Consider the following 144,179-nt stretch of genomic DNA (forward strand, 5'->3'; position numbering starts at 1 on the left):
GATGTCACACAGAAGCAGCTTCTTCTGCTCAGACGCAAGGATGGCCTTAGAGATGAGCGCGATGTAAGACTGGTTGGGTTTGTCCTCGGACTTGTCCAAATCGCTGCCGTAAGACATGGTTGTGGTGGTGTTGGGAGTGGTGGTCACCTCCTCCTCCCCCTCCTCTTGTTGCTCTTCATCCCCCTCCTGTCCTAGAACTTTCTTTTCTCCGGTCTCTGCTGACCTCTCCAGCGACTTCTCTTGTATGGCGACCACATTGTTCGCAGTCTGCTCCTCTGTTCCTGGGACTCCTTTGACTCCTTTGTTGAACAGAAGGTAGTCGATGGTGAAGCTCAGTCCCAGACGCTCCCGGCTGCTTCTGTCCTCGGTTGTCGTTGTCATTTCGTCTCTTAAATATCTGCCACTCATTACAGAAATTGTACAGATGATTAAGAAAATGGTCTTCCCAGAACTGGGTCCGGCAAAAGGAGCGCCGCAATTCCCCCGGCTTCTTTCGCCGAAGTCTTACTGTTGACAAGATCACAGATAAAGATGAGCCTCTCAACTGTTGTTAACCTTGATGCGCTCATCAGCGACACAGTCTCAACGCGTGGAAATGACGTCAGCCCGTGAGGTTAAACGTGGGGAAATTTTGGATTTCCGCGTTCAGGAACCTCTTCTGGAAAGCTAACATTGAGTAGACTTCAAGTCAAAGTTGGGTTTGCGAAGGTGACTATTTATATGACTGTGAATTTATCCCTCACAGAAAGGGGCAAAGGAGGCACAGGGGAGGTCGAGGTAGGGGGTCTCAATTTAGGCGGATTATTTTTATTAACCTAAAGTAAATCTGTGTAATTACGGGAGATTAAACACTCGAGATTTAGCAAGACATAGAGCACCCAGGATGCATGCTGTAGAGTCAAAGGCCTTTTAAATACCAGTGTTATCCTGTTAAAGTTGTTTTGTCCATGCAGGATGCTGTCCAAAGAATTACCTTAATTACAATGGAGCAGTAATTAAAGGGCCGCAGGTTCCATTTTTTTAAGTATATGTAAAAATGTAATTATTCTGATTATTCTGAACTTTTGGCTTCATCCCAACAATGCAGTCAATAAAATGAGTAATTTTCAGTGTAGAGTAAATCAATCCTGCTATACAAAATGTACATTGACCACTCCAAAGTATAGCATTGTCCCTTGATAAAATACACTGTAACAAAAATACTTGCTCACTTTTGTGAGATACTGTAGATTTATTGGCCACAACATTAGGTACACTCGCATGAGTTGTTAGGTTCTGCAAGTACAGACGGGTATTGTATCGATTGAAAATAGTTATAGCACAAATACACATGCACATGCAACATCACATCATCCCAACTAGAGATCCATCTATCCATTTTCTATGCCGCTTATCCTCAGTAGGGACGCGCGAGTATGCTGGAGCCTATCCCAGCTGACTTTGGGCGAGAGGCGGGGTACACCCTGGTCGCCAGCCAATCGCAGGGCACATATAGACAAACCATTCACACTCACATTCACACATTACACATTCATTCATATGGGCACTTGAGAGTCTCCAATTAACCTAACATGCATGATTTTGGAATGTGGGAGGAAGCCCGAGCCCATACACGCATGGGGAGAAGATGCAAATTCCACACAGAGATGCAACTAGAGATAATATATAATCATATAAAAGAGAATCACTATTTTGTTTTCTAAATATAGATGAAAACTCTGCCCCCTTTATATTGCCTATTAAATGAAAATAAAAATATTACTGGCTTAATTACATTTCACTATAAATTGATTGTATTATATTATTACATTTATAAGGTATTTATTACATTGAAAAAGTGATATTTTCATATTTTACGAATAATATAATTATATTTTATAATATTGTTACATTTGTAGGGCATTTACTAAATTTTTTTCCATCACGTTTTATTATAAATATTTGTTAATTTTGTTACATTTATATGACATTGATTAATAAAAAATATTATTGTAATACTTTTATTACACTATAAATATAGTGTATTATATTAACCTATAAATGTTAATGTTAAATGTTGGCCACACAGTCAGGAGATCGGGAAGACCTGGGTTCAAATCTCCGTTTGGGCATTTGTGTGTGGAGTTTGCATGTTCTCCCCGTGCGTGTGTGGGTTTTCTCCGGTACTTTTCTCCCACATTCCAAAAACATGCATGTTAGGTTAATTGGCAACTCTAAACTGTCCATAGGTATGAATGTGACCGTGAATGGTTGTTTGTCTATATGTGCCCTGCGATTGGCGACCAGTCCAGGGTGTACCCCTGCAACCCTAATGAGGATAAGCAGTATAGAAAAAGAATGAATGGATATAAAGATTGTATTTTATTTTATACAATTTATAGGGCATTTGTGAAATTTTAAAATAGCATCATATGTTACGTTATATTCAGTATGTCACAAAAGTGAGCCCCTACCTCACATTTCTGCAAATATTTCATTTTTTTCATGGGACAACACTAGAAACGACACGAAAAACATACTTCAAAGATTTAAATAAAGTTTTAGCTCCAATTTATTAATTTTTTAAATGGATAAGTGTTATAATGTCAAACTTGTGCAATGTTGAGCGTTGATAAATGAAAAGACTGGTAGGGTATAGTTGGTATAATAAATCAGAGTTAACATGCCCATTACATGCCCAGCATTATTCTGTCAGCAGTCCTTCCTCGCTCTATTGCCGTTTATTGGTGTTGCCTTTAGCAGTCATAATCTTTTGGGAACTCCTCATAACGCTCCATAATAATTACGTGCTCATTTCTTGTAAAATACACAGGCTGGGTAGAATAATATGACATCAAAAGTCCCCTTTCATGTGAACACGCATTTAGCAAAAATCCGAAAACTGGACTTGACAAAGTAAGTTGCAAACAACCGTCACGGGACCAATTAAGTCTGATTGCGGATGTTAGGTTTTGTCGAGTTGCATCTTGAGCACAAAGCCTGGGTTGGTTGGGTCACCTGGGTTGGTTGGGTCACCTGGGTTGGTTGAGCCACTTTCGCTGTATACCCCCTAACAAAAACACCAGTGTGCAAGTCCAGGCGATCATGGAGTGGCAGCAGGGATGGCCAATCACACACTAGCTAAAAAACGGCCGAGGCAATCGCTTATATGCGTTCTAAAAGGAAACAGGCTTCAGCTTAAGCAGCTCGGACCTACTCCTTGACCTACAGTATGTCATTTTAAAATCGCGTATAGTGTAATATAGCGTTTTTGGATGGTAAAAACTACAGGGGACCAACACTGCCCCCCCATCAGTCAAGGGCACCTGGAATTGTCCTAACTTTTCCCCCCCCAGGGCACCCCTGGCCAACAGCACTCATGCAACATCATACCATGCTTGATTGTACATAAGACACACTTTTCTTTGTACTCCTCACCTGGCTGCTGCCACACACGCTTGATACCATCTGAACCAAATGAGTTTATCTTGGTCCCATCAGAACACAGGACATGGTTCCAGTAATCCATGTTCTTAGTCTGATTGTGTTCAGCAAACTGTTTGCAGGCTTTCTCGTGAATCATCTTTCGAAGAGTCTTCCTTCTGGGACAACGTGCAGACCAGTTTAATGCAGAGTGCGGCGTATGGTCTGAGCACTGACAGGATGAGCCCAAACCCTTCAACGTCTGCAGCAATGCTGTCAGCACTCGTACGTTTATTTAACAAACATGGCCTCTGCATATGATTCTGAGCCTGTGCACCAATCATCCTTGGTGGATCATGGCGGGCTGTCCTGTTAAAGCGCTGTATTTCACTTTGGCAGTGTTGGCACTCTTCTATAGCCTAGAACATCTGTAGGTATGTAGAGCAAAAATTTGTTTTTTTCACACCCTCAGAGAGGTGTTTGCCATGAAGTGCCATGTTGAACTGTGGCCAGTGTGAGCGAGTGTGAGATTGATCAGATCAAATTGAACAAACCTGCTCCCCATTCACACCGAAGACCTTGTAACACTAACAAGTCACATGACACCAGGGAGGAAAAATGGCTAATTGGGCCGAATTTGTTAATCATCGGGGTGTACTCACTTTTGTTGCCAATGGTTTAGACATTAATGGTTGTGTGTTGAGTTATTTTGAGGGGACAGTCAATTTATACTGCTATCGAAGCTGTACACTGACTACTTTGCTGTTTGTTTGTTTCTTTAGTGTTTTCCAATGAAAAGATATAAGAAAATATTTGTAGAAATGTGAGGAGTGTACTCACTTTTGTGACATACATACTTGTATAGTATACTGTATACAGTATATTAGGGATGCTCCGTTCGATTGGCCACCGATCAATGTTGGTCAATTTCAAAAACATGTGATCAGTGTATGCCGATTAACGCCTTTCAAAGCCGATCACAAAAACTTATCGGCGTGCGGCGGCAAATCCTACATGTCTGTTGTGTCACGTAGGGTTGCCAACAAAATGACGCGTCTCGTATTGAGCTTGACACAGGCTACTCCATGCTTTTAATTTATTGGTATTGATGTTTATTCTGTTCTTATTCATTTTCTTGTATTTTCTTTCTTTTGTTTGGGGAGAATGAACAGAATAAGAATTCCATTGCATAGTATAACTACCTGTTTTACTGTGCATATGACAACAAAAATCTTGAATCTTGAATCTGGAATGCCAGCGTGTTTAATCACTCTCTTACCAAACCAATTGCTGTTCGACCAATCCTGCATCTTTGTTGACACGCTTTGCCTAGCTGTCACTGGCTGTACTTTACATTGGCGGCAGCTAGCTAGCTAGCAAGCTATTTTGTTATCTTGAGCTAAAAAATAATGATTGAACAGTTTATTTCCATGTATTAGTATGACTCCAAAACATGCGTCAAATTGATTCTGGTTTGTGTTAAATAGTACAAATATTGTTTCACACAAATAAAGGCAAAAAAAGACAATCTGCCCAAAAATTTATTTTTTAATAATTACCTATTTGCCAGGGGCCATTGGAATTGTCTAATGGCACCGCTGACCAATACCATTCATCAAAAATAAATTGAAAAATGCACAGTTAACCTATGTGATCGGTATCAGTATCAGCCAATCTCATTCATGGGTGACTGGTATTGGAATCGGCAGCATAGGGATGCTCCGATCAGGGTTTTATGCTATCAAGGGGATAGCATAAAGTAGCATATATAGCTACTGTAGTATGTAATTTTTTCCCCCCCTTGATTGGGTTGATTGACTGGAGAAACCTAATGGTATTGCGTCCTCAAAAGTCTCGGATGAGTGTTGTAATTGTGATATTTATTGGAATTAAAGCATTTACCTCAATCTATATCTAGATAGGTGTGATTTATTGTATTATGTATTACAAGCTATATGTTGTTTTATATACAGGTATTGTGCCAGTTTGACAAGACTCATGACTGAGGGTGAAACCATGGACTTTGTTGCCCTCTTCTGTTTAAACAGTGGAACATGAAATATACTTTGTGACCAGCAGAGAGGACTGTTGTCCTACCAGGCAGACGAACATAAAATTGCTGTAAGTCCTGAACTGTAATACTTTTATGGTCAACAGCAACAACAACTTGGGAGATGATGTTGACAATCATGTTGTTCTGGATCTCTGAAGCCACTTTGGAATTGTTTAGAGGTTATTATAAATTATACAAATGTTTTATTAAGCAAAATATAGTAACAACGTTTTCCCTTTTAAAAAAAGAAAGAGAGTTGCATTATTGACGTCCTACAACGTCATGTCAAGACAAAACAAAACACAGGATGGTTATTGCCATTCCTCTCATTGATTTCCCAGTCTTGAGAAAGGTATCTTTGCCACATAGTAGGAGCTTTTAGAAAAGCAGGAGTGGATCACTAAAAGGAGTGGATAAAAATGTGCTTTTTCCTAACGAATGCACTTTTCTAAACAAACGTGTCACATTCTGTAATTTCAGTTTAAACACTGCGTGACTTGTCGTTACCTTGACGAATGAACACACATTTTAAATTAGTTGCATTGTCTTTAAATGCTCACCGTAGTTCAGACAAAGCATCGAGTGCCACATTTCCACAACCCGAAATGGAGCTTTTGCTTCGGACGGGATTCTATCGCACCATGCGACCTCGTCCAATTGACAGCCGTTACTTTGCATGCACCTTGAATTAAAACTGTCGCTGGGGCGGACTTTGACCAAACCGCAACACTATAAAGCCATAATATCAAGAATTAGCGAATACTGTGCCAGGTGGTTTTATGAGTGGAGACTGAGGCCTAAATTGAGAAGAAGACCAGTCTGTGAGTGTTTTTTAAAAAGTTGCACTGTAACTTTAAAACTCGCTGGTCCGCCCATTTATAATGCAGGGTTTGGTATACTGGTGAGTACCACTATATGATTGGCTGATCTGGGCAGTCAATCACAACAAGCTCTATGTCCCATTGGTGAAAGACTAGCCCGTCGACTGTGACTCTCGCGGTACTGCTGCGTGAAGATGGCGGCCGAACTGGTGGAGGCGATGGCAAGTAGAACCTTATTCACTTTGCTTTTATGTTAAACTGGCGTGGGTGTGTGTGCTGAACACCCGGTGTGGACGTGAAGAAACCGAGGGGCTTGGTGTAAATGCGGCTTGAGAGCGTGTGCTGCGACAGTTAATGGTGTAAATGGTTCGCGGCGAAATGAACTAGCCTCTGGTGCTAGCATAGCTTTCTTAGCAAGCACAAATGGTTAGCTAGCATCACGCTGCCTTCAAGGAAGATAAATGAATGATTGTGGCCGTCATTCACTTGGTCTGCTGTTGCTAACATACAATCAGACATTTCTACTAGATTTGCCTTTCATTATCTCTTTTCATACATGGGTAGTGGACCAAGCAGTGCACCTGTCAAAACGTCCGGTTACCATGATTGAGTACCAAAGAGCACCACCACAGCTAGCCTTAGCTGAACAACGCAGCCTGTATTGATCAGGCAATGATGAAGACGAAATATACTTGTCCCTACTTGTCATCCGTCTGGTTGTGACGTAGTGGTGCGTTCCAGTGCCGAATTTATCGCACACTTGTTTTCGTATACGTTTAATAGTCCCGTGAGCATGGCGATGCTAATGCTTAGATGTAAACACCTTCCGGCAAGTTTATGATATCAGTCCTCGAATGTTCAATTCATTGTTACGCTTGGGCTGTTTTGTGTGTACAAAGAGGAATTCATCATAGTTGCCATGGCCAGCATGTTCCATTACTGTAAAGAATTGCACTTCTTTCCGTTCTTCCCTTTAAATTGTGAACGCCAATTGAGTTTTCTCTCGGTGGAAACAACTTGGCCTCTGGTGAACTAGTTTAATACAGACTGTAGTATGTGTATTATGCACCCTAAAGCAGTTAGACCACCTACTCCATACACAGTATTAATAATAGGTGCAATGGAGGTCAACTATAGTCTACTCCAGAACACTGGTCGACCTCATTGTTGTTCATATCTCAAAGCGGTTTTCCCCTCAATGAACAATCTGTTCCAGGGTCAATTTATTACCTTTTATTAAGTGTACAGATCTTGATTTGGATAACTCTTTACCATGGTTCATTGTTATAAGTCTGAAGAGAAGTGAATTACTCTTAATTGTAAGCTATAAAAACAATAAACTGGATACTATATTTCGAATTGAGCAAGTTGGTTAACATAAAACATGCAGCTGTTGCGTATATCGAATTATTTTAATAATAGTGCGGATGTGTGATATTAATCTCAGTGATGTTCAGTGCGTTGATTACGTTTTGGCTTTTTTTGTGTACAAGGACAATTTTATCATCGCTGTCATCTCCTTCGGGTTAGGTTCCTGTAAGCAATACAGTTTTGCTTGTTCTCTGCTTGTAAATATCCTTTGTTTTTACTCTACCTGATGGACCCGTTTTTGAGACATCTGTGTATTATGCACTCTTTTAATACAGATTACACAAAGTACAGCAGTTAAGAAAACAATTACAGTAGTACAGTGGAATCTTTGAAGGTTCAATTTTCCTTTCAACACTAATCTGTTCCAGGGCCAACTGTGTCCTTCATAAAGTCTAACTGTACAGGCAAGGAATCTATTAAAACTTTAGACATTTTCCTTTATCAGTGTGTAAAAAGAAGTTAACCACTGTTAATAATGACCTAAAATGTGGACTGGCCTATGTTTTTGATGGAGGAAGCCAGTCACTCCACGTAAAACCAAACAGCTTTCCAGTCCATTCTACTTTTATGAATGGTGTTGACTCACTGTACTGAGTAGCCTGTTCAGAGAACATGGCTATTTGCATCAGCGACAAAGCTAACTTTGCGCATTGTTTCTTTACCGAGGCAGTGCGCTAGCTTGGCTCCAGTTGCGTCATAAAGGGCAGTTGCCTTGTTACAGTAGCTTTAACCATATTGTACTGAGCAGCCTGGACAGAAACCACATGGCTTATTTGCATCAGAGACAAAGCTACCTGTGTGTTGTTTCTTTACAACCGGCGAGGGTCGGGTTTCATCAAAAACGGACAGTTGTGTTATTATTGTTGCTTCAACAATATTATACTCGGCAATCCGGACAGACTATACACAACCACTAGGTCACAAGTTTCCTTGCCGGCTTTATGTTTGACATAAAGACTTGTGGGCTTCATTTCAAGGTGCTTCTGAAATTTGTTAGCTTGAAACATTCACTCAGAAACCCATATTTTGCATACACAAATAGTACCTTACAACAAATGTTTAGCTCTTATTATGAGGAGTTCTTGTTTTCATCCAGTTTTTGTTCTTGATCCAGAACATGGTCAAAAGTTTCCGGGTCTCAGACCTGCAGACGCTGCTGGCTTCCATGGGGCGCAGCAAAAGCGGGCTGAAGCAGGACCTAGTGGGCCGCGCGCTGAGGCTGGTGCAGACTGAATACAGCCCCGAGCTGCTCAAGAACGTCCGGCAGCTGTATGAGTCCCGTTTCCCCAAAACCACCGGCTGGCTGGCGGCGCGGCGCCCAGAGGGCATCCCAGTGGCTTACTCGTCCCTCAGCTCGTCCCCCTCTGCCACCTCTCAGGGTGTTGAATACCTCAACGGCATGTCCAAACCGATGGCCACCCCTCCGCCGGAGGTCAAGCTGGTTCCCCTGCCCTTCTATCAAACATTAGAAACACTGCTGCCCCCAACAGAGCTAAGTAAGTCAAAGCTTTGAGTCTTTAAATACAATATATATTAATAATTTATTATACATAAAGTTGCCCTGAACGAACACTGTTCTCCTTTTGTAACATGTTGATGTTTACGTCTTTTGACAGTTAGCCAGAGTAACGGGAAACTGCAAGATAATCAGTGCATATTTGAGTTAACACCGAGTCAAGCAGACCAAATCAGAAACGCACGGTAGGAATGCTGAGCATTTTCAGCTTAGTGTGTAAAGTAAATAGAAACTTTGCATAACTTGTGATGTTTGATTATTGCAGTGAAATTCGTCCAGGAATGACTTCAATCCAAGTGGTTCTTAGGTAAGAAATTACTCTCATTGACTGATCTACCTCTCTGGCTTGTTGCCCACGTTGTTTCAGCAACTTGCACTACTTTTATTAATCTTAACGTACCGTATTTTCACGACCATAAAGCGCACCGTATTAAAAGGCGCACTCTCAGTTACAGGTGCTATTTTAATTTTTTTCATACACGAGGCGCACTGTATTATAGGGCGCAGGTATGCACGGTATCGTGTCGCTCATAAGTCAGTGAGGAAGCAACAATGCTTTATTTCTTTAGATAAATTAAGAGCAGAACTCTCACTCAGTTTATCAAACCCATTTGAAATCAGGATGGTCATCACTCAACACAACAGTCTCAGTCATGGTGCACAACTAAAAACCTCACACAGCAACGCAAAAACAGACAAGACACTACTGCTACTTTTGCAGAACAATAACTAACAAACACTACCGCAAAGCACGCTGGGGAACAGGAAGTGCTCCCAGTGACGCTACAATATGCTAGCATGCATGCTATTGTATGTTTTTAAAAAGCCAGCGAGAGCAAGACTGAGTTCGGTTGTACTTTATTGAAGTATTTAACAATGTACTCAAGTTATTTTTGATCAATCCTCATCCACAAATCCATCAAAGTCCTTATCTTTTGTATCCCAAATGAACAGCGGGGCAAGTTCTCCATCAAATACCTGTCATCATTGTCAGTCAGTCTTGTTGCCGTGCGGCGCCTCAGAAATGCTGGCTTTTGCGAAAGCTCAAACAACAGTGCATCAGACACGTTAGCTCAAGCATCCACAATCCATTAGTGAAGCTGTGTTCGCTGTCATTCATCGCTCCCACGCTGCTCGCAACTTTACTTTAAACGCCGCGTTTACATCCATTCACAAATAGTGGCGAAACTCGCACGACGCTGACTCCTAGTGTTAGTGAAGCTGTGTTCACTAGCTGTCATCTATCGTTCCCACGCCGCTCGCAACTTCACTTTAAACGTCGTGTTTACACCGATGTCCAGCGGTTGGAGTTCCTTCGTCAAGCCTCCTGGAATGATGTTAAACTCCAAGTTAATTTGCTGCACTTGTGACGCGTGTCTCTTTCCGTACACGTCACTCAGCCACTTGTTCTTCCAACCCCTTTGATTGGTCCGGCTGGAAACTTTTCTTCCTCTTAAAAACCACCACCAGTAGCAGTTTCTGTCCATTACCATGGCAACCAAGCACAACAGTAAAAGCTGACTTCTCGTGCTCCGTTGTGTGTGATGTCGAAAGTGAGCGGCACGTCGTCCATGTTGGTGATGTAGGTAGTTGGGTTGTAGTCGTCTGCAATGTTTTTACTGCAGTCGGCGTGGAAGATGGCCAGCTTTCCTTGTAATCAGCTGGATGTTGCTGCGCCACGGTAGTCCTTGCCCGGATGGATAGATGGCGCCATTTCATAAAATATACTTATGTAACTACTGGGTGCCTTTAGTCCTCAGTCACGCCCACGTCCCTTTCCTCTATACAAGCAGCATGGCAGGCTCCCAGTCAGTAGAGTGGAGCGCTCATAAAAGTCACACAGCAACACTTGCAGATTTTGGAACTCGGTACACACATACGGTGCTCCGCACTATAAGGCGCCTTATGGTCGTGAAAATACGGTACGTTGACAACATCCATGCATGCTGGGCCAGTAGTTGGCAATATCACTTCATAAAAAAACATTTAAGTGTGTGTCGTAACAGGTCTGATCCCAAATCTATTTGCAATATTCCTCATCAGCATTTGTATGTTCAGAGTTTTAAGAAAATAATGCTTCAGGGGAGTAGGAAATACCTAACTTAGAACTTGCAAGGTCTGACTTAAAGTGCTCCAGTCAGACGTAAACACAAAATATGGCTGACCGCCATGATTAACTAGTAGTTATTTTTTGGCAGCCTTCATCTTTTTTTACTAGGTGAATCTTTGTCATTGACATCATCTGCAGATGTATATTGTCATTTTAAGAACTTTTCTTTGTTGCAGAATATGTTACACAGACTCCATCGGTGTCCAAGAGGACCAGTATCCCCCCAACATCGCTGTCAAAGTTAACCAGACCTACTGTCACGTCCCAGTAAGTTTAAAGCAAAAAAAGTGTAAATGATCTATGTATGTGTTTAGCGGTTCGAAACTGAGTTGTTGGTTTTTTTTTTAGAAACTCAAGCTTTATTTTTCCAGAAATGTATTGTCAGATTTAAAATCATACAACCTCGGGGCACTTAAGAGGTTCTGCTATAAAACTTTATTCCCCCAGGGTTCAGGGGTTGCCTACATAAAAATGAAAGGATACATTGGAAGTGGTACATATATTTTAAGAAAAAAAAATGCCTGTCAACTTTGTTATTGCTGGGTTGCAACCATGTGACCTAGAGTAGATTTTTCCCTCTTTTGTATGTTACTTTTCCATTTTGTTTTCTTGCAGCATAGCAGGCTTTGTAATCTTGGTGGTATATTTATGGTATTCATTGAATAATTGGGCACTTTAGTGTAACCCGCCTTACTTTCCTCTGCGTTGTGTTCTGTGTTGGTTATGAAGGAGACTTGATGGTCTTTGAGGTCTTTTATTCCTGTGTGAAACATACAGTGAGTGAGCTGTGTGCTCCTCCATGCATTCCTTGGTTCTCCTGGGAATCAAAAGGAGATACTAAATGCATCGCACATGTGCAGACATGAAGAGACGGCCGCTAGCCGACCTGTGCTAGGAAAGCTAGCCTAAACCTCGTCAGCAAACCATAGTTCCAAAGTACACAAAACAATAAACACGTCAACGAAAACTCTCACTAGACATCCATGATACTACACACAACACAGCACAGTCTACAACGACACAACACACCAACTCCTCACACACACTTCACACAACTCTCGGGGAAAGAGCACATTTGACGTCTTACCGCGTCCATATCAGAAACATGTATGGACGAGAGCGCACACGTACCGTGACGTAATTACGTCACCATGCTCCAGCACACACTGACGCAACACTCGCACCACACAAAACCAGTACATGAACATATTTACACATACAACATCACAATAATGCTTAAAGGGTTTTGGTGAAATTAACCATTGTTTTAACTCGTTATATTAGCATTTAGATGAAGTGGTATGCGGAACTGAAGAATCATGGGGGTGCCCACGGCTGTTGTTTAGCATTCATTTTTACATAGATTGCCTTTGTTTTTTTTTATATATAGCTTATTTATATACTAAATTAGGGCTGCAACTTTGGTCGACTTTATTTTTTCGATTAATTGGATTAAAAAAACAACAACAAAAAAAAAAACATTTTAAATTTCCATCCATCCATTTTATCCGGGTCCGGGTTGCTGGGGCAGCAGTCTCATTAGAGAAGCCCAGACTTCCCAGTCCCTGGCCACATCCCCCAGCTCCACCAGGAGGACACCAAGGTGTTCCCAGGCCAGCTGTGAGACATAATCCCGCCAGCGTGTCCTAGGTCTGCCCCGGAGCCTTCTCATGGCTGGGCATGCCGGGAGAAAGACTAGATGCCTGAACCACCTCAGCTGGTCCTCCCGATGTGAAGGAGCAGCTGCTCTACTCTGAGCCCCTCCCAGATGACTGAGCTCCCCACCTTATCTCTTAGGGTGAGTCCAGCCACCCTACGGAGGAAACTCATTTCAGCCGCTTGTATCCGCAATCTCATTCTTTCGGTCACAACCCAAAGCTCATGACCATAGGTGAGGGTGGGAACATTGCATTACTGCAGATGCTGCGCCGATCTGCCTATCGACCTTACGCTCCTACCTTCCCTCAGTCGTGAACAAGACCCCGAGATACTTGAACTCCTCCACCTGGGGCAGGACCTAACCCGGAGGGAGCTAGCCACCCTTTTCCAACTGCGAACCATGGACGCGGATTTGGAGGTGCTGAGTCTCATGCCAGAAGCTTCACACTCACACTGCCCCAGTAAACACTGGAGGCCACAGTCCGATGAGGCCATCAGTACCACATCGTCTACAAACAGCAGAGATGAGATCCTAAGTCCCCCGAACTGGACTCCCTCGACACCTTGCCTTCGCCTAGAAATTCTTTCCATGAAAATTTTTAACAGAATCGGTGACAAAGAGCAGCCTTGGCAGAGACCAACATTCACCGGAAACAACCTTGATTTCCTGCTGGCAATGCGAACCAGGCTCCTGCTCCGGTTGTACAAGGACCGAATGGCATGTAGTAACGCGCCACCAATCTCGTACTCCCGGAGCACCCACCACAGGACGCCGTGAGGGACACTGTCGAATGCCTTTTCCAAGTCCACAAAGCACATGTAGACCGGTTGGGCAAACTCCCATGTACACTCGCAAGGGTGTAGAGCTGGTCCAGTGTTCCGCCACCGGGATGAAAACCACGTTGCACCTCCTGTAGCCGAGGTTCACGGTCGTACCCTTCTCTCCAGCACCCTGGAGTAGACTTTCCCAGGGAGGTTTAGGAGTGTGATCACCCTGTAGTTGAAACACTCCCTCCGGTCACCCTTGTTGAAAATGGGGACCACCACCCCGATCTGCCAATCCAGATGTACTGTTCCCAACTTCCACGCAATGTTGACAAGACGTGTCAGCCAAGACAGTCCCTCAACATCCAGAACCTGGAACCCCCAGAGCTTTGCCACTGGGGAGCACGATGATAGAACTGTACGTGTTCGTGTCTTCTGACTTTGCTTCCTCTATGGAAGGTATGTCAGTGGGATTGAGAAGGGCCTCAAAGTATTTCTTCCACCGTCATACTATATCCTTAGTCGAGCTTAGCAGGCCCCTGCCCCAACTGTAAACAGTGTGGGAAGCACTGCTTCCCCATTGTTAGGTGTCGAATGGTTTGCCAGAACCTCTTTGAGCCTGACCGAAAGTAGTGTTCCATGGCCTCGCCGAAGTCCTCCCACACCCGAGTTTTTGCCTCGACCGCCGCCGAAGCCGTGTGCTGCTTGGCCTGCTGGTACCTGTGAGCTGCTTCAGGAGTACCACAAGCCATCCATGCTCGATAGGACTCCTCCTTCAGCTTGACGGCAGCCCTGACCTCTGGAGTCCACCATCGTGTACGAGGCTTGCCGCCATGACTGGCACAGACTACCTTGCGGCCGCAGCTCCTATCGGCTGCCTCAGCAATGGGGGCACGAAATATGGCCCATTTGGACTCTATATCCTTGTCCTCCCCCGGGATGCAGGCAAAGCTCTGCCATAAGTGAGAGACTCGACTAACGGGAGACTCTGCCAGACGTTCCCAGCACACCCTCACTACACGTTTGGGTCTCCCCGATCTGTTTGGCATCCTCCCCCGCCACCTAATCCAACTCATCAGCAGATGGTGATCAGATCCACATGCGGACCTATGTCAGATGATACAACTACAAAGTCGATCATGAACATGTAGCCTAGTGTGTACTTGTGGACATCCTTATTTTTGAACATGGTGTTTATGGACAAACTGTGGTTCGCACAGAAGTCCAATAACATCACACCGCACAGGTTCAGATTGGGGAGGCCGCTCCTCCCAATCACGCCTCTCCAGGTCACCGTGTCATTGCCCACATGGGCGTTGAAGTCTCCCAGTAGAACCACTGAGTCACCAGTTGGGGTGCTCTCCAGCACCCTTCTGATGGACTCCAAGAAGGCTTGGTACTCTGAACTGCCGTTTGGCGCATACGCACAAACGACAGTCAGGACCCTTTTCCCAACCCGAAGGCGGAGGGAAATTACCCTCTCGAGCCCACACCAGCTCGCCGTCTCTCCTCTGCAGCAACTCCAGATTAGAATAAGGTCCAGCCCCTCTCGAGGAGTTTGGTTCCAGAACCCAAATTGTGGGTCGAGGTGAGTCTGACTATGTCTAGTCGGAATGTGTCAACCTCTCGCGCAAATTCGGGCTCCTTCTCCACATTCCATGTCCCAAGAACCACCCTCGTCCGCCATCCAGCACCAAACCCTCATGCAGGTGGTGGGTCTACAGGGGGGAGATCCCGCGCGGCTCTTGCGCGGCCTCTTCTTGTGTTTATTCATAGGGTCTTCTGAATCACTCTTGGTCTGGCCTATCACCTAGGACCTGTTTGCTTTGAGAGACCCTACTAGGGGCATATAGCCCCAGACAACATAGCTCCTAGTATCACTCGGGCACACAAACCTCTCCACCACAATAAGGTTGTGATTCACGGAGGAGACATTTAAATTATTTTAAATTTCTGCCTCTTTCTTCAGAAATGGAAGATTTGAACTGACAGAGCAAATAAGTGCACAAACACCAGATTGCCGCTTGAATATCATGTTAAAATAATGTTAAATAATAAAAAATCCAAATGTTTGTCGCATAGCTTGAGTAAAGCAACAGTAAAATCATGATCATTTTCTTAGTCGATTTAATCTGAAGCTTGTTGTTTCAATTAATGGAGTAATCGGTTAGCATTTAATGGAGTAATTGGTTAGGCCATAGATGGACCAAATTAATATGACGCAAACACCTACAGTTAGTGTTTGAGTCCGCAACATTATCAGAAAAGAGGCAAAAATTCTCATGACTGTTTTCCAAAGTCAAAGCTGATATGTGTGAATATCTTAAACATAAAACACAAAGATAATAGGTTTGCTTTTATGGATGACAAAGGAAATTAAAAAATATTCACATTTGAGAGACTGAAATCAAAGGATAGTTACATTTTAATAAAAAAACGATTAATCGATTACCAAAATAGTTGTCGATTAATTGGATAATGAATAATTCTTTTTCACGAGTCAACAACTTTCATTTTAGTATATGTTACTTGTTCGGTCACTAGAAACTGAAGTGTGTTTGTACTCTGCTCCACTCGTCGAGAGACAAGTTCAGCAGCCACCTTTCTCTGCGATTTGGGTTGTTTCTTAAACGTTTTCCCTTTTTATGGACTGTTTAGTAATAAAATTATCAATCTTTATTTGAATTTTCACATGTAAAAACAGCGCATGTATGTGGCATTTTCGCTCTGATTTCACATTACTTCTAGTTGCAAATACACTTAATTGCCCTCCATCTGTTTGAGTGACCACAACAATCGGATGTAATGTCAAGTGCTACCCAGCATTATTACGTTACTACATTATTATGCCTTTTTGCTCCACCCCCCGTGGACTGTGGACACCCCTGCATTAAATGTTTTTTTTATTTAATTTAATTTTTCTTTCTTCTTATTTCCAAGTAATTGAATATGTTTTTAAGCATTATATGGGATCCAGGCATCTAATTGCTTACACTTTTAAGACTAAAGTCTACTTCTGTGTACATTTAAGGGCTACTACCCCTCTAACAAGCCTGGCGTTGAACCTCGTCGTCCTTGTCGTCCTGTGAACATCACTCCATGTTTGCATCTCTCCAGCCTCACTAACAGAGTCACCATCACCTGGGGAAACTTTGGCAAGGTCAGACTCAGTGCAGTTATAATGTCTAGTTTAATTATAATTTAGTTAAACCCTATGTTATCTGTTGATTGCAATGTAATAAGTTTTGAATGTGTCTTCAGCGGTACTCTGTAGCAGTGTATTTAGTGAGGATGTTCACTGCAGCAGACCTCTTCAACCAGCTCAAATTATGCTCTGTTGAGAGTGCAGAACGCTGTCGTGAGCGCAGTGAGTATTCATTCATTAATCTCTTAATGAAGACCATCTGATTGAGGCTGAAACTTATCCTTGGCCCTATTTGTAGTTCAAGACAAACTTCGTTTTGACCCAGAGAGTGAGATTGCCACTACAGGCCTCAGGGTTTCTCTCATTTGTCCAGTGAGTATTTGTTGTTGTTGTTGTAGATTGTAGATCGATTTATAACATGCCGTCTTCTTTCCCCAGCTGGTGAAGATGCGGATTGGTGTGCCATGTCGAGTTTTAACCTGCGCCCACCTTCAGTGTTTCGACGCGGTCTTCTTCCTGCAGATGAATGAGAAGAAGCCCACATGGACTTGCCCCGTGTGTGACAAGCCTGCGCCCTTTGAGCTGCTCACTATTGATGGGTAGGCAATACCAAATGTTATGCAAGCTTTTAGACGGCGCACTAATTTGTGTGATTGATAACATTTTTATTTAGCAAACGTAAATAATTTCAAATGATTTCAAGACTACCCCTAGTTTTTAGGTCATTTTCAAGTTTTATAAAAAGAGATATTAGATATTAACAAATATTAGGGATGTCCTGATACAACTTTTTCATTTCGGATAAAAAAGCAATATTGCAATCTTGACAGTGTTGGTTTGGCGGGCAAAGATTTTTTTTTACACCTCTGTGGTCTTGTGAGAATCCTCATGCTTGTTTTTTGTAGTGCTGCCTCGGTGTGCGACGGTGTTAGTGAAGTCAAATGAAACTTTATTTCTATAGCAGATTTAAAACAACCTAGGCTGACCAAAGTGCTGCACACGCCATATGGGACAATAACAAATAAAGCCGTAAAAACAATTAAAACAATCCAGCAACACAAAGACAGCAAATTTTACCTAAAATGTAGAAAATAAAATGATCATGTCTACTTCCCTCGGTTCTGTGCCACCGCCAGGACTTGTGCATGGCGAGTTTTGTACCAGGTTGCGATCTCTATTTCGACTTAAGAAGTCTTATGACTAGGGTTGGGCATCGAGTCTCGAGCATCGATGGGAACCGGGACGAACATTCCGATTCACCCGGGATCATGAGCATTTTTATTTTGATTCCTAGCTTCGATGCCCACTTCGCTGACCAGAAGAAATAGTAACACCAACGAAGAAGCCTGAGAGCATTAGAGAATAAGCAGCTAGAAAGTTTGGCTTAACATCATTTAAAAAGAGTGGTTGGCTCAGTGAAACATTTGCAACACAATGTTATCATGCAAAGAAGGGTGCACATGATTAACGTTCACACATTCATGGTGTAAAAATAAGAGTACCTCATCTTTGATGCGTTACGTTGGACTTCCTCTCAGTAATCACAATCTGGGAGGTCAAACTATAAATGACATCTGTCTCATGCCAATGTAACCGAGGGTTTCAGGATGCTAGCTGATGTGGAAGTTGGCTGTAAATAAATGACGGGAGCTACAGCTAGGCAAGTTTATTCATTTGCACAGTCCGTCTCCATTAGCAACTGTCAAGGGACCTTCTCCACTCACACGCTTCCGGCCGTCAAAATAAGAGCTCTTTGGGCTATATCCTGCTTACTTGTGTTAACAAAATAAGGGTGTTATAAAAATAGCTTTCACCAACATTAAGGCAGCAAACAAAGTATACTACTTTTCAAACATAAACATCTTTGGTCAGTATGTACTCTTGTATGTTGAATGGTTTGATATTTACAGTATAAACGGTTTGAAAATTGCCCTGTAAGAAATTTATAGTAAAGTTGATATCATAAAACAATTCATTGAGAAGTTGAAGAAGACATTTTATCCCAAAAAAACTCTGGTTAGGGCCCTCATTTAAACCATGTAAACTTTTATGACTCTGCGTCTTAAAAGCATCAAACTCGAGAATCGTTTGGAACTGGAATTTAAATGAAGAATCCTAACCTGAATAGTTCAGACTCAATCGATGCCCAACCGTATTTATGGCACCATTAGTTTTGTTTTTGTTAATGTGTTAATCGCCATAGAATTTATTTCTTAGTCGGTTTGTTAGAACACCACCCAAAAAAGTATTGAATATGATTCCCCAGATTTTCCAACAATGCAATTTAGAAATGATCGGTCCCAAGGTAAAACTGCCGCACAGTACAGGCAGTGTTGAAAGGTTTAAAACACCTCCAAAAACCAACAATGTTTTATTATTTTATATCCATGCTGTGACTATGTAGTAACAGGCATGTTCATGATAACATGCAATACTTATAGTATTTTGGTAACTTTAAGCATTTCCGGAACTTCCTTTCTGGGCGCATTTATTTCACATAGCAACATAGGAACGATCGCTACACCTAGTGTTAACTTTTCCAAAGCCAAAAACACAGCAGCAGTGGCAAATAAATGGCAAAGATGCACCTCACTTCTCATTCTTTAATTGTCACACAATTTTAAAAAGAAGTTAATCACATTTTTTAAAAAGCCATCGCGATAACAATTTTGAAATCTGAATTGTATAACCTGACTTTCTTGTCAAAGTAAACGTTGTACTCATAAGAAATCAGAAGACTTGCTTGACTTATATTTTGAGGGTGTAGTGCTGATGGAATGAACAGTTTTTTTTGGTGAGCCTCACCTTTGACCATTTATGCCTGTTACAGGTTGTTGTCCACGATTCTGAAAGAGACAAATGAGGATATTGAGGAAATTGAGTACCTGACTGACGGCTCCTGGCGACCCATTAGTGACGACAAAGAGAAGGAGAAGGAACGAGAACGCAGCAGTACGCCAGAATACTCGGTGGTTGATATATGTACGTGGGAAGACACTTGACAGCTTTTTTTTTTTTCTTGCCCTTTTGTGTTGTTGGCTAGTTTCTCTGAGGGTGTACCATATTTCTGCACTATAAGTCGCATCAGTCAAAAGATGTCATGAAGAGGAAGAAAACATAAGTTGCAGATCCGACTCTAACCGAAACGGACGCTAACTGAATCCATTCCAGAAAGCCCAAAATTTGAGACAAAACACTTTTTTATTGTTATGGGCCTGCAAGCAAAGCACAGCAGCCCATACTACTATTCCAAATTTATACTTTATTATTATTATAAAGTTATATCTTATTCTGCTACTGTTAATGTTGGACGAACCGTGGACCAAACCCCTGCATATGTCACAACATTGAAGAGGTCTTGATCGTGGGTACTGCGCTATTTATAGTGTGCAACATTTTATGTAACCGTGGCGAATTAACTGACGTAAAAAAGCTTATTCTGGGGAAACAGCCACATTTAAAAGCTCTGCTGAATGTGGTGGTGACAGTCCGGCTGTTGCTCAGTGGTAAAATTCTCGCCTCCCATTGTGAAGGTGCTAGTTTCGATCCCGGCATGGGCAGACAGGTTACACTTATAATTTTTCCATTTGCACCATGGATATGTATATATGAAAAAAATTAGAGTGCATCATTTTGTGTAAAAGAATCTTTAAACTTCAAAATAAAACCAAGAATTTATTTAGCGAACTTAAATTACAACTTTTATTGAAAAGTATCTATGTAAATGCAACGATTACATCCAGTCTTTAACCTTTTCTTCACTTTATTCTGTGTTCATTCTGAAATAAACATGATACAGTACAATATTCTTCAGGCAATGAACCAAATGTATTTCTATGGATGAGCTTCATAATGCACACAGAGTAAAATTAGCATGGTGCTATGATATTGCTGTCTTTGTCCATAAAACTTTGATAGAGTAATGAGTAGGGGTGTAACGGTACACTAAATGTAATTTGGGTTCAGTTTCTTGAAGGGCTCGGTTTGGTTAATTTTTTGGACAAAAAAGGCAGAAAAAATCCCTAAAATGTTTTTATTAAAAAAAAAAAATTAAGTAATTAAAAAAAAATAAATAAAAGCAACCCATTTGGTGATATTTCAATTAAATTAGACTGAGTCTTTTGAAATAGAAAAATAATAAATTAAACTGTTTTATTTAAACAATTGTTTAAACATTGTGGCGAAATGTAGTGGACAGTTACAGTTAAATAGCTCTCTGTTGCACGTGAAGTCCAACTGTGTGTGTGTATATGTATGTGTATGTATGTCGCACCTGACTATAAGTCGCAGGACCAGCGAACCAAAAGTGTGACTTATATTCGGTACAATACTGTGCTCCAACTGGGTCATTCATACCATGCTCGGGCCCACCTCACACCTTACTGAAAAACGAATACTAGTGTGAATGCAGGCCAACGGGGGCAAAGAGGGGAGGGTGAATAGGTCAGATGTGATCATTTCTAATTGAATGCCTGTGTCAGATTGTTTTGACAGTTTTTGTTCATGTCTTATCAAGCGACCCATACATTTACATTGGATAAAGCACATTTACGCACAAGAATGTGATATTTCTTGTCCACAGGCTCTCCGTGTCCTCTTCCAATGAGAAATGCACCTTTAGGCAACCTTAAATTGTGATGTCGTATGCGCACTTAATATACATCAGGCACAGTTAAGCCGGCTTGAGGGCATGCTTTACATGCATTATGTGTTACAGCGGTTTTAGGCACCTTTTGTAAAGAGCTTCAGAGAAGTTGGTGAGGTTATAAGCTTCTTACGGCCACGGCCAAATGATGCAAACTATAGTCAAAGTAACATAAAACAGCAATAAATGGTGCTGAAATTCCAAATTGGAGTAATGGTATGGCGTCGATACAGTGCTAACATAGTTTCCCCCCCCCCTTTCTATCGCCTTAAATGCCTGCTGTCTCTAGGATAAGAGTCAATTCAAGGCAGAGTAGAACGTTTATCATGGCGACAGAATTTGGTTTAGCTCGCTTTACAGGTCAGAGCCAATCCGAGCCAGAGTAAGTCGGGTCATCATGATCTCCTTTCTCCCTCATAGCACCTAACAGCACTCCAAACAAACACGTCTCTAGTCCATTCATTGCAACAGCACTTCCTCATTGTCATGAGACAGCTCAAGGTGCGTTCATGGACACTCCGAACATCACAACAATTTTATTATGTGTGTATGGGTGGTCTAAGTAAACAGATGCATGAAAATCAATACGTGGATATTCTTATCACTCACTTGGTAACTCTTAATGTGGAAGTAAAAATTGCTGCATTTAAGTGTGCTCAGAAATCCCAGAAAATTCACTCAACATGTGAACGCAACGCCTCATTGCACAAATCAACACAGTTAGTCTGATTAAAATATTCTATTAATAAATGGGTAAATAGATTTTCAGACGTGTGCCATCTCTTAACTAGTTTATTTGGTGCTGTTAATACATATATAATCCTGCCCTGCCTTGTTTATCTTTCTTTCAATAAAATACAGTAAAAATTGGCATATATCAGACACGATAATGGTAATAGTTTAATTTACTTTGAACATGCATACAAGTTACATTGGAATACATCACATAATACAATTTACTGTTCTTCATGTCCAAAAAGGAGTAGGAAGAAGCAAAGCTTATTTAATTGTACCCCCATCTGTTTCGCATCAATTGTAATACATTTGTTCACTTCCTGTATTCCAAATGTACTGTTTGGTAGTTTTAAAATGCATTGTAAAATGATAAAGTAATTAAAGGGGACATGGTGATTAATCATTAATGAATTTGAAAACCGTGATTAATCTGATTAGAATTTTTAATCATTTGACAGCCCTCGTTTATGGTGACCAATAAGAAAGGAGGGCATGTTGCGGGGCTGTCTGTTAAGTGCCCGCCCCGATATAATGGGAGCAACTTTAACCATGCATTGTATGTCTGGCCTGTTTTGGTCTGCATCTGATTGTAGGTGTTCCTGAGACAAATGGTCATTCGCCAGCCCACAGCAGTACCAGTCTGACGGGCAAATCCGGAGGCGCTCCGGACTTCTCCGGAGGAGGACCCGCTGCAGCGCAGCCTGGAGGCGTTGTGGTTGATCTAACTCTTGACTCCTCCTCTGAGGAGGAAGGGGGTGGGGCCGGAGGCGACAGCGAGGACACTGAGGACAGCTCAGACAGCACCGCCCCCAAGAGACGCCGATACGACTACGACAAGGACTTGGTCACTGCGTACTGACCCCCTACCCTCTGCACCGCAACCATTACACCCTCATGGACTTGACACACAGGCGGAGGAGCTAATGGGGCTGAAAGCAGTTGCGATCCATAGACGCCCAAGCATCAGAACCTTCTCGCAACTCTGGTTAACTCCAAACACACATACACAAACTTAATGAACCTATCTTGTGTCGTTATTAGGGTTCTTGTTTATACTCACCACTGGAAGATACACTACCAGTTTTGGCCAACTGTCACCCTGAAGCAAATATTTTAACTCTACTTCCTCAGTGAGAGAAATGCAATGGATCCAATTACCCCCCTCCCCCATCTCCCCACCTCTTCACGATGACCCTTTTTCCTCTCCTCTTGACAGTTCTTTTCTTCATTGCTATCCGACCAGGAACTATAGACTCTTTAAGCTGCCGGTGTTCAGCGTGCATCTGGTTTTCTTTGTTTGGGCACATTTGTGATAAAGTGGGCAAAAGAAAAGCGACAAATGGCAAAAGAATAAGAGCAACGTGGAGGTAACGAGTGATGCTAGGTGAAACCTCTCCCACTGTTATATATGTTGTTTTGTTTTTGTTTTTTTAAAAGTTTTTTGTCAGGAATTGATCCTTTTTATTATGGAAAAAGTATACAAAATCGGCCGCGATGTGTCATGCTTTCCATTTGTTTTATTTTGTCCTATGTAAAAGGAAACCTACCTCAGTCATTATACACTTAGCAGATTGATCAGCGGTGAAAAAGCTTAGAGAAGCCAATTTTTACACTGGAGGATTTTTGTTCTTTTCATTAATGTATTTTTAAAAAAATTGAATCATTGTTCTATGCAGTTGATCTTGAGCGAGGTGTGACAGGATTTAATGGCTGTAATATCTGCTTCAATAGGGGAAAGTTGTGAAGTTTGGAGGCCATTGCTGTGTAGTTGGCGGAAGAGAACTCGCTCTGCGCTTTTTCTTGAGCCTTTCTTTTCACCTTTGCGTCCTTTATGCAGGAGTATCTCTAAATTATTCACAAGCTTTTTCCTTTTACCCTCCCACCTTTGTCTCTGAATTTACGGTTACTATCGCTGCGGTTTGGACTTTGAGCTGTGTAATTGGTGTGGGAATTTGAGCACTGTTTCACAGGACTTTACTGCTTTTTGCCGTGTGCGTTGGCACTCAAACCAAACTCTGCTTGTCTAAGTACGAGCCCACCGTGCTTAAGAGTCTGATTGGATTACAAGTTGTCTTGTCGACCCACAATCCCCATCTGCCTCCTGGCCGTGTCGTTTCAGGTCACCACCACCATCAAGCCTCCTACTTGTGTTGTCCATGAGGGAAGTTGTCGCTGGAACTGTTTGCACGCCTTGTTTCCTTTAAGAGGAACAGAAAAATGTGGGAAAAGTGAGGCTTGCATGTCTCTCCTTTTTTTTGCGCAAACAATTCTTGAAATAGGGTCAGTCAAATCTGGTCTTCCGATTTCTTTATATGTCTGTAGGTTATTCTCAACGAGGAGTACAAATAATATAAGAAACCCATCCTGTTTGTAAGTAACTGCTTCTAAAAATAAAAAGGACATGTATTTGTTGCAATAGGTTGTAGATTGTCATTCATTGGTTTTGTTTGCCTTACATTGGAATCAGAGCAGTGTGGAGCTGAGCCAGGTGATGTTTTTTTTTTTGAGGGGGAGGCATCCTATATGTTGTGGCATCTCTTATTCTTCAGATGGTTAACATGTTAAGGTAGCATGGACAGAGGCTTACAATCCATTATGTAAATGTTTTTTTTGGGGGTTGGTTGTTTTTTTTTATATGTTCATATTAAAAACACAATAAAATTTAAATATTTTATTATTATGCCTTGAATTGCTTCCAGTTCCTACAGGCACACCTTGAAGGAAAGAAGACCTGTTGGATACCTGATTAGGATGATGTCACTGAGGACTTACAGTAAAAGTTGTCAAATCTGAAGCCTGATGATTGTAAAAATTTTAAAAGTGGTGGCATTCTAACGGCTGTTATTGATGTGTGAAAATTAAAGTCAAGTTTTTCAAAGGTCTAGCGTTTTTATTATTTTGGATAGTTATGGATACTTGTGAAAATGTTAATTTGCTGTTTAATATGAGTGGGGGAAACTTAAAAAAAAAAAACATTTACAGGGCAGAATATACTGTAGTTTCATACACGTTATTGTATTTTTATCATATTTTTATATACTGAGAGTTGACAAAGTGTAGTGTTTGTGCACATCAGTGGTGTCCACTGAGGCCTTGAAAAAATATAGAAGGATGCTAGGGCCACTCGATCATATAATCACTTTAAAAGTTGTTTTTTTTTTTCAACGGGCTAAAGCCAAAGGTAGTTCAACATTATATGCTAAGGAGTTAAATATATTTAAATAATAAAGACACTGAAAACCTGATGCACATAATAGTGTTTATTATTTATCAAATAATTTATTAAAACAATCAGATTATTGAATAAACATTTTTTAAAAGTCGTTAAAACTCCATTGCTTTATACTGCCGTTTCTAATATTTTGCCCGTTTTATTCATTTTTGGTTTTCAAAATTGGAGCACAAGTCAGAATAAAGTTATTTAAATAATACATCTATTTTCTAATCTTTTTTTTTCTAATCAAAACTGAGCATTCTTACTTTGTATGTAATAGAGATTGTGCAGCGGTACTTCAAGAAGTGTCCTGTTAGTGTCAATCATAAATCATAAATATTTAGCATGTGTAATTATGGCTGTTATAAGAAGTAATATACTGCTATTTTCTAGCTATTATTTTCAGATGAGATCCAATTTACACTTATTAGTGAAAATACATTATTGATTATATTGCGCAGGTGTGTCTAATGACGTGTCCTGGGTGTACATTATAAATCTTTTTCATGTGTGAGTATGACCTTTAAAAACATTATAGACTATCTTTGGAATATTTTCTGGGATATTTTCTGTTTTATGTCAGATTAAGTCAAATTTACGCACATCAGTGAAAAGAATTGATTTATTATAACAGTGAGGGTGCGTAAAACGTCAGTACCCTGACGCCACCTCTAGGTGTCAGTAAGTACCAGACCGCCTTGACTAGTGCCAATAAAGTAAGTGGTAATGATATAGTTAAACTTGTGCTACACTGTGGGGGATATGTTAAACTGTTTATGTGCTAAATGTTTTTGTGAAATTAGCTTTTTGAAAAAAACATCTTTCTTTTGGTGAAGTGAAGGGCTCTCCCTGTGGCTGTCACTCAGGTTTGATGCTGCTGCAGCTTCCTGTATTGACGGCGCACCAGTAACCAGCCGAAGAAGCCTTTAGTGGTTCTGCTTGCCTCAGAATTCCCCCCAATCTGAAAGACGCAGGGGGTGTTAACATTACGGAGGGACACCTGACTACTCCCGGTGGTAAAAGAAATACATGATTTTTAAAAACGTGGCGGTCTCGCTGCTGCCTTTTTCCGGTAGTTGCTACTAGCTAGCAGCACTAGCGAGGTGGCTAATGCTAGGTGGCAGCAGCAGGTAGTTAACCTCTTTGAAGCATACACATTACAATGTTCTCACTCCTAATTCTGTAGGTACACTGAGAAACAAGCAGTCTGATAAGAGCACATCGTAATGTTACGTTTTAGCCCAACATTGGACTGACATGCTCTTGGAAGTGTAATCCACTCGCTTACGTTAGCAAGCTAGCCACCCTGTGTCAATCCTGTTGCTTTACGAGCGAACAAGGAAGCAAAGACGACTTTTACTGAACAGCACAGCTCAGTGAACTTTTTTTGGACCACATTTGAGATTTGGACAGTTTTTTATTTTGGAGATGGCTCCCAAACGAAGACCCGTTCCGCTGAACATAACGCCCATTGGAGAAGGACAGGCCACCTCGAACACCGTTGATGCTGCATCTGAGTGAGTACTGTTAAGTCATTACCGTATTGACAAGAATATAAGACGACCCCTCGTTCTTTTTCAAGATCAGCTTTGGGGAACATATTTTTAAGACAAAAAAAATCACGTTTTCAGTATCATCAATCTATTTTCTATACCACTTGTCCTTAGGGTGAGTTGGAGGCTATCCTGGCTGCCTTTTTGTGGTGAGAATTATACCGCTTGTCATTAGGTTTGCAGGTGAGCTGGAGTCTACCATAGCCAACTTTCTGGGATGAGAGGCGGGGTACAACTTGGACTGTGTAATGGTTGCCAGTCATCGTGTCAAATATAAACAAATAACCATCTATGCATCCATGTTCCATACTGCTTGTCCTCATTAGGTTCTCAGATGTTTCGGAGCCTACCCCAGACAACTTTTTTGGGGTGAGAGGCTGTGTACATCTTGGGCTGTGGACTGGTTGCCAGTAAATCATGTGACAAATCTAGACAAATAACCACCAATTCATCTATTTTCTATACAGCATGTCCTTATTAGTTTCTCAGGTGTGTTGGAGCCTCCCCCAGCCAGCTTTTTGGGGTGAGAGGTGAGGTACACCTTGGCGCATACAGACAAGCATCAATCCATCCATGTTCTATACCAGGGGTAGGGAACCTATGGCTCAGATGTGGCTTTTTGATGACTGCATCTGGCTCTTAGAGACATTTCTTCACACAATAAAGGTTTTATTTTTTTTTCCCGCCCACAGAGACAACATTATAGAAATCAGTATGAAAAATAACGTTCAAAATATACAACTTTTTTAATGCATTTTAATCTATTTTCTAAAGCAATGCAGGTGGCCACAGCCAATGCCAGCTGTCCTTCCGATATTTTTGGGTCCGACACAAAAACTCGATTACTGAATAATGCGGTAGCCTACCCGGGTCATTGAGAGGTCAAGAAGTAAACGACCCTCCTTGGATCAAAATAGTCAGCTAGCTAAGAAGATTGCAAAAAAACCCAAAAAAAAACAGACAAGGAGTACGGTGCAAAACCACCAGAAGTGGCATTAATGATAAGAAGTAGTTTTATTTATTGGTTAGCTTCATTAATAACAATATTATTAAAAAATAATTCTGAGACTTATTATGGTCTAAAATTTGGTCTTGCTTAAAAATGCATGCATTTAGTTGTATTCAGTGTTAAAAAAATATGATATGACTCTCACAAAAATACATTTTAAAATATTTGGCTTTCATGGCTCTCTTAGCCAAAAAGGTTCCTGACCCCTGTTCCATACCAATTGTCCTCATTAGGCTCTCTAACCAAGCTGACATTAAGTGAGAAGCCTGGCACAGTCTGGACTGGTCGCCAGTCAGTCACGTGACATATATAGACAAACAAGCATCCATCCCTCCGTTTTCTATACCACTTGTCCTCACAAGGTTTGCAGGCGAACTAGAGCCTACTCCAGACAACTTTTTGGGGTGTGATGTGGGAGACATCTTGGACTGTAAACTGATCCCCAATCAGTAAGTGGCACATATACAGTAGACAAACAACCAACCATCCATCCATTTTCTAAACCACTTGCCCTCATTAGGGTCATAGATGACCTGGAGCCTATACCAAATGACTGTGGGTGAAAGATGGGGTACACCCTGGACTGGTCGCCAGTCAATCACATGGTATATGTAGACACACCCGTCCATCCATTTTCTAAATTGCTTGTCCTCAGGAGGGGCTCACATGAGCTGGAGCTTATCCCGGCTGACTTAGGGTGAGAAGCGGGGTACACCCTGGACTGGTCGCCAGTCAATCAGGTGACACATATAGACAACCGTCCGGCCATCCATTTTCTATACCGTTTGTCCTCATTAAGTTTGTAGGTGAGCTGGAGCCTATCCCAGCAGACTGTTGGTTTGCATTTATGACCCTCTAGACCCCGAATATTTTTCCTGACTGTTTTATAGAGAAAAAGCAATATATTCAGGTCAACATGGAGTGTATTATGAAGTAATGTTACTCCATCTTGCATACTGTATAAGAGTGAATGGAGCACCCACTATTATTGCTGAGCAAAGCTTGTGTCCTCACAGAGCAAACCTAGAGGACTTACAGAAGAAACTGGGAGAGCTTGACCTGGATGAGCAGCAGAAGAAACGACTGGAAGCCTTCCTCACCCAGAAAGCCCAGGTGGGAGAGCTCAAGGATGAGGACTTTGACCCCATTTGCGAGCTGGGTGCCGGCAACGGAGGGGTGGTCAACAAGGTCCGCCACAAGCCATCGGGTCTGGTCATGGCGCGCAAGGTGAGAAGGAAGACTTGTTTATTGCAGGTGAACATTGGACTGTTTTCATACCACACAATTTATATTCTCCTTGTGCTCTACTCAATCACATGATCGTCTTTGTTCAGTCAGAGGCTACTGCAAAGGAAAGAAAAGTAAAGTTTCAAGAATAAAGTTCCAATGTTAAGATAAAAACTCATAATGGTGTGACAGTGATTTAATATTTCAGGAAAAAAGTTGTAATCTCAAGTTGCAAGGCACAATAATGCAGTACAGTGTTCCCTCGCTCCATTATGGTTCACCTTTTGGCGCATATTTTGTTGGTGTAATTTTTTTTTTTTTTTTTTTTTTTACAGCGTATGAATGCTCTTTCAGGCCAAGCCTGGCCCTTTAAGAAGAATTGCATTGTCGGACGTTGAGTGTTGTAGCTCTGTGATTCTCTATTCTCTCTCTTCTGTCTGCACCGCACATTGTCCTCTGCGTCCTGATTGGCTGTAGACCATTGTCGATCAATCTCCTTTGTGCCGTCTCTTGTTGTGGTCATGGCTACCAAACTAGCTAACCATGTGAGCTGCTTGCTAACCGCCAATACTGTAAACAATAGAAGAAACAGAAGACGCTAACCATGACAGAAGCAATGTGTTTCGACAAGGATACAAAAACGCTACAGCTGAATCACGCCAGGGCGGCGAGGCACGGTCAGAGGAGTGATATACGCGTGAGTCACTTTATAATTTCTTGTGTCCAACCTAGTAGGTTGATCATGAAAATTCAAATGAAATTTGAACTTTAAACAAGAGAGAAATGTGAAAAAATGTTAATGCCTGTCTGAGAAAAGTGTATAAAGTGTATGGTGAGGGGTTTTACAGCCTTAAAACATATATAATTTTAAAAAATATATATAGTTGGCTATTTCGCGGATTTCACTTATTGCGGGCTATTTTGGGAACCTATCCCCCACGATAAACGAGGGAAGTGCTTGTCCTGTATTGCAGTATTACAGGAAAATGTTTATTACAAAAAAAATTGCAACAAAGTGTTCATCTTGAGAGTTACGTAATCCTACTAGAAAAAAAATGTAATGATGTGAGAATAACGGGGAAAAAGTTAGAAAGTGATAAAAATAATGTAATGTTGTGAGGAAGCAGTTGTAAAATTAAATAAAGTTACCTGACTAAAATAAAAAGTCATAATGTGATATCGTGAGAAAAGTCAGAATGCTACTTAAGAGAACAAAGTTGTAAAGTAATGTGAGAAAAATGCTTTAATGGTCTTAGAAAAACGCAATGATGTGAGAATAACAAAAAAAAATTACCAGGAAAAAGACAAGGAAAAAGATAAAATTATCTGACTAAAATAAAAACTCAATGTAATATTGGAAGAAAAAAGTCTGAATCTTCCTTACTTAATCCGAGTTCTGGTCAGTTTCGGTGATGAGGAACAGAGATCTGGTTAGTTGGTGGGGCCACTTAAGTAAAGAGTTTGTCATTTCAAAACCATATGCGTTCAAAGGATTAATACATTTGCATCACGAAATTGCCCCCTCGAAAAAAATCTGACCTCACAATTGCTCTGTGTTACTTTCTCTCCCGTCGTATCACTCCACGTCCATTGTTGTGGATGTGTTCTACGTTCTTCATCACTGAAAGCCGACCAGAACTCTGCTCACGGGACTAAGTGGGGGGGGTAAGTCATTGTTGATCCACTACACTGCTGATGGGGATATCATAAAACTTCATTTTCCAAAAATCCGAACTATCCCTTTAAGGTTATGTCTCATCAGCGTAACATTACTGACGCCTAGTGACCAGAATATTACATATGACCTGTCTTTCAATGTTTTTGACTAAAAACCATGAAACGGCGATCATTTATTAATCAATTTTGGAAAAATCGTGCTCGAGCGAGGGAGTGATGTTCAAACCACGATGCAGTGAGTGACAACTGTCTTGTGAGATAAAGGTCATGTTTACTATAAAAGTTTGTGACAAGTTTTATGACAATAACATTATTAGAGAAAAAGTTGTTATTACGGGGGCAAACACGTAACATTAGGAGAAAAAAGTTCCAAGACATAATTAAAAAAGTTCAAGAGTCATCCAGATACAGTTGTGAAAAGCGTTTGCCCCCTTCCTGATTTCTCTTCTTTTTTTTTTTTTGCATGTTTGTCACACTTAAATGTTTCAGATCACCAAACAAATGTAAGAATTAGTCAATGACAACACAACTGAACACAAAATAATTTAATAATTCAATTTTAAATGAAACATTTTGTTAAGGGTGAAAAAAATCAAACCTACATGTCCCTGTGTGAAAAAGTGATTGCCTCTTGCCTCTCCTGTTAAAACATAACTTAACCCTTTAGGCGCCAGATTTATATTCAGTTTTGACATTACTATTACAAAAGGTTGTAGCTTGAAAATGGTTAGAGATAAGGCATACTGTAAATTAGAAAAATCATCAGTATGACCGAAAGTTTGAAATTTACTCATCTAATGTCACCAGGCTCAGAATTTGTCAGATCCCTGTTTCCATGATACCGGCTCATCAAAATGTCTGCTCCACTTGTGATATTCTTCCTCATGTCTCAAGCAAACCCGGCCATCAGCATCGTTATTTACAGCAGGATCTTGAACACCACTGTTGTCTCAACTATTATTATTATTATTATTATTATTATTATTATTACTGCTATTATTACATAGATAGAAGATCTAAAGTGTTTATATATTTATCTATTATGCCTGTGAATATTCTCATTCATCCAGGTCATTGTATTCTCAGGTCACATCTATCTTTTGGCAGTGTATTTTTGGCAGAGGAGTCCCCCGCGGATGGTACCATGTATGCTGCTATTTCTGCGTTTTTTTACGTTCCCGCAACCCCCCCCTCACAATTAGCGACGTTTTGACAACCCACCACGTCCCCTCCTGCCACCCCGAACACGGTTTAGCAAATCATTGGCTCAAGTATGCTGCATGTGGACTGTCTTGGCGAACCGACTCGCTGCCGCATGCACATGGGGCTTCAAAGTCTGTAAACTTATAGAGAAAGTAATTTAGATCTATCAGCCCGGAAAAAGTTATGAAGCCATTTTTAAAGCTTTGTGACTCCAGTGAACCAGAGTGAGAGCCATTATCCACAAATAGCAAAAACAGGGATCAGTGGGGAACCTTCCCAGGAGTGGCCGGCCAACCGAAATTACCCCAATATAGCAGCAACGACTCATCCAAGAGGTCACAAAAGACCCCACAACAAAAGAGCTGCAAGCCTCACTTGCCTCAGTTAAGGTCAGTGTTCATGACTCCACCATAAGAAAGACACTGGGCAAAAACGGCCTGCATGGCAGAGTTCCAAGACGAAAACCACTGCTGAACAAATCATTTGAGTAGGCCCAACTAGTTTGCTGCCTAAACAAGCTGCTCTAAAATAAAAAAATAAACAAATTCGTGCAACTTTGTTTGGACACATGTTGACGTGCTTTTATTTTGTAACAGGAATCATCAGGTTGGAGTTACTTTATTGTATTGGGTTGTACATGGGAAGGTAAAAAAGTTTTGGGGGGTACTCTTCTCCCTTCACAAGACTCACAAGGGATTCTTCAGAAAAGGCAGACAATGATTTTTCAGTCTTTCAGTTGCCTTTAGAATTCTTCATTCATCCTATCCTGTCTCAGTTGATCCACTTGGAAATCAAGCCGGCCATCAGGAACCAGATCATCAGAGAGCTACAAGTCCTGCATGAATGTAACTCCCCATACATCGTGGGCTTCTATGGCGCCTTCTACAGCGACGGCGAGATCAGCATCTGTATGGAGCACATGGTGAGACACGATGATGATGAATACTTTCTACCTGGTGTCTTATTTTCTCAACATGTTATAAAGTAGTATGTGCAGATGGTTTGGAGGATATTTACAGAAAGTGTCTTGTCCACTGTAGGATGGTGGTTCGTTGGACCAGGTTTTGAAGGAAGCCCGAAAAATTCCAGAGGAAATCCTGGGAAAAGTTAGCATAGCTGTATGTACTGCAGTCATTGTATTACCTAACTTTCACATATATACACAGGGAAAATGTGTGCTAAATAAGGTTCTATTTGAATATGTCGCTTTACAGGTTTTGAGAGGTTTGGCTTACCTGCGAGAAAAGCACCAGATCATGCACAGAGGTAATAATCATCCATTATGTTTTTATTTACCATAAATTCCGGACTATAAGCTGCTATTTTTTTCACACACCTTAAACCTGCCGCTTCGAGGTGGCTAATTTATGGCTAAAAGAACTACAACTCCCATGATGCTCAGAGTTCAGATTCAGGAAGTAGTGAAGTGGATGCTAATATCAACTTTTGAAGTCTTATGGGCGGCACACACGGGAGGCGACGTCCCCTCTACTCCATTTTCAACCAAACCTGCACAACAGGGCGATAATCACGGGTCATCGTCCAGCCAAGTGACAAGTGAAATTCGTGCGTGTTAAATTTTGTGCTCGTGCATGTCATGGTGCACAGGAAAGTTGAAAAATGTTCAACTTTTCAACGCTGTTATCCAGACGTGGACCAATCAGCAGGGGTCTCATTGATTGGCCAATGACCATGGGAATTTGTTGGCGCCAGAGTAAACATATCAGGTAAGTTTCCATTACTTGACCGACATTTATGTAAATTTATCTTCAATACTAGCAAGATCCGGTACAAGCAAGAGGACTCGATCAACACCGGCCGCTTTTCCTTCTCTGAACTACTTAGATACCCCCAAATTTCCTCCATATCTGACAGCCAATCAAAACAGCAAGAGCCTTGTAATTCGCTCTGGATGTGAGTGTGTCGCTCAATGGTGTCACTGGCCACAGCCGCTCGTCACGCCCCGTGTTCATGGTTTGCAATGCATTGGCGATGAGTTTCGCCAGTTGCAGTCGTTTGTTGCCTCCCGTGTGTATGCACATTATGCAGCGATTGTGTTTTGATCTGTGTTTTAATCTTAAGTAATTTTGATCAAGTGTGGAATTACTACAGCTTCTGCTTGGACCACAGTGCTGTTGAACTCTGATGGGGGGTGGGGAAGGGAAGCATCTCACATTGGAGCTAACAAGTGACGCTGGGATAGTATGTCTTTCTGTGTAAATATCCCATGTTACAAAATGGATACCTGCGGCTTATCGACATGTGTGGCCTATATACTGTATGTACAGTACAAAAAATGTTTTGTTTTTAAATTTGGTGGGTGCGGCTTGTATTCAGGTGCGCTCAATAGTCCGGAATTTACGTTAGTAATGGATATTGTGACTTGTGACAGTATCCTAACAAATTAAGTGTCTTAGGTCAGTGGTACTCCATGACAGAGTTGTTTGTGATCTCCGGCGGTAATTACAGCCCCTCAAATGTGATTATGAAAAACCTCGCCCTGTGTGCCCCTCCCTACCTCCCTACCTCCCTCTACCATCCACATCTATCTGTGTCGTTCTCGCCCTCCTTCATGCAATGTCTTTAGTCACTCCTTATTTGTTCTCGAGAGTCACTCTTCAATGGACAAGTTGCAGGGACATTCTTTTTGCAGTTTTTTCTTATACAATATGTATCATATGTACTGTATCATGCACACTTACCCTGGTATGTAATTTACTGTGTAAGTCTGAATTTAATTATATCTAACCAATATATATACTGTAAATCTGGTATCATATTTTACTTAGATCTGTTTTTACTTTCTGAGACACAGGTGTTTAGAATATTTTCTCATAATAATAAAAAATGGAAATAGGAATAATCTGTTTCAGGGTCATAATTGTTATCATAAAGCTTGAATAAATACATTAGAAGCTAACTAGTTAGCTCGGTAGCATGCTGTGTTTTGAAGCGGCAGCCTTTTCTTGTGTCCCTGCAGTGATCCGCAGGGACAGCTGAGCATTGTGTATGAATAATAGGTGTGTAAAGATGACTATAGAGGTGGTATTTCATGTCTAGAGGGCTCTAATAATGGTAAAAAGTGTATTTAGAAAGTCATAAACAGATTTTTTTTATGCTCTTAACCTCACATACTGTATATTCAAATTATTAATACTGAATACTACTTCACAGAAATTCACTTATCGTGGTCAGGTCTGGAACCAATTAACTGCGATAAACGAGGTACGAGTGTATAAGAAATAACAAGATTAAACATTTTTGCCATTGGGTACCTATCTAATTTTCCAGGGACCCACTCAATTCACCACCTGTGAGTCCCAGGGACTCACTGCATTGAAAACATATTAACATTACTAGCAGAAGAAATAGTCAATAGGTGTGAATGCTTGTTTGTTCTGCAATTGGTTGGCGACCAGTCCAGGTTTTATCTTGCCCAAAATCAGCTGACATTTGGCCCTAAAGAGGACAAGCAGTATAGAGAATGAATGAGTGTTAGAAACTGCATTTGCATCATAACGACCTGTACTTTGTGCCATGACAATAAAGCTGAATGTAATCTACACACAGCCAAATCCGGAAGCTTGTTTAAAGCAGTGGATTCATTTGTGATTTCCTCCAATACACACCAAACAGAAGTCGCCAATACTGTGTATAATGGTTTTGTATGTGAGTTAATAAGTGTCTGTTTGTCCATGCCCCGACCCCACCCCCTGCCTGCCACATAGATGTGAAGCCCTCCAACATTCTGGTCAACTCTCGCGGGGAGATCAAGCTGTGCGACTTTGGTGTGAGTGGCCAGCTCATAGATTCCATGGCCAACTCCTTTGTTGGAACGCGTTCCTACATGTCGGTGAGTCAGCTCTGCGCCCCCACCTCGTTTCCTCTGGCCGCAGCCCCACTTTCCTTCCCTTCTTTTTTTTCTCACATTGCCTCTGCTTGAGGGGCCCCGCCTGCCTCTACCTTCTTTCTCACTCCCCTGCCAAGAGGCGAGGGCCTTGCCCAGGAGAGCGTTCTTTGGCACATATGTCGGCAACTGTGTTCTCTCGCTCCCTGTTATTTCTCTTCCCTCTGTCCACCCTTTTTCAGAGACACCTACCTGCTCAATGCAGTGCACAAATAATTTTACGGGTTCCATGTTATGCTAATTTTTTAACAGTTTTAAACCTCGCAGGTGTGTTGCCCAAAATCTAGCCTTGTGCAACCTAATCGATGCCATATGTCACATACAGCAATGTAGCATGAAGTAGTGGGACAGGAGGACACAAATGTTAGCAGCACTAGCATAGCTGTGTGAGCTAACATTGCAGTCACATTTCAACAGCAACATGATGCTATGTAATCATGTTCGCTGAAGAAAAACTCAAACTGACGCTAACTGACAGACACGTGACAGGAGCTCCAGGCTTTATTTTAAATGTGTAACAAAACCTGGGTTGGTTTTTTTTGGGGGGGTTTTGTTTTTTTTAGAAGCTGTCCTCAATGAAGGGGTGGGCATACAAATGGGGTAGACTCCTAGGTTGGGGGAATCAGAGATGGTGGTATGTCCATGAGGGGGGAGGTTTTTCTTTTGTGACGTCATGAAAACCTGCAACTTCAGACACAAACACTGTTTTGACAACAACCAAAACGACCTCTCTTGCCTCACGTATGATTTCATACACAGGTGGTCAGTTTTCAGTAAAATCGTATATGAGTGTGGGGAAAAAAGGCAAAATGTATAGAGAAATGTTGCTTTTTCATGTGGGCATAGTCTTAGCTTTTATCATTTTTGTACACCCCAACTATTCCTCTACATTCTCTCCTTTTGATGTATGCATCATGTGTTACCTCAACAGCCGGAGAGACTGCAGGGCACTCATTACTCTGTTCAGTCCGACGTGTGGAGCATGGGCCTCTCCCTGGTGGAGCTGGCGATCGGCCGCTACCCCATCCCCCCACCAGACGCCAAAGAACTGGAGGCCATCTTCGGACGGGCTGTTCTGGACGGGAGCGAGGGAGAGCCTCACAGCAACATGCAGAGGCCCAGACCACCAGGGAGGCCCGTGAGCGGTGGGAAAAACATCTTTGTTTACATATTTTACTGTACTGTACTAGCTTAGTGTTATTGGATTTAACATGCATCTGTGGCGCATGCAGGACATGGGGTGGACAGTAGACCTGCTATGGCCATTTTTGAGCTTTTGGACTACATTGTGAATGAGGTCTGAAAAGACACACACACTCATCTTGCAATGCACAAAGTAACAGTTTCATTTATTACCACATTTTTATTCATCTTTAATTTTGGGTTCCTCCTCAGCCTCCTCCCAAACTGCCACTCGGTGTATTCACTAACGACTTCCAAGACTTTGTCACAAAAAGGTGAGTTAGACAGTAATGTTGTACATTGGCTCAAAGTGTAAAAAAAATAAAACAATTTCCTTATTTGGAACCAATACAGGAATTAGTTTTGCCACAAGTCCTGTTCTCAAAGTCGTAACTCAAACAGTCCAGAAAATGTCACCAGGCATCCATTAGTTGAAATGCAATTTAATCGTATTAATTACATATTTTTTATGTTGTTTTTCCACTAATAACTTATGCTATACAATAACACAACTTAAAGGAAAACTGCACTTTTTCTGCACAATCCTTATGTGAGACAAGAACACACTAGATAGCAGGCAGTTATTTACTAGGAATGCATGTTAGTGGGAGTCACCAATTCTGCCTATGAAGCCCTCTTTTGAAAAAAAAAAAAAAAAAGAAAAAAAACCTCCAAAAACCGCCAAACATGCTGCTCCATTTACACAGCATAACCTGCATATTAGCAACATTGTTCATGTCGGAGCTAACACGGGGGGACTACTTTTCTGGTGTACTGACACGGCTAGATCGACTGTGTATGTACTGTGATATCAAGCGCTATGTGCTCCATGTATCAGAATCAATATCATGGTAACTTACTCAATGGACAGTGGTCCGTCTGGTCCAGTTGGCCTGGGGCGTCTTTTCCAGTTGATTTTTGGTAAAAAAAAAAAAAAAAAAAAAAGTTTCTACCACTGCAGGGTTTGTTAGCGCTATTTTTTGTTGTGATGCAGTCTCTTGGAGCAGTGTCCTCCTTGCCAGATACTTGAAGCCTTTCCAACCATGGTAACACTTATGTTGGCATGGCTTGGCAAGGTCCTCATTTGTTTCAAAGTAGTCGGCGGCGGTGGCTCTCATGAAGTCTCCCATCATTAGTGATGGCAAACGCAGAATGCCCTCTCTATGCTGTTGTTTTTTATAGTTAATTAATTGGATAATAATTTGTTAATTGTCAATGAATTTAAGTAATCCCAGCCCAAATACTTTGGACCATCCCTTTAAAGGTGCTGTCCCTCTTTGGCTGCAGACTATACTTTTTTTCAACCAGAAAATGTAAGACCACCGCCACCACCGGCTGCCAGATGTTACCAATAGTGGTTTAAAAGAACAGATTGAACAAATAAATGTCTATATTTGTCACAATTCAAAGTTAAACTTGGCAAAAAAACAAAATTTGTTTTGACCCCAATACAATCATTGACTTTCATGGCTTTTGACTCACCAATGTCTGGTATTCACGTACATAATTTGGAGTCACTATTATTAGCTGACAACAAACATAAAAAATACACGTGTGTGTATTATATGGGGTGTAGCTTGCTGCAGTGTCACAGCAGGAAGAGGGCAAAATATACACGTGAAAGTTCACGCACCCCCAAGCAGTTCCTAACCAAGGCGGACAGCACCTTTTAAGAAACAACTAGCGATTTTGTCCATCAAACAAGGATATTTTGCAGCCAGTTACTTCATGATGATGTGGTTTTTACGCATCATATTTGTTTACAGCTTGATTAAAAATCCAGCCGAGAGGCCCGATCTGAAGATGCTGACTGTGAGTGCCTCAATGTTCTGATCCTTTTATTTTGGTTTATTTTCTGCCATTTTTAAATAACCCCTCATTACCTTACTGTTTCCTTTCAGAGTCACATATTCATCAAGCGATCCGAAGTGGAGGAAGTCGACTTTGCCGGCTGGTTGTGCAAAACCATGGGCCTCAACCAGCCCAGCACTCCCACCCGCAGCACTGAGTGAAGGCCCCCCTCTCACACCCTCACATCAGCACTGCCTCATCTCTGGATCGTTTTTGCTTGCATACACATAGGTTATGTTGCACACTCACAAGCCGTCACACACATGGCACTTTTCTCGTTGTTTTGGGCTTCAAACGATTTGTGGCTTCCTCTCATGTATCTCTTCACCAGCAGCAGGGCTCTCAAGTGGTCTTACTATCTGTAAACCAATGCTTCACCAGGCCAGTGTCATGTTTTCACTGCACTGCACTGCGGTGGGGTGGATGTAAAGCGCTGAGGGGGGCTGCCAGTATGTGATTGTTTTATATTAGATCGTCTGTATGAATCTTTTCTATGGCAACAGATGGTGGCTGATGGGGTTGTATTTTAATAAATGACCCACTGTGGAGATCTGATGGTGGAACCTACACATATTATCTTGCTTAATAGGCTCAATGCATCAATTTTCATTTACAGACCCCTTTAGTCAAACGGATGACCCGAAATCATCTGCCATGTTGTAATTTAATTTGTTGTTGATAGTGCAGAGGAGATGGGCACATCCACAGTCACTTTTTGGTGTCATCACTCAGAGGATCACTTTATGAACAATGTCACAAACCAAAGAGGGTACTCGCGCTTAACACCTGATCATTTTTTATTTTCTTCTCGAGTCTGCACATTTGTGAACAGTATAGCAGAGCACTTTGGATGAAACATGGACATGTTTCATTCATTTCCAGTTGCGCTGGCATTGTTTCCTCATACATTTCAGTCTCCCTCTCATGGGGGGAGGGAGGCGCCCACTGCAGAGGTCTAGAAATATACCACAATTTCTTTTGATAAAACAATGATCAAAATGTATTAATGGGATGCTGTAGCATGGCTTATCTTTCTTATTACTGTATGTGTATTTTGTTTCACTGTGCGGATGATCAGATGGTGTTTTGATGAGAACCCTCTGTATCAATATGAAACTTCAATCATTTGATCTTGGTTTTTTTTGGCTAAGATTTTTTTTTTTTTTTTTTTTTATTCCCTCCCCCTTCCTGAGGTGTGTGGTTCCCACTGTACTGCAAATGTGTGTCTGTCTCTCTCGGGAACATTCAGCAGAATTGGGCTGAAATACTATTTGAACACCTTTTAACCAAGCTGCAATATAATTACAAGCTGACTTCCAGTGGAACCTAAGCTTAAAGCAAATATTCAAGTAGTACAAAAAATTGGGTTTAGACTGACAGTTCTAACCCAGGTCAGTGTCGGTTACACGGTGGTGTTACTGCTAGCCTGCTGTTACTCCCTAGAGCGCTTGTATTTTTCTCTGCTTTTTGGCTGCCCCGCCCCCCAACAACGTGCATTCGTTCAGAGCAAAATGGATGCATTGTCACTCGTATGTGTACAAATATACAAAAAATACAGTACTATTTTGCAGTCTTAATATACAATTTATTTGATTTATGTTAATGACAAGGAAAAGAGTCATTTATTATTATATAAAACTGTGTTGGATATGGTTATAATGTATAAAAAGATAAAAAAAATAAAACTTATTTGTGAATGTAGTCATGTACTGTACAATATATCGGTTATTGCAAGCTTGAATGTGTTTCTCTAGGAGTAAGTCACAAGGTGTACATAGCACTCTAAAAAAATATTCGTGAGTCTACCCCGTTGTTGTGGTAATTTATCATTACTTTTCCCCCATCAACGATTAAATTAAGAAAATTATATTTTTCTCTGTGACGATGAAGTGGCGAAAGTGCTGAAAGGGAATTGCTTATGTAGCAAGCACTACAACAAACAAATACCTTTATTACGATATTCAGTTACGAAACATAACGATTTAAAGAGTTCGATAATCACTTCGAACTATTTAATGTGTGGTTGATAGATTTTACAAATATATATTTATTTGTATGCATGTTTAGTTTTTTAATGGGGAGGATAAAAGCACTTCCGGAGACCATAGGCGGGAAAGTTACTCTTCCAGAACCTTCTCTCAGGTACTGTATACACCATTTTCGTCTGTTTACCTCTGACAATTGTGCATTATGTTCAGCGAATTTGTTTGTTGAAAACAGCGGCATAGAAAATAAATGGTTTGTTGAAAGTAGCCAGTAAGCTTTACGGTACGTATGCGTATTGACGAGAAACCTAGAAAAACTCGAGTTAGCTTGTTTTCCTTGGTTGCAAGTAAAGTCTAGCTAACAGCTCACCATGCTAACCTGGAGGACAAATATATACACGTTTTGGTGACACTATTTAGATTTAACCATCAATTATGGTCCAGTTAAACCTCATATCTTGTGTAAAGATGAGTAGATTGTGATCAAATGACCAGCAAGAATATATGTTAGCATTTCGCCATCCAGTGCGGTTTTTCCACGTTAGCATTAATTAGCTATTTAAACTTCCGTGTTCAATAGCAGTATAGTAATCTTTGCCCTATTACGCTTATCCATAGTTCTCCAAATGTTCTATCTCCTCAATAGCCAAAAGAAAGGTAAGCATTAACATAAAATGTAATTTTAAGTACAAGTCATTGCTGTACTTGACAATGGCGGTGTGTTTTTTACTGTTTAGTTTGGCCACAAATAGGTATACTTGCTTAAATGAGATGCAGTAAACCTGCTGTGAACCTTCACTCTTCTAAATGTGTTTCTCAGGTGTTGACTACGACTGTCAGAGGTATCGTCTAACATTTATCACTGCGGTTGTGTATAGCAAGCTGGCACACAAAAAGTCCAAATTCAAACATTAACGCCATCTCCTTTGTGTTTATGCAGCAGAACAGCGCCCTCTAGCAACAGCTTGTGCCACTGCCTCCTTGTAACGCATGTCAAGCCCTGCAGCATCATGGGACACGTGGTGTTAAGTATGTGCTCTGGCCGGTGTGTCGCTTGTTTTCTAAAAAAGAAAAAAAGCATTCAGGCGAGCTGTGTGTATATGAGAAGTGCATCATTATGATCTGCCTCACAATGCCTGGACTGCGCTCAATTGTGAGTGAGTGATCGTGTGTGTGTGTGTGTGTGTGGGGGGGGGGGGGGGTTACTTGTACATAGGTGGGCGGTTGGGAAGTGGCGCAACATCAAGTGCTTGAGCTGCGAATTTGGACACGGGAACTTGCAATAAGACGCCTACTCACTGTGTTCCCTGACAAGCTCACCTGTTGGAGCTTGGCAGGTATTATGTGCAAGGAGCGGGGGCCAAACCAGGGAATGCAAAGGGGCTTTCTGGCAGCCCCTACTATGTGCCGGAATCTGCCATGGCTTGCTTTTGGGGTGGGACGCCATGACCTCAGGCAGTTGGATGGGTGGGTGCGACTCTTCGGAAAGGGAGAGATGAGGCTGTTAAGGGAGGACAGCCTAATTTAACCTTAAACCACACGTGATTGCAGCAGCTCCCTGGGGGGGGGTTAAAAAAAATTTTAAAGCTGTTTGACATTCATTGTGAAACCACGCTGCGGAAAGGCATGGGTTAATCATTTGATTAAGTTTATGACTTTAGCAAGTGTCCACTCTGGACTCGTGGGGGAGAAATTTCCACTTTACTTTCTGGATGGACAGTGGGAGGGAGCAGGGGAGAGGAGATGGAGGCTGTTTCTTTAAGAGAGAGGGTGAGTGAGGAGAGAGAGAAAGGGAGGGACCTCTTTGCCCTCCAGAAACCAGGAAGGGAATTGAGTTGATCTGCTGCTGCTTGGTTAGCGCATACGGAGGCTTTAAGCTGCACAACAGTAAGAGAGGGAGGGAGAAAGAGAGCTCTGGAGAGGAGGAGAGCGGAGGGCTTCGCTAACCCCACAACAAGCACCACCACGGCCATCGCAGGTGAGCTAAAGGCAGCCTGCCATCCCCTTGCTGGCTGCCCTGGGCCTGTCAAGCAGAGAGGGAGCAGGCAGGGGCAGTGGAGGAGAGTGGGAGGAATGAAGGAGGAGGAGGTGGTGGTGGTAGTGGGGGGTAGCCTTAGAGGAGAGGTGGGTCGCAAGGTTCCTCTTTTTAACTATACTTCCCTTGCAATGTTTGTTACCTCTGGGGGAATCTTGAGATAAAGTTTGCGGGATGAGTTGAAGACTTTTCAGGCAGGTGGAAGCACTTACAGGAGGGAGTGGCAGGCGGTGGAGGCACGCAGCGAGGGGGAGTGGGAACTATTCTTAATAATAAAAGTTTTTGTGCAATACATGGCATGTTGTGTTGGGCACAGCAGGCGTTATTTAGGTCAGGAGTTTGAGGTGTGTGTGAAATGTCACGCCACTGTGAGCGGATGACAGAATCCACCTCCATGTTTTGAGTGTTTTTATTTGTGTGTGTGCGTGCACTGCCTGTACTTTAACACCTGGCAGCCTGCTAGCAACACACTCTAGTGTATAATTCAGCCCCGGAGTGCTTACGTTAAAACAGGCTTGGGGGTAGCGGGGGCGGGAGAGGGCCAAGGGAGCTGGGGCTCGTAGTCCTCCGCCAGGCTGTAAAACAGGTCAAGCGGGCTCATGGAACTCCACATCCCATAGTTCCCTGCCTGTAGCAATACAGGAAAGAGAGCAGCTGCCAGCCTATCCCAGCGAGGAGGTGTGGTGTATCAGTGGCTCTTGGACCAATGAGGAGAGCGGCTGCAGATCCCAGTTGTGGGCTGAAAATAGAGGGGGGTGGGGTAGTGATGCTTGCTGGAGGGGAAGGGGGGGGGTGTTTGTGTGGGATCAGGCAAGGGCTTGCCTATATGGCTAGGGCCACTCGCAAGTTTCCTGTTTGGTAAAGCTCGAGCCCTGCCCAGAGACGGAGGCAGCAGATCTGGCCGACAGACAGGCAGGGGAGGCAGATAGGGGAACACCACTTGGTAAGCACTCCAAATACACACACACACACACACACATTGTCTTCAGAAGTGAGTCAGGCAGGAGAGATGAAACCCACATCATGTTGCCAGTGAAGGAGCAATGGGGCTGGAGAGAGTTCAGAGTTCTTGACCCACTTGCAGATAAAGGAGGTGAAGGCAAATGGGTCAATGTTGAGACAGTGCTGAGCAGCTTCTCTGCTGCTTTTCTCATTCAGCTTTGACTTCTGTCATTAGCTTCACATTTAAAGTCGTTGTGCATCACTATTGTTTTCATATTCAAGTTCTTGTCAGCTTAAAGCTCAGTGGTACAGTGAAATAAGTTGCAAATATACTTCCACCACATTAAATCTTTAACTGTCCGGTAGTAGTTCTGAGAAAACCCCAACATGTTGAAGGAGAGCCTAATGAAAATATAAGTGCTATACTTGTGGAAAATGTTGATTTTAAAATGAAAAAAATATGTTTTGGACACAATGGCCAGTCACTCATGTTCACTAGCATCTTTCTAAAAAAACAGGCTCCAAACTCACCTGTCATGCTTGTTTGAAATGTCACAGCAGCTTTCAGTTCACGGGAACAAGGTACATGATATTTTGGCTGCACATACTAGCAGAACCCGTTTTTTTTGTTGTTTTTATAATGTGGGCACCTAGAGGGTACAAGCAGAACGTCTTACTCGAAGACGCCCAAATGCCTGGAAATGGTTTGGTATGCTTCTCAGAAGGAAGCAGCAAGAATAAAAAATACTTGAGGCCTAATATACAGTGTCAGGAGATACAAAATATACGTCAATGTCCAGATTCTGCTTTTTTGTGGCTCTTCTGCCACTTTTCAAGGTGCCGCTTTGGATGACGCGGGTGTAGTTGGCTCAAGCGAATCCCACCAAGAGGTTAAATTAGGACGCCATATGTGTTTGTGTGCGTAAGTGTGCATGCATGCATGCATGCATGTGTGTGTGCGTCTGTGTTACCAACAATAGATTCCAAGGGAATTGCAGGGGACTTCAGTGGCTGTGGGCTGGTCCAAGACACCACCCATCAATTTGGCGGTGAGGCTGAATACAGTTTGATATTCCTGTATGTTTTGCCTGCACCACTATAGCCTGAAACTAGCAGGTTCAGACAGACGAAGAAGACAGGTTTGCGTGATGTGGCCGTGGCAATTTGAAGCTTTTTGTAGTTTTTTGACTCGTGTTGGTTGGTATGCAATCTCAGATGTTATTTAAATGTAAATGCAAATATGTGATTGAATCCTCTGGTGTGTTTTTTTTTTTTTCTTCAAGCTTCATTGCAAATGCACTCATTTTTTTCCTTGTACTCTCTAGATATAAATGTATGCCGTGTCTGGGGCCACTTCCAAATTTGTTTTGATTTCCGAATAATTTTTCCCATGTGAAATAATGGAAATAATCTATTTAAAAATATATTCGTCTTTTTATTATCTACACAGGCAATTTTTTAAATAAGATGTTTACACTTACTTCTACACTTGTATGATAGTTAAGTTAACCACTGTAATATGTTGTTTAAAGCAAAAAAACTTATGCGAGGAATGAGGAGGGCATCGTGTGTCATTTGGTCACAAAATAAAAACAAGTTAACCACTGTAAAACGCAAGATACACTCCCTTTTATAAAGTACTGCCAGCACATTTAACTGTAGCTGCTAGCCAGTTGGCCCCATTGCTGTCTTATCCAGCTAGTGTTGTGCAAATGCGAAATAATAAGCAAAGTGTTTTAATTCTGACCTCAAGTGTGAACACTCAAGATTTGCTGGATTCCCACGTGAAGTCAAGCATGATTTGTGCGACTTCTATGGAATGTGTCAAGTTTTGGTTGAAATTCCAAATTGTACAACCATTTGGGTGGACCACTGGATGTGAATACTTTTTAGCAGCCCCTACTCTCACTGCAGCTTGACTTCTTCCCTTGTCTTGTTCCCCTGGTCAGCTGCTCAGTATACCGCAGCATCCAGTCGGGCTATGCAGCCACACAGACCCCTCTCTGTTGTTTTTCTGTTGTTGTGCTCGTGTCCAGGGGGAGTGAAGGGGCTTCTTCTGTTCTCTTCTGGGACATTTCTTACTGCGAGGGCAAGACAACCTGATCAAATTAGGGAGAGTGTGAGAAGGTCAGGGTGTTTTTAAGGCTGGGGGTGAAGGCCAGACGTTCACGTAGTGATGCAAATACACGCATTCATTAAAGGCTCTCATCACAGGGCCACTGCCTATTTCAATATTGCTAAAATAACTAGCACAGAGACCACAGCCGCCTTTTAATTAAGCAGAGCGGCGACTGAGTGGTCGGGATGGCGACATGTGAGCAGCATGACTCTGTTGATGTTGATTTAGTAGTGGAGATGGGTGGTTTGCGTTCGATGTTGGCACGTCACAAGAGGACGGGTGGATCTTTGCCGCTGTGGAGAAGGAGGAGGGGAAGTGAGGTGATGTGACGGCTACTGTGCAGAGATGGAGCAATGATAAGGCCAAAGAGGGAGGGTCAGACAGTAGGGACAGAGGCATTGAGCAAGCAGAGAGACGGTCATCTGATTACAGAGCGGGTTCTATTACATGCCTGCCACAGGCTCACAGGAAGACGTCCTTCCCTGTTGGTTTGCGTGCAGGCCTCTCCGGCTCTACGTCAGGCCCGTCACCATTCTGCTGGCCGGCTGTAGTGTTCTTTTCTGAAGCCATGGTTTAGATTTTGTTACACTTCCTGGTTTGGAGCATGGCGGCGTCAGTGTTACTCAAGCTAAGAGGAAGAGAGTATGTGTGGTCTTATTACACAGAGTCTTTTATACACACACGTGTACATACACACAAACTTGCTTATTGATAAAAGTTGTTGTGGTTTTTAGTCACCCTAATCAATTTAACAGTATTTACCTACCAAACACTGCCATTATTAAAGGAACTAATTTGGAAATGTGACTCCATATGCTTTCTTTTACAAAGAGAAAACGCTCACATCTTGTTGAGATGTTTCATACAAGCAATTAGATCAGCTTGAAACCATGAATGATTTTGTTCAGTACAGTTTCGTAACCAAGAATGTTTTGCATGTTTCGGCTTTCAAGTAGGGACAAAGTAACAACCCCCCTGCCTGCTTTATCCAGTAAACTGTAGCCTAACCTGTGGGTGTTGATCTTTCCTCTTATTGAAGCAGGTTTTACCAGCTAAACGAATTAGATCTGAGTTTATCATTGACATCTGTGCCGGATTCCCAGGCCTCCATACATTTTGGAGTTATGAGTGTTCTGTGAGTTTAATAACCGTCCTCACCCACCACTACCATTTCACCTTTCTGTCTGTTCAGTAGCACTTTCTGGTTAGCTGCAAAGCGACCCAGACAGGCTTTCGTAATGTCAGTTTTATCAGCCACTCAGCCTCTTCCTGCTTGTCTCCCAATATAACCAATCAGATTTCCTTCCACGAGTCTCCTGGCATCCGCTGACCACTTAGGCACTTGTTCAAGATCTGCTTTTCCTAGAAGCTAGCCACCCCCTCCTCATTCCGAGTAGCTTGCAAATATCCCCTTGGTCCAACCTTCAATCTTCTTGATTTGAGTGAGGCGACTCGCTCACATTGTTAAAGGTATCAGTTAAATGGTGGCAGAGAAAAAGGCAGCTTAGGGCGTAGATAAGCACTTGTCTATTATTAGGGGTGTCCCGATTACAACTTTCCCGTGTGATGCCGCTTCATATGCACGGTGAGGTTGGTCGTATTAAACTTCGCCTGTTCTGTGCCACTATGGGAAACTTGTGCATGACAAGAGTTGCACTCAGCTGCAACGTCATTTTGCTGTCACACAGCTGACATCACTCCTTCTCCTTGCTACTTTGTTAGCACCCTAGCAAACACTGTTGTGATCATGTGAGCTCTCTCTGGTAACTGCTTTAAAAAAAGGGCTAAAAAAGAGACATATATTTAAAGACCGAGCCGTTTGTCAGCGTTATGGTATAGGTGACAAAGACTATTGTCATGTTGCTAGTGTCAACATTTCAATTTTTGTCATCTTTTTAGCTTCCTTTTTTTTCCTATTTTTGCTGTTTTTTTTGTTTCATTTTATTATAACAATGTGCCATGGGCCAAAAATAGCCCCTGGGCTGCACTTTGGACACAGATGAGACAGGCAAATTTTGCTCCATTTTGCATCTGCATGTCAAACCTTTTTCTTGTTTACATTCTTCCCACCAATTGGAGAAGAGACTTGTGTTAACTACTAATTTAAAAATTGGACTTTATTTTTACAGGCACACAAATGAAAGAACCTAGTTACTAGTTTTGAATAAGTCAATAATTCTGTGTATCTAAGGTGCACTTTAAGAAGCTTTACATTATGCCTGTTTGTACGAATGAATGGTATTCAGCAGCCAGTAGGCCTGTTACAGTAATCAATAAATCAATTACGCATGATAAATGAAAACAAACTCGATCATTTGGCTGGCCTCGATATATTGACATGTCCATGCGTGTTTGATTTCCTTCTCTCTCTGTCTGGTGAGAAAACTCTTTCGGAGCATGAATGGATGCTAGCTTACTTTAGCAGAGCATGCTAGTGTGTGTGTGTGTGTGTGTTTGTGTGTAACTCAGGCTCTACAAGTGTATTTACACCATGTTGCCTTTTACCGCTTGTTAATGTAAGCACAATGCCCGCAGATGTGGAAGTTTTCAGTGAAATAAGGCGAGAGGCGTGTTTATTTTTGCTCCCAGCTCGTCTTAACAGTCAACAGACATTCTCAACACACACAGTACACGTCTGGCCTTCAAAATAAGAGCGCCGCATCCTGTCTAATTGTGTCAAAAAATACCTTATATTTTAATTGGAATTGCATTGGTGACTAAATCTTCCTTTGCCACAAGCACGGGTGTTACCATTTCTTGAGGATTTTGTAGAAATGTTAGCAGCGGGGTATCAACCGTCAATTACCATTCTCAACACACTTTCGGCCTTTAAAATAAGAGCGCTCTGTCACATTTGTCTAATTCTATAAGCAAAATAAGGGTGTCAAAAATATCTGACATTAATAACGCAAGTGGAATTACATCTGTGACTCCATTTTGCTTAATCACAAGCACGGGCTTTACAGTTTGTTGAATATTTTGATGCAATATGTGCTGAGGCTGACCTCCCATTAGGAAAAGCTAGCCAAGCTACATTCATTTCTCAATTATTGAACAGAATGGGCCCGCACGGTGGTCTAGTGGTTAGCATGTTGGCCAACACAGTAGCAGCCTGGAGATCGGGAGGACCTGGGTTAGATTCTCCCCTGGCATTTCTGTGTCTGTGGGTTTTCTCTGGGTACTCCGGTTTCCTCTCACATCCAAAAACATGCATGTTAGGTTAATTGGCGACTCTAAATTGTCCATAGGTATGAATGTGAGTGTGAATGGTTGTTTGTCTATATGTGCCCTGGCAACCAGTCCAGGGTGTACCCCGCCTGTCGCCCGAAGTCCCCTGGGATAGACTCCCCTAAAGAGGAGAAGCGTTATAGAAAATGGATGGATGTTTGCAGCGGCTGACATCCACTCCTTTTTTTTTTTGGTCAAAATTCAGACAATAATGAAAGTGATTCAAAATCAGAAATATTGTGATTTTTATTTAAATGCAATTTTTGCTAAAATAGTCAATTTAATTTTCATTGGGGTTTTTTGTCTTTTTTTGTTTATTTTATAAGGTTTGTTTAATTTATTTTAGGGATGTCCAAACCTCTGTGAGTCAGGTCCCTAATCCAATAAAAATCTATCCAATAAAATTGGGAAAAATACTTTTCCAATGCAAAATACTTTTAGGTTACGCCATTGGCCCATTCTGTTCATCCATCCATCCATTTTCTATACCGCTTCTCCTCTTTAGGGTCGCGGGGGCATACTGGAGCCTATCCCAGCTGACTTCGGGCGACAGGCGGGGTACACCCTGGACTGGTCGCCAGCCAATCACAGGGCACATATAGACAAACAACCATTCACACTCACATTCCTAACAATTGACAATTGTTATTGACAATTTAGAGTCACCAATTAACCTAACATGCATGTTTTTGGATGTGGGAGGAAACTGGAGTGCGCAGAGAAAACCCACGTACGAGAACATGCAAACTCCACACAGAAATGCCCAGGGGAGAATCGAAACCAGGTCTTCCCGATCTCCAGGCTGTTACTGTGTTGGTCAACATGCTAACCACTAGACCACCGTGCGGGCCCATTCTGTTCAATAATTGAGAAATGAATGTAACTTGGCTAGCTTTTCTAATGGGAGGTCAGCCTCAGCACATATTGCATCAAAATATTCAACAAACTGTAAAGCCCGTGCTTGTGATTAAGCAAGATGGAGTCACAGATGTAATTCCAATTGCGTTATTAATGTAAGATATTTTTATGACACCCTTATTTTGCTTATAGAATTAGACAAATGTGACAGAGCGCTCTTATTTTAAAAAGGCTTAACGTGTGTTGAGAATGGCAATTGACGGTTGATACGAGCTGGGTGCAAATTGGGTGTGGATACTAAACACACAAGTAACTGCCACTAATGAGACTGTTTGCCGTTTCATGCTTGACATGTATCTCGGTATTGTTGTAGCTGTGTGCAGAAAGGTTGAGTGACATGGTGGAGATGAAGGGAAGGGGTTGGCTTGTGTTTTAAGTGGTTGTTTGACTTGCAAAGCAGGCCAAGGTTGCTGAAGTGGACCCTTCCCTAGAAATAGAACGTTCGGGTTATGGACAGCCTTGCTTTGTGCCGGGCTTTGAGCTTCCTCACCCACAAGCATGAATTAGTGATAAGCAATGTTTCAAGCCACAAGGAGGTGCCTGGATCAGGTTGGTTGCTGTGTGTTTCTTAGTCTGTGTTAGGTCATCTGGGGACAGGTGCATGCAGAGGAATCCCTCCATGCCTCTTTGGCTCTCAGTTCAATTGTGTGTGTGTGTGTGTGTTTGTTTTATCTCATCTCAGCTCAGCGTCTTTACCCCCACAAAGCCGCGACCCAGGGTCAGCTCCTGTATGTGCAAGGGGATAACAGGTACACAAGCTTGCTAGCCAGTGCTCTGTTGCGGCTCTTAAAGTAGAAGAGCTGGTTGAGTTGGGTCTGGATGGGCTCACAGAGATCAGTTTCCACCTTCAGAGGATGTGAACCAGAGGCCATGTGGCTTCTCTCTCTCCCTTTCTCTCTCTCTCTCTTTCTTTCTTTCTTTCTTTCTCTCTCACTTCAAAGTCAGCAACTTTTTTTTGTCTTTGTCCTCTGCTTCCACTCTGTCGTCCTCTGCATATTCAGATGAGGCTTTCGCTAATACAATTTGCTCATGTCATGTCAGACAGCCTGTTTTTTGTTGTTTTTTTTTTCCCATTAGAGCCTCCTTAAACTCCTTGACAGTGTGGTCAGATGGAGGGCAGATATTTAAACTACAGTATAAACTTTAGAGTTAAGTACCTATTAAGTTGTACAATTCAAAGCTTTACTAACAAATATTGGTAGGTCACACGCCATCTTTCATGACACATGATCAAGTATCAAAGGGTTAACCACGCTTTTGCTTTTTCCAATACAAAGACCAACAAGGGGCGCATTAATTGCTTGTAGTCAAAGCTAAGATGGAGTTTTATTTTTTTGTTTCACTGCTTAACTTGGTAATACACTTAACATGACAGTTACACTATGAGAGTTAAAAATCTTTAAATCCTTTGATGCACAACTCACCTTTTATGCCATCGTCATTTCAGTGTTTAGTTGTTTTTAAGTTTACTTTTTTTTCTTTTCGAGAGCGAAGAGAGTTATTATTATTAATCCCTGTTGGGCAAAAATTAGTTGCCCAGAGGGAATTGTAGTTGACCTCCTTTTTATATTTAATTTTTTATATTAATACTCTATTGAGTGCAGCATTATTTAAATTAAATTATCTAAAGTAGGAGACCATGCTCTTTGCTGCTGCTTCCAAGTAGGACATAATTTCAGACACCAAATTTACATTTCAGTCTGATTTCATAGTGTGGAGATCCAGATAGGCGTAGTTGTTTTTTACAGAGCAAAGGCAGGTAGGGAACGTGAGAGGTGAATGCAGGTGAACAGGTGTGAGGGAGGAGAAGGCAGCCAGGTTTGGCAGGTTTGGTGGGGGGGCTGCAGCGAGCCTGCAAACATACCTCCAGCTAATCTGCACCACTCTCATTTGAATGCTTGCTCATATAGAGAACAACAAAACCTACTACCCATCCCCTGGTCTAACCCCCACCCCCCGGTGCGTCACCCTGGCAAATGGAGGGGGTGGTGGTGGTGAATGTACAATACATGTTTGTATGTGTGTGTTTTGCGCATTATTGATGTCTCTGTGATGCTACCAGTATCTGTGTGTGTGTGTGTGTGTGTGTGTGTGTGTGTGTGTGTGTGCGCGCGCGCTTGTGTATGTATTAATACAGGAATTGAGGATGGTTTGTTCTCCCGAAGCCCCCCTCCCACTCCGCAGGCTTCAGTCGATCATTTTAATCTCCCCCCCACACGTGAGCAAGGGGACAGCCTTTCCTGAAACTTGGCACACAGTGCGGGGTGGGGTAACCAGCTCAGACCGGATTGACAACCTCCCTTTTAATACTGTTCCCTCGCAGCTTGTTGCGTGTCCTCTTCCTTGTGGAGTGTTTTTTCCACAGGGTCCCAGCCCCTCTCTTACTACACCCCCTCCACCATTTTTTTTTCTTCCCTGCTCCCTTCCCTGACTTCCAACTGACACACATTGTGCTGCTCAGCCCAACTCCCAGCATTTGATCCCCAGTGCCCTCTGTCTATCTCTCCTCCATGACCTCTTGCACAAGTGCATGCGCACACACACACACACACATACAGTTGTGAGTAGAAAAATAATACAGTATGTAACAACAGTGAGTAGCCTCCTCACATTTTAGTAAATATTTTATTATATCTTTTTATAGGACAACACTAAAGAAAGAACACTTTGATACAATGTCAAGTAGTCAGTGTACAGCTTGGATAACAGTGTAAATTTACTGTCCCCTCAAAATAACTTGACATACAGCCATTCATGTCTAAAGACTGGCAAAAAAGTGAGTTACAAGCCTAAGTTAAACTGCACAAATTGGGCCCCCACTGTCGTGACTCGTTAGTGTTTCAAGGTCTTAGGTGTGAATGGTGAGCAGGTGTGTTAAATTTGGCGTTATCGCTTTCACACTCTGTACTGGAAGTTCAGTAACCTTGGGCAAAAATATCACAGTTTCACAGTTTAATGGTGTTATAATTACAGCTCTAAAATGTGTTATTTTGAAATATCTTTATTGAAAAGAAAAGACAAAATACTCTGAACAGTCATTTTCAAACAACATAGAACATGATGGAAGTGGAACATATGTATTCAAAATGATAAAAACTAATTGAATTCTTTCTTTAAAATAAATGTCGTTCTTCAGGCAGTATACTGTGGTTAATCCTGCAACTCATGTCACAAGACCGTAAGTATGTGCAGTCATCTCTCAGTTGTAGCGGTTAATTGGTTCTGGCCCTGACCGTGATAAATGAATTTCCGCAATATAGGATTCAATGTTAATAAATATTTTCATAGTTAAGAGCATAGAAAACCTGTTTATGACTTTCTAAATATTTTTTTATATATTATTAGAGCACTGTAGACATGAAGTAACACGCCTATAGTCACCTTTACAATCCTATTATTCATTGTTTATAGCACATTACGCAACTCTTATGCTGCAGGGACTCGGGACGGATGCTAGCTAGCCATCTAGCGAGCTAACCAGTTAGCCTCACATTTTTTTTCCAAATTTAAACCAAAACTTACCACTTCCACACGTACTGGGAGGAAAACTTTTTTTCACTCTATCATGTTGGGCATGCTATGGCTATGACTTCATGCAGTTTTTTGGGGGGAATTTTGCCCATCCTCCATAATCCTTATGTGAGACATGAACACACTTGTCTTTATCTTTTCTGTGCGTTCAAGGGACATAAAAAAAAAGAGAGAGCGAGAGATAGACAACCCATTACTGCACATAATGGGGCACACCTATGCCGCCTAGAAAGACCGCTATTAAAACACCTCCAAGGTTTTATGGTTTTATATACATGCTGTAACCATGTAGGAACTGGTACATTCATGATAACATGTAATACTTGCAGTACACACCTAGCATTACCTCTTCCAAACTCAAAAACAAAAAGAAAGCAGCAGCAGCAGCTCCAATATGAAGCGTTACCTTTTTGGTAGTGGCCATAGGCACTGTGAGCACGGCGCTGACACACTGTGGGCAAGTGTCTGGTGAAGCTAGTCGCTAACCAGCTCATAGCTAGCTAGTGTGGTGTGGCATGGTGTCAATACGCCACGAATGCAATTTGATTGCCGTAACAATGTTAATAATAACAATGTCGCTATAGCTTGGTTGATATGCATGTCACATTATATGTAAATGGGGCGTTGTTGGTGCTTTTTGGAGGATTTTTTTTCCCAGAAGGCTTTAGAGGAGGATGTGCATTTCTAGCTGCGCCTTTTTAGCTGTTTTTAGAACACGCAGAAAAGAGTGATGTGTACATGTCTCACATAAGGATTGTGGATGATGGGCAAAGTTTTTTTTTTTTTTTTTTTTTTAAGTGCAGTTTTCCTTTAAGGTAATGTACTGTCTCAATTACTGCCGCCTAGTGACCAGAATACTACATATGACTTGTATTTGAATATGTATTGATTAATAATAGACCATAGTCTACCATGAAATGGAGATAATGTATGGATTGATTTCTGAAAAAATGCGATATAGCAACGGAGCGATGATCAAACCACAATATTGAGAGACATCTGTAAATCTTTGTGATAGATAATTTGATACACATCTACATACACAGGTTACAATACGCATTTTGAAAACAAAACGGTTAATTTCAATTCTACGGTTATGTTTGATGATGTAGACATTATTCTTACATGATCAAATAAAAGAAGCCAATTCTATAAAAGTGGCATTCTTGCATTATTTTCATATGTGTGAAAGAGCACATCATGTCCTCAAGCATGCTGTAAGGCAGGGGTTCCTAACCATGGGCTGTGGGGAAACTTTCAGGTGTAATAATTAAAAATAAAAAATAAAAACATTTTAAATAACTACATTGAATTTTATGTAAATGGATAAAGTTTTTGGAATTATGGGCCATTATTTAATAATATACAGTAAAAATATATGTATATACAGTTAGAAATCGGCCAGTTTTTGCATGTTTGTTATTTTTTGCGAGTGGCGACCTGTCCCACTTTGTTAGACGGTACTTCAACGCACCATCTAACTTTATCTGAAAGTTCTGAAAACAAAATCCAAGCTCATACTGGTGGATGGAGGGACCGTATTCATTTAGTGCTTTTAATTTGATGTTCCTCTCTTAGTATTACACAATGCATAGTAACTATGCTAAATGAGATTGCTGACGTACGTATGTTTCGGTCATGTGTTGAAAATCTTTCCCTGTGACTAGCTAGCCCGCTGCTACAATTTAGAGCCATTCTTGTCTTCAGACATGGTACACTATGGAGCATGCGCGACAATCATTTTGCCAGCAGCCAGGCTCTCACGATGTTGAAGACAATTGGTTGCTAGTCTTGCGATACCTGGTGCATGTCTCTACAATCAATCTAATGTCTAATTCTTCTATCCAGGAGGCTGCTACTGATGCAGCAGTATCTCTCACTTGTCAGTCCAGATATCCAGTCACATGGGTTTATCGTTCACAACCTTACTAGACTATAAAATATTTTATTAGTTTAAAAAGAAATAAAGCAAAATGCAAGTAAATGCAATCACCGGCTCAAATAGATCGCAATATAAATGTTTTTTTTTTTTTTTTAACTTAGAATGTTACGTTATTGTTTCATAGTGTGGCGAATGTGTAGGTCACAACTTCTCCACAAGTGTTTTGGAGTTGTTGGATTGTGTATTTGCTGAGTTTTGAAACTGTGACTTTTTATACTGTGGTATACCTTACCTTGTATACCTGCCTATGTATGAGTACTGCCAGCATTGCTGCAGAGATTCGTGGGTCAGCCTGTAAGTCTTCAGACCATACACTGCACAGTGCATCAAATTGCTCTGCATGTCTGTCATCTCAAAAGACTGAGAGCATGGATTATTAGAACCATGTCCTGTGGTCTGATGAGACCAAGATAAACATTTGGTACTCTCAAGTGTGTGTGGCAACAACCAGGTGAAAATTACAAAGAAAAGTGTGTAGTTGTCTACAAGCATGGTGTTCAGAGTATCATGGTGTGGGGCTGCATGAGGAGTTGCTGGTAATGGGGATCCACAGTTCATTGAGGGAAACATGAATGCCAGCATGTATTGTGACATACTGAAGCAGAGCATGATGTTCTCCCTTTGTAAACGCAGCCACAGTAGTCCAACATAAGGACCTCAAACCCACTTCCAAGATGACCACTGCCTTGCTAAAGAAGCTGAGGGTAAAGGTGATGGACCTTCACTGCGTGCACAATTATTAGGCAAGTCAGTATTTTGACCATATTCTCGTATGCATATTTTACAACTCCAAGCTGAATAAACCTGAATGCCTATTGGGTTTAAGCATACCAGATGATGTGCATGTGTGTACTGAGGGAGGGTGTGGCCTTAGGAGATGAACACCCTTTATTAAATGTGCACAGTTTTCCTCTGGCAAAATGGGCCAGAAAAAAGATTCAACAGACTCTGAAAAGTCAAGAACTGTAAAACATCTTTCACTGGGATGCAGCACTCTTGAAATTGCCAAGATATTAGGACGTGACCACAGAACCATTAAATGTGTTGCTGCAAGTGCACAAAAGGGTCGAAAGAAACATGTCGAGAGCAAACATGCAAATGCAAAATCAAACGTGAAGCTCTCGGGAACCCATTATCCTCCAGTGCTTTCATATTCCAGAACTGTAATCTACCTGGAGTGTCCAGAAGTGCAGTACATGGTGTTCAATGCTCAGAGACATGGCCAAGGTAAGAAAGGCTGAAACCCTACCACCACTGTACAAGACACACAAGTTGAAAGGCTATGACTTGGCCAAGAAATATCTGAAGACAGATTTTTAAGAAGTTTTATGGACTGATGAGATGAGAGTGACTCTTGATGGACCAGAGGGATGGGCCAGTGGCTGCATCAGCAATGAAAGAGCTCCAGTCAAATTCAGATGCCAGCAAGCTGGAGGTGGGGTATTGGTAAGGGATGGAATTATTAAAAGTTGAGCTTGTCGGGCCTGTTCAGGTTGAACTCAACTCCCAAACTTACTGCCACTTTTTCACACAGTGGTACAAGGAAAAAGTGTGCATCTTTCTAGAAGACCATAATTTTTATGCAGGACAATGCTCCATCTCATGCATCCAAGTACTCCACTGCGTGGCTAGCTAGTCCATCCACCCATCCCATTTTCCTCTGCCTATCCGGCTCCGGGTCACGGGGGGAACAGTCTCGGTAGGGAACCCCAGACTTCCCGGTCCCTGGCAACCTCCTCCAATTCCACCGGGAGGACACCAAGGCGTTCCCAGGCCAGCTAGTAAAGGTTTTAAAAAATATGACATGACCTCCTTGCTCACCTGACATAAACCCTATTGAGTACTTGTTGACCTGTAAGCGTAAGATTTATAGTGAGGGGAAAAAGGTACACCTCTCTGAACAGTGTCTGGGAGGCTGCTGCACAAAAAGCTGACGGTCAAACGATCAAGAAACTGACAGACTCCATTGATGGAATGCTTTTCCATGTTATTGAAAAGAAAGGTGGCTATACTGGTCACTGATTTATTTTTGGAAATGTCAGAAATATTTCTTTGTAAAGTTTGTGTTTATCATGAGTGAAATTGGAAAACTTTTGTTTTTCTTCGAGTTACCTAATAATTCTGCGCACTAATAGTTGCCTAATAATTGTGCACACAGAGATATTCTCAACAAAAGTCAAAACCTCAGTTTCACGTCCTTAAATATTCAGGTTTGAGGTTTATTAACATTTTGTATTGACCAAGAGCACTGTTATTGTTAAATAATAAAACTAATAATAATGCAAATTGCCAATAATTGTGGGTGCAGTATAAACCCTATTGAGGATTTGTGGGGCATCCTCAACGGTGGAGGAGTGCAAGGTGTCGGAACATCCACCAGCTCTGTGATGTCGTAATGGAGTCCTGAAAGCCAATTCCAGAGGCAACCTGTGATGGTCTAGTGAACTCCATCCCAAGAAAGTTCAGACAGTGTTGGAAAATAATGGGATCTACTATGGATGTAAATCTCTTTGTGATAGATTTGAATCTAGATACACAGGTTACGATACGATTCAAAACCGATATTTTTTAAAAAACAGAACAATCAGTACGATTCGATTCAATTGAATTCTAATTCTCATTATGTGTTAATGTTAATGTAGACATTAATTTTCCATCATAAAATACAAATGCCAATCATATGTGGCATTCTTACAAAAGAGCACATCATATCCCCAAGCATGCTGTAAGGCACTGGCAAAAATAAAGTCAGCAGAATAACATGTCAAATGTATATATTGTTTAGACACAGACCAAAAAAAAAAAGACTTTATTTTTCTTTGACGGGCTCAATATTTTACATTCTATATTTTATATCTATATATTATACCTGTTAAATTTGGATTTGCAACATTTCAATTGGAAATTGGACAACTATGCCTATCTGGATCTCCACACTTTGAAATCAGACTAAAATGGAAGCGGAGCCACCAAACTGTCTGGTTGTATACTATGTGCAATGACAATAAGCATCCATCCACCCACACATCTACCTACCTATCTAAAATATAACAATGAAAGAACACAAGTCTTAACCTTCTGTCTAATTAATAATACAAAATAAATAACGCAAAACCCTTTAAATAATGGCACTTCTCTTCCAAGCACAGAAAAGTAAATAGAAGTACTTTCAACATGATTGCGATGAAAACGCCGTTTTAGCTTGGAAAGTAAACAATGTCATACTCAAAATGTCATAATAATGGTAGTCGTACAACATTTTAGACTGAGCATAGTGTTTTCAACAATCCAGGCTCAACATTTCAAAGTAATGAAGTTACAAAGCAAAAAAGTTAACATACTTGCCTCTGTTGGTCTGGCTGCTCAAGCAATGATTACTATTGCAACAACAGATCGTCAGTAGGGTAAAACTAACCTGTTTCACGACGGTCTCAACCCAGATCACGTTCTTTATTAGTGGGTGAACAATTGAACGCTTGGTGAATTCTGCTTGCACCCTTCATGAAATTAATCCAAAGACCTTCGGGGTTCTAGCTTGATGGCTGACTGGCCAGTGGTAGCTAATTAGCTAGCGGCCGATGCTAGCAGCTAATGGACGGTGCCGGTGTGTTTCGTCAGCAGCCCAAGCCCAAGCATTGTTTATAAGACACAGTCAACCGATTGCTTCTCTCGCGATACCCGGTGCATGTCTCCACAATCGATTAATCTAAAATTTATGGCTGATTATTATTGCTACAACTTTCTTTTATAGGCTAAACTGAATTGTTAGCTCCTCAAACCAGTTATCTGGTCGCATTGGCTTATCACCTAGAGTCCATCAGGGCTGTCTTCGACTAAGGGTTTTCATAGTTGAATCTGATTTGTTTGATTTTGCCTGTAGTCAAGCGCGGTTTTTTTTGTTTGTTTTTAGAGCACAGCATGGTTTTCCCCTAGGATTTTTTTTAACCTGTGGTGGTGGCCTGCAATCAAATTTTTATAAATTTTTAAATTTTTGTCTGACTTATTAACTTATATTTAACGTTTTTCAACAATCAGCAGAACATGAAATCACAACATTGCAAAACTGTTAATTTAATGAGAACACTTAAAGTGAGTCTAAAATGTCGAGCCTCCTTTTGTTACCTGACCTATGTAGTTCAATGGTACTATGTGATGAGTACAAAAGTACAACATTTTGTACGATTTGACACAAACCTACATCGAATTTGATGCCTGTTTTAGAGCAATACAAATGGGAAATGAATGTCCAATTACAGTAGACGCCCCTACAACGTAAATAATCCGTTCCGAGAACCTTTATGTTATAGGGTTTTTGTTATACGAAGCGTAAAATACATGTAAATAGCCTAATCCGTTCCAAGATCTTCCCAAACTCACCCCTTTGGCACTTCAAAATATTCAAAGTCCACCAAATATGGTGGGAAAGTATAAGAAAACGTTAGCATATAAAGTCAAACCTGTCTTAGCGGTCACCTTTATAGAACGGCCACCTGCCTATAGCAGCCACTGAAAAATCCTCCCCAGCAAATTTACATGTTATAGACCCTGTGTATAGCAGTTACCTGTCCAACGCGGCCAGCGGCCACCCATTTTGTCTCCCTTGGTCAATATCTGACTGCATATAGCGGCCAAATTACCAACTCAAGTAGAAGCTTCAAGCATGAAAAAATTTCATTTTTCAATCAATGAAGCCGCCGTGTGTAGACTTTGATTACTGAGTCCTAGCTCAGTCACAATCATTCACAAGATCCACACAAACTGTCAGTTGTTCCACATAAAAAAGCCGTCTTCTTTTGAGCTTGCTATTTCCTGGTCAAACATGTAACTTTAAGAGCATTTGCACCAAAACATTACCGCAAAGTAGGCTGGGAACAGGACGTGCTCCCAGCGACGCTACAATAAAATAAAAAAAAACATACGCCAGCATGCATGCGGCAGCGGGAGCAAAACTCAGTTCGGTTGTACTTAATTGAAGTATTTTAGAATGTACTCACGTTATTTTTCATCAATCCTCATCCACAAATCCATCAAAGTCCTCATCTTCTGTATTCGACACAAACAAAGCCGTCTTCTTTTCCGTTCGCTACTAGTCTGTCAACTTGTCAGTGTTATTCAGCTCCGAAGCAAAGAAAGAAACTTCTCCTGTTGCTTCTGCCAACTTTGTTTATTGAACGCGGCCACCAGACAGCAGCTCAGAACACACACACATCTCTTAGCATCGTCTCTCCTTCCTGCTTGCCCACAAGGCAAAGGTTAAACAAGCCCCACTACATAGCTGTCCAGCCAATGCCTGTAAGAAATGACACCATTTATTTCCTGGTGTGCACTGGTCAATACTGTAATGCCGCTTGTTGTGGGGAAGGAGAGAATCACGTCGCCGATGCACTTTAATGGCTTTATTAACAGCGGAGAACACTGCAGGACTTTACAGGGTGGGCCAAAAGGAGTTACCCATCGCATATCTCTATCGTGTTCGCTTAGGTTTTGTCCTAGAAGCTTAAAATTTTGGATAGTTTCTCTCAAAAGGTATAGCTTTTGATGTACCAAAGTTCAGTTGTTTACTCCTAATGAGTGTCGAGTATGGCATCGAAGGGTAAGCGTGACCAGATTGTGGCCTTGAAGGAGGCTGGACTGACAACAAAGGAAATCATGAAAAAGGTGAATGTTTGTCGTAAGACTGGCTACAATGTCATGAAACGATACAAGGAGACTGGCGAGACCACCAGCAAGCCAATCCATGGAAGAAAACGTTCAGTCCGAACCAAAAGGGTTGTTGAGATGGTGAGGAAGAGAGTCCAAAGGAATCCTCGCAGGAGCATGAGGGCAACAGCAAAGGAAGTGAACATCTCAAGAACTTCATTGAGAAGAATTGTCAAACAGGATCTTAGACTGAAAGCACTAAAAATACAACACAGACAACTAATTTCAGCCGCTTCAAAGAAAAAACGGCTTCACAGGGGGAAAATGATGCTGCAGGAGATCCAGAGTGCCACAAACAAAGTCCTGGTTTGGTCTGATGAGAAGATCTTCACCGTTCAGGCAGTGGTCAATTCCCAGAATGACAGGGTTTATGCACATAGTACACAGCACCTACCAGAAGGCTGCAGAACTCATTTCCATCGTCAGAAGCCAGCTGGAGTCATGGTGTGGGCTGCTGTTGCATCTGATGGCTCAAAATCTCCTTTGGTCTTCATTCAGGAGGGTGTGAAAGTGAACAGCCAGGTCTACATTCAAATGCTTGAAGAAAACGTGTTGCCATGGTGTACCAATGCGTTTGGAAACCAGTATATTTTCACACAAGATGGTGCACCCGCTCACACATCCAATGTCACACAAACCTGGTGCAAGGAGCACTTTCCTGGCTTCTGGGACAAGAACATGTGGCCTCCATCAAGTCCGGACATCAACCCAATGGACTTTGCGATCTGGTCTATCCTGGAGAGGGAGGTCTCAAGAGTATCTCACAGCAGCGTCACCGCTTTGAAGAAAGCTTTGATGACATCATAGTCAAAACTTGATGCAGAGATAGTGCGGCGCTCATGCCAGGCAGTGCCAGGTCATCTCCAGGCTATGATAAAGGCAAAGGGTGGCCATATTGAGATGTAAATCTTTTTGGTGGTTGACAATAAAGTATGGAAACTGTGTTCAATGTGTGTCATGTTTGTCTGCAAGCATTTTTGAATAGTGCAGAAAAAACGATGGGTAACTCCTTTTGGCCCACCCTGTACATCCACGCCAACATAAACACATTTACCAACTCTCTCGAAACTCACAGCTAGCACTGAGCCTAGCTCTCCTGCTCGGGACGCCCACCGTCACTTCCCGTCACTTCCTGATATACTAAAGCTGTAATGACACTGCCGTATAAAAAGTAAAATATTAAAAACAAGCGTAAGACATTACTAGCACAGCTTTGTTCTGTGGGTCGTGGATATATTCTATCAGTTATTATTAAGCCCCTAGCTTTCTTTTAGTAAGTAAAAACCTTGGCTATGATTGCACTACATTGTCATGTAGATCTACAAAGTACACTTGGAAGAACAAGAGGTGAATAAATGTATTGAAACTGATGAGGGGTAGGATTAAATAAGCTTTGCTTCTTACTACTCCTTTTTGAACATGCAAAATTGTGAATTGTGCTATGTGATGTGCTACTGTTTGACTCATGCATGTTCAGGATTAAAACCATGAACCATGATAATAACAAGCCTAGTGGTGTTGTACAACTTTTATCCACAGTCCGCAGTGCCCTCTACTGGTAAACATTATTATTATAAAAAAAAAAATTCCCCCATTTTTTTCTTTTTTTTCCTCTACTGGTCAACCTTCAAACTGGACGCCAACCTGTCTATAGAGGCCACCTGTCTATAGCGGCCACTTTTGCAGACTTCCTCTAGTGGCCGCTATAGACAAGTTTGACTGTACATAGTACAGTAACATTCCAATATAAAATAAGGTAATAAATAAGATGACTGTAAATGAATAAAACTGAAAAACCAAAAACAATCTTACCGTTCACGAGATGTCTTGATCAGGAGTGCAAGTGGAGGCAGGAAGGAGGAGGAGGACTAGCCTGAATCGAAACGCGACTCAGAGAGTCTAAGAGTCAGCTGGTCTCACAGACAAACGATAATGCTGCGTGCAAAATTTTAATTTGTAACAACTTAATTGTTTAAGTTAGTTTCAGGGGGGACTACGAAGAGGAAGGAGTTTGAAGGGAGAAGTCTGTCTCTCACACAAACTTACGTACATGCTGTATAACTCAGCCAATGAGATGACAGTGTAGGCGGTGCCCCGATAATCAGCCAATGAGATGAGAGCGTGATGCGTCAGAAGGCGTCACCAAGTGTTAGTCTGAACTTGCACCGACTTGAGGCATTAATAAAGTTGATTGGGGAAAAAAAAAAAGACATGCACTGACTTGACGCTTTGTTATATGGAATTAATTCTGTAATACGATGCAAAAACTTGGCATAAATTCTTTATGTTCAGTGGAATTTTTGTAAAAGGAGGAATATGTTATGCGAGGTACTACTGTATATATTTAGTTAAACATAACACATACAAACAAAATAACAAACATTTTTGTTCTAGAAATCTCTCCTGGGTTATGACAGAACAGGTGTATCCAACTTGCAGCACTATTAAATCACTATTAATTTATTAAATCTACTGTTTGTTTTATATGACTGCCAACATTTAAATTGCACTTTATTTACAAAGCACATCTCCACTCAGTGTGCTCATTTGTCATGAAATACCAGCGCCATGTGTGAATAGAACACATAAAAATACGAAGAGGTGAAGCAAATATTCTTGGGTGAACTACTCAATGTCAACTGGTGAGCCACTGCTAGCTCATAAGCTACCTGTTGGAGACCCCTGTGATAGCGTCACTGTCTAAAGCTGTGTACATTACGTGTTTCTGTTGAACAACTTCGACAACTACTGTTTTGAAGACAAGCCATAAGTATTATAATGATAACAACAGAGCAAGATTAAGGAACACTTTAAAAAAGTAATTTGTGATGATGATTGGTGTATCCCATGAACTTAATAGCCAGTTGTTGCTCGCCCGAGCTTATGTGTAAACAAAAATGCCAGAAAGTAAAATGAGATTGCAAGGTGAGCGATCACACATGCTGACATACATAGGTTTAGCATGTGACAAGCTGCCATTAATTGACTACAAATTTTACGGGCTATTGATCATTATCACGATAATAAGAAACAAAGTGAAAGTCACCACAAGACGTGTCGCATATCTGCAAGTACCAGCAAGGCAGACAGGCGATTCCAGTGCAAGCTTATCAAAATAAATCGCGGTGAAACATTTTTATATTTTAAATTGTCTTCAAAATAATTGTCAATATGTACTTAAATAATCAGCTATATATGGCTCTATATAGCATATATATATATATATATACACTGTATGTCCATCCATCCATGCATTTTCTATACCGCTTCTCCTCATTAGGGTCGTGGGGGCATGCTGGAGCCTATCCCAGCTGACTTCAGGCAACAGGTGGTGTACACCCTGGACTGGTCACCAGCCAATCGCAGGGCACATATAGACAAACAACCATTCACACTCACATTCTTATATATATCCATTCATACAATATACAGTATTACTTAAAATTGTATTGAAGTTGGGGGGAAAAAAAACCCTGATTTTTAAGGTGTGGCAGTTTTATTTTGTAGTGGCGGACCGCCACGACATGTAGCAGAAACCCTGCAGAGCTAATGGGGATCCCTGGAAATAATACTTTTTCCACTGTATAAAGTTAACTCCAGGCCACACTCCAACAAGGTAGGTGCGGTAATGCACATCAAAGCTGGTTGCTGCTTCACTGCCGCCACTCGCCAGAAGAAAACGCAACACCACCATGCAGACATGTCCGTGGTGTACCGTGGTGAAGTTAGTTTGGTTGGACGTTGAATATTCAGCCCCATAGCTACAGCGGTACTTCTCCCTCACTGTGCCCAGATTGCTGTGTCATGGTGTGGGGATCTTGCACGGGAAGTGCCGCTCTAACAAAAAATAAACAAAATTGCACTTGAATAAATAACATTATTGAACATGAACATGTGAACGACATACAGTATAGTGAACAACACTGAGTGTGCACCATTTTTTTTTACATTTACTTTGCTGATTGAACACCTCCGTAAGTGTTGACTGTCGGGACGAAGGCTGCGTTTCCAGGGGCGCCTCCATCAATAGTTTTTTTTTTTTATCAGAATGAACTCATCTTGTTATTCTGTTTAAAACCGAAATATTCCAACACTGGGACTGTGGCATTCGCCTTAGAAACCATCACTTCTGTGTCTTCATTCATGTTAGCGGATGTTGGCTCACGAGGCTAACTTGCTGCTAGCACTCTGTATCCACTCACTAGTAGCTCCACCTCCACAAAGAGGCTGAATGTGAGGAGAGTTCGCTCTCTCCGTTCATTCCACTAAACAACCAATTCGCACAGACGGATGCAGAGTGAACCCTCTTGTCATCAAACCTGGGTGGTTTAGAGAGATGAGGACATGAAGCATGCATGCATGCATATTTCAATTTATGGAGGACAGCGCCATAATTAGACTGTTTTTCTGTAATCGTTTGATTAATTGATTGATCGATTATTGTGACAGGCCTACTTGTCTCTTGCCTCCATACAGGCATGAAGAAGGTCCACTCTGTGCATTGGTTCGGCACCTAGACGCCTCATAGTATGGCGTGAGACAGAGTAACACCACTTGTCAGTCATAACAGTTGCTTTGTCTCTGGGGGGGCACTAGCATACACACACAGCAAAAGTGGAGCATTGTGGGGAGCAAATCAAGATAATGTAGAAATTAGGAGGAAATAAGATGTTTGCACAACCAAATGCTACAGCCCCAGTGTGGGAATATTAATGATCAATACGAACGAGCCAGTATCCCAAATTTTTTGGAAGTGGTAGCAACATAAAAGGCAACAAAACAAATTTGCCCATGTAAACATATCCACCCAATCCAGTTGTTCTGTCTGGGGAAAAAAGTACACATGGACAGTCAACACCCATTGAGATGTTGGATTGACAAAGTAAATATAAATGGAACAGTGCAAAATAATGTGCGTTCACAGAAAGTCATCACAAAGGAAATGCTGCAAAGCCAGCATTTCAAGAAATGCTCCAATTGTTTGACTGTATCTATGAGACTATATATATGGGAATATATGTCACTAGCAGCAATTCCACAACTTTACAGAGTAAAAGTGCCATATTAAAGGAAATATTTAATTATATAATTTTAATAATATATATCATTATAACAGTCGCATATTTGGTCTCAAAAAATGTTGACAAATGTAATATCGTGGTTAAATAAAAAATGTTTGTCCAGTCATATTTTTTCATTGTGCTTTTCTTAAAATTGTTCAAATGTTGTCTCATCTCATTCTTGTGGACCCAGTCTCATGCTGTCTTGTGAGATGGGTGTCTCTTGACATCATACCCCTAATATTGAGATGTTGTTTCTGACATTGAGACATTGTCATACTGTATACGACAACTTGCAGTTGTGCAGAATGTTTGACCGTTTTGTTTTTTTTTTTTACAGCTAAAACAATGTCTTCCTTGTGGAGTACATTATGGTAATATATTTTTCTACTGTTTTGTTTATTTTTGGCAAGTTTTTATGCTTAGGCGGTTATGGGGCAACAATCAGATCATCGGCATTGATTAACAACTGTAAACTAAAAACTGGTGTAGCAGCCTGATTTTTTTTTTTCTCCCCCACACCTTAGTTTAGTTTGTCTGGTAAAAATGCAAAGACTGATACTTGACTTGATTTTTCTGTTGTAGAAATCAAAATGTTCAGGGTTGTTTCTGATGTCCTGTCTTTTTTTTCCCCGCCTCAGACAGGCAGACAGACGGACGGCAGGACGGATACACGGGCGGGGGCTGTGCTAGGCGGCTCGGCGGCAGGCTGGTGGAAGATGTCGTCCGGAGCCGGCGGGAGGGGAGGAAGGCGGCTCAGGGGAACAGCGGGCTGTGGGGGCAGCGGATGCCGAAGAGGATCTGGCGAGGCCGAAGAAGGCCCGGTGGGGATCCCTTTCCCTGAGCACAGCGCAGACATCCTGGGCAGTCTCAACAAGCAGCGGCTCAGCGGCCTGCTGTGCGACGTCCTCCTGGTCACGCAGGACCGGGAGTTCCCAGCTCACCGCTCCGTCCTGGCATCCTGCAGCTCCTACTTCCACAAGCTGTTCACCTCGGGGGCAGCCGCAGACCAACGCAACGTCTACAACATCGACTTTGTGGTGGCAGAGGCTCTGGGAGCACTGCTGGACTTTGCCTACACGGCCACCCTGACTGTCAGTCACAGCAGCGTGGCTGACATCCTCGCAGCCGCACGACTGCTGGAGATTCCACCTGTTCAGGATGTCTGTACACACCTGCTGGACACCAAAGTGCTCTCCCCGCCGGTAGGACACCATTGTAGAACTACTTGTGTTTAAATTTTAGGAGGAAATGTAATCCCTTGTAAAGTTGGTTATCTGATGTTGTGGTACATTAAAAACTGCTACAAGGTTCAATAGAAGTGGCAACAGTAGCTCACTAGAAGACTGCTTATTCTGCTTAAGACCCTTTTTGGCACCAGAAGAAAAAAATAAGGATTTAGTTTAGTGAAGGCCAAACACCTATGCATCTATCCATTCAACCATTTTCTATGCCGCTTATCCTAATTAGGGTCGCGACCTGTACAATGATAAAAAAAAAAAAAGTTAAAACCTTGCCATTTATTTGTCAAATGCAATCTGGTTGCACCATCCCATTCCATTCAAAAATGTAATGACAGCGTATATGCATGTTGTCCAACAAGAATAACTGTTTAACATTAAGGTGTGTGGTCCTGGGCCGCATGGTGGTCTACTGGTTAGCACGTTGGCCAATACAGGAACAGCCTGGAGATCGGGAAGAGCTGGGTTCGATTCTCCCATGGGCATTTCTGTGTGGAGTTTGCATGTTCTCCCCGTGTGCGTGTGGGTTTTCTCCGGGCACTCCGGCTTCCTCCCACATTCCCAAAAACATGCAGGTGAGGTTAATTGGCAACTCTAAATTGCCCATAGGTATGACTGTGAGTGTGAATGGTTGTTTGTCTATATGTGCCCTGCGATTGGCTGGCGACCAGTCCAGGGTGTACCCGAAGTCAGCTGGGATAGGCTCCAGCATGCCCCCGCAACCCTAATGAGGATGAAGCGGTATAGAAAATGGATGGATGGTGTGTGGTCCTTGTAACTCTCCCCTTCATTAAGTTCTGTAATGAACCCCGTCAAGCTTGCGTCAATGCCGTTATCAGTCTGTCTCACGATGCCAAACACACACCCACGGCCTTGGGGTTAGTTCAACGCTTACTCATACTGAGCCAATGGCTTGTGTGGAGGAACAGCTCGTTGTTTTTTTTTTTTTTTCTTTTGCAGACTGCAGCCACATCATATCACAGCTACACGTCCACATAATCAAGCATCGTGACATGCGATAGGCTTTGTCTTGTATTGTTATCTCATAACAATCATGGCAGTGTTTCACTCACAATCACGTAATTACAGTTCATACACATTCAAGTTGTTTTTTCAAACATTGAGATTTGCTTGTATTTAGGAATGTTTCTCTCCACTGGGAATCAGGCATGGGCCTGTTACCGGTTGCAAGGTATACCATGGTATAAAAAAGTCACAGTTTCAAAACCGCTAAAATTGTCCATCTGCGGTATGGGAGAAAGTGGAGGTCCAGCGTGGCCACAATGTGGAAATACTTTGTCATGTCCTGTGTTATTCCTCGCAGTTAGAACTGGGCTTTGCTGTGCTGAAACCATGGGCATGAGCTGTGTGGCCAAAGGTTGGGCAACTTAACTGTTGTGGCATAGATAACACAGACATTAGCTTTCTCGTTAGCATAAAGCAGAGCCAGTGTGACGAGATGTGTGCCCTCATAGTTCTCCATCCCGTAGTGTGTGGATTTACTTTACATTTCTCCTGGCTTTGCAGCTATCAAACTAATGTTTAAGCACATTACACGATGAATATCATAACCTAATAAGTCGCAAATCTCATAGTTTAATCGTTTGTAAAGACGTATTGACACTGTACGTTGCAGCATAAAACATATAGTACATAAAATACACAAATATACCATTATTTAGTGAAAACACCACTTATGTGAAATATTCCTTCAAAAGGGATGCACATTTTGCAGATTTTCACTATTTTTAACAGGTTTCCTTGTAAAAGCATGTGTAGTAGTGCTAGGTGGCAGAACTCGAAGGCATACGTGTCGTCATTCTACTGGTACGGCCACACTATTGTCATCGTTGTCGGTCGACATATTACTCACGTCGACAATCAGTGTTTGTCTCATCACATCTCCACATTTGGAAATGTGATTCAGGAGACAGGAGCCTTAGCAACAGTTGCTAACAGCAATCACATGACCCGGAAACTGAAGTGGAACTTGGTGGCGCAAGAATATTAATCAAAACTCAGCAAAGAAACTGCAACAACTCCAAAACACTTGTGGACAAGTTGTGACCTGCGCGTTCCCCACGCTATGAAACAATGTAACAAGTTTTTTTATTTATGGATTTTTTTTTACATTATGTATGTTGTCACCTATTGAGCCAGTGATTGCATTTATTTGTATTTTGCTTAGTTTTTTGGGGGGTTTTTTGCTAAGAAAATATTTATGGTACAACCAAAGAACCAGGTGAAGCCATACAAGTACAAACAAAAATAGTTGCTGGAAAAAGCCAAGCAGAATACACGGTACTCGCAAAAGACTACGGAGCGTAAAAGTCCAGAGGGCTAGAAGTACGCACAGTAGCACAACACAAGTAGATGTTTGAGCAGGGAAAGAGCATAGACAATGCAACAATCTGGCAAGTGTCCAAGCATGGCTGAAGAAGGCCTAATTACAATAGTTCCCAGGTGTGCGCAGGTGGCTCCGTCCCGGCAGGACCAGCAGTGCACTGCAAGAGAGTAGGTAGGCGGCAGCAGAGCAGCTCCAGCAGAATATGACAAACTTTTTTTATTAAGGGAGGAAAAAAATCCAAACCTGCATGGCCCTGCATGAAAAAGTGATTGCCGCCCTGTTAAAACATAACTGTGATTTATCACACCTGAGTTCAATTTCTCTAGCCACACCCTATCCTGATTACTGTTCTCAATCGTGAAGTAGACCAAAACATCTTCAAAAGCTAGACATCATGCCGAGATCTAGATAAATTCAGGAACAAATGAGAAAGACAGTAATAGAGATCTAAGGATTTAAAGACATTTGTAAAGTTTGGGACTCCAGCAAACCACAGTCACAGCCATTATCCACAAATGGAAAATATGAAAGAGTGGTGAACCTTCCCAGGAGTGGCTGGCCAAACAAAATTATCCCAAGAGCGCAGCGAAGACTCATCCATGAGGTCACAAAAGACCCCACAACAATATCCAAAGAACTGCAGGCCTCACTTGGAAAAACACTGGGCTATAACGGCCTGTATGTCAGAGTTCCAAGACGAAAACCACTGCTGCACAAAAAGAACATTAAGGCTTGTCTCAGTTTTGCCAGAAAACATCTTGATGATCCCCAAGACCTGTGGGAAAATACTCTGTGGTCTGACGAGACAAAAGTTGAACTTTTTAGATGGGGTGTGTCCCATAACATCTGGTATAAAAGTAATGTCGCATTTCATAAACAGAACATCATACCAACAATAGAATATGGTGGTGGTAGTGCGATGGTCTGAGGCTGTTTTGCTGCTTCAGGACCTGGAAGACTTTCTGTGATAAATGGAGCCATGAATGCTGCTGTCTACCAAAAAACAACATGCTTCTCAAAACAACATGCTTTCGAAAGAGTAATACATTTGCGTCATAAATATGCCTCCTTCTAAAAATCAGAGCCCACATATTGCTTTGCGTTATATTTGTCTCGCTGGCCATTGTCGCCTCTCCTTTCTTGTGTATGTGATGAAGACACTCTCATCTTCTTCCGCTGTGGAGCACACACGTAAACAAGATGGCCGCAGTGCTTCGTCGCGAAAGAAGATGCAAGCAAAAAATATGTGAAGTTAATCATTTAGATGCTAACTGAACTATAGGCTTGCAAGATGTATGGCCTTTTTGCATGATGTGTGAAGAAGGGAAACTTCCCTCAAAACGGGCAGGTGGCTTTGGTTCCTCTGTAAGTAATTACAGTCTTATTCCTGGTTTCCTCTAAAACAAAATTTTTTTTTCTGTCTCTCTCTCTCTTGATGCATCTCCAGGCGGGCAGTGAGCAAAGAGAGGCGGATGAGGAGAGGGGCAGAGGAGGAGGAGAGCAGGGAAACCAGGTGCGGGCCCGAGAGTTCCTGGAGTACTTCCAGAGAGGGGCGCACTGGAGCAGCAGCTGCAGCACGCCAGAGCTCAGGGACCTGCCCACACACCTGCACTTTAACCATGGCAATGGGGGGACCCCCAGCAATGGGACACCCGTTGGCCCTGGCGAATACTGTTCCCCCTTCGCCTTGGCTTTGCCCCAAGCCCCCACACATGAGCCAGAGGAGGAAGAAGAAGAGGAGGACGATGACGAAGACGTAGAGGCAGTGCAGGGCAACGGTATAAGCCTTGGGTCATTCTACTACCCGCCGTCCCAGAATGGGCATTTCTACCTCCCCCCTGAGGCCCGGTTGGGGCACGACGCAACAGAGGCAGAGGATGGGGCCAGACAACTAATGGCAAGGGACAGAGGCTCAGCCAGTGCCCTTCTGCAGAGGATGATGGACTCCATCGAGAGGCAAAAGGAGAGTGGGACGGCCGTGGAAGAGCCAGGCGATGGTGATGACCCGGATATGGAATTTTACTACAATTACTTTAACAGCACGCAGCGCGAGGACACCCCTTCTGCCGCTGTGACACCAGGAGTGGCGCCGCTGTGGTTATCACGAGGCATCTCTGGCCATGACAGAGTTGGTGGAGGGGAGAGAGGAGAGAGGGCCAGTGGGGGAGGTGGAGGGGAGAGGAAAATGCGCTCAAAGGCCTTTCAGAAGTGTCCCATATGCTCCAAGGTCATTCAAGGAGCAGGAAAGCTACCCCGCCACATCCGAACACATACGGGAGAGAAACCCTATGAGTGCGCCATCTGCAAAGTGCGCTTTACCAGGTAAGCCCAATTAATGAAGTGACTGCCCCGTGTCACGTGTACTAACAGTCTTGGACTTGGCAAAGCACCCAGCAAGTGGGATGCACCGCAAAGTCAAGAGTAGGAGAATTAGGCTTTGCATTAAGGGGCCAGCGCAGTTAATCAACCCTGCTGTTCATTTTTGCATGGCTTCGCATGTAGAATATTTTAGTGGAATATATATAGTTATAAAAGTGGGTTTTATTGTGACAGTCTCTAAAGCAAAGTCCTGGTCTCTAGCACAGGGGTCCTATAAAAGAAGGCTTGCTGGTGTTATCTAGTGGAGGGCTGTTATAAAGTTCTGGTGGGGTGGGGTGTTACAGGGTTGTGCTTTGTGTCCTTCATTGCAGCCATTTCAACTTTTGATCTCTGTTTATGTTGATTATTGCCCACAGCACAGTAGTTACACACAGCCACTCAAATTTTTTTGTCCCTTTTTTACCTCGTTAATGAAATTTGCTTCATGCAACCCAGACGAATGTGACCAGACTTAAATCAGGTGACTTAGAGGGGTTTCCCTGCAGTTTAGAGCTCCGTCTTTTCCTTGAAATCCCAATTTTAATTGATCAATCAGAGCATTTGTGTCTGGAAATACATGCAGTGGGCCACAAATACAGAGAACCTCTGCTGACACGGCAGGTAGAGATGACAAATTGGAATTGACTTCCTGGTTAATTTTGACCAGCAGTGGGAAGTGGGGTATTTGTAATCTTAATCCTATTTGATCAGGGTTACGCTGCATGCGGTAATAAATCAATCCTGTCCTTAAAATAATTCACTTCTGTCAGTTTGAATCCCAACAAGTGTTTGTGTTGTGTGTTCCTCTGCCTGGTCATCTTCGATATGTGTATCACAGTTTCAACAAGTTGTTGCTTCCTTGTTTGGCATGAGAGCTAATCCTTTTATATTCCTTACTGTATGTTGCTGAAGTTTACGTGGGGGAGGGATGGAGCTGCAACAGCACGATGCAGGCATTCTGATTAAAGTACAAAGTGCAGCGCACTGTAATGTGTAAATGAAGTATGCTATGAGATAATTACAACACAAATATTTAGAAACAAAAGCACAAAATTTCAGTTTTCAAACCACCATCATATAATGACACACAAAACATCTGACATTTATCAGCGAAGATAGCAACGTTTTTTTTCTTTGTGTTTTGAATAGTGGTTAACTTATTTTACTCTAGAAATGTTCAAGTTTTGGTATACTTTTGTAGCTCTACATTGTGAGTGAAAATCTACTACAATATGGGTTGTGGGTATTGAACTACGAACCAGTTTTTTTGTAATTGTTCCATATGTAAGGTTTTTAAAATCATTTGGTGTTGTTTTTGTCTAGCAAAAGCCTTACGCCCCTGTCAGTCAGTTGACTGTGGTGTGTCCGCCCAGGGAAAGTTCAGATGGAATCATAAAAAATGCCAAGTGACACAATGAACATTGAGCTTTATTGTCAGTCCACAGTTGCACTCTTGAGTGCAGTTACACAGATAAAGATGAAGAGTTTATGGCTTTGTTTCACGCGGCCTGGCTAACCTCACGGGAAATGGTTGTCCATTACAGACGAAATAAAACCATTTGTAGCATATTTAGCCGACTGTGTAAGAATCAATATGTTTTTACTTTGTGGATTTTCTACATGACGATCAAATTAAGCACGCTTGATTTGTCTTTTTTCCTTCGTTTGCAGGCAGGACAAGCTCAAGGTCCACATGCGGAAGCACACGGGAGAGAAGCCTTACCTTTGTACGCAATGTGGGGCTGCCTTCGCTCACAACTACGACCTGAAGAACCACATGCGTGTTCACACCGGCCTGCGCCCCTACCAATGCTCCAGCTGCTGTAAGACTTTTGTGCGCTCCGATCACCTGCACCGGCACCTCAAGAAGGATGGTTGCAACGGCATCCCGTCTCGCCGAGGCCGAAAGCCTCGAGTGCGAGAGTCAGGGCTCTTGGAGGCCCCAATGGGCCTGCTGAGCCCTGACTCAGACACTGGCCTGGAGCCTCACATCATCAAGGGACAGCATCTCTCTGAAGCTCTCAAGTCGGAGGTAGATGGGGCCCATGCACACAGCCCTCAGCTGCAGGAGTTTGCAGGGGGGGCCGGACCTTGAGACAAAGACTTAAGAAATTGATAGACACTGTTCTGTCACTATTCTCCACCTGTCCACACAGAGGAGTAAAAAACACACAGATACAAACTCTAAAAAATATATAAATAGACAAAAAAATAAACCAAATCAGGGTGTCTAAAAATTTAAATTTTAACATTTCATTCTCCTTTTGACATGCAAGCACTTGAGTCGGTTTAAAGAGCAAAGAATGCTTCAAATCACGCACCCAAGACATCCACTTCCTGGGCCATTTCTTATCAGTAATAGGGGTTTTTATACATTGGCATAGTGTATAAAGGACACTAAGAAACTCTTGAGCAACTATGCAGTTGATTTTAGGTTTTTACTATTGCTTTTGTCATCACAGCCTTTGAGCTCTGAGCAAAAGTGTCTGTGCTCCTTTTGGCTGCCGTACGGGTGAAGTGAGGACAAATCTTTCCCAGAGAAAACAGCTTTTTTTTTTCCTAAATTCTTTTGCAGGTCTAGAGATGTACAGTTACCATAGAAACAACATTGCCATAATATGGCATATGCAAGGAAAACTCACGACACTTGTGATGCAACAGCTCTCGCTCACTCACTCTCCAAATGCTCCAGAAAGAGTCAAACGAGGGTTTGATTGAAGTGTTACTTACTCTATTAAAAAAAATGCATTTTAAGAAATTATAGTTGCAAATGATCAGCGAGTCAAATCCGCACTAGTGGAGGCTCAAGGGTTGCAGGACAAAGAGATGGTGTTTTTTAAAAGCTACCACTGCTCTCACAGCCCTGCAATTTCAGTTCACCGTTTTGGATTTTGTCTTAATTTTTGTTCTGTTTTGTTCCTGTTTTTGAGTTGACTGGGTACTTGACACTTTATAATTGTATACATGTATATACAGCATGTGGTGATATGACATCCCTGTTAACGCTGAGGTGTACTTAACATTCTGGCTTCTCCTAATGGGCTTAATGTTGTATTTGCGGGCCTGTATGAATGTTTGTTGAGCGATAACACAGAGTCACCTGTTTGTTGTTTTTTTTTTTTAAAAAAAAAAAAAAAAAAAAAAACAACACTTGACAGTTCCTGCCCAATAGGATGAGTGGGAATGAATGAATGTGCTTCACTTTGTGCAGTGTGTCCTTGTGTGACAAGGCGCAGGTTTAGGGAACGACAGGGAGCCCAAATGAGAGAAATGAGCATGATGAAGAGAAAAGATTAGCACCTTTTTTTTCTATGTTTGCACAGCTTAACTAAAGACATCCAACAAAAAGAGGGGGTGGTATATTGAAAGGAAGTGTTTTTTTTCTCTTTTAGTCAGAGGGACCACACAACCGTGAGCTAACCTGTGCGATGAAGAGACCTGTTTGAGTCGGGAGGCCAAATAGGAGCGCATCTGCAGCTGATTCATGATGGGGGAGGGGAACAGGGGAAGGGGATCTCTCCATGTTGCATTCCAAAAAAATAATCTGCCCCAGCTCAGCCACGTTTCCATGCAGGGCGAGTGGGAGGGGACGGGGGGAGATCAGAGCAGGCCTCTCCCTCTCTGTGGGCTTCTAAAGCCCATAAGGGATATGATCATAATAGAGCCTGGTGTTACCGTGGGTAAGACTCTCGGGGGGCTGGCAGTTTTATGTGCATGCCTGTGTGTGTGTGTGGCAGCCACAGGGTCCCTCTGGCCACACCATCAATGTGTGAGTCAGCCCCGGCCTGTTCAAACATGCACCTTGAGCTGCTAGCCTCAGTGCACTTCGCAGTCTCTCCCAACACGCTCAGCCCAAGACACCAGCACGCACAATTTTTTTTCCATCTACTTACAGATCTCTTGTTCTTTTAATTAGGGATTGGGAATTTTAGCAGATTTTTGTTGTATTGAGCTGGGAAAATCAACAGCGCCTCTGTTGGTTACAACCAAGTAGTGCATTCCAGTTTCCCTCAATTGCTTCAATCACCACTTCCACACAGAATTCAGGTAACTCCCATTATTATGCTACGCCCTACATTGACTATGCACAGTTTTCCAAACTATCAAACCATGGCTCGTGCCAGCCTGATTGAAGCTCATATCTGCTGTACTTCTGTCCTTAATTGCACCTTCACTGAGACAAGGCAGGTTCAGAATGCACTTTGTTAATCAACGCGAGAGCACTTTTGTCAACAAAACGGGTACTTTTGAGTAAAAAAAAAAAAAAAAAAGTTGTAAATGAGATCGTCCCTTCAGTAAATTTAAGGCTCCTTTTTTTTTGTTCTTTTCAGGTTTGACTACAAAGCTGCCAAACACACAAAAAAAATCTGGACTTGAGTGCTCTGAAAGAGAGGCTTGGTTTTGTGACCTTATTATAAAAGATGACTTCATATAACTGATTGCACTTGAAGTTAGCTGTTTGTGAGCTGTCCACATGTCTTAAGGGTAGAGAGGGAGCAGAAAGTGTGTTCTGTGTTCTGATGGACCAGGAGGGTCTCAGGACAAGCTAAACAAACAACGTTCCATCTGTTCCCCCGACTCCCCTCTTAAGTTTGCGGTGATAACAGGCCCAATCGTTGTAAAACACCTCTTTGGACAGTCGCTTGTTTACTTCACAGCTCTCTGGGTGCACATTTGCATAAATCTTGGTTTACCCTCACTGGTCGTTGTCGGCGGCTGTCTGGGCCTTGAGAGTGTGCGTTTTATTTATTTTGTTTTGTGCCCATGTTGTCATATAAAGACGAGGTTGATAATTGCACAGTTCAGAGTAATGGGAGCTGATGTCTGTACTGTCTTGAGTAGTATGGACCCTAAATAACCTAGGAGCCATCTAAACCTGTGTATTTGGACCTTGGTGGTGGCTTTCGCACTAGCACCTTTTGGCTTATTTGAATTTAACTGTAGTCCATTTTACTCCCTAATCTCCCTAAACTTGAGCCAAGTCAACTAGTTGCTGTGCTTCCAAGCAAACTCAATTGTCTTGGAACAAGCGATCCAACCTTGAACCGAAAAACTGGCAGATAAGGTTTGACACAAAACAAACGGTTGAGCCTCTGTGTGGTTACCATGTTGTTTGATGACAGCACATTTTAATTTTCTGAAGATGTCCCCTGTAAAAAGCGCATTATTGCTGGACCAATTGTAGCCTGCTAGATTGTGTTATGTTCATTGTCTTGGAAAGAAACCAAATTCAAAGGGTAAACATTTTTACAAAGCCATCAACTGATTCGGACCAGAAAACCATAAGTTAAAAATGTATTAATTTGTCCCCTCATTGGCCAGTCTAATTAGTCCACCATTGGCCTTGTCTGGGTTTTTTGCTGTTTGTTGTGCAGAATAGAATCACAGGTTTTAAGGATGTAAAGTATTTTCTGACCTTGCTTGAAGTTGTTACGCTACAACACATCTGTGTGAGTGATGAGTGCATGCGGGAAAAGGGGGTAACGTTTCGGGGAGCTTACAGTGCCAGGAGTGTGACGAAAACGGGTGCCTGGGTGGGTATCTGTGATTAAAGCCTGATAGCACTGGAAGTGGTGCTTTTAGCTGAACATAGCGCAAACATTTGCACTAATTTAAATGTTCTTGTCCTGCTTGTGGGGGGTTTCCGTGTGGACGCGGGTCAGCCGCCCGTCCCCCTGTAAAAGTAGTAATCAATCAACATAAACTAATACCAAAGGACACAAGACATGTTAAAATACCAGTCAAGATGTGCTTTGTTTTGTGCAAGTTTCCAAAATCTACCATTGGAGCTGTAGGAATGTAGCAAGGCCTCTCATGACAAACATTAGAAATATTTGGGTGGCTGTGAAGGTCACAGCATGTACAAAGTTGTGAAACCAAGACATGACATGTATTTATGTTCAGTCCAACTGATAAATCAATTGATTAATTCCATCAGACTGTGATTGTGTTAGTGCGAGCAGCTTATTTTGCAATGTGGAGCTCCGGCTCACTCCCACCAGGTGAGCCTTACTGTGCATGAGCCCAGTTTGACCAAACCTCTGCTTTGTGCTATTACCACACAACACCCTGTTTTGTTTTTTTCTGCCCGTGTTTTCAGACCAAACAACGAGCTGCCTAGCTCATTAGCAATGTTAATCGTTAAGCTTTACTTGAATTATTTTTATTCTTACCTTCTTTGCCGATAAACTCAGAGTTGTGCAGCCAGTGCATCCCCACTTTGAGTCCTTTTTTCCAAATGGACATTGACGTCTGTTCCTGTTGTCTTATCAAATGTTTCTGCTGAATCTTATCTGAGAAAGCCATAAAACAAGATGACCACCAACAATGATAAGGACTAATAATCCCCAAAAAAGACCAGACGAGTTGACTGTTATGGGGATTTGTGGCGGCAGACGCTAGGAAGGGGGCTGGTCCACGGGTGGCGACTCTTCTACTTGATAATTATAGGAGTGTGTTTCCCATCAGGCTGCGTATGCAGCGAGACACTAAACCGAGGTGCTTGCGGCACTTGTCCTAATGAAAGGTGGATTGCCCCCAGGTCCTAAGGAAAGATGGGCTACACTCGAATCATAATTTAAGGAGGGGGTGCCCCCAGGTCCAAATAAAAGAGGGATGCCCTGATTTTCTAAGGGAAAGTGGGTCGCCCCCAGTTTTTAAAGGGGAGGACACCCCGAAGACCTAGCATAGTATGGACTATCTTCAGTTACGAAAGGTGTAATCCACCCCAGTTAGTAATGAAAGGTAGGCACCTTCTTGTTAGAAACGAAAGATGGGATGACCCCCTCCGCCAGGTTCTAATGATAGGAGTGATATTAATATGAGTGGGCATCACCCAGGTCCTGAGGAAAGATGGGCTTCATGAGTTCTCAAGTAAAGATGGGCCGCCCCCCAGGTCCTAGCAAAAGGTGGGCTGCCCCAAATTGCACTTGTTTTTTTTTTTTCCTTCCAAAGGTTGCACGGGGATACAATACGGGTGTGAGGAGGGAGAAAGCTGTTTGATGCTGTTTTCAGGGATGGGGTAGTGCATGTGTGGTTCCATAATGTTGCAAGTCTCCTTTTGCCTCATTTGCAAGTACTTCTCAGGTGGAAAATAACACTGCTATGCATTGGCTTGCTTGCTTTCTTTGTGATCATGCCTTCCTCTCAGTGTCTTTCCTTGCTAATTTATCAGACACGTCCCCACTTGGGTAAAGGAGGGATGGGCTCTTTAAGTTTTATATTGATTTGGTACATTTTGGGAGGGAGAGTCTCCACTCAAAAGAGAAAGGGGATTGGCAGAAGGGTCCATGTGCAGCCACTTAAAGCATTGGAGGACACATTCCATATCTTCATACTGTGATTCCCCCGTTCATACTCTGCAGACTACCTTTTACTTCTCAGCTTCTGCGATTGTAAACATTAGCACTTTGCGAAAAAGGCCAACCTCAGTTGTGTACATTTGTGTGCTCTTTGTTTTTTTTGTCGCTTTGTTTTCTTGTCTCTTAAGTTCCCCTCATGAGAAAATAAACTTGAATAGTCGTGGGATTGTGGTGCAAAAAAAAGCTGCCTCACGTATCTGCAAGATGGACGCCATATTTTTCCCGGCATATGATTGATTGCATATTTGGGAGAAAAGTGATCTCGTTTTGGGAAACTCCTTTTAGCTTGAAAAAGCAAACCTGTATAGCAGTTTTAAAGCTGTGCTGAATGTTAAACACCTGTGTAGTACAAGGCATCAAGCACTTTCTGCAAATCAGCACAGGTTGGGTTTTTTGAGGGGCTTTGACACCTGCAAGTTGAGTAAATGGTTTAACCTGGGAGAAACTATATGTGATTGTAGTCAGCATCTTCATAGCGGTTTCTGCTGGACCTAATACTTGTAATGTGTCACAATATTTCCCAACACACAAATTGGAACGTTAAATTGTATACAAACACAGAGTCACGTCAGGCACCAAACGTATGCTCCACTTAGCTTTGATTATGTGACCAAATGTAAAATTGTCCATATAATAGATTTGAATTGAATAATGTCAGCTAACAAAATGAAGCAACAGTTTCCTTGCCCAGTGTGACACTTGTGAGTTTATTTTTTTTTAAATAAGTCACCAAGTTTCTGTTAGCTCCACAAGCAGGTGAATCTTTTTTTGAGAATTTGCACTTTTTGGTGATAAAGATAGAGAAAAACTATAAATATATGATGTATATGAGACCACTACATTCACATACATACACACACAGTCAAAATTATGTAATTCCATGTTGTTTTTTTTCTTTTGTTTTTTTTTTATATATCCAAAAATGTCTGGCATCTGGTTGTCTGGTTTAAAGAATATAAAAATCTTTCTATTAAAAAAAAACAATGGTTGCAAAAGTTGATGGTTTTTGTTGCTTTGATTGAAATTGTTTGATGTCTAAAATGCAAATGGACCAAAAATATAGGTACCCAGTATGAATCACATATTTTTTTTCTCATTCAAAATGTGAGTTTCTTTGTGATTAATACTATATATTTATATTATATATATATCTATATATTCATATAATATTAATCAATGCAATATGCATGATGTGGTCCACATCCTTGCGAAAACAAACATTTTGTTCCATTTGTGATTTTGTTTTTTGCTATTGGAACTGTAGAGAAAGTAAGTCAAATAAATAATACAATAATTATTACAATTTTAATCAATTGAAACATTTGTTTTCTATGGGAAAAGGTCAATTATTAATTAGCAGAAATTATATTGTTATTCTTCAGACAACTTAATATATAGTCTATGAATTATTGTGTCAATTGAGTAATTTTATTTAAATTTTTCTGATGCAGGTTGCTGGAAATGTGCATTGTATTTACGTTTCAGGCATTTTGAAGAATTTTTAAGTGACACTATTTTAACTGCATACTTACTTTCAGTTTGTACTTTTGTCATTCATACTCTGTTGCTTGAATTCCCACAGATGCTTTGGACCTACTCCCGTCATGGAAAAAATTACCTGGGAAGACCTGGATTCTCTTTGAAAGTGATGTGAACCATCTGAGAAATTGCGAAAATGAGGTAACTTTATTGTATTTTTCATTGGAAAAATCTCTCAGTTTGATGCAATGCAGTTCTGTGCCATGACAAACTGCAAGTACAACAATAAAAACTTTGTTAAAGTGTATATAGATATTTTATTGTATTAGTTATTTTATATTTTTTGACAGGCTTAGAAATGCCTAACATTTTAATTGAAATATTAAGATTGAAAAAGTACTACACTTACTTATTTCTTAGCACTGATTTTAGTAGTTGATCAATTAAAGTGGTTAGCCAATATGTATTAATCCAAAGTTATTTCCATATTTATCATAATGTTGCTAGAGTATTGACGCTTATTGCAGTGACTGTGGACAGTCTGCACTCAAACCAGCAGGTGGCAATGTTGTCCCTATTACACTCTATTTGTGAGGTAACAGGCAACGTTGCCACTGCCTTCTTATGACACAGGTAACATCGAAACACACATGAGCAATTCAATGCATTCACACAATTTCCCTGTAATACCGTTTGATATACGTTATTGGAGAACCATAGTATGTGTGTTGTAATTTATGTTTCTTATGTGACCACTAGTGCGTCACAAAGTCGTAGGGGCCTCGTCGTCACCCCGTCTTCCTGTTTGTCTCTCTCCGGCTCCCTCCGGCCATCCTGCAGGGTGACAGAGGTCACGGAACAGCTCATTAACCCCCACCTCAACAGCCCACACATTATTGCGGCACTCCACTAGTCCAGGCAACACACACACACACCTTATAATGCTCAGCTAATAGTAGTTAAGACGATTTAAGCCCACACTGTGAGCTGTATTCTTGCATGTGCATGTCTATTTTCACATGTGCACCCTCCGAAAATTTAAGATGGAGTCTTTTGCTAACAATGACATGCGCTACAGATAAAAAATTTTAAGACCAGTTAAAAAATTGCAAGAATTTACATTTTGCACTGCTTGCTCTTAAGGAGGTTCTAAGTAGAGCTTCAAAATGCAAAAAGAAGAAATGGGACTGAGACAAAAAAATTTTGAGTAAGCAATTTATTGCAAACAACCATTAAACTGAAATAGGTTCTTCCTCAGCTGATCAAAAGTTTAAGACCACAGCCTTTAAATCGGATTGTTGAGCTGCATAAGCTCTCGCAGGGCGCCATTGCTGCTGAGGTTGGAAGCAGTAAGACATTTTAAACTTCTTCAAAGATCCTGAGGGTTATGGAGCAAAAAAGTCAAGTGGTAGACCCCCAAAAAAATGCCACCGGTCCTGAGCAGAATTTGCACAAGAGCACCAAACATGGGATGCTGAAAGGTGGAAGAAAGTTTTATTCTCTGAGGAGGACAAAATTAAACTTGACGGTCCTGATGGCTTCCAATGTTACTGGCATGACAAGGAGATCCCACCTGAGATGTGCTGTGGAGGAGGTGCCGTCATGATGTGGGGTGCTTTTTCCTTCAACGGAACAATGTAGCTTCAGGTTGTGCAGGGGCGTCAAACTGCAGCTGGCTATGTGGAGATGTTGCAGGGGGCATCCCTCATGCCTGAGGGATCTCGTCTGTGTGGGAATGACTGGCTTTTTCAACAGGACAACACTGCTGTTTACAATGCCCGCCTGACAGAGGACTTCCAGAGAATCCAGAATATTGAATTCTATGGCTATATAAACATGGACCCTACCAAAAGACAGATTTGACTCCCGTCTTTCATCAGAAAAAAAGTTTGTTTCTACCCTTTTCCCTTCTTTAGTCATCAGCAGTATAACATAGGTAAGTTTTATCGAGGGAAAGGCTTCTTGAGACGTCATCTGTACTTCTGTGAAGAAAGTGTCGAACGTTTCGCTCCTCATCCGAAGAGCTTCGTCAGCGTACTGAAGTACTCACAGAAGTACAGATGACGTCTCAAGAAGCCTTTCCCTCGATGGACAACTCCTGTACGACTGAGAGCCTACACAGACGCATAGGTAAGTTTTAGGAAAATGTCAGTTGCCGACTAGGGAGAGAAAACAAGCTTTTTGTGAAAAGATACATTTCAAGCATAACTTCACTTTGACACAAATATTTTTTGCTTTTGTCACAGCTCAAATATCTAAACAACTAAACCACAACATAAACTACACAAAAAAGTTTTTTTTAACATCAAAATAACTACTTATTTACAAATATAACACCATGAACTATTTACAATTTTCACATTTGGAATTGAACTATGTGAGTTGGAACTGAACTATTTGCGTACGTGCGTGCGTATGCGTTAAAATGTCCCTACAATGCGTTATTTTTTTGTGTGTGGTGCGCACTGTAACAGCTGCTTGTATGCAAGGGCTTTTCTTCCTGTTGTGTGTTTCTCCTTTCCCTCCTTTTGCAGCTCTTATCAAATGCACATCTGCCATCTACTGGCTGTTTTTATGGTATTAAACTTGCTCTCAAGCACAATCCTTTGGTGTGGAGTTGCATCAGCACATTGTTTGGCCTCTCACGCAAAAAAAACGTGAAAGATGCATAAATACATTGTTGGGATCGGCCGTTCGGGTTAATAAAGAGGTATAACTACGTCTTTGGTATTGAATGAGTTAATACAACTTTATTTTCCACAATATTATGACTATGTTCTTGTAATATCCCTCCTCTTCTCCTCTTTGAGCTACCACCGCAGCGGAGTAGTTAGCGTGTCCCCATCATCCAAGGAGCGAAGTTGCTTGGGGCTTTGATTCCCCTGGTAGGGTCACTCAAAACAGGTCCTAGGTGAGGGACGAGATAGGGTAGATCAAAGGACTCCAATCATCAGTGACAACTTTGGATCAAGTTTTTGAGCAACGAGCACCTGGTGGCTGAGTCTGCACCCATGGGGTCTTCCTGGGCACAGCCCAAAGAGGAAAAGTGGTTCCCCCCCTCCTATGGGTTCATAGGAGGGAACATAGGGGTCTGGTGCAGTGGGAGATGGTTAGCAGCCTAAAGCAGAGACCTTGGCGGTCCGATCCTTGGCCGCAGAAGCTACTGTAGCGCCGGCCACCTGGAGTATCACCTTTCTGGTGGGGAAGGAGCCTGAGCTGGTGCATGAGGCAAAGGCTCTAGAACCAGTCCACTTGAGAGGGGTTGGACTCCCTTCCACTCTGGCTTTGCCAGCGGAGAGAAGTGACAGGAAGGATTGGCAATACGTGTTGCCCCTCATCTCAGGGCCTGTACATTGGAGTTTAACCCGGTGGAAGACAAAGTTGTCTCCCCCTGCTGTTGGGTAGGGGGATGGGTCCTAGCTGTTGTTGTTTGGCGCATAAGTTCAGGGAAGCTATTGGGGAACAATTTCCAGACGGCTTTGAAGAGATTCTGGACCACCATCCACCGTCTCAGGAGGGGGAACCAGTGCACTGTCAGCACCGTCTATGGTGGGGATGGTGTACTGCTGACCTCGACTGAAGATGTTGTGGACCGGTGTGAGTAATACTTCGAAGACCAATGAGGAAGCAGTGCCTGGGGACTCTAAGGTGTGCTCTTCTATCTCTGGGGCTCAGGTTGCCCCATCAGTAGAAGTTAGCAGGCGGTTAGCACAGCATCTTCACTTCCTCACTCACCTTGTGATTCTGCCACACCTCTGACAGAACAGCTATTCTAAACATCACTGCTGCCCTGGTGAGGAGAGAGTTGGAGAGACTTTGCCCTCTTGCATCGCCAGAGAGTTCCAGTTTTGTGGAAAATATCATGACTGGTCCCAGTACCTAATGTAGCATCCTTACTGCCACTTTACAGTGTGTAGTAAATCAATGAGAATGACGTGTGCTTGGGTTTGTTTCAATACAGGTGGATATCACAAAGGTGCACCTAATAAGTGGATGATTCCAAATTAATATGCAATGCTACCACGTTGACTTACAGTGTAATAGGAAAACACAGAGACCCCGAGGTAAAGTTTAAACCAATGGCGATCCTGTAATGAAATAGATCAGTTGGGCATAACACATTAACTGGCCAATTGCAAAACCATGGCACCTCCAACAGAAGGACTGTCCAGAAGGAATGGGCGTGACTCAGCTCAGAAGGTTCTCAGCCTTCATGTAAAAGCTGTCATTGTTTGCAGATTTGTTGGCTAGCTGCAACACATCACCGACAGATTGTATGCTTCAGGTGTGGATGCTTGCAGTGGTGAAACATTGCTGGAGTCAGATGGCGGCGAGGGTAACCCATCTCTACAACATGCTATCTGCATGGAAGGGTTGTTTTCATCTTCAGAGGTTCCAAATATTTGCCAAGGCAGAGTGGAGTGTGTGGAGGGACAGTGAACACAAAATGCAGAACAAAACGTGCTTTCACCTTATTCGAAAACTCCCCCATGACGTCAGAAAAAGTCGCTAGATTTGTCGCTAGTCGCTTTTGAGAAAATATGTCGTCAAGGGGGGTTGGAATGTCACCAGATCTAGCGACAAAAACAACTGATTGGCAACACTGATTGCACACAGCATACAAAAGTTACTTTGGTGGCTCCACTTCCATTTCTAGCAACAAAACTCAAATGTTCCAAATGTAACGTATAAGAATATCGACATAAAATACACAATGTAAAATATTGATCCCATCAAAGAAAAATGTGTTAATTCAGCAAGTCTTTTTTGGTCTGTGTCTAAACAATATGTACATTTGACATGTTATTCTGTTGACTTTATTTTTGCCAGTGCCTTACAGCAGCCTTGGGAATATGATGTGCTCTTTTACACATTAGAAAATACTGTCAGAATGCCATTTTCATATAATCGGCATCTTTATTTTACAATGTAAGATTAATGTCTACATCAACAAACATTAACCATAGAATTGACACGAATCGAATAGAATAGTTTGTACACTGCATTAATTGTTCAGTTTTGAAAATACTGTATATATCATCCTGTTGTCTTGGTCCGCATTGCATGGGCGTTGAGAGGATTCGGTTTAGTGGCTGCAGGATTGGGTCTTTTTTGTGGATGATGTGGCCCCGCTGGCTTCATCAGGCCGGGACCTTCAGTTTTTGCTGGATCGGTTCGCAGCTGAGTGGGAAGCAGCCAGGATGGGAATTAAAACCTCCAAGTCTGAGTTCATGCTTCTTGCCTAGAAAAGAGTGGAGTGCCCCAAGTGGAGTAATTCCAGTACCTTGAGGTCTTGGGATCACAAGTGAGGGAAGGATGGATCACGAAATCGACAGATGGATTGGTGTGACGTCTACAGTGATGCGGACTCTGCATCAGTCCATTGTGGTGAAGACGGAGCTGTGGTCAGCTCTCAATTTACCAGTCGATCTACCTTCCTACCCTCACCTATGGTGATGAGCTTTGGATGGTTACCAAAAGGACTAGATCGCAGGTACAAGTAGCCGAAATTAGTTTCCTCCACACTGAGAGGAGCCAGATGAGGTGGGCCTCTGGTCAGGATGCCTCCCTGCACGCTTGACCGGCAGGAGGTCTCGGGGAAGACCCAGGGAATGTTGGAGAGACTTTGTCTTGCAAGTGAATGGCAAATCGCGAATAGGCAGGATTCTATTACCACTTTTTCTTGCAATTGTTTTCTTTTCTTCAGTCTGGTCGTAGTACTTGGGTAGTATGTGACGACAGCACACACACACACGCACGCACACACACACACACACACACACACACACACGCAGAGAGAGAGAGGAGGTGTTTTATTCAGTCACGTTTGAACCTGTTGGCCAGATGTCTGGCGGCTCTAGCTCATTAATTGTTATGTTTGTGAGGTATCTTAAAAACACGGGGGGATATAACAGCGCTATAGAGTCCAGCTTGATTGTTGCAGTCAAAGCATAAAGTGGAGCACCTTTAAGGGGGCTTGCTTTTTTTGACGACCGGAGGGGGGTATTATGTCGCCTGTTTCCTTCAGACATGTTTTGCCCATACAGTATATAAGCGTGCATATGCGTACTTGTGTGGTGTGTAGTCTCACTTGCTATGCAGGCAGAGCAGCATCATTAAGCTAAATGAGCCTCTTACTGCCCCCACAGTGAACACTTGCAGGCAATAATGTAAAAGACACACACACTGTAGCCTCATTTTCAACACTGCACACCTTTCTCGGGGGGATATAAAGAACCCCCTCTGCCTCTGCACACAGTGGGACACGAGTCTCAACCAAACTGGCTCATCGATGCCGACTTTCTCTCAGGCTCTATTTTGTCCACATCAGGTGTTTAAACGGCTCAATATGACAATAATTAGGCAGCGAGTGAGACATGTGTTCTTTCTTATGTTGATAAGGGACATTGACCTTTAACCTGTGCACCCCTGTAGCCCTGCCACCCCACCACCATCACCACCACCTACACCACAACCCCACCCGCTCCATATGCCTCGAGCCAATCTCATCCTTGCCTTGTCCAGCTCCCATCAGGAAGTAACTTTGTGTGTGTGTGTGTGTGTGTGTGTGTGTGTGTGTGTGGTTGAGAGTAAGGGGGAGGGGGTGAGTCCAGGCTTGCAGCCTCGCCTACGGCCAATCTCTCCTCCTCCTCCCTCTTCCTCCCCAGAGAACAAGAGCACTGAGGTGCCTTTAAACCACTGCGGCAAAAAAAGCCTACCAAAAAACCCTGCAGTCATTAATATGCAAAAATGCAAATGAGAAGGTAATTAAGAGCCTGCACTCTCTGGAGGCTCTTTGATTGCTAATGAATTCTAATCTGCAAAGAAAGAGGGGGAGGGGAAAGAGACAAAGATGAAAAGAAATAGAGAAAACAACAACAAAAAAAGGAGGATCCATATCCTAAATTTGTTGTCGTGTATGGATGCAGGATGGCCACATGCACACTCTCACGACTGTGTAAACACAATACATTTTGCCTTTATATTTGGAATAATGCTCATTATGAGTTATTCATGGAACAATATGTGTGTTATTGTGGTTGTACTTTGAATTGCATTGAATCATGTGGAAGCATATTTTCACCCTCACATGCAGCTAAATATTATTGAAATATTTGCAACAGCTCGTTATGATGCACATCAAACTACAGCCACAGTTGTAAAACTGATCCCTTTAATTAAAAAAATCACTATCTTTGATCAATCTGATGTGCTGGTGAATATTGCGTGGACTTTATATCATATTTATGTCAGTTTGAGAATATTTTATTGCATGCATGTGGATAGTGTTGGGCATATTGTTATAATGGACACAGTGTAGTCATTCACACCATTATCATTATATTCATATCAATAATAATAATAATTATTATTATTAGATTTATTATTGTTGCTGTACTTACTATTATTGGAATATTTAGACTAATTTCTTAAATAAATTTAAGTTTATTATTATTATTGTATTATTATTTTGTTGTTATTTTCACTTTATTTTATTTTATGTTTTTATTTTGTTGTTTTTGTATTTTTGCAGTAGTTATTTTCAAAGTATCCCTGTGGGGGGGACGCTTCCAAATATAGTAATGATAACAATAATAATAATAATAATAATATACATTTGGTCTAAACGGTTTATTTACGTAGTAAGACTTTGTACAACAAATGCTTTCTAATTAGTGGAAAAGTGATATCTTTTGAGAAAGAGTTTATTCAGTAGGTTTTTGTACAACAAAGTCAACTATGACTAGTAAACGTTTAAAAACGGATATGTTTTGTGCGTGACATGCCATTTAGTATAGATTTGCACACGAAGGGCACTGTAACTATAGTGGAAATTTCACAAATTTGTTGGTTACTTACGGACTTAGCAAAAAAACCCGAAGACATTTTGCGTTATAATGGACACAGTGTCGTCATTAAAACAACACACACACACGTGTCTGAAAAAAATGATGATATCTTGTAAGATATGTCATTTAATCACTTGAGTGGGAGACATAACACAACCCACTTCCACTCCATCACACTCCCCATGTCACTCATACACACACACGCACACACACGCACACACACAACACTGCTGTTATTATTGTTGAGCTGCTCCAACAAGACCAACAATCTCTGCTTGGCTTTCCCTCCCCCCAGACCTCTTATCTGTCTATCTATCTAACTATCACTCCCTTCCTTCTTAACACACACACACGCACACACACACACACGCACACACACCACCCCAAGCACCCTCCGGTCCCAGGCAGCCCTGACATGCCCACTTCAATTGATTAAGAGTCAATTGAGCTTCTGATCTGATTGTTATCATGCTACATAAGAGCACGGGACTATTTTTAGACAGAGTTAAGCGCTTGTAGTTGACTGGAGTTTGCTCTTTCTGCAGCAGTTTCACCCCTAAAAGCCTCATATTGATGATAGTATTTGAATTATTTTTAAAAAACAAAGAAAAACATTTAGCTTTTTTAGAGCCATAAATTGCTGTATAATCCAAAAATATACATAAGAGTGATAATAAGAGAAAATAATAAGAGAAAATCCAAATGTTATTGAGTTTGTTGAAGAAAATACTATTATTATCATTGTAACATTAGGACTTCTTATTATAATATTATTTACAATAGTTTGTATTTATTTATTTATTTAGTCACCCTTCATTGTCAAGTATTGCTTGTGTGAAAGGTGCTTACAAATAAATACTTATTATTATTTTGTACTAAAAGGGCACTGTAATTCATAGAAAACTGGCATATTCAGGGGGTTATTTGAAAAAGATATGTTTATGTACTATAATTATCAATAAAATTACATATTTTGGAGGTTCCTTGAAAAATATTGAATATGGGTTTTGCAATGTAATTAGTAAAAAAAAAAAAAAAAAAAAGATATTTTATGGTAATTTGAAAAAGCTTTGGGTCTTTGGAAGGTTTTTGTGGTTACGGTACATAAAAACGAGCTGTGTCTAGTAGTATTTTGTACGAAGAGTGCATTTTAGTCATCTCTGTGTGGAGTTTGCATGTTCTCCCAGTGCATGTGTGGGTTTTCTCCAGGTATTCCAGCTCCCTTCCACATCCCGAAAATATGCATTTTAAGTGAATTAAATCAGGTGTTTTCTCCACTTAGGGCTGCATGCTGAAAAATCAAGGATGTTGGAGGCCATTTTGATATTTTTCTATATTTTCAAAATGTAAAAAGGCTAAAAAAAAACAAACCATTACAGTATATACAGTATAATAACAAAGCTTGTGTTATTATCTGTTATTAGTATCAACATTTCAGCTTTTTCTCTTTCCTTTTTTTGCTGGGGTTTTTTTGTTTAATTTTATTTTTACAATGTGCCACGGACCAATTACAAATAAGCCGAGGGCCGCAAATTGCCTCCAGGCGGCACTTTGGACATCCCTGCTCTAAATTGTCCATAGGTATGAACGTGAGTGTGAATGCTTGTGTGTCTATATGTGCCCTGCGATTGGCTGGCGACCGGTCCAGGGTGTACCCCGCCTCTCGCCCGAAGTCAGCTGGGATAGGCTCCAGCTTACCGGCGACCCTATTGAGGACAAGTGATATAAAAAATGGATGGATGGATGGAAGTGCATTGTAATTAGTAATAAAAATGACATATTTTGAAAGTCACTTCAAAAAAAATATTGAATATGTTTTTGCATCGTTATTAGCAAGAAGCTGGCATAACTGAAAAATCTTTTTGTCTTTCATGTGATTGTGTATGAATAAGGCACTGTCATTAGGAAAAAAAAATACATTTTTAATCACGCATTTCATTTTGTTTCTTAAAAAATATATTTTGTGGTAACTTCAAAAACATTGAAAAATATTGCATCTTTAGTAGGATTTTGTACAAAGAGTAAGAGAGAGTCAAAACATGTTGCTCATATAGGGCGTAAAGTGCACTTTTTTGTTCCGTTTAGGTTGAGCTAGTAAGAAAATAATAATAAAGCACAAAAATACAATTATATAGTGACGCCACCAATGCTAATCATTCACTATCACACACAATATACATCACAGTTAGCATAGGTTGTTGTTGTGATGACTCGGGCAGCGGAACAGGGCCAAGCATACAACTGCATGGTAATAGGAATCCAAGATGGCAGTGTAATGGTGGGGGTGGGAGGTGTCCCATAAAATCACCAGAGAGGGAGAATAAAGGCAGGCTGGAAAGCTATTGTCAAATGAGAGCAGACAGAAGCCACAAGGATTGTTGATTTAGTTTTTCCTTTGGTAAATAGATTGTTGATTTGCTTTGTCTTTGTGAGCGTGCGCCACATCCTCTGTGCAAGTGCAGTGTTTGGGCCGGATTAATGTCAGGGACAATCCCTCAAACTCATTTTCTTTCTCACTGTGCAGCTCACTAAGAATTACACTTTCTGGATAAGGGAGGAAAAGAGAAGCACACATTACCTCTCGCCACCTCCCACTCTGTTTGCCATGACGCCAAAATCGGGCAACTTTTGTTTTGAATAGTTGAATTGGACAAGATACGCTGTCCTCGCTTGTTCCACAAACAAGCACCACTGTTATGCTTCTGAGGGATAGCATAACCCTGTGGGAGAGTCTGTGGATCGCCCACACGTTGATTGTTTTTCAACATGTCCGCAGTCAGTGCTTTTGGCTGTTTGTTTACATGACAAGTGCATTTCGGAGCCTGAAAACAACGCCTGTGTGAATGCTGCAAATGTGTAATAGTAGTAGTAGTAGTAGTTTAGTGTAGGCATGCTTGACTACATCACAACCAAAACAACAATGGTGGACCACAGGGCCGGTGTTTGCGGTAAGGGTGCACTTGCACTAGTAGGCAATCGGTGCATGTGCTTGAGCACACTTGACAGCTAAAATCCGCTTCATTTGACTAGTTTGAGTGCTCTGATCCAAGCGTGGCCCCTAGCGTGCTTGGGAGAGGTGGGCCTTGGCATAGCACCCTTACTCATGCAGCTAATCAAACTGATGCAATTTTATCTACCGCCAGCTACTAATATTGGCCACCTTGCAAAACAGACATAAGTTGAAAGACTAGAAATAATCCGCCAAGCCAAAACCACCAGTTTGATTGCTCATACACCATCCCATGCGAGCGCAACATATACGTGTCATATAATTCATGCAATTGTTCCTCCTGCCAGTTATTTATGATAAACCCCACCTTGTATAATAGAAATAAACAGAAAGACTCATACTAATCAACTGAGTCAAAGCCCACCATACGCTCACTCACGCACAAGCAAGCGTAACACACGTGTCATATAATAATGCAATTGCTCCTCCGCCAGTTATTGATGATAACCGTCCCCTTGCATAATTGACATAAATAGAAAAAACTAGAAATAATCCACAAAGTCAAATCCAACGCTTGATTGCTCATACACGATCCCATGCGATCGCAACGTACACGTGTCATATAATGAATGCAGTTGTTCCTCCTGCCGTTGATTTATTATAAATACCAGCTTGCATCATAGAAATAAATACAAAGACTCTAAATAATTAACAAAGTAAAAGCCCATGGTATGCTCACCCACAAGCGCAAGCAAGCGCGACATACATGTCGTATACAGTAATCAAGGCAATTGCTGCTCCCACTGTGTTATTAATGTTAACCGCCACCATGCATAGTAGAGGAAAACACTAAAAATAATCCACAAAGTCATCAGTTGTTTATGATTATGCTGGCCCCCACTCACACTGCTCTACAGCATTCTTATGTTTACGTGTGCCATTACTACAGCACCCAATGCTGTATTACTACAACTTTTTTGACTTGGTGGATTATTTCAAGTTGCGCTGTTTATGTCTATGATGCGAGGTGGTGCTTAATAACTGGTGGGAGGAGCAATTGCGTTAGTCTAGCGTGGCTAGGACTATTTCAGCTATGATACGCACCAATTCAAAACCATAACCATTGGAATATAAAGTAGGTAACATCGCCAACTACTGCCCTTGTATGCGTATGACAGCGTCTTCAGTGGCTTTTGCCGTCTGTATGGGAAATTTTCAAAAACCCAAATATAATACTAACGACATTATGACTGGAGTGTGGTTGTGTAAACATAGCCTGACTTTGGTTGTGTTGTTGCAGTGGAGGGGGGTGGGGGAAGCTTGGTTTATCACGGGCACAACAGATAGATCCCCACCATCAGGCCCCTCCCCTTCAACACAGATATACACTGAGCACGGGCATTGAGCCAAAACTATCAATCCATCCACTGCTATACCTCCAGACTCCAACTCTTATTGGAGGCCAGCTTCTATGGCAGCAAAGGAGCATGAATGTTGCATATATTCACGTGTTGTAGCACTAAAACGCCGTTCGCTCTGAAAGTGACGCCCTTAACTTCTGAACGTTACTCCTGGCCTAGTTTTGTCCTCCTTTTTCTCTCGTCTGATCACAAACCTGTGCGCCTCTTGCCCTTCCCCCACCCGAAGCTAAGCCTCTAATATTACAGGCAGCGAGGGGCTCTGTGTGGAACGAGGTGAGCTGCTCGCCTCCCTGTGCCTTTTTGTGGGCTGCTGCCTCTGCACTGTGGTCATAGTGTGAGATGGAAGCTGCCGCCCTCAAACATGCGGTAGCACCGCTGAGGAGAAAATAGAAGAAAGTACAAATGGGTTGCTGTGTAATACTGTACAATATAATGGACAAGTGTTTAACAAAGACATGTAAAACGTACCTTTTCATTGCGCCAACTTTCCTCTGGGAACCTTTAGAAAGGAACATCCCTCAGGTCTGGCGCCCCCAGTAGCCTGGCTAACTTCTGTTTTGTTCCGGGCACTTGCAGCATATCTCTCATGCAGCTGTTTTGGGGTTTTGTGTGTGGTTTTTGGCATTTGCAGCATTTTTCTTTTACGTTTCTTTTGATCTTGTAGTATTTATGTAATTCGCGAATTGTGAATCTGCAGGCTACATACGCCAACAAAAGTCACTGAATGGCATTGTTTCTACTGTTTCTACTGTCTTTCATTTGTAAGATAACGTCGTAACCCATTTACATGGATAACATTACACATTAAATACATTTTAAAGGGCACCTATTATGATTTTCCTCTTTTCTGACCTATCAATGTTGTTACAATGTTGTATTCTCGTGTTAAACCATGCCAATGCGTCAGATAATGAGGTTTTGCGCATTTGGAAGTGACACCTGACAGCAGTTTTGGACGGCTCTGCATGCTGTGTTTTACACATTTTTTTTTAACACTGAGTTCCACTGACGTCAACGCAACCCAGACTTCCTTATGCGCTAAACGCTGTAGGCCAGCCCTCCCCCCGCTCTGCTCTGCTGATCGTGTTAGCACGTATGGTTCCCAGGAAATGTTAGTTCAGGTGTGCCTAAAGAGGCAAGCATCAGGCAGAGGTGGTTGGAGTTGCTGATTCCCGGCCAGCAAGAGAAAAATATGCTCATCTGTCAACGGCATTTCACACGGGTCTGTTTTGTGAACATAGGCCAATACAAAGCTGGACTATCCGCCAAACTGTTGCTGAAGTCCGACACCTTTCCAACATTACTTGGTTGTGTTGAAGAGTCAGAAGAGCAAGCTGTAAGTAACAATGTATCAGTGTTCTAACTGTGTTTACTTCGTGTAAGTAATCGGACAAAAGCGGTTGTCTGTGTAGCATTATAGAGTGTGCATACTCGGCGGAGTGGGCTCGGTGGGAGGCGTACCCGGAGGAGGAGGGCCAGGGTGGAGTAAAGACCGTTTGGGCGGGAGGCAGGAAACCCAAGGAAACGCTGCAGGAAGAGATGCAGAGTCTGGAAGGTCTAGAAAGCTTTCTGTGCGGGTTATCGTGTGTAGCTGCTCTATAGGAGTCCTGAACTCAATACAAAGGCCCGAAAATTAGTATAATAGGTCCCCTTTAAAAATGAAATACAATATAACTACCCATCCATCCATCCATGCCGCTTACCTTCACTATGGTCACGGGGGTATGCTTGAGCCTATCCCAGCTGACTTCGGGCTAGAGGGGAGATACACCCTGGACTGGTCGCCAGCCAATCGCAGAGCACAAATATATAGAGCACAGAGCACAAATTATAAATTCTGCAAATAAGTAAATAAGTAATCATCAAAACAAATTTAAATAACCACACCGTTTCCACACAGTAATTTTCCATATAAGTTAGATTTACACTTTGCATTAACTATACAGTATGCAAAAACAAAATAAAATAACAATATACTATACAGCTATATGCAAAACTATGTACAAAAATAATAGGCGCAGGGAGACTTATGCTATCATTTGAAGTAATAATAATAATTGGCTATTGCTTTACAATTGAATGTGAGTTTTTCTATTTTAAGTTTTTCCAGATTTTATGGCGGCCCCTGAAGGCCACAGCTTCCTTAAATCTGCCTGTATTGCCTAATGGGCCAGCCAGTTGTAATTTCAACATTGGCTAAAAATGGTGTCCCTTCTTTCTTTCAAAGTTATGGACATTTTTTCATGTCGATTCTTTTCATTTGGACTGCAGGTGGCAGTAGTGAGCATTACAGGTGGCGCTAGCGGCGTGGTTTACGTTACTAGTTTGATTACATTCCAAATTTGCACGAGGGAGGAATTCATTTGAACATACTGCCAATTCTTATGTGAGTCAAATTGAAAATATCTGGACAAACCTCAATATTTCATCAATATGCGTACATAGTTGACCAATGTGGCAAACATATGCTAAGTTCCCACGTGCATCTGTTGTTAATTTACACATATAAAAGCACGACGAATGCCTGCAAGGAATTAACAGAGGCCAAGGTTTGCTCCCTATTGAGCCTTTAAATGTCGCATTGTGCTGCTATTGTATTTTGGGGATTAAATGACATGCTTGTCTTTTTCCTTTGCTTTGTCCCGTCTAATAACGCTCTGCTAAGCTTTTGACATTGTCATGTGGCAGGTTAGCCTGCGGAAGATGAAATGCAGTTTAATCTGCTTTGAAGAGGTCACTGGGCGCGTGTCCACTTCCGTTGTGATACGTGATAGTGAGCCTAATTTCATGAATTACTTGAAAAAGTACGATTTTGTATGAAAAGCTCACTGTTTTTAGTGGAAAACTGACATATTTAGAGGGGTTATTTTGTAGGATTTTGTACAACAAAGGAAGCGCAGTTACAACATAGCTTAAGCTTAGTTTTTTCTACTTCTGTGACAAAAAGTGCATGTAATTAGTAGGAAACTTACATATTTTGGGGAGGGTTGCTTGTTTTGTAAGATTTTGTACAAAAATACATTGTATCTAGGTACTTGAGGGGTATTTTGGAGGGGTTACTTGAAAAAGTGTTATGTAGTATGTATGACTTTGTACAAAAAAACATGCATATAGTTAGTAGAAAAGTGACATATTTTGGGCTAACTTGAAAATATGCTGTTCATTTAGCAGGATTTGGTACCAAAAAAGTGCATATAATTAGTAGAAAACTGACATTTTTTGGGTTACATTAAAAATCCCTGTTTATTTAGAAAGATTTTGTACAAAAAGTGCATGTGATTACTAGAAAACTGACATTTTGGGGTGATTACTTGAAAAAGCATTGTTTATTGGGGAGGATTTAGTACAAAAAGTACATGCATAACATGCAAAACATGCATATAATTAGTAGAAAACTGATGTATTTTTGGGGTTGCTTGTTTTTTAGGATTTTGTACAAAATACATTTTAGCTAATTACTTGAGGGGTTACTTGAAAAAGTGTATTTAGTTCGACTTTGTACAAAAAAAGTGCATATAATTAATAGAAAAGTGACATCTTTGGGGCTAACTTGAAAATTTGCTGTTCATTTAGCAAGATTTTGTACCAAAAAGTGAAAGTAATTAGCAGAAAACTGACATTGTTTGATTCAAGTTAAAAATCCCTGTGTATTTAGTACAATTTTGTACAAAAAGTGCATGTGATGAGTAGAAATCTGACATTTTGGGGTGATTACTTCAAAAAGCTTTCTTTTTTTTCTACATCTTTCTAGAAAAAGTGCATGTAATTAGTAGAAAACTTACATATTTTGGGGGGTTGCTTGTTTTTCTAGGATTTTTTACAAAAATACATCGTCGCTAGTTACTTAAGGGGTATTTTGTAAAAGTGTTATGTAGTACGACTTTGTACAAAAACGTGCATATAATGAGTAGATAACTGACATTTTACATTAAAAATCCCTGTTTATTTGGTAGGATTTTGTAGAAAAAGTGCATGTGATTAGTACAAAACTGACATTTTGGGGTGATTACTTGAAAAAGCTTTGTTTATTTAGAATGATTTTGTACTAAAAGTATAGTTAGTACGAAACTGAAATAGGAAGGGCTACTTTTGTTAAAGTGTTGGTTACTTAGGATGATTTTGTATGAAAGGTGACATATGTTAGGCATACCTGGCAACATTTACATTTGAAAATTTTCTGGAAAATAAGGGAAATTTCCAAGACGGAATCTGGAAGAGATATACTGTTGTCTGAGCTACGAGTGAGTACAAGAGTTGTGGCGTTGGAGCATTAAGGAGTAGAGATATTGTTAAATGTTGCTGTTCCTGGTTTGTCAACACAAGCAGTACAGGAGAGGGTTTTTGGGGAGGAGGGATTGAAATTCGGTGAATTTACAGGAGACTATTTAAACGCAGAGCTATGGGAAAGAAGGGCAAAATATGGGAGTTTCCCACGGAAAACGGGAGGGTTTATCTTAGGTATAATGGTTTTAGGCTAACATGAAACTGGAGGATACTTTACCTGCTTTGAAGAAGTCACTGGGTGCTTGCTAGGGTCTACTTTAGTTTTGACACTTACCAGACAAGTCAAATGAATGACGGTTATTGCTTTTTCTCTGTTGTAAGACTTCTGGCCTATTTCAGCTCAGCAGAAATTGTTTTCTATAGTTAGTATTATGTTGTTATATTATTGTTTCTAGTAAAAAAAAAAAGTAGCAGCATCTTAATTCTCTGTTTGTTTATCGCACTGTTAGGCCTGCCATGATAATCAATCAATCAATTAATTGCACGATTAATAAAGACAAAGTCAATCATTTTGCCAGTCTCAATATATTGACATGTGCATGTGTGTTTCTCTCTCTACGAGGCAGGCTGGATGACAAGAGGTTTCACTCTGTGCATCTGTCTCAACACCTGGGTGCGTTGGTTCTATAGCGGAATGAACGGAGTGTGTGAACCCTCCTGTCAGTCATTCAGTCCCTTTGGCCCAGTGAGGAGAGGTGCTACGCCAGGGGTCTCAAACTCAGTTTCCCCAGGGCCACTGGAGGTAGAGTCTGGGAGAGGCTGGGCCTCATCAAGTACTCGGAGTAAGGCTCATGATAACGATAATATCTATAACGATATTGGGTATGCTGCAGGAAACACGTCTAATTTTGGTTATTATCAAGAAAACCATGGAAGTTGCTAGATATCAGCTCTTAAATTAAAGTTTAATTTATACCTGATATCTAGCAACCCTGTGAGCATCATTTGCTTAATTTAAACCTTGCGGGCCGCATTTACAGTAGTCTTTCCTGTCAAGTCGTGGGCCGCAATATGTTACTTGGTGGGCCGCAAATGGCCCGCGGGCCGTGAGTTAGAGACCCCTGCGCTACGCGCTAGGGAATGCACTTCTTGCTAGCTGTCTGTGGGTGTGCTACGCGATCGAATACTTTCTTCGTGCCTCTTGCGTATGAAACACGATCTGATGTCAATTTGCTCAACGTCATTTTGTGACATATAAATAAAAACTTATGTTTCAGTGATTCCCGAAGTATAACACCTCGGTGTGCACCAAATGCTTTTTGCTGAATCCAAAACATGTAGTTTGACCAAACTCTGACAAAACATTACACCTCATGAAATGTAAACAGCGTATTTCACGCACAATGTTGCTCCAAGTCAATCAAGGAAGTACCGTACCTGTATATGCAAATGAGCTGTATATGCAAATGAGCTGACCTGCACTGACACACAATGTGATCTTCGCAGTATTTCTAAGTTATTTCTATGTTTTTCCCCCAAAATTCAGACTATAACGAAAGTGACACTGATTCAAAATCAGAAATATTGTGATTTGTGATTTTTATTGAAGTGCAATTTTGGCTAAAAGAGTTTGAGAGTCCATTTTATTTCCATTGGGAGTTTTCTGTTTAGTTTAACTTATTTTATTTAAAAGCTCTTGACATTCCTAATTTTGACAATAATATCATTTATAGGCAATAATTTGTGGGACAGTTATCATTCAGCAAAATTTGTTACGACCGGCCTACGCACCGCTCCATTAAAGATGAGGACCTTATATTTGGTTTTTTTTTGTGATTCTTCTTCTTCCGGCCCCCCTACCCTCCCTCTTGCTGCCCTTGTGCGTGCTCTCTTTGTCACACCCAGCTGTTACTACAAACTACTTGGAGGCCTTACAAGCCTCATTGCTAATACTGACAACGGCACTATTCTTACTCAAAGGCCCCTGCGTCTGCTGGAAAAAGTGAAAACAGGAGATATTCTCTCAGAAAAAAGGGGGAAAAAAAGAAAAACAGAGTCATCTCCCCCCTTTGAGCAGATGCTGTTCAGAAGCTTAATCTTGTTGATTAATACATTCCTCCAATCTTCCCAAAAAAGAGGTGTTCGATAAATAAGTCAAGATGCCCTTTTATTTGGTTTATTTTCTGATGCATTTGCATGTGAGCGCCTGTCTTTGTGCGCGCGGCATGTTTGTGAAGGTATTTATGACCCATATGTGCGTTTGTTCCGAGCAGTAACCCCATTACATTCCTAAGTCTGTCCATGAGGCTAATTAATGTGCTGTGCCTTCACTCAGGGGACACCCAATGGATTATTTACCTATATGTCCTCTTGACAGCAAATCCCCCCTTCCCTTTGCGTGAACCTCTGTACAAACACAAGGCGGTTAAACACAATTTGCATACGTTGTTGTCTTCATTATGTCATATCCATCACACCCCAAGCGTTCTAACAGCCTCAGAGGTGGTCTAAAATAATATATGTGCAGTATTTATGTGGCTAGAACTGGGCTACTGTTGTGTTTGTAGACAGGAAAACAAAAGAGGCACTGTCTGAACTTCCCTCCTCAAGCTCAGCCCTCGGGCTAGAAACAACAGCTGTCCAACACTTACAAATAACTTTCTATAAAGTGGGTTATTGTGCCTTTTCATGCATGTGCAATAGCATACGGGTGTTGTGCAGCCAGGTAGGTCAACGTCAATGGAGTTGGGGGGGTGGGCGGTACTGGACTCTTTTTTTTTTTAAGAGTCACCCAAGAGCTGATTTGTTCTTGCATCGATTAATGCCTCACTGTTTTGAGGTGTTTTTCTTGTAAATGTTGCTTAAAAATGTTGCCAGGATGTGATCCTCTTGGAGCCTCAGCTAGGAAGCAGCCAGTTAGCAGCGATGCGTTGGTTTTATGGTTCTCAGACCAATCGCATAGAGAACAGAAGTCACTTGTGACACATGGTTTATTTCTTTTGATTTGCGTTTTGAATAATAAGAAAAATCCATACTTGGAATTTATAATAGCACTTCTTTTTTTGGTTAAATAAACGAAGATGGCGCAGTTTCTGGTGTTAAACAACATGATCACAAGCAAAGCCCGTTCAAGGTTCAGAAATGTAACGTATGTTATGTAACGTATTTATACACATAAGACATATATAGCATCACGTTTTTATAAAACACAATTTAAAGTAACAACAACATATGGTAATTTGCTGTGGCTTGGTTAAAAGAAAGAGCCGACTGAGGACATGAACCTATAAATTAAAATGATGTCAGCGGGCACGTTGCAGCCCCTTCGGCCAGCCCCCACACAGGGAAAGTAAGCGTCAGCGAGAAGGCGGGTCATACACAAAAAGCCGTGTTTTCAACTATCGATTAGTCGAGAGCTCTGTCAATCAACCAAAACCGCCTTCTAATTGGCGGAACCTCTTGCATTTATCGTGCCATCTAGTCGAAGCTGCTGCTGTGTAATCGCAGGTAACTTTCTTACCATAGCCTTCCGCAGCGCGACCTAGTGCGCGTAGTACTCTCGCGGTTTTTGATGATTCCCTCCAGCGCCATGTTGGACATAGATCTCCATTTTTAAACAGTTGTCGCTTTTCTTCAGACGACGCCAACGATTGAGGTCCATCGCGGGCAAAAGAGGCAAGTCCCTCAAAGGCGTTTGAAATCGGACACCGCTGGTGTTTGAGGCCCTTACTCACTCTTGCGCGCGGAGGGATACGTTGTTGCGTCTGACAATGTGGACGGAGGAGGTGAAGATGTCTACGAGAAGAATGAAATCATCTCACTTGTAACAACAAAAAACAGGAGAGGAAGACGCTGCGAGATTAGCGAGTAGGATAGATTTGTTTGCACGCAGACTCGATACACTGGAGCAAACAGTGGTGGACGCGGGTAGTTGAAGAAAGCGAGCTTCCCGGGACAAAGAGAGTGGGGGGGAAAGACGTCCACGGCGCTCCAATGCGTCTACTCATGAGCTGAAATTCTTCTCAACTTTTATGTTTTTTTTTACCCCCCTTCGCAGCGTTTTCTTCACCGCTGTCGGATAACCACACACTCACAGAGGAGAGGTAAATACTTAAATTCGCCATAAAGAAATTCAACAGGTTTCATTGACACCCGTTTTCGAAAAGTTTTGGGGGGGAATGCGAGCTGTAAATCGAGGAGGGGTTGTTAGTTTTTGTGTGCTTGGACATTAGCAAGCTTCATCTTGTGCTACTTCGTCGCTTCCACACATCATTGTTGTACAAATGACCTATTTCACATCTATACAACCTTCATGTGCTGTTCCACCGTGTGTCTTTTGCTAGTTAGCATTTTCAGAAATACAAACAATGTTAGCGAGTCTGTTTAGCTGAACTTTGTTGTTGGGCCTAGTATTCTCCGCAGTTGTTGGGTAGTATTCTTCCCCCATTTTAAACACAAACTTTCCACAAGCTCCCCCTTTTTTAATTTTTAAACACTTCTTCCTCCAGCGAGACTTTTAATTTTATTGCACATTTGGCAGGAAATTCCTCTCTACCTCCCACCCCCACCGTCTTCCTAACTCCCCCACCTTATTGCGAGTTGAACCCCAATATTGTAAAGTTTGCATGGGTCGCCATCTTTTTTGCTCCCCTCTTGGTTTTTAGTTTTGTTAGTTTGTCCTACAAACATGTGAATGCTAGCAGTTTGTTTCGAACATACTTAACAAACTTACATTATTACATATGCAATTCAACATGTCTGAAAAGGAGCAGGAAGAAGCAGAGCTTATTTCATTGTATGAACAGTTATGACTTGCTTGGGTTGATTGTCTTCTTGGATGCTTGTTGTCAATTATTTGAAAAGAAATCTTCTTCAAAGTTAGCATTATATGCATTTCGGGCCCCAGAGTGTTTTGCTCATGTACTTATACGTGTGATGTGTTTCCATGTTATAACAGCTTAACATTAAATAAGCCCGTTATTAATATTTAAGAACCGTCCAAGTTCTACTTGTGTTGACTGTGTCTTTGTGACCTGGCTTCTTTGCCTTGTGTGTGTGGGGGTGACAAGACCCCCTCCACCCGTCTGCTTGCTTCAAATATTGATCCACTAGTAGGCCCAAGATGCCATTTTGTTAAAGCCCCCCTCCTCTTCATCTTTCCATGTGCTCAGTGCTTGGGTAACGTTTGAGAAGCCTGCTTTGCATATTGTCTTAACCAAAAGTTTGGGACAGGTAATGACATGGCAATGCCCCTAAGCCTGTTTACATGCGGATCAATTTGTGTGTGGTAATTTCCAATTTCCTTCCCCCTCTCATTTCAAGGTTAAATGAGTTCCGCCTGGCCTGAGTTCCACTTGTTCTGGTCATATATGATATACTTTTGTGTGTGGATTTTTTTATTTATTTCTGTGCTGATTTTACACCGCATTACCCACATCATCCTCTCTGTGTTGTTGTTTTCATACTATCACTTCATGCTAGTGCTACGTTACAAAAGGGGCTGTAAAACCACACCACCTGTTGGTGTTCGAGTGCCTTTATATTACTGCTGTGTACCCCCCCGCTAGTCTCACACACTCGCAGGGCCGCTGGCCTCCGAGTCGTAATACAAAAACAAAATCCAGCAATCAGCAGGCTCGACGGTGTCGTTTGACAAGCTTCTTTTCTGCGTTGACATATGGTAATTTGGTAATGGTGTGTTTGCATACAGTCATTAGCTCTGCCTTTCGCCCCTATTTCCTTGGGCTAACAATGGTCCCAATTACGCCTGTAATTGTAAATGTATTATGTTGCTTTTCATGTGCTTTTTGATCGACATATGGCTGTGCTGTTTGCCAGAGAGTTGTGGGAAGGGAGAAAAAGAAGCGGGGACGGCTTTTGAAATTTTTGACAAAAGGCAGCGTTTTCATCAGCGCTCTATGATGACAAAACAGAATCATTCCATTAGTTGGAATAAGACCAAAACAAATCCCTGATTTGTTCCAATTTCAATAATATAGGAACCACTGAAATAGAAATAATCACTTCCAGGGTTAAACTGTTGCCATCACACAACCATTAACTGCACAGACAATGCTTTAAGTAACCATATAGCTGTCATACATGCATGAGGAAATGAGTTAACTTATTTACTAGAGATGCAAGATGCACTTCGCTACATTGTGCTCCTTTTATTTGGCTTGTACTGAGTAGTCTCGGCACAGCACACGTGTACAGTAAGGATGAGCGATAGCCTAAAAATCCATATTGCAATATATATTACAAATTGTGATAATGATATATCACGATATTAGGGGTGTTACAACATCTTGTGTCATAAGATCTCACAAGATTAAAACTAGGGATGAGCGAGTACACTATCTTTTATCGGTTCACCCATCTAAATTATCTGTATCCATAGCTGTACTTGGAGTGGGCAGAGCACGAGCCAGAAATGGGCGTAGTTTAACAGGAAATGGGTGGGGCTTAAATCCATACATTATATTAACTTTGAAATTGACATGGATTGATCAGAGGTTGCTGTATTTATTGTTTATTATTCAGCTATATGTGTACTGTGTATGTGTGGAAGTGATCGGTAAAACTTTTTTTTTTATTGAATTCTTTTTTTGATGATCTGTGTGAAGTTGGTGATTCATGCAAACATCCATTGATGGCAAACAGGTCAGCCTTGTTCACTGTAGTTTTCACAAAAGCACTGCGTTCAGTACTACGAGCAAAGTTTTCCAACTGACTTTATATCACCACCCAATTTAGAAGCAAGCAGACGAGAAAAAGAAACCGCAGTGACCGACGCAACACGAGCCGTTTACTGCTATGTCTTGTCGAATGCACCGTGTATGTAACGAAACAAGTTTACCAAGTAACTTTAAATACGAGCTGAGGAAAAACCTTTAAAAAAACATCCGGAGTGGAGGCAGTGACCAATGCAACACGAGCCGTTTTCAGCTGTCTTGTCAAATGCACCGCGTAGGTAGCGAATCACAAGTCTACCAACTAACTTTAAATATCATACAAACCGAAACAGAGCTAAATAGAGAACGTGAGCTGGAGTCGAACCAAGCAAGCAGAGAGTCACTGTCTGCATTGTATCTGTGAGTGAGAGGCATGGCTCTTTTCTCTGGCTGTAGCAACTCTGTCTAGGGAAGGGCGGTCACTGTGTGTGACTGGCCAATCACAGAGCGTCAAGGGTGAATACGTAAGTAGTTACCCAATGAGGATTTTCCTTCATCACGATTCCGGATAATGACGAGCTGTACTCGTTTAATGCTCGTACTTGGCAAAAATGCATTATCCGTAACGGATACTCGTTTTAGACGAGTATCCGGCTCATCCCTAATTAAAACGTGACAAAATTTCTCTTTCAGAAAAAAATGTCTCGTGGGCACAGCGTCAGAGACTATAATAAAGTAATTAATCAAACAATAAGTGAAAATAAACTTGATAGTTTTGCTGGCCTCAATATACTGTCATGTGCATGTGTGTATGTTTTCCTTGTTTCTCGCCTCTAAAAAGGCAGGAAGAGGATTCACTCTGCATCGGTTTAAGTCTCTAAGCACATTCTCTTAATAGCAATGTTAAAATCTCGTCTTATTCTCGTACATTAATCTTGTTTTTCGGCTCATCTCGTGAACTGAGTGTCTCGTAACACCCCTACACGAGATAAATATATACTGTATATACACATACAGTCAAACCTGTCTTAGCGGCCACCTTTATAGAACGGCCACCTGCCTATAGCGGCCACTGAAAAATCCCCCGCAGCAAATTTACATGTTAGACCCTGTGTATAGCAGTCACCTGTCCAACGTGTCCAGCGGCCACCCATTTTGTCTCCCTTGGTCAATATCTGACTGCATATAGCGGCCAAATTACCGACTGAAGTAGAAGCTTCATGCACGAAAAAGTTTCGTTTTTCAATCAATGAAGCCGTCGTGTGTAGACTTTAATTACTGAGTCCTAGCTCAGTCACAATCATTCACAAGATCGACACAAACTGTCAGTTGTTCCACATAAAAAAGCCGTCTTCTTTTGAGCTTGCTATTTCCTGGTCAAACATGTAACTTTAAGAGCATTTGCACCAAAACATTACCGCAAATTAGGCTAGGAACAGGACGTGCTCCCACGCTACAATTATTAAAAAAAAAAAAAAAAAAAAAAAACGCTAGCATGCATGCGGCAGCGGGAGCAAAACTGAGTTGGGTTGTACTTAATTGAAGTATTTTAGAATGTACTCACGTTATTTTTCATCAATCCTCATCCACAAATCCATCAAAGTCCTCATCTTCTGTATTCGACACAAACAAAGCCGTCTTCTTTTCCGTTCGCTACTAGTCTGTTAACTTGTCAGTGTTATTCAGCTCTGAAGCAAAGAAGGAAACTTCTCCTGTTGCTTCTGCTAACTTCATTTACTGAACGCGGCCACCAGACAGCAGCTCAGAACACACACACATCTCTCAGCATCGTCTCTCCTTCCTGCTTGCCCACAAGGCAAAGGTTAAACAAGCCCCACTACATAGCTGTCCAGCCAATGCCTGTAAGAAATGACACCATTTATTTCCTGGTTTGCACTGGTCAATACTGTAATGCCGCTTGTTGTGGGGAAGGAGAGAATCACGTCGCCGATGCACTTTAATGGCTTTATTAACAGCGGAGAACACTGCAGGACTTTACATCCACGCCAACATAAACACATTTACCAACTCTCTCGAAACTCACAGCTAGCACTGAGGCTAGCTCTCCTGCTTGGGACGCCCACCGTCACTTCCCGTCACTTCCTGATGAACTAAAACTGTAATGACACTCTGCCGCATAAAAAGTAAAATATAAAAAACAAGCGTAAGACATTACTAGCACAGCTTTGTTCTGTGGGTGGTGGATATATTCTATCAGTTATTATTAAGCCTCTAGCTTCCTTTTAGTAAGTAAAAACCTTGGCTATGATTGCACTACATTGTCATGTAGACCTACAAAGTACACTTGGAAGAACAAGAGGTGAATAAATGTATTGCAACTGATGTGAAACTGATGAGGGGTAGGATTAAATAAGCTTTGCTTATATATATATATATATATATATATATATATATATATATATATATATATATATATATATACATACATATATATATATATATATATATATATATATATATATATATATATATATATATATATATATATATATATATATATATATATATATATATATATATATATATATATATAGTAGTAGAAGCATATCAAAATGTGACAGATGACAAAATCTCTTTCTTTGTCTGCTGACGTCTGTTATGTCATTTCCGGTTTTCGGACGTGTACGCTCAGTGTAGTTGCTCTGTGTGGTTGTAGTATTATTCTCTCTCCAGATTCTTACTAATTTCCTGTTCATAGCTGGTTACTCTCCGCTGTAACATGTATTCATCTAGACATGGACTAATGTGTACTAAGTACTTTATTTTTCTGTTGTCACCACTTTACATTCAAACTAGCTTAGCAGTTACAGTAGCATGGCTTCTGTCCTAGCTTAGCTATTACTTGGCCTCTTTTAGTGATAGTGACACTTGCAAGAAATGCCATTTATTTGCCGCCATGGAGGCGAGGATAAGTAACTTCGAGAAGCGGCTCCACACATACTATAGGCACGCAAGCTACAGCGCTACGTTACATTGACGTGTCGTAGTCTGTCGCTGTCAGTGTTGCAGGACACTGTTAGGTTGCATTATCGCAATAGAATTGAAATCTATCGTAGGCCAAGTTTACATCGTTGCTATTTTATATTGTTTCTATCTCCCATTTGTAGTGTATAGAATGGCCAACTTTGCGTTGCGCTACTTAACTACCAGGACACAGGCTTTGACAGCTTATTGTTGTAGCCACATTGTGCTGAGCAGCCAGGACAGGCGTCATGGATACCACTTGTCTTGCTGGGCTATAGTTACATCGCATTTCAGGTTCTGTGGTGGTTGTCATATTTCTCCTTTTTGCCATCATTGGTGCTTTTACGATGCTTGCATCACAAAATTAGTTTTCCAAATAGTATGACTTTCGGGGCATTTAACTTTTTGTGGTTAAACTGTAATTGTTTGGTGGGGGAAAAGCTGAATATTCTTGTTTTTGATGGTAGTACATCATGGTAGTCCAGAGAAAAAATGTAAATAATACTAAATAAAACAAGACTGTTAAAATGCATAGCAACACCTTGTATTTTAAATTAGGAGTGCCTGGATTGGCAATAATAAAGGTTGTTTGTCATACAAGATAAACAGCTTTGGTATCATGTGGGTGTGTAATAAGTTACAGGTTAGTAATAGTTGCTCTGTTTTTAGTAAGGAAAGCATCATGCATTGACATTCTCAATGTTTTTTGTTTTACTATGCTAAGCTATGTCACATGTGCTTGTGAGTGCCATCATTATCACTATTACTACTATTATTAAAGTCCTGTATGTACAAATCTCTCTCGTAGGGTTTGTTAGAGACTGAAGGTTATGAACGAGCAGCAGCAAAGAATGGCTGCAGTGGGAACTGACAAGGAACTCAGCGACCTCCTGGATTTCAGCGCGGTAAGAGAGCGGGAGTGCAGTCTTTCCTATAAGGGGGTGGCATTTGGTTAAGAGAGGGGTGGCATAGACGGGAGATGGAGGTCTCTGCGATAGAATGAGCGTTTTTTTTGGTTTGAATATCTTTTATTTTCCTTGAGAGTATGGAGATTCCTCCGTGTTGCTAGCATAGCAAACGAACATCACCAAAGGTGTCGCAAGAGTTTTTGGTGAAACAAAACATTAGCTTTTGTCCTCCTTACATGAGATTCTCAAAAACTTTGAGATGTTTTCCTGAGACAATCTACAAAGTGGACTACCTTTTTATTTTTGGAGTTTTGTTTTGTTGCAAGTCTTAATTTAGCTTTGCTCCACCCTCTCCAGATAATCTAATTGCAGGCAGACTCAATGACAGCTTCTGAGTAGTTCCAAATTGTTTCCCTTACTAGTGCAGTTGATCAGTATTAACTCCTGATATGTTGTGACAGTCTGCCACTATCTTTTTGTCATTGCTGTTGCTTTGGAAATGCCTTTTGCGTACACAGGTTATTCAAGGATCTCCCCTTTTTCGTCTCACAGTCCACTTCTGAGAAAAAATGAGGAGCACTCCCCCAAAGGGAGGATCTCATTAAACAGTGGAATTTGCGATCAGAATGCTCAGATTGATCGACTGCCAATTTGTAACAGCAGATGTTCCTGTCTACTAAAAATACGACATTGATAATTGGGTGAGAAACCATCGGGAGGTTGTACAAACAAGCCCCCCCCCCCGCCAACTTGAGAGCCATCACAAAGTTTGGACACGGAAGAAAGCGGAACTCAGATTGCTGTTATGAGACCTAGAGAAATCAAAATGGTTTGCGTTGATCCTGTATGCTGTTACGCCAGCTTGCGCTCTGATTTATAGTGCAAAAGAGTTTGGTTTATGTCATGTAGGTAATGACAAAACAAAAATAGCTGTATTAAACGATTTCAGGTCTTTGCTGCGAGCTAGAAATAGCACTCTGAATATGCTCCAGACTGACACGTAGCGCCCCGAAGTCCTTGAAACATCCATGAGCTGAGTGACAAGTGCATGTGGTTATTAGTGGAAATAGGATGTGTGAAGTGTGCCTTCTTTTTGCTTTTGTTAGTTAACTTTGTCGTTCCCCTTTTGTCGTCCTGCAGATGTTCGCGCCTCCAGTAGCCAACGGCAAGAACAGAACAATGACCCTCGCTAGCAGTCAGTTCAGCGGCTCCGGTAAGAAGCTTCACATTGAACACACACACACTATTGCAGTTGTACGTAGTTTTAACCTTGGTAATTCATTCATTTGTCTGGGTTCCACTACAAAAAGTTTGCACAGAACATGGGTCACAGTTTTATTTAGATATTTTTGTGTTTCAACAGTTCTTGACTATTTGTCTACTTTTAATGAAATTATCATATATTCAATGGCATTCAATATATATTTGTATAAGCTGACCTTACTATTGAAACTTGATTGTTTAATTCAGTGGTTCTCGATTATTCCCCCCCCCCCAACCCAATTTTGAAATACTGTTGACAAACTGGTAATATTAATTTATTTATCTGTATTGTACAGACTGAATACGAAACTGAAACCAGCCAAATGCAACAAAATGGAGAGCCATGAACCATATAAGTGTATTTGAGTCAAATTGCATGCTGAGTGTGATAAATTCATACATGTTGGCAGGTCTGCACTAATATTGAAAGCCCTCTCTGCCTCTCATTGTTTCATTTAAAAAATAGCGCATTTGATTGTAGTGCTTACAGCTTTTTAAGTTTGAATATGATCAAAAATTATATTAGGTTTACTCGATAGTCTGTGTTCGCTAATAGTGGTGTCTTGGCCTTTATTTTGGGGTTTGTTGTATAGTTTTTGGCAGTTAATAGAAAGTATCCGCTGATCTTGTACATCTCACTGACCTTCAAATGTCTTGAAAGCGCGACACTACCTTGCATTTACACATGAAAATGTTATGTATGTAAACATGAGTTATGCTCAAACATCTGTCCGATCATTTGGATAGTCCGTACTATACTCTATTCTTAAAGTGTGAACGAATGGTCTGTTAACCTCTATAAGCGCTTGAAGACTTTCAGCACACTTTTGTTTCTCTTCATGAATGTTATTACTTGGGGGCTATCCACACGGAAACATTTTCAGGTCAAAACGGTAGTATTTAGAGTATTTTATCGTTTCAGCCTCATCTTTTTGAAAACTGCTTCCAGAGTGTGAAAATAAAAAAAATGCCGGCTTGTCGTTTGCATATAGATGGCCGAACCGCTGTTTTTCAGAAACGATATCACCGGTCCGTCGCCACCCCATCACCGTCACGTGACCAGAAGTGAACTTTGACGACAAGCCAACATAATATCTGAATATTTCAACGGGCATGACTCACCCCAGTCGACATGCTCTTTGTTGTCTTTTTCTCTAAAATTACTCAAAGTAATTCCACTTTGTCGTAAGTCTAGATGAGCCTTGGAAACCAGAAGACGACGGACTTATGTGCATGTGTTCTTTTTTCTTCTATAGTTTAGCCCGTCAAGTGGTTCCGTCTGCATGTCTGTTTACTGTGCCACATGTAGGTGTGCCTTGTATATTACATCGTTTTCACTCAGTGATCCGTTCCCGCCTGGATGCAACTACTGTATTTACTAATCCGGCACAGTGTGGACGCAATTTTTTTTTTTAACCAACCAAAAAAAAAAATTCCATCCACATAGGAACGTGTAACTTTTCCATCCTCTGTCACCCTGCTAACCTGCCGTGTGAAATCCAGTCACACTCCCCAGTCTTCCCGAGAGTGACAACTTGGCCACAGAGGAACAAAGGCAAAAAAGGGGGCTTATAGACTTGAAACAACTCCCCCACCACCACCCTGAAGTGTAAAACACTCCTCCCCCACTGATCTGCAGGAAATGGCTTGAGTCTGAGACAATGTGCCTCACCCCCAGCTCGCAAGCTCTTAAACTAGCCCAGCATGCAGCGAGTAGAAGAAGGAGCTTGTTGAATAGAGGGATCAGCCCGTGGAAGGCAGGATTCTGTTTGTTTCTATTACTGCAGGCAATTACTAAGCAGTGAGGAGTTAATTCCTTCCACCCTCCTCCTTCTCTACTCCCAAAGTGTGGCCCTTGGTCATTGACACCCATTTTAATGGGATACTTCAAGCGGTCACATTTTTAGCTTTTGAAGATTTGTACAACACAGTATAGTTTAAATGCTTATTGCTGCAAATTCCACACAAGGAAATATTGAATGTCTGTAGAAAGAAACAGAAATGAGGTGTCCTAATTTTTCTTTTTACACAACTGTTACACGATTTGTACATTTGTGGGGCTCCCACCAGGTTGTGCTCAAAATGCCTGGTAGTACATAGTATCATATATCATAAATGCAATACAGATATCCTCAGTTTTATAATCATCAGACAAATGGTCAGTGACTTATGGCTAGGGACTGAATGCAGCGGGTTCCCCAGCCGCTTAGAGGGCGCCAGAATTGACAGTATGCCGCCCTCTTCCTACATTGAGTAGGTAAGGCACACGCTGTGTGACAACCGCACGCTCATTAGTTATATTTGATGTCAGCTAGTGATAGCAATTTGGCAAAGATTAGCTCCTCATGTTAACGATTATTTAATGTATAACCTATAATGGAAACATGACAGTAAATTGTTGGTTGCCGATCTGAGACTGTTTTTGTGTGTACAGTATGTGCTACAACATGTACATGAATACCAGACAGCTGTGATTTATTTGGGATGAATGAACATATCATTTTTAATGACAAATCAGCACACTAAGTGGAGATGTGCCCTGTAAATAAAGTGCAAGTTGGATACACCTGTGCTATCATAACCCTGGACTCTGAATTTATACTGTTGGTTCAGGACAGATTTGAATAACAAAATATTAAATTTATTTAATTGGGTTATTTTGAACTAAAAATATATTATTGAACAATTAATTTCCCATGTATTCGTATTCATATTACTCTAAAACAGGCATCAAATTCAATTTAGGTTTGGGTCAAATACTACCAATTTTTTACTTTTGTACTAGGCACATAGTACTATTGGATGAAATAGGTCAGGTAGCACACGGAGGCTCGACATTTTAGACTCTCACCTAAAGTGCTCTCAGCCGCTTTGCCATAAAAACAGAGATTAACGGTTTTTCCAATGTTCTCTGCTCATGTTCTGCTGGTTGTTGGAAAAAGTTAAATAAATAAATAAGTCAGAATAAATTGTTTGTCATAAAAAAAAAAAGCAGATGCAGCAACGGCACGACACAGTGGCGGCAGTCCGCCTTCCCGTGCAAGCCACCACCACAGTTTAAAAAAATCCTAGGGGAAACCCTGAAAGGTTATAACAAGAGCTCAACTAATATGGGGTTTTTGAGGCCGAGACCAATATTGGGGGCTGAAAAAAGCCGATATCAGATATATCGGATGATATATGAAAGAGCATTGACATACACAGGATATATACTGTACATAAACATACTGTACATTCTTATAATACCCAAAATATGATTCAACACAAAGAAGCAGAAGACTACTAAATTAAAAAATCGGGAAGTTTAATGAGTAACACTGTCACCAGGACATACCTCTTAGTGATTTACTTTTAGGTGTTGCCACAAATGTGTAATGTTCTTTGCTTTGCTGGAGCCCTGGCTGACTTGCGCACTGCAGCTGTTGCATCTAATGTAACGCCTGTTCAGTCTTTTGTGAAGTGGCTCCACACCTTACTCTTCCCCTCTGCCTGTGAAATGAAAATATTTACATTTAGTGCATTTTGGTAATTGGCATAGAATTTGATACTATAGGCCATTTAAAAATAAAAATAAAAACAAGATCCATTCAGCTGAAAGTGATAATACATAGGCTAATGTGAGGTGTTTGTCATTTATCTGCAGCCAGTATTTGCAAACAGCTCAAAAACAAATGCTGAAACAAACATAAAAAATGGAAAAGTTGACTAAAAATAATGAAAACATGCATCACGTTACCAGACTTAAAGGAAACCTGCACTTTTTTTTAAATCTTGCCCATCATATCCACAATCCTTATGAGACATGAACACACACAGACAGCTCGTTACTGCATGTAATGGGACACTGATGCTGCCTACAAAGACCACAATTAAAAAACCTCCAACAAGGTTTTATGGTTTTATGTACATGCTGTGACCATGTAGTAACAGGTACATTCATGATAACATGTAAAGCGTACAGTATTTTGTCATATTTTGGTCCTTTTAAGCATTACCGGAACTTCCTTCCTGGGTGCATTGATTTCAACATGGAAACGAACGCCTACACCTAGCATGAATTTTTCCAAACTCAAAAATAAAAACACAGCAATAGCAGCAGCTCCAATTTGTAGTGTTACCGTTTGGTAGTGGTCTGAGGCATTGACAGCGTGGCGCTGATGCACTAAGTGTGTAGTGAAGCTAGTTGCTAGCCGGTGTGGCCTGGTGAAGTGTCAGTGCGACAGTAACGTAGTTCGACGAGCGTAACAATGCTAATAATAACAATGTCGCTGTAGCTTGGTTAATATGTACTTCACATATGTAAATTGAGTGTTGTTGATGCATTTTGGAGTTTATTTTCAGAAGGCTTTATAGGTGAAATAGGTGTTTAGCTATTTTATATCTTTAGAACACAGAAAAGTGAAGCATGTGTTCATGGCTCACATAAGGATTGTGGATGATGGGCAAAATTCCAAAAAAAGTGCAGTTTTCCTTTAATACAAGGGACTAAACTATATTTTATATAACAATGTAGCTGCTTTCAAGACATGTAATATATAAAATTTACGTCTGTCAAAAATATTGCATTAACGGCAGTAACTTATTTAATTACTTGAAAAATGTTTTACTATATAATGTATATATCTCCAACTCACATACATCTCTAGTCCATTCATCTTGGGAACGACATTTCCTCATTACAAGAACACAAGATGCATTCAGGAACACTCCAAACGTCACAAAAACGGCTTTGTGTGTGTGTGTGTGTGTGTGTGTGTGTGTGTGTGTGTGTGAATAAACAGGAAGATAAAGAAAAACAGATACTTTATTATTAATCTCCAAAGAGGTACTCACTTCTTAACTCTTAATTGGGATGTACAATTTGCTACATTTAAGTATGCTGGAAAATACACTGAAAACAAGTTAATGTATCTTCAATTACATTATGTCTTTGTGCGGTATCTTTTAGCTTGACATTCGGTTCATTTGGAGCTATTAATATATATATATATATATATATATAAAATCCTGTCCTGTCATTTATCTTTGTTAATTAAATACAGTAAAAATTGGCATATTTCAGACATAGCTGGTAATGGTGATTAATCATGATTATTTACAAAATTTTAATTAATCTGATTAAATATTTTTATCAGCCCTAATAAAATTAAAACTAAATATATTACTTGCAACATTTTCAAAATTATTTTCTGTACATGCTGCATGGAAGTATGAAGTGGAGTGCTGTGGGCTAGTCTTTGATTAACTCATTCAATTCCAGCCATTTTTCAAAAGACCAGCCCCTTCAGTGCTGGCCATTTTAGACTATTTCGACTGACCTTTCAAGGCCCACAGAATATTGTGTTCTTTGGATATATACATGTGGAACCTACCAAAAGAAAGACTAGACTCCGTCTTTCATCAGAAAAAATGTTTTGCTATCTTTTTCCGTTTTTTAGTAATCAGCAGTAGAACATAGGCAAGTCTCAGAAAAATATCAGTTCCTGACTAAAAAAGAGAGAATCAGCTTTTTGTGAAACATACATTTCAATCATAACTTTCACTTTGACACACATTTTTTGCTTTTGTGACAGCTCAAATATCTAACAACTATACCACAACATAAACAACACCGAAAAAAGAGTTGGTTTACATCAAAATAACTATTTATTTACCATGAACTATTTACAGTTTCACATTTAGAACTGAACTGAACTGTATGTGTGTGCACGGATGTTCGTGCTCGCAAATTTCCCTACAATGCGTAACCTTCTGCATGCTACACTCCTCCACATTCTTACGCTTCCTCCTTGCTCTCATGTAATTGTATGATTTTTTTTTTCCATTCAAATTCACATGCTGAGTTCTTATCAAATGCACTTCTGCCACCTTATGGCCATTTTTATGGCTTAAAATTGCTTTTAAAATGACATCAATTAGTGTGCAGTTGCATCAACACCTCTTTTTGCCTCTTGCGCAAAAAACGTAAAAGATGTATAAATGTGTTTTTGGGATTGGGCGTTGGGGTTTACAAAAACGTATAAATATGTCTTTGGTATTGAATGAGTTAATGAGAGTTAGCCCTTTTTGGCGCCGGAGATTTTAAAATAAAATATTCAGTTTTGACATTACGATTTCAAAAGTTTGAAAATGGTTAGAGATACAGGTATACTGTAAATTAGCATGACCCAAAGTTTGTGATGGGAGTAAATTCACTTATCTAATTTGCATATTATGACATCACCAACCTCAGAATTTGTCAGATCCCTGTCTCCTTGATACCCAACAGGCTCATCAAAATGTCTGATGCACTTGTGATGCTCTTCCTCATCTCTCAAGCAAACCCAACCATCATCATCGTTGTTTACAGCGGGATCTTGAACACCACAGCGGGTTCTACCGCGTCTGCCGTGATTTCCGCGGTTTTATACATTCCCGCTACCCCACTCAACATTAGCGGTGTTTTGACCACCCGTGCTATACCCACCACGTCCCCTCCTGCCACCCTGAACACGGTGAAGCAAAGCATCGGCTCCAATATGCTTCTTGTGGACAGTCATGGCAAGCGGACTCGCTGCCGCCACGCACATCGGGTTCAAACTGTATAAACTCCTAAACTTGGCATAGAAACATGCCCATAAATGTTGCTCAGATTGAAGTTACATTTGTCCGTCATCTCCTGGTGTTAAGTAGTAACTACATGAGGCACCACATTTGCGGCTATGGCTTGTTAAATTCAGCAATGTTGCTTGTTGCAATTTTGCGACTTTGGCGCTTAAAGGGTTAACAGTTGCATATATCTTTATTTCACTTTATGCTGTGCTATATAATAGTCTGACATTAGATAATGGTGGACATGTGGATTAACAGTTGCATCTCTGTTTATCGCCCAGAGATGCAACTTGCACGACGTTAAAACGCTGTCTACACTGTTCCAAGTTATTATGCAAATAATACTTTAAAAAGAGTACAATTAGAGTACAATTTGAATGTTATTGAACAAACCTCCTAATGATAAAAGTATTTTTTTTTCAAAAATAAACTTAAAATGCACTGTTCCACATTATGCACAAGAGTTTCAAAGTATTTCACGGGTAAGACCCGAAAATGGTCTTGTTGAATTTGCACCATATTTACTGAAAGCAAACGCTATTTCAATCACTAACATTTGAACATTGAACATCCATTTGTCTGACAGAAACCTTTCTCATTATGCCTTTATCAGCACAAACCCGGCTGTCATCTGAATCAGCCACAAATTTCTTCACCGTACGAACGTTTTTGTGAATTATTGAATGTTTTCATGCCGTATCTAAGGGATTACAATATTTGATGCTTTTTGTCAGAACCTTTTTCTTTTTCATATTGTTTGAAGTCTGTGGCATGCTTAATGTGGAACATCATGTTTTTTTTTTTTAAATTGGGCTCAACTGGCAAACTAATTATGACAGTTGTCTGAGATTGATATCAATAATCCAAAGAACCCCAAGACACAATGCCATCCATGAATTTAATTGGATAACAAAACATTTTATGTTTATGATACTAAAATCCTATTTGCGTAATAAATTGGAACACACTGTAATAGTCTTATTAGATAATGGTGGACATGTGGAGTAACAGTTGCATCTATTTGACAAAGATAATTTACACAATTTTAAAATGCTGTATAATAGTCTTAGATAATGGTAGACATGTAGATTAACAGTTGCATCTGTCTTTATCTCACAGAGATGCAGCTTACACGACAAACGCTGGAATACGTTCTCTAAGACTTTGTGGAAAAAATAGAATGTTCTCCTTGAGGGGCCCTGACAGTGTGGCACTATAGTGTATTGTTATATTGTTCTACAAAGTCACAGTTTACCATGGTGTAAAAAAAAAAAAAAACAGTTTCTTTTGTCGTTTCTCCAGTCGTCTCCTACTGCAGCCGAGTGAGTGAGTGGGACTGGAAAAGCTGCACCTCGCTGTGTGCTTTTGTGTGAGAGGGAGGGCCCAGGTAGTCAGGCAGGGAGCAGCACAGAGAGAGACACACAGTGTATGACGATGATGCATCATAATCTGCTCGATTAACCGGCCCACCGATAAATCGGTCGGGTTCTAGTTATAACAGCATGAAATGATGACTGAAGTATAGCATGGTTTGTTGCATTTACAGCAAGAATACTTATTTAGATGTGCTGTGTGAATGACATTACAGATTCCATCCATGTCGCCAGCTCCTGTTGTTGATTATGAGGGTTATAGAAATAGTCGCCATTACAGGGACAATGTTCATCTGTGACGTCACTTAAGCGGCTTGTGTATTCAGTGATCCAGCAGCGCGGGAACGGCAGCAAGCAGCCCAATGGCCCAACAGCCCACTTCTATTCATTAACACAAAAGTGCTCCGAGGGGTGCTAATTGCATTAGGCGTCTTTATCTTCCTTGAGAGCCAGTGACTGTGTATGCATGCATGCGTTTGTGTGTGAGGGGAGGGTGTTTTAAGTAGTGGTGAGGCCTGACCAAGGAAGATTTGGGATGTTTGAGGAATAGAGGCCGTGTGACTTGTGGAAAGGCGTCCCCTCTGTCACCTTTGCAGCTGCTGGCAATGTCTTCTACCCCCCGCCCCAACACACACACACACACACACACACACACACTCGGGATGTGAACGGCTCACTTCCTTAGACGACGACAGCTTTGGGGAATTTACATGTGGCCTTGCAATTGCTCACGTAACTAGCTACAGTATGTTTTTCATGTTTTCTGTCTATTGTAAAGCAACACACCTGTAGCAATACATTTCTGTTTTCCTCTTTATGTCTGACAAGGAGTAGGAAGAAGAATCTTTTTTTATTTTTAATTTGTTATTTTAATAGATTGTAGTTTTTTTAGGCAATGCTTGAGACTGTTTTAAGAGTGAAAAAAATGTGTTTTGGTATATCGTGTACCTCAGTGGTCCCCAACATTTTTCAGCTCACGGAGCAATAGACCTAGGCATGTCACGAAAATCGATTCATGAAACAATAAAAAAAAAAAAAAAACAGGCAGATAATTGACACCCTCGATAAATTGACGTGTGTGTATGCGTGTGCTTCATCTGCTCATCTCTCTGTGCTACAGACTGGATGACAAGAGGATTTACTCTGCATCTGTCTGTGCGCATTGGTTCTATAGTTAAATGAACGGAGAGTGAGCCCTCATCTCATTCAGCCTCTTTGTGGAGGCGGCGCTACTAGTGAGCGGATACAGAGTGTTAGCAGTTAGCATCGTGAGGCAGCATACCCTGTGAATAGAGGCACTGAAGCCATGGTTTCTGAGGCCAATACCACAGCCGACAGTCCCAGTGTGGGTATATTTCTATTTTAAACAGAATGAACAAGGTAAGCACATGAACACCGACGACCGACATGGACAGTTTTCTCAACTGGGGAAAAAAAACTACTGATGGAGGTGTCTCGGGCAGCGGGCAGCCTTTGTCCTGACAGTCAACGCTTACTGAGGCGTTTGGTCGGTAAAGTAAATATAAACGAAACAGTGCAAAATGGTGCATGCTCACAGTGACACTCGATACATTGCAAAAGAAATGCAACCGTTAAGTTCGGTTATATGGCATAAATTTACATACCTACAGGCAACCTCTGTGGCAAGCTAATGTGGCTCACACAGGTACACCTTACTTGAGTACCATTTTGGTTCAAATGTGTATTACACCTCATTACAATAATTAATGAAAAAAATTGTAGCACCATTATCGGCCAGCAAAATTTTGATAGGACTACGGAGTGACTTGTTTCTGTCAAACCTCTGACAGAGAGGTGTGCTCCGGACCTCATAGTAAGCTAATACTATTGTCATGTGCCGATGTACAGTCTAAAACGGACTAATTTTACACTGTAATTGGATGGGAATGGCAACAACTTGTCATGCAACTTCAATGACATTATGGAAAGCTCTGGATAGTTCCTTTTAACGTCAACCCACCATGACGGAACATTGAACTTCGTACCTCTTTGTGAGCGCCCTGGCAATCTTTGATCCAGAGTTGTTCAGGTTGTCTTGGAATACATCTCCTGAGACAACCAGAACAGTACAGTTCGATTGAGTCAGTGCTCTGAGATTACATTGACCTGGATGAATGAGAATATTTACAGGCGTTTGACCCAGAGGTGACGTTAAGGTAAAATAAATTATAATTTAGCGTGCAGATACAACTTTGTCACTTCTGATCCGATTCCAATATTGCAGCCTTCAATATCGATATTGATCCGATAGCAACACAAAGCATGCATACTTTTATTTTGTAGTGTGGAAAATTAGAAAAGCACGAATCATACATACTTTTCTGACTTATTTTGTAGTGTGTAATGTTAGAAAAGGCTTGATCAAGTGATATTACTCTGAACAAGCAGCAGCAACAGTAGGTATGAGGAAAAACTCACCTGTTTATGCATGTGGTGTATCGTTTCATTGTCAATGTAGTGGCAGCTAGGCATAATATAGCAAGGTTTGACATGCTCAATTAAGCCTTTAAATCCGACATTACTCACCACCGACAGTGCTTGCTGTTTTCCTTTTAAATCTAAAGACTTTCTGCTGTCCCGTGGGAGTTTGCCTTGTGATGCCGCTTTTATGTTCACGATGAGGTTGGTGGTATTAAACTTTCCAGTTCTGTGCCACCACGGGACACTTGTGCATGACAAGTTTTGCACTCATCTGAAGCGTCTTTACTGCCACACAGTTGACATCATTCCTGCTACTTTGATAGCACCCTAATAAACACTGTTGTTGTGATCACATAGGCTCTAGCCGGTCCTTGCTAGATAGACGCAGTGTGGCGGAGTGTGGAACTGACTGCTTGTATCAGAGTACCCAATATCGGAGATTTGAGTTACAGGCTTATATAATCCAATGTTGTCTTTTTGCTGATCGAATCAGGACACTCCTAAAATAAATACTGTAAACTGAAGGGGTGTAAAGATTAGTTTTAATAACGTTTCGATTTGTATCACAATTTGTGGTTACCAATACGATTCAAGGACGATATGGTCTCATATAGAACGATACGATTCAGTGACTTTTTTAGATATAGACAATAACCTGTCTTTTGGACACCAGGCAGACTCTGCTTTCAAGAAGCCTCCACCTCCTGAGAAAACTGAGATCTTTTAATGTTAGCAAAGGCATTTTAACTCTTGTGTACACTTCACTCATAGAATCCATTCTTACATATAAAATCTCTTCCTGGTACAATTTTCTCACACTCAAACATAAAACAAAACTCTCAAGAATCATAAACCAGGCCAGTAAAATCACTCAAACACCTCAGACTCCCCTCTGTGAATTGTATAGGTGATCAGTGCTGAGAAAAGCCACTCTCATCACTGAGGATGCCACACACCCCCTGCACCACTCCTTCACTCTGCTGCCGTCAGGCAGACGATACAGAACCGCACTGGCCCGCAAAACCATCTACAAGAAATCCTTTATTCCAGTTGCAGTAACCATCTTAAACAGCGCCCGGTAGCACTGTTATTCTTGTATTGTAGTATTTTTTTTTTGTTTTTGACTTATGTTTTTGTTGTGTGTTTTATATTGTACTTCATTGAGTGAATTTTTATAAACCGTGTTGGAAGACAAATTTCTGTTTTATAGAACAGACAAAGTTCTATTCTATTCTATTCTTTTAAATCGATTCAGTAACTTTTTAGCCAAAAATTCAACCAGTGAGATTGTGAAATAAAAACATGGGGCCTATTGTACAAAACTAGGATGAGGGATTAAGCCGGGATATCTTGGTTATCCTGGCTCAATTTATCTGTGATCCAGTTGCACAAAAATGGGATCGTGGAATATGTTCTGACATAAGTTACCATGGAGATAGATTCTGTGAAGTTAGCATGATCAAGACCAGGCTAAGGTCCAGGATCTATTTCATCTTATCCCTTCTCTCCGTCAGTCGTCACCATAAATGGAAACCAATAATTAATCCGCTGCCCATTACGCATTATCACATTCAACTACACTTATTGTCATTATTTCAACATTTGTCATCATTCATTTCAATCATTGTACATAAAGGGTTTTTGATGCAATCATTTGTTAGATAATTTACACATATTATACACTGCTCAAAAAAATTAGAGGAACACTTCAAAAACACATCAGATCTAAACTGGAGGAAATATGATCTTGAATATCTATGCAGCACACTGGTCCATTTTGCTAAAATGTCATGGTAGCAACTCAAAATGATTCTCAGTAGTTTGTGTGGCCCCCACATGCTTGTACGCATGCCTGACAACGTCGGGGCATGCTCCTAATGAGACTACGGATGGTGTCCTGGGTGATCTGGGGGATCTCCTCCCAGATCTGGACAACTGTATCTGGAAATCTAAGTCTGCTGCATCATTTTTTCACTTTCATTTTTGGGGTGTCTTTGATTTCCCCCCTCTATAGGGTGATCATTTTCATTTCTATCAAATTATGTGGCATCATTTTGTTACTAATACATCACCTACTTATTATCAGGAAAGATATTCAAGATCATTTTTCCCCCAGTTTAGATCTGATGTGTTTTCGAAGTGTTCCTCTAATTTTTTTGAGCAGTATATATAGAATACGCATCCCATATAAATACAAATACACATCTATAAGATAAGCAATTATACAGTCTGGAGTTACATTTACACAATGCCACTCACATCACATAGCGCTCGAGGGGAAACCGGACGTTTACACGCTGTTGAAGCTATGAACGAGTAATTGTGATATGCTAATAAAGCAAAGAGTTCATAGATATTAGCGTTCTTGATTTGTTGAACAAGAAACAAACATAACATTAACTAACTATTTGAATTGGAATTATGATGGTTTCAGTGGAGCATTGAGTGTGTATTTGAGTACTACTTATGCACGAAGTATTGTAGATTGTCTCTGCAATACTTTGCTATGTTTTCTATTGTTGTTTTATGACTGGAGGTGTTGCCTTTCCTTTTTTATTTGCGCTTTTGCCTGCTCGTAAGCCTCTGAGGATTTCCGCTTCCGTCGGGGAAAAGTACGTGGTTCTCGTTGGCATGGTGAATCGGTGACCCTGTGATTGACAGTCGGGGTCTATTTAAGGAACCCGCGTACGCCTACCCACCCGGGATTGGGTTTACCCGACTTGGTTAATCAGTGTCTACTTGCGCTGGCTTGGGCTTTGTGCAACCAATTAAGCCTATGCGCTCTTGCTTTAGGTTGGTTGAGCTCAGCTTAATCATTTATCTTGGATTTCAGAATGTAGTTTTGTGCAATATCTAGTTTTGTGCAATAGGCCCCTGGATACTGAATAATACAGGTGAAGTTTCCTAGATCCTTGGTGTTTTTTTTGTAAGGGAATCGGGTATAAATTAATTATGGATATAAACAAGTAAACCGCAACTAATAGCAAATGCATTCATATTTTATTTGAATAAAGTGCAACCAACACTTCAGGTTGAATTAACTCAAGTCTGTGATGAATTCTGTCTGATAAAACATGATTTGAACTTTAATTTGACACCTCATTCACATCTCTACCCCAAGTATGAAAGAAGTTAGAGCAAATTTCATAGCAGGAAATAGTGCCTTTGGTTCCCATTGTTTTAACATTGAGTCAAGACAAAAGCTGTGATCGACCCGCGGACCTTGGAAGTACAACTGTTCTGCAAAATATACTTGTATAATGATTTAGGCTGTGACATTTTGTTTTAAAAGTCAAGAGTAGCAAATTACCTTTTTTTGATCATCAAAAAGTCCAGGGAAGAAGTGTCATTTCATGTAGGCCTCACTACACATGCCACACTACAATTGCATGTACACAGTAATCAGATCAGATTTTAACAACATTTCATCTGCAGATAGATATTGAAGTGAATTTATATCCTACATATCTTTTTATCTTGTCCTGAAACTCCAATACATGCGTTTGAAAGGTTTACACCTGTGAAGTTGGACTTAACTTTCGATGTGACTCGAAGTGGTCCAACACACACACACACACACACACACACTATAAAAGTATAAATCCAGTATAACGCATGGTGACGACATCACAGGCAGACTGAATCGAGTGTAGCGTCCGAGATGTAGGGTGTCTAGTGTCACTCTTCACAGGACAGAAACTCACGAACTTGTGCTCTTTGGTGAGGACGTGTCTGCTCCAGCCAACCACACTGTACCAACCACAACAGTCTCTTTTACATGACGTCATCTGCGCGCCACTCTACAGGCATGAATAATCAACTTATGCCAAATCAAACTGTTACACAAGATTTTATCACACGTCTTATCACACGTTACACGTCTTTATCATTAAAAGTACTAAAAACACAAATCCATAAAGCCTGCCATGCTTAAATCCAGTGTTTCATTTCCTAGTATCAATTCAATAGATCAATATATCTAGTCCTAAATGGAGACTTTGCTGGGCACAGATTGATGTAGTTGGATCATAGGAATATACAGTAAATCGATTCATCGATGAATCGCTACACCCCTAGTAGATTGGTTCCTTTTATATAACATACACATACACATACACAACTTTTTTGTGTTTTGTGGCCTGGTTTGTCCCTGCCCACGGGCCCGTACGGAATTAGGGAGCCCAGGTTTCCATAAAACATTTCATTGCTTTGAAACAATTTCAAGACTTTTGTTTTGCTTTAAAATGCGCACGCACCCCAGAGCTGTTTTAAAGTACTATAAAATGTTGGTCAGCTGGTTTGATTTGTTATTGCAAGAGTTTGAAGCTCCACTAACTTTTGTAAGTGACACAATGTTAACATTTGTTGTTTTTAGTGTTAATTATGTAGTCATTACATCCACCAATGCATGCAGCCTCATCCCTTTTTAGATGTGCTTATTTGCACTGCATTGACATCTTTAAGTTTAACTTTGCGTTTTCTATTATTGTAAGGTTGACAACAATAGAAAGATCTCTTTCCTGGCACAGTCGATTGAGCTCTCCTTGGCAAGCAAAGTGTCATTGTCACCTCAGCGGCTCTCCACCTTGTTTTTAATTGCCTCTGAGTTAATTAGCGCAGTAAGTGTGAAACAATGTTGTCAGACTCCTCCTGCACAGGCATGCTTCCACTCCACTTTCCACTCTGCCCCACCTGCTGGCCTGAGTAGAGGTGTCCTAGGTGAAAATGTGCAGCGTTGAAAACACAAAGATCATTCAGACATTATTAGAACTCGTCCAATCGAGGATTTTTGGGGCCAATAATGATTATGGGGGTCTGAAAAAAAGTCAATAACCGCTATATTGGCCAATATGTGAAAAAAGAACATTGATATACACAGGATATATACTGTACATCAACATATATTCTTACAATACCCCGAACGCGATTCAGCACGAAGTAGCAGAAGACTACCAAATGAAAATTAGGAAGTTTAATTAGTAGACTATCACCATAAGGATGATGTACTTTTAGGTGTTGCCACAAAATTGTATTTTTTTGCTTTGCTGGTGCTGGAGCCCTGGCTAACTTGCACACTGCACATGTTGCATCTAACGTAATGCTTCCACATCTTAGTCTTCCCCTCTTTCTGTCAAATGAAAATATATACATTTAGTGAATTTTGGTAATTAGCATAGAATTTAATACCATAGTTGACCATTTTAAAATAAATTGGATAATACATAGGCTAATTTGAGGTGTTTTTCAACTAATACATTGTTTGTCAAAGGCTTATTCACAAAAACATCTTACCAATATCAATGTATCAATGTATCAATGTATCAATATCAATGTGAATGTATGAGCCCCTGGAAATCCTGCATGGGAGTATGAAGTTAAGTGGGACACTTAATCAGATGTGTAGATCTGCATATATCTTTATTCCACCTGTATAGAACGGCCACCTGCCTATAGCGGCCACTGAAAAATCCCCGCAGAAAATTTGCGTGTTATAGACCCTGTGTATAGTGGTCACCTGTCTAACGCGGCCAGCGGCCACCCATTTTGTATCCCTTGGTCAATATCTGACTGCATATAGCGGCCAAAATGCCGACTCAAGCAGAAGCTTCATGCACGAAAAAGTTTCGTTTTTTTAAAGCAATGAAGCCGTCGTGTGTAGACTTTAATTACTGAGTCGTAGCTCAGTCACAATCATTCACAAGATCCACACAAACTGTCAGTTGTTTGACATAAAAAAAGCCGTCTTCTTTGGAGCTTGTTGCAGACAGTGACACCGTTTATTTCCTGGTGTGAGACAATGTGCACTGGTCAATACTGTAATGCCCCTTGTTGTGGGGAAGGAGAGACTCACGTCACCGATGCACTTTAATCGCTTTATTAACCTAGTAGACCTAGTAGTTCTTTACAACTGCGATTGGCTGGCGACCAGTCCAGGGTGTACCCCGCCTGTCGCCCGAAGTCAGCTGGGATAGGCTCCAGCATGCCCCCGCGACTCTAATGAGGAAGAAGTGGTATAGAAAATGGATGGATGGATGGATAGTTTTTTACAACTTTTACCCGCAGTCCCACAGCGCCCTCTACTGGTCAACATGTAACAGTATAATTATATGTATCTGCAAACACAACAAGCTTCTAATCACAGACATGTTAATACTGCATGTGTGCGCACAAATTCAAAATAGCCGGCAACCTGTCTATAACGGCCACCTGCCTATAGCGGCCACTTTTGCCGTTTCCCTTTAGCGGCCGCTATAGATAGGTTTGACTGTATCTGTTACGTATTCACCGATATTGATTGATCAGTGAAACGTCATTATCGGCCCGCTGATATATCAGTTGGGCTCTACACATTATGTGTGTACGTGTTAGCCTGGCAGAGCTACTCCTCCATCCATCCATTTTCCTCCGCTTATCCGGGTCTGGGTCGCGGGGTCAGCAGTCTTAGTAGGGAACCCCAGACTTCCCGGTCCCCGGCTACCTCCTCCAGCTCCACCCGGAGGACACCAATGCATTCCCAAGCCAGCTGTAAGACATAATCCCTCCAGCGTGTCATAGGTCTGCCCCGGAGCCTTCTCCCGGCTGTGCATGCCCAGAACATCTCACCAGGGAGGGACTAGATGCCAGAACCATCTCAACTGGCTCCTCTATGTGAAGGAGCAGCGGCTCGACTCTGAGCTCCTCACCCTATCTTTTAGGTTGAGTCCAGCCACCCTACGAAGGAAACTCATTTCAGCCACTTGTATCCGTGATCTCGTTCGTTCGGTCACAACCCAAAGCTCATGACCATAGGTGAGGGTGGGAACATAGATCGACTGGTAAATTGAGAGCTTTGCCTTCCCTCTCAGCTGTCTTCACCATGACAGCGACCGCATTACTGCAAATGCTGCGCCAATCTGCAATCAACTGAATCGACTTCACGCTCCAACCTTCCCTCACTTGTGAACAGTGAACACACGAGATACTTTATTTCCTCCCCCTGGGGCAGGACCTCATTCCCAACCAGGAGGGAGCAATCCACCCTTTTCCGACTGAGAACAATGGCCTCAGATTTGGAGGCGCTGAGTCTCATCCCAGAAACTTCACACTCAGATGCAAACCGTCCCAGTAAATGTTGACGGCCACAGCCCGATTAGGCCATCAGGACCACATCGTCTGCAAATAGCAGAGACCAGATCTTAAGGCCACCGAACTGGACTCAGTCGATGCCTTGGCTGCGCCTAGAAATTCTGTCCATGAAAATTATGAACAGAATCGGTGACAAAGGGGCAGCCTTGGTGGAGGCCAACGTTCACTGGAAACAGGCTCGACTTAATGCTGGCCATGCGAACCAGGCTTCTAGCACCCTGGAATAGACTTCCCCAAGGAGGCTGAGGAGTGTGATCCCCCTATAGCTGGAACACACCATCTGGTCACCCGTATTGAAAAGGGGGACCCCACACCGGTCTGCCAATCCAGAGGTACTGTTCCCGACTTGCACGCAATGTTGAAGAGATGTGTCAGCCAAGACAGTTCCTCATAGAAGGATAGAAGAAAATAGAAGACTGATGTAGCTCACCTGCAATACAGTACACACAGAACAGAATGTTTTGATCTGATAAGGGTTTACTTTCACTCATTTGTGTGTAATTAATAAATGCAGGTTCAAATGGGGTGGTTATATTGGCCATTAAACTATTTAAAAAATCACGCTGATTTTAATACATGCTTTTATGGCATTACAAGCTTTGTGGAAATATGTAGTGTTGAATTGCAACTGTTTTTCATAGCAAGCAATTAAGATCAATAATGTACCATTCCAACACAGACTTTTCAGCATATACATTTTAGGGTTTCCCCTAGGATTTTCTTAAGCGGTGGTGGTGAGCTGCATGGGACTGCCATCGCTGTGTTGTGCCGCTGCTGCGGCTGTAATTAAAAAATAATAATAATGGCAAATCATTTTTTTTATGGCGTAATTATTTAATAACTTATTTACCGTTTTTCAACAACCAGCAGAACATGAACCGAGAACATTGCAGAACTGTTAATTTAATGGCAACGTTGCTGAGAGCACTTAAAGGGAGTGTCTAAAATGCCTCCTTTTGTCAGCTGACCTATTTAGTCCAATAGTACTATGTGACTAGTACAAAAGTACAACATTTAGTACTATTTGGCACAAACCTAAATTTAATTTGATGCCCGTTTTTAGAGTAAAACTAATACACGGGAAATGAATTGTTCAATAATATATTTTTTGTTCAAAATAACACAATTAACAAAATCAAATAATTTAAATATTTTTGTTATAGAAATGTGTGGTATATAAAAAGTATAAATTGAAAGTCCAGGTTTATGGTAGCACAGGTGTATACACCTTGCGGCATTATTAAAGCTAATTTGACAAAAAGGAGAGGTGAGCTATTTTCTGTGACTGCCAACATTTAATTATAATTTGTTTACAAAGTACATCTCCACTCAGTGTGCTCATTTGTCAATAAATACATGTTTGAATGGAACACTTATAAAACTACTAAGTGGTGAAGCAAATCTTCTTTGGTGAACTACTCAACATCAGCTGGGGAGCTACCGCTGGCATACGAGGTACCTGTTGGATACCGCTGTGGTAGCATCACTGTGTCTAAAGCAGGACACACGTGTTTATTGAACTTAGTCACACATCTCGTGTTTTGAAGACAATCCATAAGTAGCAACGATAAGTTAGCATGAATGTGATAGCCACTTCTTGCTCGACCATGATCAAGCTAGCTACCACCAGTGAGGCAGTGCAAATGGGTAAAAGACGCCAGAAAGTGGAATGAGATTGAAACGTGAGCGATTACACACGCTTGCATAGATAGGCTTTGCATGTGACAAGCTGTAGTCAACAGACTACACATTTTATGGAGTATTTTTTTATTTGCACGATAATAAGGAACACTTTGAACGTCAACACAAGTGCCTCAACATGAGTAAGTGCCGACACGGCAGACAGACGTTTCCGGTGTTTCCGGCATGTTTATCAAAATAAAGCACAGCGATACATTTTTATGATATTTTAAATTGTTTTCAAACTAATTGTGTGTGTATATAATACGCTCTATATGTGTCTAAATAGCATGTGCAGTATATACATTCACACAATATATTATTTAACATTATTTTCAAGTACATTTCTAAGGTGTGGTGGCTTTTATTTATAGTGGCAGGCCGCCACGATCAATTACATGTAGCGGAAACCCTGCATTTTAAAACACACCAACAGCACGCAGCACAGATATTCAGCTGAATTATCCTGTGCGCCTCATTTTTAGGAAGCTCTGGACCAGGGGCGGCAGATTTCCCCCATCGATATTTATTCATTTATTTATTCATTAGTTATTCATTTATTTATTTTATGATGTATTATTTCCTGATTATGTATGACGTCAATGCAAGGCTATGCTATCTTTTAAAATGTTTACCTCACTAAATGGCTAATTTAATCCAAAGTAAATCCAAGTCAATGATCCTCAGTATGATAGTAGCGTGTTATTGGTTTTTAGGCCCAAAAAAATCATAGTTAAAGATCCTTTACGCCTGGGGTCTCAAACTCAATTTACCTGGGGGCCACTGGAGGCAGAGTCTGGGTGAGGCTGGGCCGCATCAGGATTTCCACAAGAAAAGATCTGATAAAAACATTCCAATGTTCTCGAATATCTTTATTTTTTGACACAAAATAAGATGAAAAAATTTTAATGAACAATAACAAAATAAATCAACCAATCAGTTATAAATAAAATGTATTTATTACTGATAAAATAATAATAATAATCATACGGCAGATATAGACGACTGAAAAAAAAATTAAGAATAAGAAAATACATCAACCAATCATTAATAAATAAAATGTATTTATTACTGATTGGTTGATTTATTTTCCAATTAATAAATAAAATGTATTTATTACTGATTGGTTGATTTATTTTCTTCTTAAAAAAATTAATCGAAAATAAGAAAATAAATCAAACAATAATAAATAAATAAACCACAAGAAAGAAAAGAAACCACATATAGTTGCTGACTAGAGAAAACTAGTTATTTGTATTCAGATTCAAATGTTTGTATTAACAGTTCTTTGTGAAAAGTGGAATATGGAGAAAGCATACCTTCTTCCCCAGGGTTACAGAAACAAGGAAGAAGGAATATGAATATGAAATATGAATGAAGAAAACTGGAAACACTAGAGGGGGATAGGAGGAGGGGGACAGGAAACTCCATAGAGATCCATTAAGTGATGTACTGTAAAGGTGTGTCAAAATAAAAACCAATCTTTGTGTAATTATACATAAAAGGAGAAATTAAAAGTGCACTGTTACATAGGTCAGAGTTTCAGAGAAGAACAAACACACAGCAGCTCTCTGAGCGCTATCGGCCATGATCGAGATCGCTACAGACAGACATAGGCTGGATCACAGCGCTTCCTTCATTTCTTAACGAAGATCGGTGGCTTCACGGCTTCTCTTCCGCCCAGCTGAGTGGAGGAATGCATGAATGAGCGAGTGAGTGAAGGCGGGAAGGTGTTGGACGTACTGCCCGGCCGAGGTCCCGCCCTCGAGAGCCATATACCTCACCGTGATTGGTTCGTTCAGCCGAGGTCCCGCCCTCGAGAGCCATATACCTCACAGTGATTGGTTCGTTCAGCCGAGGTCCCGCCCTCGAGAGCCATATACCTCACCGTGATTGGTTCGTTCAGCTCCGCACACGACAAGTGTCATTCGTTTCGAACTTGCGGGCCACACTAACAATAATCTTTCATATTAAGACGGGGGCCACAAACTATTGTCCCGGGGGCCGCAGTTGGCCCGGGGGACCTGAGACTTCTGCTTTACGCAGTTATGATCCTTTCAAAGTTGTACATCAGGGTTGAGAGCATGCCTTGCAATTGCCAAAACCCCAAGGGCAGTGTTTGTTTTCTGTTGAGTCAACTCTGATAAACCATGACACTCAAAATGAAAACAATTAAAGAGAGACAGTGTTAGTAATCGTTGCAAGTTAGCTCTACTATCGGAACTAAACAATATGCTACAACAGTCACTTTTGAACTTTTAAACCAGACTTTAGGACCTACTGCAAAAATGCTAGTCAAATATCTAGTATTCGACAGGAGCGCTTTGCCTTTTTGAAAGACCGAATGCAAAAACGGTAGTCGCAAATTCTCTAGGACTGCCTGCTATTTGTAGGAATCTGCTGAAAATGTTAGTCACTCCCAAGTTTGAACTGAAATCACAGACTAGTCTGAGGTAATTCAAGGGTCACATTTGCCCGCAAGCTGACGGTCAAATAGCAAACACAAACATCTGACATACAGTAAAACCTAAAACCTATATCTGTAATGAATAGCTCTTTGTTGTGTGAAATGGAAATGGTTGTTTTTAATGTTGGAGGTGAGCACATTGGATGGAACTGACATTATTGCTATGTAACCTGATGTTTTGTTGAAGTAACTCTGTTGTATGGCTTATACAGTATATTGTACAATATAATGACTCAAGGATGCTGGATGGGATACATTGTTTTTGATGAAAGGTTTTCTAATGGGCAAGTTTGCAATTCTTTGATTGCTCAGGCATATTTAATATTGCCAGTGCTTTTATTGGTGCAGTGGCAGTGAGAACATGTGGCAAAAGGAGCGAGGCTTATCTTCCGAGGTCTCTCCGCCGCGCTCGCCCAATCCTCCATGCCACTCGCACAGGCAGCCATAGATCACGGCTGTCGCAGAGTGTGTAGGTGCTTGCACCGCTATGTTAGCCTCATCATTCATTCCCTTCTCGTCATCCGGGATGCTGATCTCTCCGAGACCCCTGTGCCCCTCCTCTTCCACCCCCTCTTACATACTCCTTCCACACGTGTGTTCGCTCGCTTGGTTTCTCTCACATTTTTTTTAACTAAGCACACACACACAAAAATGAGTGGATGCATGAATATTCATAAGAAAGCTACATTAATATGCACAATTATGCAAATCAGCATGCAATTAAGCCTTGTGTCTCCAGAGAGCCTGGATAGCATTAGTGCATAAGACGGAGGAGAAGAGGATGATGGGGGTATTTGGAGGAGTTTTCAGCTTCACCAGCCTTTTGGCTGAGTGTTTCCTTTGTGTGTTGCACATGGCGTCTTTCTTTACCTAAACATGGCAGTGCGTATTTCGCACATTGTTTCGGGTCATTTCACACATGTCCATTTTGCTTAAAATAATTAGCTGAATTGCTTTAGGAAATGGTTTTTGTTCCTTTCTCATGCCGGAATGCTAATCACTACACTAAGAATAATTTTCCCATATCTATTTTGCATTATGTTACATGTTACGTGCAACAGCAGCTTGTTTATTTGTTAGTGGTTCTGACACAGTGATTACTAACATCTTCAGCCATTTACTTGCTCCACATTCATTTACTGGAGTCCACTCTAAACAATTTTTTTTTTTTTTTTTTAAGCACTCGATGAGCGCAGCAGCTCTGGTTCCTGGGGTTCAGGGGAACAGAACAGTCCTTCCTTCAGCCAAGGACGGGTAAGATCTAAATGCAGTTTTCCCAAATTGTTGTCATATGCATATTTTGAAAATCGCTGCCATTGCTAATCAAACATACACACTCCCTATGCGACAAGACTGCTGAGTGCTGTGCTGCGTTTGATATGAAGTTGTAGTTTTACTCTAATAACCTTGGCTCCGAATCCTGTATTGGCAAGTCATCTAGTAGCCCAAAACCTCTGTGGAAGCCGATAATTCCTGCCTCACCACCGCTGTAACTGCCTTGGCACCACATGGTGTAAAATATGAGGAACAAGGGCTGAAGTACATGCGGCAGGCTTTGATTAGCACACATCGATAATTAAGAAAGTCGCTTCGAATCCCCAAAGCTGATGCAGGTTTGTCTGGCATGTGTCCTGTGAGTTAAGCAGGAGAGCAGAGGGAGGGAACCTTGAAGCCCAGTAGTTGTGCCAACATGATGTTGATGGCCAGGAAGAGTGGTTATTGAGCCTAAATCTTGTCATATGCGTCAGCTCATATGCACCTTGTGTACCTGCAGGGCTATGGAGAAGGAGCCCACTACAGTGAACATGAGGGCTTGTCCTCTCCTTTCATAAATTCAGGGATCGCAGGTATGATTGTCAATGTCATTGTTCTTATCTGTGGCTGAGGAACTTGCATTACTTAGTAAGATAATGCAGGGTGTAAAAAAATATATTTGGATAATGTGATGTTATATGTAATACCACTTTACATTATAGTACCACACTGTATATAAATACATAGTTATGTCCTGTTTTTGTCAATGCCAATGTGTTTGTATGTGCGTGTGTGTGTTCACTGGTTGAGTGTCAGGGCATTGAAGCATAAACCTTCCCTAGGGTTTTATCTGACTGGCAGCTTTATGCAACCGAGTGTGTTTATTTAAAAAAAAAAAAAAAAAAAAGAGGATGGCATCTCTGGACTTGTACTTTTCAGAAATCCACTTTTTTTTTGTATGAGCCTCTCAGACAGGGAAGCGTTTTGTACTAATGCTCATTCATCAATCTATTACTTAATCTTTCAGGTAAAAATGAGAGGCCATCGTACCCTCCCTTTGCAAACCAGGTATGTTTCCACTGGATATTTGAATGTCTTAAGTCACATTTCCGCCAAGCGGTCCAGTACAGTTTAGGGGTGTCCCGATATGATATTGATAACAGATATCGGTCTGATATCAGCCACAAAAAACAATTATTATCAGCATGCTTCTAACATTTCTGATATCAGCACTATATGTGCCCATTCCATCCACTCCAGCACTATCAGCGCTAAGACGTTACAGCTCAGTGCAAAACTTGTCATGCACAAATTTCCCGTGGTGGCACAGAACCAAGCGAGTTTACTGCGACCAACCTCATCGTGCATTTGAAGCAGCATCACAAAAAGCACAAGGTTTTTGCAAGACCACGGGACGACTCTGTTGTGGTGGTAATGTCGGGTTTAAACCCTTCATCGAGCACCTTGTGCCCCGCTACATTCTGCCTATCTGCCACTAAATTATGAATGGAAAAAGTAAAAAAAGAAAAAAAATAAAGTAAGCCCCAGATGCATAAAGAAGTAAATGGGTCAGTTTTTCTCATACCTACTGTTGCTGACTATTGTTCTATTTGAGTAATATCACTTGATCAAGCCTTTTCTAACATTCCATACTACAAAATAAGACATAAAAGCATATATAATCTGTGCTGATATTGGATCGTATCGGCCGATACGTAAGGCTGCATTATCGGTATTGTATGGGAAGTGAAAACGTTGGATCAGTACACCCCTAGTTCAGTTTAGCTTGCCTTTCTAAGGTTTGCTGTGCAGGCGGGATGGTGATAGTAAAGTTAGCTATGTAAATAGTGTGACATTGTAACAGCATGGAAAAAGTGAAACATAACATGGTAAATTGATGTGTGCTGGCATCCACAAGCAATAAACGCAAATAATACTTAGTAACTTGTTTAGAAAAATAGAAGTGATAACACTGTTTAAAGTTTGTGTACTGAAGTACATGGAACTACTTATTGCATACATGACTTGATATGACCTCACGTACGTGTATCAAAGAATCTGCTGTTTATGTTGCTGTTATATTTTTAGTTATTAAGTAAAACCTTGTTTCTTTTCTGTCTGCAGCCTGGTTTTCTTCCTAGTGACATTGCAATGCCCAGCCCGGACGCCATGTCCCCCTCTGGCCTGAAGTCAGGCTCCCAGTTTTACCCATCATACCCAAACAATCCCCGGAGGAGGCCGCCTGATGGAAGCCTGGGTAAGATAACAAATGTAGAGGCATTTAAAGGCCCCATATCTTCCTGTTTTTCAACAATTTTGAATAAGTTTAGAGGTCTAACAATAGTATAATGGAACTATGTTGTCCAAAAATCTAGCCTTGATTCTAATTTAGACACAAAGTGCTTTTTGTCAGCCCAGCTTGGGAACACATCGTTTTGTGTGTCTGTAGTTTTAATGCTAATGCTGTTCTCTTCTCTCAAAAGTGAAACAACCGAGGGAGATGATTGGTTTTTCTCAAGATTGGCACTCATAAATAGGCTGGACACACATTACTGTTAGAACATCATTAAAAAGTCTGTATTGCGTAGTAGGGGACATTTTTAATATATTTTTGCTGTCAATGGCTCTTTAAATTCTGGATTCATATCAAAATGTACATGAACTAGGTATACTAAATGTACTGCACTCACTTCCATTTTTATTACAGTATTTTAGTCTTGTGGCCACACACCAATGAATGCACTGCATCATTTTATATTGTGTGACATGCACCCGCATAAAGTCTGGCACACACTGCAATACTGCTTTGTTAGAATTTTTGCAGGCCCATGAAGATGAATAATGCACCTGTGCTGATGCTTACATTTGCACATTGTCTCACTTTTACCTTCTCTTTGTTTCCTCTGTCTGCCTGCATGTATGTAGACTCCCAGCCAAAGAAGATCCGGAAACCCCCTGGCCTGCCTTCCTCGGTGAGACCTTTCTTCTCACTGCTTTCTCTCTCTCTTTCGCGCGCGCGCGCACACACACACACACACACACACACACACACACACACGCACACGCACACGCACACGCACACACGCACACGCTGGTTTCTCTACTCCGCTTGAGCAGTTCTGTGACAGACGGGTAAAGACCCTCAGTGCGCTGACATCAACATTTATCAAGCTCAGTGTCTACATTCATTCGTTCACGCTCAAAATACTGTTCTCAAACCCTTCATAATAATGTTTGGCCTTATTCCTGATTTGTTAATTAATTCGTAACTTTCACTAGTTTAGTGTGGAGTTGGGTTGGGGCAAAGCCATACAAAGGGTCACTGTATCTGGGGCCTCATCTATAAAGCTTGCATATGCACAAAACGGGGCCGAAAAGTTGCGCACGGTGTTTTCTACGCAAAGTATGTGATCAACAAAAACACAACCTGATGTGAGAATGTGCACATCGGTACAAGACCTTTTTGTAGCTGGCGTACGCACTTTTTGGAGACATGGGAAAAAGGTTATTATGCACCAGTAGTAGTATAGTATCCGGACTAAAAGATACATGAAAAACATAATGCAGTGCTTGAATATTTCATCATTTTATTTTATAGTCATTATATGTATTAAATTAATATTAATTATAACAAACATCAAGTTGTCATATAATTCTATAGGGTTTAAGTTTACAAGACACAGAGCTAATATGTCTTCATTGATCTGTTTCTCGCTTTTCTTAGGGCTATTTATTCCAAAAATGATGGGGTTTTTTGGGGGGTTTTGAACTATTACTTCCTCATAAAATAACTATACCTAATATTTGGATTTAAATATTTTTTAATAGAAATATGTCCTGTATAAACAGTACACAGAGTGTAGGGTTATGATAACACAGGTGTATCCAATTTGCAGCACAGTACTTTGACACAAAGAAAGGAGAGGTGAGCTATTTGTGTTTTACGTGAATGCCAACATTTAAATTGTACTTTATTTACAAAGCACATCTCCAATCAGTGTGCTCATTTGTCATTAAATACAGGTGTCCTGTTTGAATATAACACTTTATAAAAAAAAATACTAAGAGGTGAAGCAAATATTATTTGGTGAAATACTCAACAGAACTGCTGCTATCTTACAAGCTACCTGTTGGAGATCCCTGTGGTAGCATCACTGTTTAAAGCTGTACACACTGCGTGTTTCAGGTGCACAACTTGGACACACAGCTCGTGTGTGAAGACAAGCCATAAGTATTATAATGATAGCAAGAGCGCAAGATTAAGTGACACTTAAAAAAAAAAAATAAAAAAAAAAAATGTTGTGATGATGATTGATGTATCTAATGAACGTAATATCCACTTTTAGCTCAAGAACAAGCTAAGTAGATGCGGCCAGCCAGGCATGTAAACAAAAATGCCAGAAAGCCGAATGAGATTGAAACGTGAGCGATCCCATACGCTGGCATATTTAGGCTTAGCATGTGACAAGCTGTCGTCAGTTGGCTACACATTTTACGGGCTACTGTTCATTCTCTCGATAATAAGAAACAAAGTGAAAGTCAAAACAAGATGTGTCACCTATCTGGTCAGACATATGCAAGTGCTAGCAAGACAGACAGGGGAATCCGGTGCATGCTGATCAAAATAAAGCACAGTGAAACATGATACTTTAAATAGTTTTCAAACTAATTGTGGTAAATATGTCAGTAAATAATAAGCTATATATCTACATAGAATATATTTTAACATATATTACTTAAAATTATGTTCAACTTTAAAATAAATTTTAAAAAAACCCTCAAATTTTTAAGGTGTGACGTCTCTTAATTTGTAGTGATGGGCCGCCACGATCAATTACATATAGGAGAAACCCTGGTACGCACATTATGGGTTTCTGGTGTACGCAGACTTTTAGTCAGATTTCCACGCACATTTTTATAGATGAGGACCCAGGTCTTTGTCAACGTGCCCAGAATTCCTGACAGCTGATGCCGCTTGTGTGTGACAGGGAGCACACATAGTTGGAAATGCAAGTCATGTTGACATGTTTGACTCATATGCTCAGTCAGTCAGCAGTTGCCCATGTGACTCCCCCTTTTTATATAGCCTGAGTGTCCACACATTTTCAGCTACTGTAGTTCATTTTCAACACCACGGGATCTCCACTTTTGAATTGTCTTTATCACGTTTCACTGTGCTTGACCAAGCAGCTGCCTTGCTCTTTCATAGTAGTAGAGCTTCTTTACCTTGGAGCTTTCACATAATGCAATTTGAGATCCATACAGAAATGTGTTGATTATCTTATTTAGCTATTTAGAAATAAATACACACTTCCCATGATGATGCAGTGGTGCATAACTGCACTGCAGCTAAACTACAGTGATAAACATACTGTTTACATGCAGTAAAAAAAAAAAAAAAAATTGCATAAATTTGGTTGAAATCAGCTTTTTTAAAACACATCTGAACACCTTAATTAGTTGGCGTTTGTAAGAATTGGTTTTATTATTATTATTTTGAGACAATTTTTTCATTAATGTAATGATGATATATATGGCATAATGCAAGTACACCATATCAAAAGTAATAAACTATCATTTCTAAGGAGTAGCATTGTAATTGGAATGTCAAAAGTTTTTTAAATAAAAAAAACAAACAACATAAACAAAAAGACAAAAAAGATGAAAATAAAATTGAGTCTTAGCAAAAAATACACTTACCAGTAAATAAAAATCACAATCATAATGTTTGATTTTGCATCAGTCAATTTCATTATTGTCTGAATATTGAGGGAAAAAAATGGAGTGAATGTCAACCACTGCGAACATTTCTGCAAAATCCTCAAATTGTAATGCTTGTGCTTGTGGCTAAGGAAGACGTCACCAACGTAATTGTAATGTAAGATCATTTTTATGACACCCTTATTTTGTTGGCACAATTAGACAGGATGTGGCACTCTTATTTTAAAAGCCAGAAGTATACCGTGTCTGTTGACAGTTAAGCTAGTAGCAAGAATAAACATGACTCTTGCCTTATTTCACTGAAAACTTGCACAATGTTTGTGAGCATCGTAAAACTCTTGCATAAATTAACAAGCGATAAAAGGCAACACGGTGTTTACACACTTGCACAGCCTGAGTTACGCACACACACAGCTGCACTAGCATGCTCTGCTAGACTAAGCTTACCCAGCTAGGATCCATTCAATCTTTTAGAGGTGTTTTTTTTTTTTTTTGCCAACTTTTGCCAGTATTTCAGACCGCCGTGCCAACATATTTAGTTCGGGAAGGGGGTTATATAGTGATGACATTCGGCCACAATTGAGTGGTCCGGTGGGCAAATACTTGCCCACACAAAGTTTCTCCTCATCACAATGGCCTGTTTGGTAGAGACATTTATCATTACGTATTATTATCATTTTTAGTATTTTTTTTTTCATTAATTATCCTCGTTTAATATTACTACTACATCCAAACTCATATTTACATACATACGCATATATGTATACACATACATGTAGTACCGAAATAAATTTGTTAATTTTTCTTTTGTTGGACTTACGAACAAATCGACTTGCGAACAGTCGTCTGGAACCAATTGTGTTCGTTGGTTGGGGACTTGGTGTATATAATAATAATTATATATAATAATCAGTATAATAAATAAGTAATAATAAATACAAATAGGCAGAACAAGTTCAAGACTCTTCTTCCTTGTAGTTTACAAACAACTGCTTGTATTGTTTTATGAAATCTCTCATCTTAGTGCTTTGAGTTCCTTACTCAATTTGATTCCACATACTTAAATGCAGTAGGTTGTTTGCGTTGTTCTCACATATAAGTGTTTTTAAGTTTAGTTTTTCACTGAGATCATATTTCTCCTCTTGTAGAAAAGTATTGTATGACTTTTTTGGGTAACAGATAATTTTTTGTCCATATTTTTGTCTGTTTGAAAATTTACTAAATCAGCTAATTTTAATATTTGTGATTTCAGAAATGAAAGATTTGTATGTTCTCTATACGCAGCATTATGGATTATCGTAACTGATCTTTTACAACATCTTTCTAAAACATACCGTGTCGCTCAGAAGTCTGCGAGGAAGCAACAGTGCTTTATTTCATTAGACGGATTAAGAGCAGAACTCTCATTCAGTTTATCAAACCCACTTGAAATCAGGATGTTCATCACTCAACACAACAGTCCCAGTCATGGTGCACAACTAAAAACCTCACACAGCAACGCAAGAACAAAAACTAACAACTACTGTATGTAGCTCAAACATGTAACTTTAAGAGCATTTGCACCAAAACGCTACTGCAAAGCACGCTGGGGAACAGAAAGTGCTCCCAGCGACGCTACAATACGCTAGCATGCATGCTATTGTATGTTTTTTAAAAAGCCAGCGGGAGCAAAACTGAGTTCGGTTGTACTTAATTGAAGTATTTAACAACGTACTCATGTCATTTCTTATCAATCCTCATCCACAAATCCATGAAAGTCCTCATCTTCTGTATCCCAAATGAACAGCGGGGCAAGTTCTTCATCAAACACGCCAGGTTCCCTGTCATCATTGTCAGTCTCATTGCTGTGCGGCGCCTCAGAAATGATGCTGGCTTTTGCGAAAGCTCGAACAACAGTGCATCAGACACGTTAGCCCAAGCATCCACAATCCATTCACAAAATTGTGGCGTAACTAGACCAGCGCTGCCTCCCAGTCTTAGTGAAGCTGTGTTCACCCCTGATATACATGTACAATGTACATAAATACTTTGTGTGTGTGTGTGTGTGTGTGTGTGTGTGTGTGTGTGTGTGTGGCAGGAGGTAGATCTTGGGGACATGGTCATATCAAAAGCCCACAGGCTAAAAAAAGTGTGAGCACCCATGAGCTATATAGATACATGTATAGCCTATTATTTAAATTTTGACCACCATTAGTTTGAAATAAAATATCAATATGAAATATCATAAAAACTTTCACTACGCCTGTCTGCCCTGTTTGCAGAAAGAAAGGTATTTAAAGTTCATGAATGCATTTCTTGTTCAAGCCTGTGAAAACGACCCTAATGTTGACATTATTACCAACAGTAAATTTAGATGTTTAAAAAAAAAATTGCTGCCACAGAAACACAGTACCAGTACGACACAGTGGCGGCAGTTTGCCTCTCGTGCAGCCCACCACCACAGCTTAAAATTTTTTTAAGGAAGCCCTGCAACGTATGCGTAAACAGAACCCAAACATTGCACAAACTAGTCTTGACCCTTTCGGGTGTATCATCTAAATGGCATGCATTGCCACTGCAAAATCCGGGACAATGCAGAGGCAAAATTTGTGCAAAGTGTCAAGGTGGCTATAATCCAAAATGGTGTCAAAGAAAGTTGCAAGTGCCAGCATTTGATAAAGAAGGTGAGAAGCTACTATTGAATACAAGAAACTAAATACAATGGTGGTGTCTGTGTATCTCGCTGCCACAGCTTGTCCTTTCAACAGTCACATCTTCAATGTAGGTAAAAGTAACCTTAAATGTCCATTTATCCCTTTTATGTATCACGTGCATGTAAAATGAAAAATGTTAAACTATAAAAACATGTTTTGTGTTGACATTTTTTTTTACTTTTAGCGTACAGTAAGTGTGTTAGTTAGCAAACAACTACAAAGTCAACTGCTGATGACATCATAGACGAGCAATGGAGCTGACTTCCGGTTCCTGTTTCCATGTATTAGTAAGTTGCTAACAAGGATGTTTTGTGATTAAGAACACAGTTTAATTAATAACACAGCAAGATATGCGCCATATTGTGCGCTAACTGGAAAATGTACGCAAACGGGGGCTAAATTTTGGCATGAATTTTCGACGTTAACCGGAAAACACACTAACCGGGGCATACACTAACCGAGGTTCACTGTATTTTCACTGTATTTTCACTGTTCCACTGTATTTTTATTTTTGAGAATTCTGTTTATAAGAACTGGTAACTGTTAGCATTCTTTTGATGTTTCTCTTTCATTTTAAAAATCATTAAAGGTGTTTTAAACAAGAGCTAAGCAATTTTGTTGTGCATTTTGCTCCCTTACGGTACCGAAAATGAAGTGAACCGTGAAATAAACCTGAGGTAAGGACCAAACCATCCTTATGGCATATTGTTACCGGATTATCTACAGTAGTTAAGGCTTTGATACAGCGCTTGTATTGAATTGTAATTACAGGTGTACCTAATGTTGTCTACTGCATGAAATTCACAATTTACTTGGTCTGAGGTTACATGAGAATTGACATGCATGTGAGAATGTTTTGTTACTGCGAGGAAGAAGCTGATTTTTATGGTTGACCAGCTCACAAATTGCATAGCCATGGATGCATAATGTGGCGTGAGTTTAAATCTAGCTTGAACAGGTTAGGATTTTGTCCAGTTGTTGCTGGAGGTACAACGTACCATTCAGTATTGCTTCGTCAGATTGACTATGGTAGTCTACATTTGGATGCAAGCCTTCCTTGCTTTTGCCTTTTTGTTTGCTAAAGTTTTGTCCCCCTCCCTCCCCACCTGTGGGTGGTGGCGGTTTGAAGTGGCTGCTGAAACCACTGCAAGTACACACTTTCCTGTGAGTGTGAACATGAAGTGCACACACACCCCCGTCTGAACCTCAGTCATTCTCCTGCGGTGTGAACGATGGCTGTGTCTGTGTGTGAATCCCCTCCCCCACCTCTGTCAGACCCTGTGCCTACGCCTCAGCACATGATGGCCTGGGTGGGCTTCCCCCCTGTGAGTGACCCATTTGTGAGGTATGGTGCTTTTGCGAGGCCTCTTAGCCCCGTGTCTGAGCCCAGATTAATGACTGATGATGATCCTGTGGTCCCACACTCCCTCCCTTCCTGCCTTGTGTGGACATCCTTTTGACCAGCTCTTTTTTGGTACTTGGATGTAGCAAATTATTGGACACTGCCATGCATGATCCAAACAGGTTTCCTGTTGATTCATACAGCAAATGCACCTTTTGTTTAACCAAGCAAATTGAAGGAACCTCTCTACTCCCTTGTGGACCCTTAAACTAACTACAGCACCCAGTGTGGTTGATTTAAAATACTTAATTTTACGTGATACTGCATCTACTGCCACCCTGGCATACAGTAGAGGCCTTTGCCAGCTCATAACCTGAATTGCATTAAAGCCCTATTACTTGAGGATTTTACCCTAGAAATCCCTTTTTCTTCCCAAGAATAGAATTACGCCGTAGCGGCAGTCATTGTGTTCTTCCATTCCCATCTAGAGCAACAGGATTCGCTCGACATTGTTCCCCATGAAAGAGCAACTCAAAGCCCATTGTTAAATGAAGCCATCTCCAGTCATGTTTTCCCCCCGAATTAACAGCGATCATGTTAAATCCCTCATTTCCTTCACACTCCCCTGGCCATATCAAGCTTTGTTTTAGTCATTTAGATTACCTTCTCATTCCCCCCTCCCTCACACAACACCCTTATCTACCTACCCATTTCATAAATCATCAAGGTCCTCATTTTTCCCCCCTCAATTGTCCCTCACCCCTTCACACCGCGCCCCCCCCCCCCCCAACTGCAGTCTCTCTCTCTCTCTCTCTCTCTCTCTCTCTCTCTGTCTCTCTGTCTCTGTCTCTCTCTGTCTCTCTCTGTCTCTCTCTCTCTCTCTCTCTCTCTCTCTCTCTCTCTCTCTCTCTCTCTCTGTGTGTTTCTGACTGAATCCCAGCCCCCATCGCTCTCCCGCCCTCCCTCGCTCCTTCTCCTCAGCCCAGCTGCCTGTGGAGTTGGATGTGGTCCAGGAACAGGCAGATGGCTCTGTAATTAGAAGTGCATCTCTCCATTCCCTTTCCACTTCTCCCTGTTAAATCAAATTACAGAAAAAAATCTCTTCTCTGGATTCGCATTCTTTGCAGCGTAGCCCCCCCATTCTTCTTATTCCTGTATTCTGCCATGTGCAACAGAGGCAGACTGAGAGGTCTCTAAAACTGGGGGCTCATGTGTCCGTTGAATTGGCGTGCTTGCATGCAGTTTTGGAAGCCATATAGAAAAATTGTATTGAATTCTCGTTGTCATCACGATTGTCAGTTTCTATCCACCTCCAGAACTCGACCCTTTGAAGAGAATGGCAGGCGTGTGTATGGGTTTGTGCCTTGGCTCACTGTATGCACGGTATCTGTGTGTGTTACTGGGGAGGGGCTGTTGGCCAGCCTGCGTGATGTCACTGGGGTCCTGGGAGTGAGAGGAAACGCTCGCTGTGCACTGGGATCTGAGCCTTCGCCATGCCCAGCGTGCCATGGTCGCTGTGCATCCTCCACAGGCAGGAGGAGCTAGCATGTTTTGACTCCCTCTCGCCATCTTGTGGCCATGAGATGAAACCATTTGTAAACGCGAGGGACTAGATTTAGGTTGAATCTCAATTCTACCCCTTAGCCCTTCCTCTGTGTTTTACCCCTTAAAACAAAGGGCCAAAGGGAAGAAGCCACTAAGAAATGGGACACCATTTGATTCTCATTACATCACTTGCTGGCTGTGATGTAGGCAGATGACATAATTAAATTGTTCATCATAACCGTTTCCTACCACAAAGTAAGGTGCCTAAATGTCTACGTTATTTCAATGTAATGTAGCCTACCTTTTTTTTTTTTTTTTTAAAGCAAAAGGCACACTTTTTTTTTTTTTTTTTTAAACAAACATTGACATTTATTGCTGCG

The 144,179-nt window shown here is 41.2% G+C and overlaps 5 protein-coding genes across 21 annotated transcripts in view; 4 read left to right on the forward strand and 1 right to left on the reverse strand.

The window, feature by feature from the left end:
• Positions 1-574, reverse strand: part of foxq2 (forkhead box Q2) — a 2,504-nt gene extending 1,930 nt beyond the window's left edge. The window contains exon 1 of the mRNA XM_054790042.1: positions 1-574. This exon is cut by the window's left edge and continues 42 nt beyond it. Coding sequence (XP_054646017.1) covers positions 1-408 — 408 coding nt within the window. The 5' untranslated portion in view covers positions 409-574.
• Positions 575-6,395: 5,821 nt separating this feature from the next.
• Positions 6,396-25,098, forward strand: pias4a (protein inhibitor of activated STAT, 4a). Its single transcript, XM_054790596.1, has 11 exons — positions 6,396-6,497; positions 8,762-9,143; positions 9,264-9,348; positions 9,429-9,470; positions 11,450-11,540; positions 16,729-16,857; positions 16,959-17,064; positions 17,141-17,214; positions 17,281-17,441; positions 19,673-19,824; positions 22,816-25,098. The coding sequence occupies exons 1-11, from the start codon at positions 6,471-6,473 to the stop codon at positions 23,079-23,081; spliced, it is 1,515 nt and encodes a 504-aa protein (XP_054646571.1). The 5' UTR covers positions 6,396-6,470; the 3' UTR covers positions 23,082-25,098.
• Positions 25,099-26,138: 1,040 nt separating this feature from the next.
• Positions 26,139-40,686, forward strand: map2k2a (mitogen-activated protein kinase kinase 2a). Its single transcript, XM_054788959.1, has 11 exons — positions 26,139-26,953; positions 29,015-29,225; positions 32,881-33,027; positions 33,146-33,223; positions 33,320-33,371; positions 35,834-35,958; positions 36,944-37,157; positions 37,245-37,309; positions 37,408-37,469; positions 38,961-39,006; positions 39,096-40,686. The coding sequence occupies exons 1-11, from the start codon at positions 26,865-26,867 to the stop codon at positions 39,204-39,206; spliced, it is 1,200 nt and encodes a 399-aa protein (XP_054644934.1). The 5' UTR covers positions 26,139-26,864; the 3' UTR covers positions 39,207-40,686.
• Positions 40,687-41,152: 466 nt separating this feature from the next.
• Positions 41,153-80,878, forward strand: zbtb7a (zinc finger and BTB domain containing 7a). Of its 13 annotated transcripts, none has more exons than XM_054788948.1 (6): positions 42,044-42,059; positions 56,379-56,488; positions 66,846-66,879; positions 67,147-67,710; positions 71,541-72,415; positions 74,123-80,878. In XM_054788948.1, the coding sequence occupies exons 3-6, from the start codon at positions 66,877-66,879 to the stop codon at positions 74,544-74,546; spliced, it is 1,866 nt and encodes a 621-aa protein (XP_054644923.1). In that variant the 5' UTR covers positions 42,044-42,059; positions 56,379-56,488; positions 66,846-66,876; the 3' UTR covers positions 74,547-80,878. The 13 variants fall into 13 exon arrangements, with proteins under 13 accessions (XP_054644922.1, XP_054644928.1, XP_054644932.1 ...); XM_054788950.1 differs by lacking the exon at positions 42,044-42,059 and adding an exon at positions 42,285-43,008; XM_054788945.1 differs by lacking the exon at positions 42,044-42,059 and adding an exon at positions 43,870-44,008.
• A 20,381-nt stretch (positions 80,879-101,259) lies between these two features.
• The window catches only part of tcf3b (transcription factor 3b), a 52,948-nt gene continuing 10,028 nt past the window's right edge, over positions 101,260-144,179 (forward strand). The window contains exons 1-8 of one of the 5 annotated variants that reach the window (XM_054788913.1): positions 101,260-101,839; positions 108,204-108,300; positions 109,444-109,516; positions 132,425-132,498; positions 133,019-133,091; positions 133,526-133,566; positions 134,623-134,755; positions 135,424-135,470. In XM_054788913.1, coding sequence (XP_054644888.1) covers positions 108,226-108,300; positions 109,444-109,516; positions 132,425-132,498; positions 133,019-133,091; positions 133,526-133,566; positions 134,623-134,755; positions 135,424-135,470 — 516 coding nt within the window. In that variant the 5' untranslated portion in view covers positions 101,260-101,839; positions 108,204-108,225. The remainder of the gene's footprint in view (positions 101,840-108,203; positions 108,301-109,443; positions 109,517-132,424; positions 132,499-133,018; positions 133,092-133,525; positions 133,567-134,622; positions 134,756-135,423; positions 135,471-144,179) is intronic. The other 4 variants (XM_054788911.1, XM_054788912.1, XM_054788914.1 and 1 more) reach the window with 4 other exon arrangements.

This window comes from Dunckerocampus dactyliophorus, chromosome 10 (assembly GCF_027744805.1).
Source record: "Dunckerocampus dactyliophorus isolate RoL2022-P2 chromosome 10, RoL_Ddac_1.1, whole genome shotgun sequence".
Taxonomy (NCBI): domain Eukaryota; kingdom Metazoa; phylum Chordata; class Actinopteri; order Syngnathiformes; family Syngnathidae; genus Dunckerocampus; species Dunckerocampus dactyliophorus.

Excerpts from the sequence above, each read along its gene's own strand:
- zbtb7a (XM_054788947.1), top strand. Across the intron at positions 67,711-71,540 it reads CCAAAGTGCTCTCCCCGCCG|GCGGGCAGTGAGCAAAGAGA; the intron begins GTAGGACACCAT and ends ATGCATCTCCAG. Across the intron at positions 72,416-74,122 it reads TGCAAAGTGCGCTTTACCAG|GCAGGACAAGCTCAAGGTCC; the intron begins GTAAGCCCAATT and ends CTTCGTTTGCAG.
- map2k2a (XM_054788959.1), top strand. The coding sequence starts at position 26,865 with ATGGCTCCCAAACGAAGACCCGTTCCGCTGAACATAACGCCCATTGGA. Across the intron at positions 33,372-35,833 it reads GCACCAGATCATGCACAGAG|ATGTGAAGCCCTCCAACATT; the intron begins GTAATAATCATC and ends CCTGCCACATAG. Across the intron at positions 39,007-39,095 it reads CCGATCTGAAGATGCTGACT|AGTCACATATTCATCAAGCG; the intron begins GTGAGTGCCTCA and ends GTTTCCTTTCAG.
- pias4a (XM_054790596.1), top strand. The coding sequence starts at position 6,471 with ATGGCGGCCGAACTGGTGGAGGCGATG. Across the intron at positions 9,144-9,263 it reads GCTGCCCCCAACAGAGCTAA|TTAGCCAGAGTAACGGGAAA; the intron begins GTAAGTCAAAGC and ends GTCTTTTGACAG. Across the intron at positions 17,215-17,280 it reads GGGTTTCTCTCATTTGTCCA|CTGGTGAAGATGCGGATTGG; the intron begins GTGAGTATTTGT and ends TTCTTTCCCCAG.